This window comes from Notolepis coatsorum (genome assembly GCF_963971535.1).
Source record: "Notolepis coatsorum genome assembly, chromosome: 5".
Classification (NCBI taxonomy): domain Eukaryota; kingdom Metazoa; phylum Chordata; class Actinopteri; order Aulopiformes; family Paralepididae; genus Notolepis; species Notolepis coatsorum.
The window spans coordinates 115,367,022-115,470,333 of NC_140169.1; the positions used below are offsets into that span (position 1 = coordinate 115,367,022).

Here is a 103,312-nt window from a genome sequence, read left to right on the forward strand (position 1 = left end):
CCACCACGGAGTCGTGGGATATATATATATATATATATATATATATATATATATCTAACCCTAACTAACCTTACTGTCATGCACTTGTCCTAATAAACTAACCTACACTGTAGCACTGAACACTTTGATGAACATTGTTACTCAGCTGATAGAGTTGTGCCCTTCCTGATGACTTGTCGTACAGAACTTGTAAGTCGCTTTGGATAAAAGCGTCAGCTAAATGACTAAATTTAAATGGATTTTTTTGCATTTATTTTAAATTTGTTGGACCTTATGGTGTTCTTGTTTTATTCTTGACTTATTGTTATGTTTCTTCTTGACTTGTTTAAAGAAGACGTGTCCGGCCCATGGGGACATTAACGTGTGTTGTCGGGCCTTACAAATAAATTTGATTTGATTTGATTTGAAATGGAGCTAGCCTTCCTCACCAGCTTGTTCAGTTTGTTGGTGTCCCTCGATTTGATGTAGCCCCCCAGCATGCCCCAGCATAGAAGAGGACGCTGGCCACTACAGACTGGTAGAATGACTGCAGGAGTCTATTGCAAACATTAAAGGACCTGAGTCTCCTCAGGAAGAACAGCCTGCTCTGTCCCTTCCTGTAGAGGGCCTCTGTGTTGTCCGACCAGTCCCGTTTATTGTTCAGGTGTACCCCAAGGAACTTATATGACTCCACCACCTCCACCTCATCCTAAAACCTATACTCTTGCCAATCTAAAGGCAGAGAGGGGGATGAGAAGGAAGCTGGCTGCTATTCTGGAGAATCCCTCCCACCCCCTCTATGACGAGCTAGTCAAGATGAGAACCCCCCCCCCCCCCCCCCCCCCCCACACTCAACTAACCGCCTCGGCCAGTCCTTCATACCAGCGGCCATCAGACTCCACAACAGTGGGCAGGGACTGCTGCCAGACCTCCAACTAGGAACCTATAGCACCTTATGTGAATACTGTATACTTTATCAGATCATATAGCATTTAGCATTTATAGATTATATATTATATTAGATTTAAATTATTGGATTATTAGATCATATATATTGCATATTCATTTAGCATTTTTAGATTTTGATTATTAGATTATATTATATTATATAGTGTAACTTTATTGTAGGGCAAATATTACTGAGAGGGCATACATACCCTCATCTCGCACCTTGTTGCCCATATGCACATGTCCAGAGTTAAATTATATTGATTTGTTATATTGTTTACACTGCTTTTTTACTATCCCTTATACCTCCCCTCCCCCATGCTGCTATGATGCCTGCATTTCCCCAAGGGGATCAATAAAGGAATGTCTTATCTTATTTTATAGACAATTATGTGGGCAATATAGAACAGGTGACAGAAGTTATGACCATTATAGTGATTAGTGGGAAAACTAAATACAAATTCCATCTGGATTTTCTTTGTGTTTTGTCAAAATAGTTGTTCTATAGTGAGTGGTCTTACCTCCTTTTCCAGGATTACTTCAACTTTCAATATCTGGCAGTTACTGTCATTATAAATGCTTAGAACAGTGTGTATTACCAAAAAAGTTAAAAAACTGATTTGAATTGATCAGTTTCTTTTTATTTACACCAAAACAAAAAAAAACATAAAAAAAACACTTTACAATTATTATATACAATTATTATATACTTATGTATTTCTTACATAATACAGCTGCAGTGTTCATCAACTCCTCTGGGATAAATGGGGTCACACAATGCTCCATAAGCAATAAGTTAAAGCGAATTACCTTAGCATATTTGACATGTACAGTGTCATGTACAGTAACTAACTTATGTTTAATCAATACATATATAACAAATGTTGAGATTAGAAAACTACAAGGCTAAATTAATTCAGAATGCAGTTGTTTGTTGAAATGTGGCCGGACAAGATTTTTGTAATAATTTCTGTATCAAATATGAAAGATATGAATAATACATTACTTTGAGCATACCCACAAACAGATATTCATCATAAACCCATTCAAGTAAATTTTCAGACGGAATTGTTTTATTACTATCACTAATTATCATAACTTTTGAACAATAAATTATATTTCTAATCTGTCGGCTGTTCTATATTGCCCACATAATTGTCTATATCCCATACCCTCTAAGTTTCCTGCTAGCTTGTCAGTAAAGTGGTTTAAAATGAAGTTGTTTGTTGAAATGTGGTGGCCGGACAAGATTTTTGTAATAATTTCTGTATCAAATGTGAAAGATATTAATAATAATAATCATGATAATCATACAGATATTTTATATCATTTGAAAGCCCTAGTTATCTTCAAAATGGTACTATATATATTTACTTTGAGGCAGTGGCGGCCCGTGGATGCTTCGCCACTAGGGGCGCTATACCAAACATTTTGCAAACATGTACAGTACCACGCAACCGACTCATGGCAAGACGTGAGCGATTCAACTCACGCTCACGGCAATGAATCGGCTCTTATGAACGAGTCGCTCAGCTGTTACTACAACAACACACAACCAGTCAAATAAAGTATAGTCTAATTCACAACTTGAAACACAATATATAAATAGAAAAGTTAGAAACAAAACTCGCTCCGTCTCCAAACACAGGCAGATCTCTCCCTCTCTCCTTCTCTCTCTCACACACAGCGCGACGTGGAATCGATTCGTTACACGATCAGACCTATTATATACCAAGAATAACTTCAGTATGAGTACAGGGCTGTACACGTATTTTGCATATTGTTAAACGAGCCAAGGCTAGCTATTAAACTATCGATATGAATCGAAAATCTGGGACCCTGATGTAAACAAGACAAACGTCTTTCTCTGGTCTGCATCCCCTTAACAATTGTGTGTATTGAGCCGTACTGTATTGTACCCATTCTGCAATCTGTTAATAAAGTTCTCATTCATTCATTCATTCAAACATAGACGATATTGAACAAGCCATAATCCACGTATTTTCAATCCAAACGCGAGAGAGTGAGAGAGAGAGAGAGAGAGAGAGACTCACTGTTTAGTTGACACGTCCAGGGCAGGTCCAGGGCTTGCCTTGATAAAGTAGTGTATAATCCACTGTTGATGTATTCCAGACCACTGTCCACTGTGTCCAGACTGCATCCGCCATATAGCTTGTTAGCCAAGTGTTAGCTTGTTAGCAGTTAGCAGCACCACACCACAAGTACTTCATTCCTTTGTCCATTTCCGCTCGAACAGACTGCAAACTACCTGGCGTTCTATCGCCATGCTCTAAGACAAACTCTAACCTTAACCAACTTTGAAAGAGTGCCTAAGCTTAACAGTCTAAAGAACTTGCAGTCACGGCACGCTCTAAGACAAACGGCTGCCTGCATCAACAACCACACAACTATATACCACCAATGGACCAACCTAGGAATAAGCTAGAATTGGAACATTAGAAATTGGATTCGGCCAATCAGAGATCGTCTCTGTGAAATTCTGCTACGGAAAAAATACTGGCGTCGGCCAATCAGAGAGCGTCTCCGCGAAATGCGGCTACAGAAATTCTTGACGCTACTGGCTAGACCGCTTCAAATTGCGCCCGGATTCCAACATAATAGTCATATTTCAACGCACAACGCGTTATGCACTGATTGGCTGTGACGGATACAGCGATCAAACTGTGACGCGCACTCAGAGCGCTATCGCGTCTAGCCCGGGCCGAGAAATACGAAAAAATTAAAAAAACGTGATGTCACTTCCTGCTCAGGAAAACGAGTGTTTTTTATTTGAGATAATAACGTTATATTGTGCATTGGAAATACAAACATACTTAAAATGAGTAAATATTATTCATTTTAAACATGTTTATATTATTTATAGGGCTATAAAACAAAAAACTAAAAAGTTTTATTTTCTTCTTCTCTGATTTAACAGCAGGTGGGGCGGCGCCCGTGCGCCCCTAGTGGCAGAGCCGCCACTGCTTTGAGCATTCATTTTCACAATAGAATGTTGATGCCTAGGGCTAAAGATAATGTGCGATTTTGGCCACTGGTAGTGCTCATGAGCCGAATACACCTCGGGCCATGTTCTGTATCGCCGAAGAAGAAGAAGCTTCACACACGAATCCACACGGGGAAAACAGTGAAATATTTAATCTCAAAATTCCGTACGTAACTCCAAGCAGATCAAGCGTATCCTTAGAATTCTGTACGTAAATCTAAGCAGATCAAGGCATCAAGCGTGTTTTTAGAATTCTGTACGTAAATCTAAGCAGATCAAGCGTATCCTTAGAATTCGGTACGTAAATCTAAGCAGATCAAGCCTGTTTTTAGAATTCTGTACGTAAATCTAAGCAGATCAAGCCTGTTTTTATGATTTATGAAACACAGATTGAGAGGTGTGTGTGTGTGGATCGTTTTTACATTGTGGATTCTACTTTTGCGTTTGTTTATTTTGATAGAAATCTACCCCCATAGTGCCCCCGCACAGTGCAATACTCCAATTCAGCCATTGGGTGGGTGGCGCTGCTGAGCGGGCCCCAGAGCCGGTCCTGAGGACCTGAGAGCGCCGCTCTGCGGCTCTGCGGCTCTGCAGCTGGATACTATTGGCTGACAGCAGGGCGAGCAGGGGGCGTCAACACGGAGCCACAGCTACTAGTCTCCTCTCTCTCTTTGTCTGCAGCAGTCAGTTGCATAACGTGGCGTTCCTTAGCTAGTGTGCTTCGTCGTCGATCTCAGGAGGCTAATGTCATTGAATAGTATTAACGTTTGCTCCACAAAGCTACATTGCTGGACGAAGGTTGGATGATTGGATCTAGCTAGATTAACATAGGGTAACGTGAAGATGTATTTACTTGTTTCAGGGAAACAACATGGCCATGGGACAAGTGATTAGTCTGCGTTACTTCCAGACTGGTGCCTCCTCCCTGCAGGACAACCACGCCGGCTTCTCTTGAGAAGCACCCTGCTGCAGCAAAGAAGCCACAGATCATCATCACCGCCACAAGTGAAAAGGTAATGTTCGTGTAAATGCATCAGCTTGCTAACATGTGCAATTAGAGCTGGTGTTGATTATTAAGTTACCACCCCAACATTTTCCTGGGCTTGACTTTGTATGTGTTTTCGTGGCAGATTAATATGCACTTTTGGATCTGTGCCATCAACATGGTTATTATGACTGTTATATAACCTAACGTTAGTTAGCCACAGATCCATTTTGGTTCTGACCATCTAAGCTATCGACGACAACTCGTGTTATTATGATGACTATATTTATGGAAAGTCCGCATTCGTTTTCTGCTTCCACCACTACTAATCCACGATGCAGTACCCAGAATGACCTGTAGCTGCTGGTGACGGCGGGTTATTGTTTATCATACAACTGTAGTCTTTTTTTTTTTTTTTACTTTGGCCATTCCGCTGGCTCTTTTTTGCGTTTATCGCATTTTTTCTGGTCAAGAATGACCGACAGAAACAGGTTTGAATGGGTACAGATGGGGGGAAGACACTCTGAGAAAGATACGGCTGCAGTCCGGGAATCGAACTCGCTAACCCCAGATCCGTGACGAGCACGGTTGTGACGTTGTCCCCGAAATAGCGCTCGAGGTACGCGGTGAGCTACTGGAGCTCCCCATACAACTGTAGTCTTAGTAATAAACATCATCAGCATTTCAGTAGTGACGTTCTTCTTGGTTTTCCAGCGTATTTGCGCCGCCAAACCTGCAACCTGTGCCTGTCAACCATGGACCTGCAACCTGTGCCTGTGTCAACCATGGAGACCACCGAAGTGACTGTGTCAGTAAAGGGAGACACGTCCCCTGGTAAGACAGTTTGGACACGACCTTCGGACATAGCCCTGCTGGTAGAGGCGTTCACATTGGCTTTAAAAATAGCTAACAATGATTTTTTTTGGGGGGGGGGGGAATTACACTAACACAATTCTTGTCGTGTATTGTCAATGTACAGTTACTTCTCCTTCGGATGTGTATATTTTTTGTATGATATTTTTTCTTCTTACACAGTAGGCCTACTGTACATCTGTATGTCTTGAAGTTGTATGTCATAAATGTCCTGATGAATTGAAAATGGAGGACCCTGATGTAAACGAGACAAAAGTATTTTTCTGGTCTGCATCCTCTTAGCAGTTGTTTGTATTAAGCCGTACTGTATTGTACCCATTCTGCAATCTGTTAATCAAGTTTTCAATCAATCAATCAAAGCTGCTTCTAAACATACCCTCCCCCAAAAAACAGACAATTAACATTTACGTTTAATTATACTTGCTTTTATTTCCCCCATGAATCACACTCAAATCGAGCTAAAGCATGCATTTTAATGAGGTATTTTGGAGCCACTGTTTTTTGGGCCTGCCAGGGTTATCTTTTCCTGGCGGCCCGCCAGACCTTTGCAATTATGCAATGACGCGTATTATTGTTGCTAGACATATTTAGTTTTTGTGCTGACCTTGATTGGTGCATAACAGTATAAGTTGCTTATACTTTTTCAGGGGAGGTGATTGCAGTGGTTGGTAGCTGTGAGGCCCTGGGAAGCTGGTGTCACCAGGAAGCTGTGCCCCTACACCCCACAGGCGATGATGGGTAGGTTAAACATGCCTGATGACCAACTCGGTAACTGGTTGCTCTTTGTTGGAAAATATGTTTGGTAGTAAATAAAACAGGCTGCATAGTCTTTCGGTAGCCAAATGTTTCTGTTCTCTTCCTACAGCTCTTTGTGGACCAATACCATCACTGTGCCTAGAGGAGATGTAAAGTATCGCTACTTTAAAGGCTTCTTCCTGGAGTCAAAGGTGAGCTGAGAGTCCATTGTCAGTATAATGATGAACATAGCTGGAAGTGGAATTTGAGGCAGGACTAGCCTGTTTGTACCCCCTCCCCATGCTGCTATGGCACATTCTCCAAGGGGATTCATGAAGCAACACTTGACTTGAATGGGGGAGCCATTACCAGGGAAGAAGTTATTGGGGTGGTGCAAATGTCGAATACACTTCTTCATCCCTGTTTGCAATGCAATGCCCCCTTGACAATTTCAGTGGAACAGCTTGGACCTAAGTGTATTTCCTGTCAGCTATTGATATTGGCAACACTTCAACTGGATATAAACGTGGATCCATTTTGAATGTTTATGTTGTCAACGGTCTATAAGAGTGTAGTAAGGTTTCTCTGCCGTCATCAGCATGTCGGCACTGTTTTTCAAAACTGAAGATAAATCTATGAAATAGGTTTTTGTGTTTGATTCACCGGGTCCCATTAAAGCATTGCTCCTGTCTGCTTTGTCGCCAAAAGGGATGGGCGCGAGTGATTGATCACTTGAGTACTCGCCGTTTCAACTGAACTTGTGGTTTTTGAGGGGAATCGTTTTTTTAAATATTTTTTTTATAGTATTTGGTCACCACCAAGTACGTCCGCCAAAAGTGCTTGTTTTTGCTACTGAAACAGAAATCTCGCTGAAATCCTGCAAGGTGTGTGTTGTTGCAGGAAGACTAAGCTTAAAGAGGATTCTATGGATAGTACGCTAACGTTACTGTGAAAAGTTTGTTGCGTTGGAATACAGCTAGCTTAGCGTTATCTAAAAGATAAAAATAGCAGTTTGTGTTCGTGCATTTCCAAATTGTGCCAATAACATGTCTCCCACTTTGTGTAGCGTTCATAGACTATTGATACGGACATGCTGAAGTTGTGGCTAGCTAACTGTTAATGTTAGTTATGCTACAGTACATGGACCCAAACACTGCTACTACTGCTAGCCAAAGAGAACACATACTGTACCAAAACCCTTTTGTCTCAAGCAATCTGCCGTTCCATGAGCGGAGAGACCGGTTACAGAGTGGAGGTAATGTAATTATTACAAATGGTAACTGACTGTTTTGAATATGTATTAAGCATCAGGTATATTGCTGTGCATTGTTATTGCTGCAGTACTGCCATTCTCTTTTTAAGATACGTTCTAAAAATAGATTTCCCTAAACAAGTACTCAAGCACTACTCATAATTCATGCGAGTACTCGATCTGGGAAAACATTACTCGTGCCCATCCCTAAGCAGGATACTTATTCTGTATTCTTATTCGTATGTATATATATATTATATATATATCGTATAGGACGCTATAGTAAAATGTAATACCTTCGCATGGATCCATGAACGGTATACCACCCAACCCTACTACTATGGACGTTTTGATGTAATCCACATTGGCTAATGAATGACAGTTTATATGATGATTTGATCATGGAGGGATGCTGTTGAAGCCACTGTGTTTTTGTCGTCATGGTTTCCTTGTTCTGTGCCATTTGTCATCCCTTTACAGTTCAACAAGAACTGGATGAACAGATTTTGCCAACCTGTTCCACTTGATGCACTTCTCTTTTTTTCATAGTCATTTTGTTCCCAATAATTCCATTCTAAAGCCTGGTATCAGCCAATACATGAAAGGCAGCATTAAAGGACGTTTTAGATACGTAGATACGTACCAGGAAAGATCACTTTCCTGGTATGTGTATCACTTTCTCCACGTCTCTGTTTACCCCCTTAGAGCTGCCATTACCTCACACGCCGCAGAACAGGCAGGCCCAGGACTGTTATTTAATGTGACACTGCAGTAGGGCTGGGCAATATGCACCAAATGTACAGACGCTGAATCTTGCCCACGTTAGTATGTTGTAGGCCTGTACCTGACTGAATTTTCTCAGTCGATTTTAAGATTTGGCTGTTCAATACGACAATTAAACTTTTTTTTTTTTAAATTATTATTATTATTTAATCTCTTAATTTTTTTAAATCTTTTATTTTTATTTTTTACTTAACTGGCAATTGCCATGAGTTTCAGCATGATTCTGACCATATTAACATAGTCAACTGCAACAGAATCATGGGGATATGTTTTAGCATTTAAAGATCAATAAAAGACGCATTTTTTATTATGTCAGAAAGACTGCTGTCCTAGGTCCTGAAACAACGATGCTGGATTCCAGTCCACTCGAATGACCATTTCAAGGACGTTTTAGTTTACTCTGGTTTTTGGAATAGACGTACTGCAAAGACAGAGGGCTAACGTGACGGATTATAAAACGGATCTATCCACATGCATAAACCACGCACATAAAACGGCAGTACTAAAACATAATGCATGACCATATTAGTCATCACAGGCCCTCAGTTTAGGAGGACAGACACACTTTTGCATAACATAATAACATACTAAAATGACTTGCACTTACATATTTGTAGGTCTACTTGTAAATTAAGTCCATGTTCTGATTGTTCATTGAAACAATATCCATAAAACTCATTGTCCACACACTGTTGCATGTGGCAGTAGAACAGTTTACCAGGACAGTCTGACAATCCTCTGCCTCTTTCTTTAATCAACTATGGCGTAGATCTCCTTAAATGTCTCACATTTGCTTTGCTTAATGTTTTCTTGACTTGGCTGATATTGTGAGCTATTAGGTAGCAAAATAAATAATAATAATACACTTTATTTGTATAGCACCTTTCATACAATAATTGCAGCTCAAAGTGCTTCACAACAGAAAAAGACAGGCATAAAATTTGCACATAAAGTTCAGACATATAAAATCTTTTTTCACATTAGGATCTAACATCCCAACAGGCCACCTTGTTTATGGTTTGATTCAGTTTTAAAATAGACAATAATAAAAAGAGTAAGATAGAATAGACAATAAAATAGCGTAAAGCCTGGCCAACATGTGTCTCCTACACTGAATTGGATAGCGCAACTTTAGGCTACCAAGGTAATTTATCCACAGAATAAGGCAACTGATTGAAAGCACACAAGTTATTTTCAGCTTTTTATTAAAAGTATTATTAATAACCTGATATGTATAGCATAATAATCTTGATTTATTTGGAATTCTATGTAAAATCTGACATTCAAACACCACCGTAGTCCAAATGGAATGTTCCTTGGTTTCATAACCCCTTTTTCCCCCACCACTGCAACGATTCGACTGTGAGACTAGCAGTCGAAGGGAGCTCCTAGTCGACTATTTGCTGGTATATATATCCCTGGTATGCCCCTTTTTTATTTTATTCAACTGAATGTACAACAACCAATCACATGTTGACAAACATCTGATAATATGGAATATATAAGACACAATAGAGCTAGCATTTCTATTTTTGACCTCCTGCTGTTAAGGTTTTCCCAGAAAGAAAGTGTTTTCACTGAGTGAGGACACAATAACTTGTGACTGTCTGAAGTAGAGCGTCTTTTGTTTGCAGTGGGTGGATCTGAATTTGTGACATAGGGAAATTGACTTCCTTCCCGTATCATATGATGTCAGTACTCTGTTTCTAGTGAGACACTAGCTAGCTCTTAAGCCTGAACTGGGCCAGAACTATCATTGTTTTACATTTGATTAAAGGTAATTTAAGCCCCCCCCCCCCCCCCCCCCCCCCCATTGGAATTAATATACACAGTTTTGGACTACACTTGACATTTATGTTGCTCTTATGTCTGTATCTGAGAAGAAGCATCTTCACCTCTTCTACAACACATATTATATTATTAACATATTGACTGTTCCCACATAGTAACAGAATTGAGTGGCATTGATGACTGTTTCCTGTGTGCAGTTTCAAAACCATTCAACTTTGTTACTGCGCACTGTATTTGTCACATTAGTTAAACAAGGAAGTAGCTACACGCATGTTACTGCTACAGTAAGTGAAAGCTCCGTTAACACAGATGTATTAAGAGCAACTAAATGTGTAATTGAAGCAACGATTCCACATTATTTGTCGCACTCACTAACAAATTCACTTTTCAGATTTCAAGCCACCGTGGCTGACTGGCCCTAACGGGGGGACTGGTGGTGACTATATCAACTCACATTCCTTTTTCACCCCCTGGTCCAAGAACAGCTTGGAGATCCGGCTAGACAACAAGTTGACTGTTTTGACTGATTTTGAAAGCGTTGTTAACACTGTCCTAAATATTGGCATTGCAGAGTGCAGGTGGCCCCTGTCAGGTGATAGTCAATAAGTGGGAGACCCATCAGCAGCCGCGCACGATGATCCCCACAGGTATAGCGCACCGGGAAAAAATGGTGCTGTTTTGTGTTGGTGCTGGTGAAGTGTAGAAACAGCCCTTGTTTAGCTCCATTTTACCCCGTCCTTTGCACTGTAGGTAGCCCTTTACTACTGATGCAGGGTCAGATTTTGCACACCCCACTGAATGTTGGTATTTTGGGGGGGGGGGATAGGCTAATCTGATCCTAGATCTGTTATGGGCAACCTCACCTAGGACATTCAAAACAGCTGGCCCACAAAAAAAACATTTGAACTAAGATGAACCAAGACAATTTGCATATTAACAAGGGCTGAACAATTATGATTCACAATGATGGAGGGGATGATCATTTTTGCCTCATTATTTAAAATTGAAAAACACACTTTAATTTGTGCAGGGGTCTGTACCAAACAAAGATATTTACTTGAGTCTGTAGGATATAATTTGTACGTCAGGACAATTTGCAGCATCATTTGTAGGAACCGGGGTTTATGAATATGTCCCCTTTTTCGAGACTTCAGTGTTTCCTCTAAACAAGGAAGCCCATTTCTGCTTCCCAAACACTTTCTGTCACACATAGCCTTTGGAGCCTCTAGTATAACGGAGCGTATATATATATATATACACAAGTTGCTTTTCTGAGGAGTGGGGTTGAGAGGGGGATACTTTGCTCTTTAAAGCTAGAATACTCCAGAGGAAAACACTGTAGTGGATAGATGCCGCCGCCTGATACCGTGGATCCCTCTAGTTCAAACGCCATTGTGTTAGAGGCGCCTCCGACAAAGCTTATTTACAATCCGCTTTGTTGGGGAAAAAAGTTCACTGCAGCCATTTCCCTTCTCCGCGTGTTGGCCTCGTTCACCTCGGTCTCCATCAGCCCGGACCCTTGTCACCCCGTCCCCCTTTTGTCTTCTAGCAAATGAAGGCCCACTGAAAAATGTGTTGCTTGATTTCTTTCGTTTATGTGCAGTGCTTTGGCTTACTTAAAAGGAAAAGGGTGCCCTTTTCTTCAATATAATTTTATTTGGTTATACCTTCATGGACCATATTACAGAGCTTCTCCCAATGCGTTTGCTTAAAAGTCTGAACTGTTTCATTACTGCCTGTACAAAAATTATTTGAATGACTACCCTGCCGTAGATTTATAATAGGTTGCTTTCTTAGTCAAAATATATGAGTGAAATCCAAAGAAATTCCACCGACCGCCATGAAATTGAGGAGGCGAATAAAGTTCAGAGCCAACGATTGAGAAGTTAAATTGAGCATCTTATTTTTGACCGTTGAACAACAAAAAAAAAAACCAAAACATTTAATGTGGAATTTGGTGGAATTGACAGGCCACTTGGGACAGAAAGTGATATTTGGCAGCATTTGGCAATCATTGTACATTTAGAAGTGCTCTTTTTGTGAAATATCCTCAATTCTGGTGGTTGGATGGGTGATGCTGTCCTACCCTTTTCCTAATGCCTTTTTCCTTTATTGCAGAGTCGTGTCTTAATATCGACGATGGCCAATTTGGAATTCACAGTGAGTTGATGAATTTATACAACCATTACTACCACACAGTATGTGCAGTCCTTAGATTGTACCAGATGAACTAAAACCCCATGAGATGGTCATACTATTGAGGAAGTATCTTAAACATGACTTAGTGCCTCTGATATCCTTACAGATTACATCTTAATAGGCACTTCTCTTTTTGGACTGCCGCAGTTGAGGCCACCCTTTCTCACAGAACAAATGCTGACATTGTGTCTCTTTGCCATTATTGTCAGTGTAGCTAATTTTGCTGTTAGAGAGAACATGGAAGCCATTGTGTATCGAATTTCAAGAGAATCTGACTCTGTTAGTGATCGACTGTTTCAATGGCTGATAGTGATACCAATATTTAGAGAGCAGGGGGAGATTATTTATTTTTTGTATTTAATAATAACAAATGCATAAAAATAATTTTTTTATTCTGTAGATCTGCACTCTTGCTTATTATTTTAACCTCTTAAGCCTGAGCGGTCCGGTACCTGACCGACAATGACATCACGCCATAAATACATCTACAGAATGTATGAATTAATGTTTTATTTTTTTTTCAAATAAAAAAAGACGTATTCTCCTTTTGGTTCATTACAATTTACGTACTCAAGCCTAGTAACCGACACAATATTTCTGACACTGGGAATACATTCCCTGAGATCCATAGATGTCCCTAGATACCAAGAACATGCAAATGGACCTTGTAGAAGGGGCGCAATCTTCCATTTACTTAGGTATGTATTTTAGAAATAGGGCTAGGGCTTAAGAGGTTAATAAAATAGAATAGAAAATCAACAAATGTACCAAACAATATAAGTTGATTTAAAAATTTTAATTATAAGAATGCCGATGCGTTGCTGATTACATCAAAATGCCAGATATCTGCTGCATTAATTGGTCTATCACTACTCTCCGTGTCCCCCTGTCCTACAGACGGGGTGGAGTGTGTAGACTCTGGGTGGTTGACGTGCCAGACGGAGATTCGCCTGCGTCTGCACCACTCTAAGAATGCTCCGGTGTCCATCACCAAGAAGAAATACAAGAAGTCTCGCTTCAGGTGAGACAGACGCCAAGATCAAATTCAACGCCATTCAAGGAAAGTTCCAGTTGAAAGGAACACGAGACAGATTAGCACCTCGAGTGCCCCCGGCAATCTTGTCAAAAGATGAATGAATCAATGAAATGTTAATGATATCACATTAATAACGTTAAGTGTTTCATATTTTCAAGAGGGAAACACCCCAAACTCTGGTCTCTTAATTGTTATCCATACCTGGTAGGATCAAGCTGATGCTGGAAGGCATGGAGGAGGAGGGGGAGGATGACGAGGAAGAGGCACACAGCCCCTCAACTTCGCACAAGATGCCCACTACCCTGGAGATCAGCATGATCACTGGGAACAGCTACAAGTCCCGTCACTCCCAGCCAGACTGCGGCTACGCCCTGGATCCTTCCCAGTGGTACGAGTACGTCATCCACACCATGGACCCAGACAACCTGGAGCTCACCTTCGATTTCTTTGAGGTGATGTCAATATCAAAGGTTTTCCTTCTGTAACCTGGTTTTTAGTTTAATCCCTCTGACGGAGATATATTTGACAATGAATAGAACACATAGCAAATGTCAATACTCCATCCACTCAATGATATAAACTGTACTAATCCCAGCTATTAAATGTTATAAATGGTATTAATCCCAGCCACTAAATGTTATAAATTGTTATAATTGCAGCCACTAAATGTTGTAAATTGTACTAGGCTAATCCCATCCACTAAACATTTTAACAATCCCAACTATTAAATGTTGTAAATTGTACTCTGCTAATCTGACCCTCAAAATGTTATAAATTGTACTCATCCCATCAGCTAATTTTTTTAAATAATTATACTAATCCCATTCACTAAATGTTATATTTTGTACTAAGGCCACCCAGACCAGTAGATGTTATAAATTGTACTCATCCCATCCACTTAATGCTAGAGATTATATTAATCCCATTCACTAAATGTTATATGTATGTGTGTATATGCATACATACATACATACATACATACATACATACATACATACATACATACATACATACATACATACATACATACATACGTATAACATTTAGTGAGTCATTTATTATTATTACAATGTATATTTGTTTATATTATTAAGATATTTATTTAAAAGTAATGTATTTAATTTGTACTAATCCCAGGCACTAAATGTTATAAATTGTAACCTTTGCAGGAGGACCTGAGTGAGCTTCTGGTCCAGGGCGATATCCACCACCCAGGGCACGCGGGCACAGCCTTACTCCTCTCCTCTACCTTTGTGGAGAACGGCAAGGACAGCGGAGTGGTCACACTCCCCATCGTGGGACGGAACGCCAGACAGACCATTGGGAAAGTCAGAGGTGTGGTTTCTTGTTCAGTATTCCTACAACTCACACGTTCCTCTAGTTCTATCTTTTCAACAATCTCACTAATGTGCCTGGTGACTATGGAACATGTTTGTTTCCCCCCCCCCCAAAGCAACGTACTACAACATCTAATTTTAGTACTTTCTTCCCTCTAGTGCAAGTGTTTTTGATGGGAGTGGCCAATTCCAAACCTTAAAATATTTTAAATACTAACTGCCAAACACCCTAAAGTAAACGCACTTGTACAAATAGTGTGCAAGTTGGCTATAATAAGGTCATTTATAGGCCTGATATTCTATAATAGTATTTCAAATTAGCATGTGTCCGGATTGCAGAATTCAGTACTGTATCTACAAAACCTTCTGTTTAATCATCTTCCCTTTGATTTTTTGCATGGTGTTATTCACTGTCAAAGATGCAAATAAAAATCATAATTTATATTCTCCTTTTTGTTTCATCACAATTTACTCAAGCCTAGTAACAGACACAATATTTCTGGGAATACATTCCCTGAGAACCATAGATGTCCCTAGATACCAAGAACATGCAAATGGACCTTGTAGAAGTGGAGCAATCTTCCATTTACTTAGGTATGTATTTTTAGGCGGATTTTCTGAAAATAGGGCTCGGGTTTAACAGGTTAATCTAGTTGTGGTGAATGTTGGCAGCTGCAGGCCCTGCCTTGTAGAAGCACAGCGGAATTGTTGTGTTTGTTACCACCAGCAGGCACGACATTCTGTAACACAAGCACGCCCATTCATTCACAAACGTTGCCTAATCTGGTTTTCCAGTACCTGGATAGCATTTCAGACTGCAAAATCAACACCAGGACTAGGACAGAATTAACAGAAAGCCTCTTCAAAGTTTTTCAAGTTGTGAGAAATTGAACCGAAAATGGACCCTGTCCAATTATGTTCTAATTCAAGCGTAACGGCTGTGGCTCAACTGTAACACGGCTTAAAAAAAAACAGCATAAAACATTTTCAAATCAACAATATTTCAGTAAAGCTACTATTTTTTTATGTTGATTTCATACCAAACATGTGATCAGATCAGATTCTTACCAAAGACCCACTGCCGTCATGCAGTAACAACCTGTATGTGGGAATATGACCTGATGACGGTAGGAATGGATGATAACGAGCAGCTTGCCTCGCGCTCAACGCCTTTCCTTGTTTGATTATATAACTATCGGTTCCAACACACTTTCCAACGGCTAGGAGTAATAAAGTTGTCTCGTATCTTATTTCTTATCGTATCTCATATCATACCTGTTGTGTGCGGGTTTCAGTGGATTACCTGGTGATCCGGCCTATCAAGGGCCTTCAGTGTGACATGAGCGCCTCCTTCACTAAATACTGGACGAAGCGGAGTGCTCTGGACGTGGGCCACAGAGGAGCCGGCAGCACACACGCAGTCAAGTGAGTGAGACGCCACTTGCATACCTTGGATAATCTTCTTGGAAGCGAATGAGTTACACATGCAAGCTTGGACACGTTGTGCTTAGAGAGCAGAACATCAAAACATGTTGTCAAGGGAATCTCGTGGTTACATACCAATATGGAACATATTCGTAGATAGTATTTATTTTTGCCAAGTTTATATTTCTGTATCCTTTTCTGTTGTATTGTTGTATTTGAGATTGTGATTTGTATCTTTTTACAGGCACCACAAAGTCAGGGAAAACACAGTAGCCTCGTTCAAGAGTGCTGCCAATCACGTAAGTTATTTATAGACGATGTGCATTTACATTAATCATTGTCACATGAAAACATGTTTGCACCAGATTTAGCAGTTGTAAGCTCATTTCCATCTGTAGTCTATACAAACAGTGCAAGAGTTCAAAATATACATACAGGTGAAATGCCACACAACATGCACAGGACACACAGCATAAACAGTGCAAGATTTAAAAATATACATACAGGTGAAATGCCACACAACATGCACAGGACACACAGCATAAACAGTGCAAGATTTCAAAATATACATACACGTAGAAATGCAACATTGATATTTGAATGATGCTGCTTTTATTTCCTTGTAATTCCATGTTTATTTCATTATGATGTGTGTTTACTTCCAGGGTGCTCCCTATGTGGAGTTTGATGTTCACCTTTCCAAGGACTGCGTTCCCATTGTGTACCACGACCTGACCTGCTGTATATCTACCAAAAAGGTAAACTATGGAAAAGGTTGTGGCTAGGGAACCGCTTGTGGCCCAGGTTTACTTCAGCTATTCATATGAGCAAACACTGCAATATGAAATAGGGGAGAGTCGACTCAATTGTAAAATATTTCACTTTTCACTATTTACTCTGAAATGGTTTTACCTACATGGGAAATATCTTTGAGACAAATGACTTACAAGTGTCTGCTATCATAAGCCTCTTCAAGTTTTTCAAGTCGTGAGAAATTAAACCGAAAATGGACGCTGTCCAATTCAAGCGTAACAGCTGTGGCTCAACTGAAACAGGTGATACCGAGCAGCTTGCCTCGCGCTCAAAGCCTTTCCTTGTTTGATTATATAAATGTTGTTAAATACTTTTCACGGTTGTAATACGGTTTAAACAAACGGCATAAAACAAATCATCTTCATGGTATATCAACAATATTTCAGTCAAGCTACTCTTTTGATGTTTTCATACCAAACATGTGATTAGATGCATTAAAAAAAAAAAAAATACAAAACAAATCACACCCGCGCTTTGGCATTCCTTACCGACCAGGACTAGCATACATGACGTGTGAAGACTACGCTGGCGGTTGTAGAACAGATGGATACAGACAGCTGTATCCATCTGTAGCTCCATACAAACACAACATTGTATTAAATGCTGCCAGCCTTGAATTTGACTTGGTTTTTGCAAAAACCAATTTTCAAGCCACCATTGCCCAGAGTGGAGGAATCCTGTTGATTGTTTTCAGGAATGTGGAGGACATCACAGTGGCACTCGAGTAGTGAGAGAAAACAACTTGCGTGTTACAACTTTAAAGCATTTGCGGCGACTCTCCCCATTTAGAATGTTTATGTTGTCATATACGTTAAAAGGCCTATAGGACGTAGGCGGCTGGGTGGCCGCAGCGGTCTAAGCGCTCGTCACCAACGCGTGAGACACCGGTATCGAATCCAGCTGTCAGCGCTGCCTCCGGCTTGGGCCGGCCGTCATACTGACTCGATTGGCAGAGTCAGCGGGAGGGAAGTCGATGGGTGGTAATCTGGTCGTTGTAAACAGCGACTCCTACAGGTCAGTCAGGGCGCCTGCACAGCAAGGACAGGAGATGTCGAGGGTAGTGTGAGCCTCCCACACGTTACACCTCGCCAATGAGAGTCCGCGCTGGCAGGTGAAAAGAAGTGGCTGGCTGACTGCGTGAATCGGAGGGGACATGCGATAGATTCTTCAACCCTCCCTACGACCGACCATTGGGGGGCACATGCGAGCAACGATCAAGACAGGGGAGGGGGGAATTTGCACGACTAAAATTGGGATGGGAGAAAAACAGAAAAAGTGGATAAAAAAAGGCCTATAGGACGACAGCACAGAGGAATGGGTATTAAAATCATACCCATCTCTTCTAGTTTTGGTATTGATATCAGTTCCATAAAGCTGAGGCGGGTCACGTGAGGAGGCTGTAATGTGGATGCCATGATCACGTCATTCCTGTCATGATGTACATATTCAGACCTGATTTGTAGGATGGTTTGGGAATCGTACAACAGAACGGGAACCTTTACATCCGCTTTCTCTTCCCCTCTGACAGAAAAAAGACAAGAACTCTCTGGAGCTGGTGGAGGTGCCCGTCAAAGACTTGACATTTGATCAACTGCAGCTTCTAAAGGTAAAAATGACTGACTCTTTAAAGCCATGTTGAGGGGAAAGCTCCCCTGGTTAGAACTTGGGGCCTCTGAGGCCAGACAGATTGTTCCAGGGCCTCTGAGGCCAGACAGATTGTTCCAGGGCCTCTGAGGCCAGACAGATTGTACCAGGGCCTCTCAAAGCTTTTTATCTCCATAGGACCGCCCAAACGAATCACTCATACCCGGTCTGGCAGACTGAGCAAACCTGTGATTAGGTTAAATCTGTGAGAAAAATAAAAGGAAAGAGAATGGACGTTAATGGCATACTGTATATGTTCTGAATGTTTAGTAATGCTCAAGCAATATTTATTGGTTACAAGAAAGAACACAAAAAACCTGAAGAAGGGGAGATGTCATAGAATGTATTTATATGTGACACAATATGCCTTTAAGTAACCTGTTTTACGACACTAACGTAAAGTGAACTTTTGACGTGATATTCAGTACTTATACATGTGATGTGACCTGTATGCTGTTGCTCATTGGCTCTCAGAAGTAAACAAAGTCCAGATCCGGGCGTGTTTGGACAGTGGAAGGCTTTACACCATCCAATCCCAATATAGTTGGGGCTATGTTTTCTGTATGTGTATATACATTGCTTGTCATATTTAGCCAGCATCAATCAATTGAAAGCAGCATTTAATAACATTTGCTTTAGTTATTCTACAACAGATATGTACAACTGAATATGTTAAAAAATATATATATTTCAGCTATTGTAAGTCGGTGTGTCGGTCACTGTCGGTCCATCCCAACAATTTTACAGAATGTTGTTTGTTTTGTGTTCCAATACATCACAACAAATATTAGAGGCCAACCGATACAGAAATTTGGGGCAGATACCTATATATATATATACTTATTAAAAAGGCAAAAATTACATTTGTAATGCATTCAAAAAAGCATGTTTTGGGCATAAATGGGACACGGCTGTGAAGAGGAGACTTGTGTGGTTCCAATGAGCCAATTTTTATTCAAATATCTGGTGAGAGGTCAAGGGATCCCTTTGAAAATGGCCTGTAAAAGATGTCTTATCAACCGGCAGGATATCTGTAACACACTGATACCAGTATATCAACGATAAGCCCATATCAGGCTCCTAACAAATATCACTCCAGTCGGCCTGATTGTGGAGCTACTATAATCAAAGGCCAAAATGGCTACCTTTTTAAAAGACATAACTTGTACACCGTAAGTACAATTGACACAATGTTTTCTATACATATACAGCTACCCTTCATCTACAATTATGCCAATAGGACCACCATATTGGATTTTCCGCCATTTTGCTTTTCCCAAATATCACATGCTAGAGACATGACATTTTCCACAATAATAGCTATCGGTGTGCCAACGCCTCACACCAAATTTCACACTATTTTACCAAAGGTTTATCAAAGTTAACATGTACAACTTTGAAAAGCCATTACTTGTACCCGTACATCAGACTAACATAATACTTTGTACACACAACCAGCTATCCTCAGTCTACAACACTGGTCTTTACCATTGAATAATTGTATAAATATAATGAATACAGTGCTCCGGTTAAAGTATAGATCCACATAACAAGAAGCAAATGGTGGGTTGGTCACAATTTATCATAAATTGTGTCCTTGTTTTTCCACAGCTGGCAAATACGACTGCCCTGAAAGTAAATGATCACAAAGGTAAAATGATGTTTCTTTTTTACTCTGTTTAAACATTTGCAGTTTAGAACAGTTTAGAAGCTGAAGCCGGCCTCAGTTTAGACACATTGCACTCTCATTGCACCAGGTATTGTCATTCACCTCTAGTCCTCTTTGAGGGTTGTACATCAAAAGACTGGCAGGAATTCTGTTCTTTATTGTGATGAAAGATGGCTACGAGTGTCTCCTGCTTGCATCATTCTAAAGCCGTTTGGAATATATAAGTAGTAGGGATGGGCAAAACTCACAAAATTGCTATTGCATAGTCACTGGGAACTATTTCACTACTATAGCATAGTCACTGGGAACTATTTCACTACTATAGCACAGTCACTGGGAACTATTCCACTATAGCACAGTCACTGGGAACTATTCCACTACTATTGGATAGTCACTGGGAACTATTCCACTATAGCACAGTCACTGGGAACTATTTCACTACTATAGCACAGTCACTGGGAACTATTCTACTACTATTGGATAGTCACTGGGAACTATTCCACTACTATTCGAGTTGGACCAGGCGCAATGTTATTTTCAGGAACAAAAGCATTCATTCCGAAAGTTACATCACAAAGGTGTGATCTTAGTGAAACAAAGTGTAACATCTCCAGTCTCTCTTTCTTCATCTTTCCTTTCTGTTCTTGAATGTACTGCTCCGACGGAGCCTCTCCCAGCAGTTATGCTACCTGGCTAGCTAGTGAGCTGTACCCAGCAATGCATGCCGTTCAGCGGTGTAGCAGTTTAAAGGGGTCCCCTCTCAATACACTACACAGTGTAGGTGCTGGTAAAAATGGTAGTCACATAAACTATTTGAAAAATCGATGCCCATCCCTAATAAGTAGGGCAGTAGATATGTGTGTGTGTGTGCGCGTGCGTGCGCGTGTTTGTGTGTGTATGTGTGTATATGTGAGAGCCATTGTGCTGTTGTGCTGTTGTTCAGATCTGCTGGATGATGAAGAGGAAATCGATGAGCATCAGCCTTTCCCCTCACTCTCACAGGTAAATAACCGCTAAGACGGATGAGATCTTTCAAATCATGCCTGACGGTGAAAAATCAAAGACCGCTAACACTAAATGACTGGTCTTAAATAAATAATCTTTAGCTTTCTCACCCATACTATTAGCTTGGGTCAGTATTCATAATTGCAATGAACATGGGAATCATACTTTTTCCCTGGAACTACTTTATGAAGTGGCCTAGAGTCTGCCTGTACCAGAACTACTCCGGAGGCAATCGCTGTCATTTCGTGAAGTAGTTCCCACTGATGGCTCTGAGGGGGGTTTAGCTTAGCATGAGAGCATCAAAAAATAGCTATTGGGCAATACACTTATCAACAACCGTTTATTGAGCCATCTTAATGATTCAGTGATGTTGAAACCTCTCCATAATATTTAACTCGTGGAGGTCGGTGTGTATGTCCTTCAAAGTTAGGTGCTTTGTTACATTTGTTGTGCTAGAACCTGGCACTGTTCTGTAGCATCACTTGTAGTCTGGGAGGGGGGGCTTGCTGGAATCCTTGACCTTTACCATAACCCTTTAGTAAGCCAACAACGTGACAACGAGAGTGACGAGACGAGACCCACTAACCATGTGAGGGGAGCGAATGAGACGGGCGAGCAGCACACCGAGTGAGACGGAGGCAGGGCTGGTCCATGTGGGAAGCTTATGTGTGTGTGTGTGTATGCGTGTCCGACCTCTAAGAAGAGCAGGCGAGAAAGCTCGGCTGCGTATTTTTCCACAGCCTGTGAGGAATTAGGCACGGAGATGAGATAATCTCTTTCTCTTTTTCACGCGTCCGCGGCGTAGACGTGATGTGAGACTGTAATGATCATCCATTCGGAACACAGTGCCTCCGTGTGTAGTTATGTGGATTAAACAAAGGGATCTGTGATTTTTAGTCATCGAGTTACTCGAGGAATAATTTCAGCCCTATTCTGCATTGCCATCTCCAGTTTTTCCCCCTTGTTCGCCACACAGAATGACACAGTGTCGTTGTCCGTCTCTCCTGTAGATCTTCCAGGCTGTTCCTGAGCACGTGGGCTTCAACATTGAGCTCAAGTGGATCTGCCAGCTGAAGGTGGGTATTGGCCTCCCCCTTTTTTCTTGATCCTCCAATCACAGCTGACGCTTGCCTTGGACAAACAGAGAGGGACAATTATAGTAACTGTATTGGCCCGAATATAAGAAAACGATCATTTTTTCTGCAAATTACACCTGAAGAAGTCATCAAACCTTTATTTGTATAGGCAGGTTAGTTAAGAACAAGTTCTTATTTTCAATAACGGCCTATTTGGGGGTAAAAAGCCCCCTAGGGGAAAGGCATGTGGGGGATAAGTGAGGTTGTCTTATCTTCATGCTCTAGAGGTCGAGAGGTGAAGAAAGCAGCCATGTTTAGCCCCTTTCCGCCTGTAAACTAGGACATGTGATGTGGAATGATTTGACCAGATTATTCACGGAGGCAGACAGCACACTGAATGACATGTCGCAACACGGAGAGACCTAGAACACGGGCCCTAGCTTAGATCTCTGTAGAATAACGAGCTAACAAAGTATTTATACACGATGGCAGATAAAATAGGTGGAGCATTGATGTACATAATAGTTATAGATATGATGTGCAGACTATTAAGAGAAGGACGTGGATAGAAGGGTGTGTGTGTGTGTACAAGCTGCATGGTGTGTTCCATGTCAACATGATTTGGTATCTGGATTCCTTATCAACAGTTTCATTATGATACCACTTCTTAGAAACTGAGCCACTATGGTCCTCAAAAGACCGTAATGGAAAAGGCAAATGGACCACCATAGGGGTAACTTAGAAGTAGGCAGAGTTCACCATGGACGGATCTGAATTATTAATGAAAATAATAGTAATAATAATGATAAAGTAATTGTTGTAAAATTTTATGAAAGTACGTTTTTTATTATTTATAATTTTTATGTATCTTATTTACCGGTAAACAATATGATAAAAATGTTTTAGGCCTATCTTATTTAAACAATAAGATTCTTCTATTCACTATCTTGGTATTAATGGTACATTCTGGTCAGATATAATTGTTTTCTTTATAAAAACAAGATTTGATCTTCAGTAATCGGGGTCGTCTTATATTTGGGCCAGTACTATATGGCCTGGTTGGAGAGGGAAATCACTATCTAACTACCGAAATTGCTTTGCGTTGTTAGGACGGGACTTGGGAGAGCAACCTGTCTTCCTACTTCGACATGAACACCTTCCTGGACACCATCCTGTCCTGTGTGCTGCAGAACGCCGGCAAGAGGCGCGTCGTCCTCTCCTGCTTCGACCCGGACCTCTGCACCATGTAAGTCTCTCGGGGATGACAATAGAATATAGAATGAAAGGAGGTTCCTTCCCCCAATGTTTGAGGTCCTTCATTGATCCTGGTCCGCCCCAGAGTGCAACGGGTCAAACCTAACATCAGCATCTGCTGTTTTAATTTTTATATATATATATATATTTTTTTTATATTATCTTTTTCCCCCCTCCTTTTTCCGATCTTTCTCCCATCCCACTGTTAGTCGGAGACTGTCACATGCTTTCCTCCCGACACATGTGCAGCCAGCCGGCAGCCAGCCTGGCAGCGCAGACTCTCACTGGGAGAGTGTAACGTGTGGAAGGTCACACTACCTCCCTCCAGATCCTTCCCTCGCTGAGCAGGCGCCCCGACCGAACTGTAGGAGTCGCTGTCCACAACGCCCAGGACCCACCCACCAGCTTTCCCACCCCTAATACTGCCAATTGTGTTAGTATGAGCGACCAGCCAAGCTGGTAGCAATGCCGAGAGCTGGGCTCGAACCCAGCGTCTCCAGCGTTGGTGGCGAGCGCCTTGCCCACTACACCACCTAGCCGCCAGCATCTGCTGTTTGCTCACGTGATTGCCACAGATAAAATATAATGTGACACTTAATTTTTTTTAAATGTGTATTATATTTTTATTTACAGTAATGGTTGTTTGTCTTCTTGCCCCCCTCAGGGTACGTCAGAAGCAGAACAAGTACCCCATCCTGTTCCTCACTCAGGGCATCTCCGAGATCTACCCTGAAATGATGGACATCCGCTGCCAGACCACCCAGATTGCAATGAGTTTCGCCCAGAGCGAGAACATACTGGTGAGCAGCACTGAGCCGTGGTGGGCTTAAGAACGGCGTTCCCGGTATACATTTTGGAGAAATGTATTTGGGACGGGGAAAGTCTGATCATTTGATGAATTCTCCGGGGAATTCATGGAATATCAGGGAATTTTATAAATGGGTCACATATCAGGAATCTAGCAGGATTCCGTGTTTGACTCACATTGATTGTGTTAGATAATGGTTCAATCCTGCTGTAAAGCCTCTGTCCCACAGTAATGCCAACTGGTGGAAACCAAACGATCTTGTCTGGAGCTGAAAAAAGACCAGGATGGAATTAAAATATGTAGGTCATGTAAATGCAGATGCATTAGGCTCAGGGTGGGAACCGAGCACAAATAAACAAATAGCTTGCCGGTGAAGATGGTCGTCAATAAAGTCAATTTGACTTGCCATGGTGATGTGATTGTGTCTCTCATGTGGTGATGACTTCCTGCTGCTGTGATTACATTACACTACAGTAAAAACACCATTTCTCCATTTATCTGTGTTACCAAGGCAATACGTCAATATGTTAAGCATATTGATTTGTTATATTGTTTACACTGCTTTTTACTACCTGTACCTCCCCTCCCCCATGTTGCTATGATACCTGAATTTCCCCAAGGGGATCAATAAAGGAATATCTTATCTTAAGACAGCCAGTGTGCAGTCAGACAAGGGGTTTTATATTACCTTTTAGAATAGCTTTCATGCGCAAGCTGTGCCTTGCTGCTTCTGTTTGCACAGAAAGGGGCACAAAATAGTCTTCTTGCCCACTTTAATGTGATCACAGTGCCAGGAATTCTCCTGGCATCAGAGACGAGACACCAACATATCACCACGGTAAATCAAATTAACTTTATTGATGTCCATTTTTTGCCAGCAAGCCATTTGTTTATTTCGAAATGCAGCACTTTCAGACCCTATGGAGAGCTAGCTTGTGTCTGGCGTGTCAGGCTAGGTGGGAACCCTGTTTACTTTTTGATGTTCACTCAGATTTCAACACCAGTAGCAAAAGTCTTCCTTTTGATAAGCATGTGAGCAGGTTTCCAACCTGTATTTGCATTGTTCTCATCATCTGACTTCCCAGACATTGATTGATTGAAACTTTTTTTTGTTTTTTTTTTTATTAAAAAGGACATTGAGGTTTTACCCTCATTTGCAATGTAGTGAAGATTACAAAATCAAACAGAATACATAAAGGGAATAAAATACATTTGCATAAAATACATACTGAGGTAGGGAGGCTTGTGATCATATTTTTTTTTTATTGTAAAAAGGATAGTGATGTATTTATTTTTAGTGTGAGTGGAAGATCATTCCAGGAAACTGGTGTGTCAAAATAAAAGGCAGACAGACTGAACTCGTAGGACCTTAAGTGTAAGCCAGTCAGATAAGGTCCAAATGTTTGTCTCAGTTTGCTAGTGAGATTGGCTATGTATGTGGTATTTAAAAGTGTACTCAAGCCAAATGCCAAGATATTTATATTCGGTGTATATACTTATTATTGTAATAAATGATTTAGTATATACTTAAACAATTATAGTCTATGTTTCTGGTTAAAACAAGAAATAGCATATATTTAATTGTATCCCTTTTACGAGCAATCGAGCATTCAGCACCAGTTTAAGCTTGACGAGATAAGATGACATGGCTTACCTATTGACCGTATTCACACAGTGGCCATTTTGCTCGTATGCCACCCAGTTCCCATGGAAATGAATCCCGTGCTGAGCAGGACAGGAGAGCAAAATGGCCACTGTGTGAATATGCTCAATGGCTTTCTGAACTTTAGTCCCCTGTGCTGTTCTGGGGCTCACACAGTCCTTTTTATTGATGGGTACTTCTGCTTCTCTTCTGTTTTATTTCCTTATTGATTATGCCTCTACCCCTCTCCCAACTTTGGATCAATATTATTTCACAATATTGCATATTTTAAAATGTTTGGTTGACTTGGATCTTTTGTGTAAACTAACCCAAAGTAAAGTAAACTCAACCCAATATCTCCCCCTCCCCCTCTCTCTCCCTCCCTCTCAGGGTATCAGTGCTAACACCGAGGAGCTGCTGAAGAACCTGAACTACATCGTCCAGGCTCAGTCCAAGGGCCTGGTGGTGTTCTGCTGGGGAGACGACAACAACAGCCACGAGATCAGGATGATGCTGAGGGATCAGGGCATCGATGGCCTCATCTACGACAGGCAGGTCACACACACACAGAGGAGGAGTTTAGCTCCCATCATTCCATCCCAATGTCTATTTGTTTACTGTCAACGGTTCCATTGACCTTATTCACATGGCGTCCGTTTTGGTCTCATTTTGTGCTCAGGTTGGGATTCCTTTCCACCCTGTTCCCACCTTGGGTCAATTCCTCCACAGTGCGCCACAGTTGTTCTCCTCTCCTGTGTCTCAAGTATTAGCGAGCGACGCCCCTTCCTTAGCCGCGCCTCTTCGTCAGCTAACAGTTAACCCCCCAGACGACGCTACTTCTAGAGTCAAAGGGATTCATTGGCTTGATTACAGTTATGTCCAGTAGTCCAATAGTCCAGTAGAACGGGCAGACGTGTTAATCACAATTTATCTTTCTTTGTTATTATAGGTACATAGGGTGCAAGCATAATATTGGCAGATAAGACAATCAGTTCAATCTTTATTTATACTCGATAATACACTTGAGTAATTAAACTCATTTACGGTGCCGTCGAGATGTTACGTACACAAGTGATCGGGCGGCCGTGCGAGGCTGCGGCAGCTCTCTGGGTGAAAGGCTCCCTCAGATCTTCCTCGGGAGAAGCAGGCCGGCGAGACCTTTCCCCTCAGTCGCTGCGTCAGCTGAGCCGGCTCGCCCCTCTCTCTCTTGCGCGTGACATGGGCCTGACATTTGTGTGACACGGCTATGGCCCACATGTTTCCAACAACCCCCCCTTCATAGCCTCCTGGCCCCAGATCCTAGCTGGACATTTACAGTAGAGCCAACGGAAATGTTCCCTCTTCTCCTCCTCAGGGTGACATAACTGTGCCTCTTTCTTTCAGAATATGTGAATGCGCGCTGCCACATTTTGACCTCTGAAGTTCTCCAGAGGCCCGTAAATGACATTCTGGTTGTGGTTGTGTTGTGATGATTTAACCCCCCCCCCGGCCCCCACCCCACCGCTCCTAACTAGTACTGCCTGAAAGCCTACAGTTGACTCATTAATCCGCAGGTGGAACAGAATAGCGTTCCATAACAATGATGCAAGACGGTTGACTCCTTGACTTGTTGGTACTTGGATGTACTATTTGACGATTCTCCCCAATAAGGATAAGTTTTAAGTTTTCTGCGTGGAAAATGATTGCTGATAAGCCTTTTTTTTTTCAACAGAAGGATTGCACTACAAACAATGATTTGATTGGTCAACTGCCCTGCCTATCATTATATTTTTTGGGACTAGTTTTCCCTAATTGAAAAAGCCCCCCCCCCCCCCCCCCCCTCCCTATTTGTGCCTGTATGTTATTATTCTTTAAACGCGTCTTCAGTTTTTGCTGATTTCAGGCAAAGCCTCTTATTATGCATGTGATACTCTACTTCACTACTGTAAACCAAAGAGCAGATGGAATGGCCTGAGCGCGGCATGAGAGGAAGAATCTGCTTTTGCTAACCAGCTGTGAAATCTGTGTCAAAGTGCACCTCCTGTAACCGGAGACATCCGTTTCAGCAGACTTGAACTTCCAACATTCTTCCCAAGCAAAAACAAATTACGGCTAGGCGATATGTCCAAAATATCATATTGTAATATAATTTTTTTGACAGTATACCAGTATTTGACTATTTTTTGTTTTCCAGTACAAATTCCAATGTGATATGACATATTTTTTTTTACATCTTTATCTTGTAATACAATTGTCGTCATGTTGCTATTTCATTCAAAATTGTCAATTTTTTAATACCGCTGCAAATATAAATTTTTATACATATACAGTCTATATAGTATGTATACTCCTTTACTATTTGTATATATATCGTGGGGTTTTGCATGGATCTTTGATGGTATACCTTCAATAAATTGGTATACCTCCCGCCACCCAGCCCTAAAAAAAGGATTTATCTCAAATATAATGGTAGCATCGGGTGGAGCCGTGCATTTTGGCCTCATATTTATAACTAATCATCATTTTGGCATCTTTAGATGCACTTTAAATCTAGATTATTTTTGCAGAGACCCACAAATTATTCTGCCTTTAGACTACTTTATAGACTGGACCATCTGCTTGGTCTGCCATTTTTTCCACAATGAGTCCTATGTGAACGCTAACTGCTAAATGACATGTCACCGTCACTGAGAAACAATATGGATGCATGAAAATCTTGTGTGACTCTAGAGTAGTGACACTCGTCCACTAACAAGTTTGTATAGTAGTCCTTATAGCCCTCCTATTTCAACATATCTTGTAGTTTTAAAAGATGATCAACTTTCAGTTTGTAGATTTTGTCAAAACATTTCAAAATCTGGTGTTAGAATGGATTGTTATTGTAGCCTACTGGGTTTGTATGTTGATCCTTCATTGTATTGTAGGGCTAACTGTCTTTAAATCTACAACGTGACGTTGCTGCATCATGACAACGCATCTGGACACAGTTTGGTGTTTTGCACTGCATTGTAAAGTGTTAGTAGTTGAATGAAACTAAGAGGATATTCTGGCTGCCCCCTCATAGTCCATTAGTTGATCAATCGGTCAGTTTGGTCTCAGTCGACCAAGATTTTGTTAGTTGATTTTAATCCCTTTTTTTCCATGCTGAAAAATGATGTGCTCATCTCTCATAAGCAGTAGATTCCATCTGTATCGTCCCATGTTGAAAGCTCAAATTGATCGATTACTCAGCAAATTATATGACTATTGGGTGGACTGAGGATTTCTTTAGTCGAGGGCAGCCCTAACGATTACCATTATAGCTAATGTAACTCTTCCCGCCCTACTTACAGGATCTGCGACGACCAAGGAGAGCAGCCTGACATCTTCAAAGTAGAGGAGCAGCACTCCCTGCAGGAGGTGGTCACGGACGAGACCATGAAGAACTGTGCCTGCTCCTGCTACTCCATCCCCTGCCCCTCCGTCCCCTGCCCCGCCTCCAAGGCCCGCATGGGCAGTGGCGAGTCTGACTCTGGCCTTAGCTCTTCCTAAGTCCCGTCCTCTCAACCACACTACCTCCCTGCAACGGTCACCGTACAGGGCGTCTTGGCTGGCGGGACTTAAATGACGATGGGATGATCGAAGATAAACTGATAAACAAATGTCTGGAATGTATATAGATGGGAGATTAGATTGAGCAATGATGTGACTCATTTGTTGTCAAAATGACCTCTCCATCCTCCGATCTCTACTCTAGCCTCCGCTCTGTCCACTATAGCAATACATGTGGTTGAATCCAGTCCAGACACGTTATCATCACAGCCGCTGTTCGCTTTATTTTGTATATATTTTTTTTTTTTTTTTTTTTTTGAACAAGTATATGTTGCCAAAATGTCATCAATGCTGATTGCAGCCATGTGACTGATTCTGCTATGGAATTATTTTTTGTATGCATAGGGTTGACCAACAGCATTTTTAGCTTATTTCAGAATATGGATATGTATTCAGGGGTTTTAAATAATAATTGTAAAATAATTTCTACTCTGAGCAATTATTTTCAAGGTGGATGTTTGTCTTGCCAACATGCTAATCATGTTCAAATGTGCTAAAATTGAATGTATATGGGGTTTTCCAGATGTCCACTTTGACACAGGATCACACACAGTTTGTATAGTAGACTACACGATTAATGATAACAACACCAGATTATTATAGTTTTTATTTTTCATGTAATCTGTTTTCTTTTTTTCTGAATATCATAGCCAACATTTTGCCAGTGTTTTCTTCATTGTACTCATAAAAATGAGCATAGCTCCTGCTTTATACGAACAAACTCTTTCAGGACAATATGCAACATGCTTCAATGCAGGTTTTTTTATTTAAGGTAATGGAACGTATTAATCACTGCCACATTTGCATCAGGACAACCTTGTGCTTTGCCATTAATGAAGGTTCACCTCTTGGTGGCTCGACTAAAGAGCACTTAAAAGGTGCCCATTATGTGAAAAGAGATAATGATGATGTCTTAAATGACCAAAGCTGTAGATCTTGCTTTCGGGCACCTATACGTGTCTCCTTTACTTGCTATTTGGAATTCATTAGTAGTGGTGTAGGTATATTATAAGGTATTCTGTGAAAGATGTACAATCTTTAATTATTTACCTTATTTATTGACAATATACCTTTATTTAATGTGAATTGCAGAACATCTTGTTTCCGACTGCGCTTGCGGTTTACATCTGACGGCCTTAAAACGGAAAGTTTCATGTCATTCCATTTCTCTCTGCTGCTCGTTTGAATCCAATACCTCACTTTAGTTAATTTCTCACAACAGAATACCAATATTTCTCCTCGCCTGTACAGAAAAGACAAATGCTTTGCTCGTGTTGCACTTTGAACCATCTCTCAACCCTCATTCTGTTCATTATAATATTCATTCAAATCATGTTGGTCAAACAAACACTGAAGACCATATCTGCATCTCAATAGTACATGGGTCCATTGAATCTATGGAGATAATGTTCCATTTCACCACAACAGCAAGTCCATATATTGTATATACTGTATGTTTTTATTTTAGGTCTAACTATATGTAGGTGAAAACCGAATGTTAAGATATGTATCTGTGATATTAAAACCAGTCTGCTCAGAAGAATGGAAATGTATGAATGAAAAAAAATAAAGATAACTTCTATATTTACATTTGTTTTTTCGTTGGTGTTTTCTTGTTTTCACTATTGTTACATTCAAGCCTAATTGACTTGCCCTAAGGCCTGAGCAGTCAGGAAAATATGGCTCGTTTCCCCGGCCTTGAATGTAAACAGGTGGACACAGGAAAACGGACAAGTGTTACCAAAAATAACAATTTATTAGCCTAATTTAAAGAACAAAAAGGAATGGAGAGCTGGGTGCTCCAGTCTCCATGCTTCAGGATATAATGAAAACGAAAGAACATGGTCAAAAAGAAAGCAACAAGCAAAAAATTGACAAACAGCAAAAATGGTAGAAGTGGTGAGAGCACAAGGTGAGACTGGATAACTGACAAGCGACAGCGACACTCCAGCCTGCACTCTGCTCTGCTTATCAGGGCGTGGTGCCTCATCACCACACCTGTGCCAATTACAAAAGCGGCCATTTTAATTACAAGGAAAAACAACAAAGAAACTGTCAATCACAACCACCAATTAGTGACAGCACACTTAAACCACAATGTGAATATACACCACAGACAGTAAGTATCCCTCCACCATGTGAAAGTAATACATTAACAACCATGTTCAAGATTTCACAAAGATTTTGCTACAGGGTTCAAGTTTTGTTTCTCAGCTGGGTCATTCCTGTCTATTGGTGACTTCCGTCCTCAGGTTACATTTTGTTCTTGTATCTCGTTCTGCTCTGGGATTTAGATGGTGGGCCGAGTGTGTCTAAAGTGAACTTGATTGATCTGCGTCGAGCAGTGGTGCAGTCGTAATATGGGAACTGGTTACACGCAACGTGCATGCACGCGCATACATGTTCCCTCAGTTGCACACAGAACAGATGATTATTATGCATAACAATGGAGAGCAAGCAGCCCCCCACCTTCTCGTAGGTTCCTATTATTATGCAAAGTCTAGGTGAGAAGTGCCGGCCGGGTAGCTTTCTACAACGGCCGGGTACTTATCATTGCGCGCACTTCTGCCCTGAGTGACCTACTAATAACACGCCGTGTAACCGCGTGTGTGCACGACTGCACCCCTGGCGTCGAGAGGACACAATTATTTGTGTGTGATATCTAGTTATTATGTTAAGTCAAAATACGTTTGTTGGCAACTGTTTTGTGGTCATCGTTTTTCGTAATCTTACATTTAAATTAAATGTTTACTCATGCATATCTTTGGACACCTCTAGCTGATAAACCAATAAGGATTCCCATACAAAGAAAAACCACATCTCCTTCCAGTCCAATGTGTAATATGCAGACGTGAGAAATATTTCACAGAAAGTCACAGTCGGAAGAAGGTCAAGGAGAGTCTTACAACATGTGAAACACTGACAGCTGGTAGGCTGTGTGATGCAGCAGAGGCCCGCTCCTCCATATACGTGGGGTGGATCTGGTTGCTGCAGAGGCAAAGTACCATTTCAGATGTTACAGCGATTACACAGTATTTCTGTACAAGAAAAACAACAGCACAGGGACCATCCAATATCAAACAATTGTTAAGGGGATGCAGACCAGAGAAAGACGTTTGTCTTGTTTACATCAGGGTCCCCCATTTTTTATTCATAGTGACAACAGCATCTAAAACAATATATTTATATATTGGAAGAGTATATTTATGAGACAGTATATTTTGTACATATGTAACGGTTGTGACAATGTCACCTCAAACTTCGAACGCCGCGGGCAACAACACAGACCGCTATACCAAGAGGTCATTCATAGTGTAACACCCAACAAGAATGTGAAACAACTATTATTAGTATTGGGTTAGAGTTGTTTGATTTCCACTAACGTTAATGTTAGATTGCTATCTGAGAAAGTTACTATAGCTAACGTAACGTTAGTCTATGTAAACTGGCTACACCATTTGCCATGTGTAATCTGAAGGCAAAATGGACTGCATATAAACTGCTGATGACTCATAACTTCCTATCACGTTTGAATAATGCTGTAAAAATGCATTTCAATATTAATGTATATGAATTAAGAGTCAGACCTTACCGATGCAGAGCAAAGTCCACTGTTGTCAAGACACCGGAGGCGATATTCACTTCCTTGTTCCTGAGCTAGAGGAATGTCATTGGGAGAAATCAAGTCACTTGACGTAACGCGTTTTGATTGGTTCTGCAGCAACGCCCCTTTTCAGCAATGTAAGTCGTTTTTAGCTATCAAAACATAAATGTTCATAAAACTATGACCCAAACACTGTTGCCAACAAACGGAAATGTGTTAATATAGCATATCCTCTACAACCAGATCAATCATTTCACTAACGAAAGCCTCTAGCAAGCTCCGGCCCGCCGTCTAATTTGACCTCATGACCTATATATCACTGAAAGGTTCCCACTACATGCACCTTCACTTGTCCGGCCACGTCAATTTCCGCCCATGCATATAAGCGAGGGGTGTGACCGTGCTTCTCCCTTCCCTCATATTTTCATTCGGAAGCGTTTGGCTACAAGCGCGCTTTAGACTGGAAATTAGCTTATAGTTTTTCTTGTTGCTGTTTCTTCGAGATGGCATCACCACCAAGACTCGAGAAGCCCTTCTTGGGGCTCCACTAGCGCTCCCTCCTCCCAACCTCTGCCACTCGCCCCGATGGCCTGCGATGCTGGGTGTAGTGCCGCCCATTGAGCGCCCCTCACTCGTGAGGAAGGTAGCTCCGGTGTCTCCATCAAACGTATGGCAGACGATTGCGGTACAAGCTCTCCGCCTGCTTGCTCCCGCCGTTAAGAGCGGTGGTGAGCGAGCAGGGCGGGTGTTAGTAGAAGGAGGAAGAGTACGCGGGCCGCGGAGGGAAAACCCCTTCGGTTCTGCGGAAGAGCTGGTGCCAGAGAGGGCCTTGCGCTCTCCTACCATCACATCCCAGAGGTGTTACTTGGAGGGGGCGGGGGTTTCATTTTTGATGCCTCGCTGGCAAAAGTCGGGGTTCAATTCCCCGACGCCAGATGGCGAGAGACCTGAGACGCGAGACGTAAACATGGAGAGAGGTGGCAGATGGAGCGCACCTTGAGGAGAATGCGCTGCACCCAGCAGCAGGTAAGGGGAGCGGGACTAGGCTTAGCTTAGTTTAGGCTGTATCCCCCCTTTCCTTCACCTCTCTCTTCCTCTGTTTTTCTCTTTTACAACGTAAACCCCCATATTCCCCTTCAATAAAGAGACCCTCTTAGGAGGGACAAGTTTTTGATTGAAGCAGCGTGTAAACATTTCACTGAATGTGTTTTGTGTGTGCCTCGAACGTAGAGTATTAGTGTAAACGGGGCAATTCTTGCTTGTGAATGGAGCCGCAGGTGCTCGTGTGGCCAAGTTTTGTTTATTAGCAGTTAACCCCTCTAAGGCCCGGACCCTCCCCAATGTTCTGATGGTTGTAAGGGGACCTCAGCGGGTGCATTTGTCGGGCTCTCCGCGTCCTGCTCCATTCCTGTGTCCCATAGAGCAGAACGAGATACAAGAACGAAATGTAATGAAGGTTATTCTATAACCCTAGTTACATGAGTTCTTGTGAGCGTTCTGCTCTCACTCACTGAGGACCCCTGATTGTCTTCCGAATGAAGGTCAAGACTCGGGAAGGAAGAAGCACGGTCACACCCCTCGCTTATATGCATGGGCGGAAATGGGCGTGGCCAGACAAGTGAAGGTGCATGTAGCGGAAACCTTTCAGTGATATATAGGTCATGAGGTCAAATCCAATAGAGCAGAACCCTCACAAGAACTCATGTAACTAGGGTTATAGGATAACCTTCGATATAACTAGTTATATCTTCAAATGAATCACATGTTTATAATGAAAGGCTTTTATTATAGATTGAGGTCCTCTTTATAACACGAACACACAAAAATGCATGTACTATATATATTATTTTAAATAAAAACTTTAGGCACATACACCCCTTTTTACAATGTCCCCAAAGCAAATGTTCAGTTTCAATTAGAAACATTTGCAATATAATTATAAATAAGTTGAAATATGCCTTTAGTATCATATAGTTATATAAAATATGGACATTTATTTTATTGAATTTACTGTGTCACCAAAATTGCATTCAGCCCTGTTAGTTTGTGGTTTTTAGCCTTCTGAACAAAAGAGAACTACAATTACCATGAACCAACATTCAGGAAGTGGAATCACTCATTTGGTGGACAATTTTAAGAATTGATTGATTGATTGAAAATTGTATTAACAGATTGCAGAATGGGTACAATACAGTACAGCTCAATACACACAATTGTTAAAGGAAAACTCCAACATTTTGGGAAATTTGCTTATTTGCCATCTACCCTGGAGTTAGACAAGAAGATACATACCTTTTTCCTTCTCTGTGCATGCAGTAGGAGTACGGAAGACGCGCACCGTTAGCCTAGCTTAGCGTCAGTCACTGGAAGTAGGTTCCTCCATTAGCCTAGTTCCCAATGTCTTCCTACTACTGCATGCACAGAGAAGAAAAAGGTATGCATCTTCTTGTCTAACTCCAGGGTTCCCAAAATGTTGGAGTGTTAAGATACATACCTTTTTCTTCTCTGTGCATGCAGTAGGAGTAGGAAGACGCACACCGTTAGCCTAGCTTAGCGTCAGTCACTGGAAGTAGGTTCCTCCATTAGCCTAGTTCCCAATGTCTTCCTACTCCTACTGCATGCACAGAGAAGAAAAAGGTATGTATCTTCTTGTCTAACTCCAGGGTAGATGGCAAATAAGCTAATTTCCCAAAATGTTGGAGTGTCCCTTTAAGGGGGTGCAGACCAGAGAAAGACTTTCATCTTGTTTACATCAGGGTGCCCCATTTTCAATTCATCATATATGACATACATCACATACAGATAGACAGTACTGCTACATCTATACATTTATAACATACCAGATTTACAAATACAGTACTGGGTAGATAAATCCGTCCGTGAGGCTCTGAAAGTGCGCACCTCAGCCTACATCACCGGGCTGGTGACAGGCAACATGGAAGAACACAAGACGGTAAGATACAACGTCAGGAGAGCAGTAATAGAGGCAAAACGGCGTTACAGGGATAAAGTTGAACTTCAGTTTGAACAGGCTGACTCTAGAGGTATGTGGCAGGGCCTCAGAACAATGACAGACTACAAAGGCACCTCCCTCAAACTGAACAGTGACATCTCCTTAGCAAATGATCTCAATTCCTTCTATGCAAGGTTTGAGGCTGTGAATAACAACACCAGCCTACAAACCGCGGCAATGGGGGGGGGGGGGGTCTGCTGATGGAGACTCAGTGTTCAGGGTAACAGAGCATGAGGTGAGGCGGACCTTTAAAAAAGTGAATATCAGGAAGGCAGCAGGACCGGACGGCATCCCCGGCCGCGTCCTAAAAGTCTGTGCCGACCAACTGGCCCCGGTATTCACTGACATCTTTAACCTGTCCTTGGAACAGGCTGTCATCCCCACCTGTCTGAAGAAGTCCACCATCATCCCTGTACCCAAAAAATCTACGCCCGCTTGCCTCAACGACTACCGCCCTGTAGCCCTCACCTCCATAGCCATGAAGTGCTTTGAGAAGCTAGTGAAGGGCTACATCTGTTCCTCCCTCCCCATCAACCTGGACCCCCTGCAATTTGCATATCGCCCCAACAGGTCCACGGAGGACGCCATAGCCCATGTGCTGCACACAGCAGCATCACACCTGGACAAGAGGCAGGGGAACTACGTGAGAATGCTGTTCATCGACTACAGCTCAGCATTCAATACCATAGTCCCCTCCAAACTCATAGCCAAGTTCAGGGACCTGGGCTTGAACTATGACCTCTGCCAGTGGGTCTTGGACTTCCTGACGGGCAGACCCCAGGTGGTAAGAGCAGGCAACTGGACCTCCTCATCCATCACGCTCAACATAGGTGCCCCCCAGGGCTGTGTTCTGAGCCCCCTCCTCTACTCCCTGTACACACATGACTGCGTGGCACAGCGGAACAACAACACAATCATCAAATTTGCTGATGACACTGTAGTGGTGGGCCTGATCTCTGCCAACGACGAGAGGGCCTACCTGGAAGAGGTAGAGAATCTGTCACAGTGGTGTCAGGAGAACTGCCTCTCCCTGAACGTCAGCCAAACAAAAGAGATGATTGTGGACTTCAGGAGGTCGGGGGTCAAGGACTACAGCCCCCTCAGCATCGACGGGGCACCGGTTGAGAGAGTGAACAGTTTCAAGTACCTCGGAGCCCACATATCTGAGGACTTGACATGGACCACACACATTGACAGTGTTGTGAAGAAGGCACGACAACGCCTCTACTTCCTCAGGCGCCTAAGGAAGTTCCAAGTCAGTCAGAAGATCCTTAGGAACTTCTACTCATGTACAATAGAGAGCATCCTGACTGGCAACATCACCTCCTGGTTTGGGAATAGCACTGCACAAGACCGTAGCAGACTACAAAGAGTGACACGTTCAGCCGAACGCACAATTGGAGGGGGGCTTCCCACCCTCCAGAACATTTACAACAAGCGATGCAGGGGGAAGGCTAAGAGAATCATCAAGGACTCCAGCCACCCGAACAACTGCCTCTTTGAACTGCTGCGGTCAGGCAAGCGATACCGGAGTCTTAAGGCGAGCACAGAAAGACTCAGAAGAAGCTTCTATCCCCAGGCCATCAGGCTGCTAAACGAACAATAAACACTATGCAACAACCATCAAATGCACACAGCACACACACCCACACGCACACACTCACTTAAACAAACAACACACTGCAGCACCCACTCTCCACACCTTAGATCACACAAACACACTTTAAAATCCTGTAAAATCCTGCCGAAGCGGCTTCGGGTGTCCAGAGTCTGTGTAGCGACGGGACCAGTTACCACCAGAGGGTGGTCTGAGGACTTAACGGCCAGGGGGAAACCCTGCGTCATGGTGGAACCCATAGACCCCGGAGGGCGGTCTGAGGTTTTGATGGCCGGAGGGCGGCCGCGCCGCGGCGGCTGAGCTACAGGAACCGGACGGTCCAGGTCCACATGAGCCGGTTTCAGACGGTCCACTGAAATGTGGTCCGGTTTCCCTCCTATTTCGACTACAAATGACTTGTCCCCTGTCTCCAGAACACGAAAAGGCCCCTCATATGGTGGCCGTAGTGGCGACCGATGGGCATCATGGCGGACAAAGATGTACTTTGCTGTATGGAGATCCGGTGGAATATAAGCCTGGGGCACAATGTGCTGTGACGTAGGCACCGGCCTAAATACCTTGGCATTGTCCAGGAAAACAGACCGTTGCTGGCCAGCAGACCAAGGCGTTGTGGTGTTGGGCATGAAATCCCCGGGGACTCGCAATGGCTGCCCATAAACCAGTTCGGCTGAGGAGGACTGAAGATCTTCCTTAGGGGCTGATCGGAGGCCCAGCATGACCCACGGAAGTCTGTCAACCCACCCATTGTCCCGAAGACTGGCCCTGAATGCGGCCTTCATTGACCTATGAAACCTCTCGCACAGTCCATTGGCTTGAGGGTGATAAGCCGTTGTACGGTGCAGCTTTACCCCGAGACCCTGGGCCACAGCATTCCAGAGCTCCGATGTAAACTGAGGCCCCCGGTCGGAGGTTATATCCGATGGAGCACCAAAACGGGCAACCCAGGTGCCGATGAATGCTCGTGCAATGTCGGCAGATGTAGTTGAAGATAGTGGCACGGCCTCTGGCCAACGGGTTGTCCTGTCAATCATGGTAAGGAGGTGGGTGCAACCGTGTGATGGTGGCAGTGGCCCAACCAAGTCTATGTGCACATGATCAAACCGCCTTTCAGGCACATTGAAAGGGGTTAGTGGGGCCTTGGTGTGGCGGTGTACCTTGGCCCGTTGACACTCTAGACAAGAATTAGCCCAATCCCGAACATCCTTTTTAAGACCGTGCCAGACGAACTTGGCTGCCACCAACAGCTGAGATGGTTTCCTGCCCGGGTGAGAAAGGCAGTGAAGGGCGTCGAAAACACGCCTCCTCCAAGCGGCAGGGACAACAGGGCGAGGCTGCCCAAGTGAGATGTCACACAGGAGCGTAGAACCAGTGTCATTAAAAGAGATGTCCACCAACTGAAGACCTGTATCGGTGGTCCTACATGCCTGGACGTCCTTGTTGGAAAGCTGATCGGCTGCCATCTGTGCATAATCAATCCCGAGGTGGACCGTACTGATGATAGCACGAGAGAGGCAGTCGGCGACAGGGTTGTCCTTCCCGGCCACCTGTTGGATGTCTGTTGTAAACTCCGAGATGGAGGACAACTGGCGTTGCTGGCGAGCGGACTATGGCTCTGAGACCTTGGCCATAGCAAAGGTCAACGGTTTGTGATCGACAAATGCTGTGAATGGTCGGCCCTCCAACAGGAAACGGAAATGCCGTACCGCCAGATAGAGGCTGAGGAGCTCCCGGTCAAAAGTGCTGTAATTGCGCTCACTGGCTCTGAGCTGCCGACTAAAAAAGGCAAGGGGTTGCCAGTGACCATCGACTAGCTGCTCATACACTGGATATATGCCTTTGGCACCATATGGAGTAGCGAGGCCCAGGGGCTATTGGACCGGCGCACTATGCCGAGGCACTCCATCGCCTCAAACTCCGCTTTAGCAATAGCCAGTTTACCTGGATCCAGGCGCCGTGCACGGGCATGTACTGGCGGGCCTGCAGTCGGTATATAATGTTCCACACCGTGCTTAGCTGTAGCTGCTGAAAAAGTTGGCATGGTAAGAACTGGGAACTCCGCCAACATACTCGAGAACTCAGAGGCAGTAAGGGTACTGGACAGCCTTGAGGAGCTAGAACCACTGAGTTCACATGGGAATGAGCTAAAAGTCTCTGCGCTGACCAAGCGCCGGTTTTTAATGTCCACCAGCAGCCCATGGGCACACAAAAAATCTGCACCTAACAATGGGTTAGACACCTCAGCGGTAACAAACGTCCATGAGAAATGTTGTCCCTCCAAACACAATGTCACATGCCGTTCACCATAGGTCCGTATGGGACTGCCGTTGGCCGCCTCTAGTGGTGAACCCCGTACTCCGGCTTGTATATCCAAAACAGATGCGGGTAAAACGCTCACAGTGGCCCCAGTGTCGCACAAAAAACGCCGCCCAGAAAGTGTGTCTCTAATAAATAATAAACTGCCTTCATGGCCAACACTCATGGCAGCTAGCAGGTGCTGGCCCTCTCGTTTCCCGACCCCTTGGCATGGGGGTAGTTACATGGGGGTAGGCATTTTCTAGCCTTAGAGCCAAACTGTGCATGGTAGAAACACATACCTGTGGGCTTTTGTCTCTGGGCCGGGGCGGGGGCTCTGGACAGGGCAGCAGCAACAGCAGGGGGCGGAGAGTCATCCACCTGGTACACAATATTGTTAGCCACCTGACACTGTTGTGTAGCAGAGAAAAACCTATCAGCCTCTTTAGCCAATGCCCGATAGTCTATAATGGGAGAGTTAGCCAAAGCCGACCGCACTTGCCATGGTAGCTGCTGCAGAAATAGCTCCTTAAAGATAAAACAAGGCTTGTGGTTGCCTGGTAGTAAAGCCAACATTCGATCCATTAGCTCCGATGGCTTAGCATCGCCCAAGCCCGGCAAAGACAGTAGCTGACGTGCACGCTCAGACTCCGTTTGACCAAACGTTTCCAGCAGTACGTCTTTCAGTGTGTCGTACTTACTATCCTCCGGAGGATTCCCGAGCAGATGTGCTACTCTGGATGCGGTAGCCCCGCCGAGCGCCGATACCACGTAATAATACTTTGTATCATCCGCTGTTATCCTCCGTATAGCGAACTGCGCCTCCGTTTGCGCGAACCAAACAGCAGCCTGCTGCTCCCAGAACTCCGGTAGCTTCATTTGCACAGCCATGTTTGCTTGTTCAAAAATGTAATCCAGTCTTTGGAAGCGTCCAAAAACGAACGTCAGAGTCACCAATGTAGGAGTGCGGAACAAACAGACTGCCAGACGGTTGTTTAGATGCAATACACGTAACGTGTCATGTTTACTTCCTACTTCCTTAATACAAACTAATACGTCATCACGTCAACCCGTGTGACTACATAACGTCAATGCCCTCTAACCACACCCTGTGCATAACAATGAACATGGAGGTGACAGAATATGAATGTGAATTCTATTGTCCATTATTGTCCCCCACAATTGTATATTAGTACACTGCATAGTATATTGTATATTATATGGTAACTCAGTTACGTCTATTCTGCATCGAACATTGTACATATGTCTATACTGAACACTGTGACCTCATTTTATTTATTTTTTTTACTTCTAATTTACATGCTATACTATGTTATTTTATTTCATACTTATCTTGTCTTGCACAGTCTCTGGAGCGTAACAGTAAGAAGCATTTTGTATAAAAGTATTCTGTACTTCTGTATGACAACTATTAAAGAAACTTGAAACTTGAGTACTGTTTATGATACAAAAAGAGTCTAAAAAAGAGAGTATATACATTTGACGAATTAATTAATGAATGAAAAAGTTTATTTTTGAACATGTATTCTTCATATTCCTTCAAACAAATCACGGTATCTAGCTCCGTCAAACAGAACAATCATAACAACAACATTTTTTTATTTTTTTTAAAAACAATTAAAAAAAAAACATTCAAAAAAAGGAATTATAAACTAAAAGTCAAGAGCAATGTATTTAGTTAGCAGACATGTCCAAAAAAGGTGTAGAGGGAAGCTAAGCTTATAGATCCCTACCCCCTTACATTTACATTTGTTCTTCCATTAATTTAACTAGTTATAACATAATTTAGTATAATACAATATAGAATATACTTTTACTTATAGTACGGGAAAAAAAAATTATTCACATGACAGCATTGAATACAGTACAGAACTACATAACACAATATAGCATTACTTTGTTTACCCTCATTACTCATCATGTGAGGATTCGCCTGTTCCCTGAACCTTTCCCTGTCTACTCTCCCTCACCAGCCCCCACCCGTGCGATGATTTACTCTCCTCTACTCTTCACCAGCCCCCACCCTTGGACTACCTTCACGCAGCTGTCATAGTTTATGATTAGCACCCCAGAGGGCTTTATATACCTGGACCTCCCTTCCAGTCCTGGTCGGGTCGTTCTGTATCTGTGTTCACTCTGTGTTCTGTACGTTACCATCCTGTACGTTACCATCACCTGCCGCGTCTCCGGCGTGAGACGACGTGCCAGCCATCACCACCTGTCGCCGTTTGCCTGGAGTGGGACACCGTCTTCGCTCTCTAATTCTCTACGGGAGGTTTTCCAGTGTTCCCACTCCAGACGTCAAGCCGGCTCGCCATCGCTCCCGATTCCACGGGAGGAAGGCGTCTCTTCGTGATCCTCGTTCCTGGGGTGAGGCTCGTCGTCGCTCCCTAGTATTCCACGGGAGGACGGCGTGTTCCCATCCCGGTCCCCTGGGACCCCCTTTGTTCTGCGCTGCCCGTCTGCAGCATCCGAGGAGGAGGAGGAGTGTCTCCGTGCCAGGCCTCCGCCGTCGGGGCCCTGTTCCCGTGCCAGGCCTCCGCCGTCGGGCCCCTGTCCCCGTGCCAGGCCTCCGCCGTCGGAACCCTGTCCTCATCCCTGTAAGCAGCTCTGGCCCTCGCCCTGTCCAAGGCCTTAACCCTGTTCTCTGTCCCTGTCTCCAGCCCGCCTCTCCGGGCCTCTGTCCCTGTCGCCCTCTCCAGTGCCCCTGGTCCTGGCCCTGACACTTAGCACTGGTCCTTAGCCCTGGCCCTTAGCCTTAGTCCCTTAGCCTGTTCGCCTCTTAAAGGCACAGTGCCGCATTTTCCATATTTCCTTGACTCTAGTGTTTTTGTGTTTTCCCTTAAAGGGACTGTGCCGCTTTTTGTTCTATAATAAATATTTGCCCTGTTTTGGCTTACTCTCATACCTGTCTTGTGTTGTGCGATTGGGGTCGGTTACAAACCATAACACATCATGTGTATTTTTTAAGCTGCTTTTTAAATTGTGCCATATGTTTACTCAGTTTGATGTATTCAGGTAAAATATTCCACAACTTCACTCCACAAACAGATATGCACATGCTTTTCAGCGTAGTGTCATTGGTGTCTCTCTCCCTCTTAAGTTATATTCTCCTTCCCTGTCTCTGAACCATTTTTGAATGTTGCCTGGGTTAGTTTGTATCTGGCTTTGTATACAATGAGGGCAGTTTTGAAATCAACTAGGTCCATACATTTCAATGTTTGTAGCTTTATAAATAAGTTATTGGTGTGTTCATAATATCCTACATTGTTGATAATTCTTATTGCTTTTTTTGCATGGTGCATATTGGCTGTAGAGTGCTTTTGTAGGTATTACCCCACACCTCCGCACAGTAGTTCATATGTGGTACGAAGAAACTGTACATTGGAGGAGGTTGGGTAGGTGGGGTGGAGGGGGGGAAACTGTACATTGGAGGTGGTGGGGTGGGGGGGGGGGAGCAAAGTGAGGTGAGCACCAATGATCTGTTGCTTTTTTTGTGCACGTTTTATGGTGTTAGTCTTACATAGGCAAAATTATGAGGAAAGTAAACCACATTAAAAAGAATTTGTAAAACGTGTTTGATATACTAAAGTATTGTTTAAGTCTTGAGAGCTAGCTAGCTAGGTTTTCTGTTTCACAGAGCAACGGCTAATTTGGTTGAAAATGGTCCACCCTGTTAGGTATATAAACCTAACAGGGTGGAAAATCTATTACAAAATGTAAGGAAATACATATAAATGCTGATACATATCCAATTGTCATGTAAACTGTATTTGACCAATATGTATATAATGTAACACGTTATTATAATTATTTTAAATAAATTGGTTATAAAGCATTATTTGGATTTATACCTCTGTCCTGCCGCATCACATCCGCGATCATGTATCAATTGATCACCCTTTTGTGTAAATAATATACATTACAGTAATTGATCATTATTATAAAGTATTGTCTATATACATTTACATTTAGTCATTTAGCTGACGCTTTTATCCAAAGCGACTTACAAGTTCTGTACAACAAGTCATCAGGAAGGGCACAAATCTATCAGCTGAGTAACAATGTTCATCAAAGTGTTGAGTGCTACAGTAGTGTAGGTTAGTATATTAGGGCAAGTGCATTAGGGTTAGATTTTTTTTATTAAAAAGAATATATATATTATTTCAGATAATGGTTGAAGAAGTGCGTCTTTATATCTACAGTATATACCTTTTTATTCGAATCCCATTTCTAGGGGAACAGCTTTGTCCTATGTTTACTTCCTGTCAGATACTGTATTATCAAACATTGCAACAGGAAACACAAATGGGGCCATTTAGAATGTTTATATTGTCAAGTTGAAAAGGTCTAAGATTTGCATTATAATAATTCTCTGCCTCTCTCTGTCTGTCTGTCTGTCTCACATTCTTCAATTTTGTTTCAGGTAAGTATGACAAGGTAATTTCAGGTAGTCGTGTAAGTATAGGATACTTTGTATTATGTTTCAGGCATTCTATTGTCTTAATAACTTATTCATTGCAATACTTGTCTACATTTTAGGTAAGTACACTTCGATCCATTTAAGGTTTTCGTTACATTAATCTCTCTGCCTGTCTCTGTCTCTGTCTAATGAGGTTCAGTCTGTTCACTTTGGGGGATCCCATCAGCAAGCCACCCTCCACACTGGTGTTCTGTACACATCCTCCCAGTCCCCTCTGAGCTTTTGTTCCATCTCCCCTTCTCGGAGGCACGATAGCTCTGCTTTTAATACGCTTATTCCATCTAATCTGATCCACAAACTTCAGTGTCTGGATCTACAGTATGTGATGCTGTCTGTGAATGGATCTTTAGCTTTTACATTTTGAGACCTCAAAGAGTCAGGATGGGAAACAATATGTCTGATGAAATTGTTTTAAGTACTGGTTCGCTGCCAGGCTGTATTATTAGCCCTTTACTGTTCTCTCTGCACTCATGACTGTACTGCTTCCTATGATAACAATATGGTAGTAAAGTATGCTGATGATACTACTGTCATTGGGCGTATAAACTCAAATGACGAAACACTTTACAGATCAGAGGTGCAGAACCTAGTTAGGTGGAGTGAGACCAATAACCTCACCCTGAATGCTTACAAAACGAATGAGCTAGTCATCGATTTTCGACATAGCAAGGTATCCCATCTCTCCATTACCATAAATGTCTCAGAGGTGGAGATGGTGAGCAGTTTTACATTTCTTGGGGTCACTATTTCAAATGACCTGAGCTGGCACTCCAATACCAGCACCATTGTTAAAAAGTCCCAGCAACGTCTTTTCTTTCTTAGGAAACTAATAACTAATCACTAATAACAGGGGGATTCTACATAACTTCTATCGCTGTGTGATTGAGAGCGTTCTTACTTCCTCCTGTACTGTATGGCTTGGTAACATTACAGATCAGGAGAAGAAATCTCTGAACAGAATTGTGCATCTTGCACGCAAGACAATCAGGGTTAGTCTGCCAGCTCTAGAAGAGATCTATGGTGGGGCGCCCGAGTGGCGCACCGCATACAGCACTATGGTGCAACACGGCCAACCCGGGTTCGACTCCCGGACCCGGTGATCTTTGCCGAATGTGTTCCCCGGTCTATCTCCCATTCCTCCTCTCTCTCTCTCTCTCTCTCTCTCTCTCTCTCTACCGGACTGCCCGGTAGCAAAAATCTATAAAAAAAACTACAAAAAACATAACTTGTCCGAAAGGACAAGTAACATAAAAAAAAAAAAGGAGATCTATGGTGCCAGGCTGCTTTCCCGTGCCTCTGGCATTATCAACGACCCCTCTGGTCACCCAGCCGCAGGCCTCTTTGTCCCCCTCCCCTCGGGCAGACGCTACCGCTCTAAGGCGGCTCTATCACATGCTCTACCTCTCGGTTTACTAAGAGTTACTTCCCCAGTGCTGTGCGCAGCCTGAATAACTCAAAGACCAAATGCTAGATTTGTATGTTATTTTATTTTTTTATTTGGTGTGTTACTAGTCAGGTTGTGGAAGTGCTGTTTTGTGTGTCTGTGCATTACGCACTTTGATTATATGCACTTTAGGGGATGTTGATCTTAACCTTAGCATTTTGTCCTTTTATACTGTGTGTTTTTCTTACTGTCCATGTTTTTGTACTGTTTCTGCTCTGTTCCGCTCTGTACCTGTATTCCAATGTGGATTCGTCCATACATGGCAAATACATCTCTGACTGATTCTGACTGACCCATCGGCCATCTGGGTCCACCTGTACCCGGTGCTGGATATGGTAAAGGAGAAGTTCCCCCTAGTGCAGCGGCTGCACTTCTTCAGCGACCGGCTACATTTTAGGTAAGTATACACTTCAATCCATTTAAGGTTTTCGTTACATTAATCTCTCTGCCTGTCTCTGTCTGTCTCTCTCTACACTGTCCAGATAGATTCCTCAATGTATCTCCATGTTGCTATATCTAATTGCACTGACCTTTTGTTTAGTGCTTGAGGCTCTTCAAACAGGCACAGTACCTGAATGTCAACATACCAGCTGAGACATGTCAACATACCCCCCCCCCCCCCCCCCCCCCAACCACCTCCAATGTAAATTACCCAGTATGGTTGTCAATATCCCAATGTACCCAACCCCCCCCACCCAACCTCCTCCAATGTACAGTTTCTACGTCAAATGTATATACTCCCTTTTCTTGACTCCTTCTGTATCACAAACAGTACTGTATTTGCAAATCTGGTATGTCATAAATGTATAGATGTAGCAGTACTGACTATCTGTATGTCATGTATGTCATATATGTCCTGATGAATTGAAAATGGGGGACCCTGATGTAAACAAGACGAAAGTCTTTCTCTGGTCTGCATCCCCTTAACAATTGTGTGTATTGAGCTGTACTGTATTGTACCCATTCTGCAATCTGTTAATAAAGTTTTCAATCAATCAATCAATCGGATCTCTGCGAGGCATTTTGGCCAGAAGAATTTGTTGACACCATGCACCAAAACAGAACAACACGTCAACAAGTACGGCAAGAGTCAAGTCAAGTCAAGTCAAGAGTTTTATTTGTCACGGCATACAAGTATACAATGAAATGCGGGTGGTCTTGCCCGCAACGATGTGCAATACAGTGGTACAACATGTAATATATAGAATCCAATAAAAAACAACATTGTGCAATAAACAGGTAACAGGTAACGGGTAGCATGGTGGGACATCTCGGTATCTGTACATAGTTATTTACAGGGCATATAGGACATGCTAGGTAGCTTAGGTAGTGCAATACACTGTTACTGTTATTATACTAATTTAAAGTGACCTTTCCTTTTTGGCCATAAGTGTGGGCGTGTGCGGCATGAGTGTGTGTCTGCTCATGTTAAAGTGTTAAAGTGGCTGCTAGTGTGTGAGCGTGCACAGCGTGCGTGTCGTGTGTGTGCTCATGTGTGCTTGTGTGTGGATAGATCCGTGTTCATTGTTCAAGGCTCTGATGGCCTGGGGGAAGAAGCTGGGCCTAAGCCTTTCTGTCCTAGTAGCTGGGGTTCGCAGGCGTCTGCCTGACCTCAGCAGCTGGAACAGGCTGTTATTGGGGTGATGGGGGTCTTTCATTATTCTGCAGGCTCTGGATTTGCACCTCTTGTTGTATAGAACCTGCAGGGGAGGTAGTGCAATACCCGTGGTACGCTCGGCTGAGCGCACCACTCTCTGTAGGGCCTTCTTGTCCTGTGCCGTGCTGTTTCCATACCAGGCAGTGATGTTTCCAGTCAAGATGCTCTCTACAGCTCCGGAGTAGAAGGACTGGAGTATCTTCCCCGATACTCTGAACTTCCTTAACTGTCTCAGGTGGTAGAGGCGCTGCTTCGCCTTTTTTACGACTGTGTCTATGTGTGTTGACCATGTCAGATCCTCTGAGATGTGGACCCCCAGGTACTTAAAGCTGCTCACCCTGTCCACGGTAGCCCCGTTTATCATCAGTGGTGTGTGTGTCTCCTGCTGTCCTCTCCTATAATCCACGATCAGCTTCTTGGTTTTCCAATGTTCAGGAGCAGGCTGTTGTCCTGGCACCAGCGTTCCAGTACCTCAACCTCCTCCCGGTAGGCCTTCTCGTCGTTGTCCGAGATCAGCCCCACCACCACTGTGTCGTCTGCGAACTTCACTATGGAGTTGGAGCTGAACTTGGCCACACAATCGTGTGTGTAGAGTGAGTACAGCAGGGGGCTCAGAACACAGCCCTGGGGGGACCCGATGCTCAGGGTGATGGTGTTGGAGGTCTGACCCCCCACCCTGACCGCCTGGGGTCTTTCACTCAGAAAGTCCAGTACCCAGGCGCTCAGGGCGGAGCTCAGACCCAGCTCGATCAGCTTGTCCACCAGTCTGGTGGGGACTATGGTGTTGAACGCTGAGCTGTAGTCAATGAACAACAGTCTCCCATAGCCCCCCTTCTGACGGTCAAAGTGAGTCAGGGAAGGCCAGGCACTTTGCAATAGCTATGTATATGTCCCTAACAGGGTGGAACTCTCACGGTCGATGGCTGAACAATCCACCCATAATTATTATTATTTATTATTATTTAACATTGTTACTCAGCTGATAGAGTTGTGCCCTTCCTGATGACTTGTCGTACAGAACTTGTATGTCGCTTTGGATAAAAGCGTCAGCTAAATGACTAAATGTAAATGTAAAATGTAAGCGCTTGAGCTCTACCAATACAAGTACCTGAAGGTTAAACATGTTATTTCCGCCACAAAAAATACATGATTCCCCCCCCCCCCCCCCCCCCCAAAGGTTAGCACATTGAAAGGTCACCAATAGCCAGGAATGAGCCAGCTGATGGACTAATAGTGGACAGTTTACTTGTCCTTCAGAGGAAGTATATTGTCCTTAGTTTTACTTTTCTTTAGTTGTTGTGCAACACTCTAGGCTTGTTTGTAATGTGATGTCTGTCCAACCAAATTCCTCTGGCAATGTTTATTTTTAAAGCGTCCCAAGTTCTGCTGGTGCCACGGTTTTATTTATAGTTATGAGTTCTCAGAACTATTAATAATTTACTGGCAACCGCTCACAAACAAATCTGTCAGAAGTACTAATAGTGATAGGCTAGCAGTAGTAGTACTGTATAGTCTTTTTTTTTTTTTTTTACTTTGGCCATTCCGCTGGCTCTTTTTTGCGTTTATTGCATTTTCTCTGGTCAAGAATGACCGACAGAAACAGGTTTGAATGGGTACAGATGGGGGGAAGACACTCTGAGAAAGATACGGCTGCAGTCCGGGAATCGAACTCGCTAACCCCAGATCCGTGACGAGCACGGTTGTCCCCGGCGCCGAAATAGCGCTCGAGGTACGCGGTGAGCTACTGGAGCTCCCCTACTGTATAGTCTTTTACTATTATGCACTTTGCTACTAAGGAATCGACCTTGCCTATATTACTACCTACTATGCTAATTATGTCTATACTACTATATGCACTCAAGGTCGACACTGACGAACAATTTTACTTACCCAATTACTTGCCAGAATTGTACCCTCGATCCCTGCTAACTTGTTGTACAATTATGCAATATGGGCTTATACTATTTCGTCATTATCTTGAGTGGGATAATCATAATTTATTGGATAATCCCTAAATTGTGACATTTGAGTATGATCTGAATTGATTACTGGTAATAAATTACAAGTTACCAGGCAAACTGAGTCGAATTCATAATAATGTTATTACACGGAGATGCACGTTCCACTTTTGGTTCAAGGTTACCAGAACCTTGTAATGTTTGAGCGCCATCTGCTGCACGAAAATGTGCAGTACACTGTTTTTCTATGCATCGTTTTTTACTTGAATTAATCAAATACATCTCAAAATAAAACGTGGTGTGGACGCGGGCAAATACTGCGGCATGGTCATGCTGGACCTACAAAAGGCCTTCGACACTGTCAATCACTCCATTCTGATTGACAAGCTAAAAGCAATTGGTTTTGATAGTCTATCAGTGAGCTGGATGCAATCCTACCTGGAGGGGAGCGAACAGGTAGAGGTAAATGGTACCCTATCGCCCCCCCTCCCAGTGAGCTGTGGTGTTCCACAAGGAAGCATACTAGGACCGCTACTCTTCCTAATTTATGCAAATGACATGTCGTCAGCTTGTGACTGCAACTTGTTCCTGTTTGCGGACGACTCAGCCCTGCTGGTCTCTGACAAGAACAAGTTACAGGTTGAAAAAACCATCAGCTCGGAACTAGGCAAAATCTGCACCTGGCTCGCTGACAACAAACTATCATTACACCTGGGTAAAACAGAGTCCATTCTCTTCGGTTCAAATAACAAACTCAGCAAGGCAGACGGCTTCTCAGTTACAGTGGGTGACAATATTGTCACAAGGAAAGATGAAATTACATACCTAGGTTCCATCCTAGAGGCAAATCTTTCCTGTGACAAAATGGCATCCAATGTAATAAAAAAAAGTCAACCAACGAACTAGATTCTTGTACCGGATCTCCTCTCTGGTAAACAAGAATACCCTGAAGACTCTAGCAGGAGCACTCATTCAAGGGTACTACGACTATGCTTGCACCTCATGGTACCAAAGCACCTCAAAGGCGCTATAAACAAAATTACAAACATCACAAAACAAACTGATCAGACTACTGCTTGACCTTACTCCTAGAACCCACCTCACCCCTGCCCACTTTGACAAACTAGGATGGCTTAGAGTAGACGACAGAGTACAGCCTGGTCTACAAGATACACTACACGACTAAGGTACCCATGTACATGTCAAAATACTTCCCAAAGGTCAGTGAATACCATGACCACAACACCAGAGGGAGCTCCACAAATCATGTTAAACCCAGATTCGTCTCAAACAAGGGACTAAACACGTTTCGCAATTATGCCACATCAATGTGGAACGCCCTACCCACAGCTGTAAAGGAATGTGAATCACTACCCACTTTTAAAACCACTCTCAAGGAGCACCTACGGGAGACTGCAATTCGAAACTGGCCACCATAATATCCAAACCCAACCCCCTCCAATGTACAGTAAATGTCCTAACCCAGTAATACACAAGACCCTCTTCTTGGACCTAGTAAGGTTTCGTCGATAATCCAATGTACAGTTACCCCCCCCCGCCTACCCCCCCCCCCCCCACACCTCCAATGTACAGTCCCCCCAGTCCCACCCCACCTACCCAACCCCTACCAACCCCCCCACCCCACCCCACCTCCTACAATGTACAGTTTCTTCATCAAATATACTCTCTTCTTTTTCTTTTCTTTTTTACTCTTTTTGTATCACAAACAGTACTGTATTTGTAAATCTGGTATGTCATAAATGTATAGATGTAGCAGTACTGTCTACCTGTATGTCTTTGATTGATTGATTGATTGAAAAGTTTATTAACAGGGGGGCTCCAGTAGCTCACCGCGTATCTCGGCGCTATTTCTGCGTCGGGAGGAGCCGTGCTGCGTCACGGTTCTGATTGACTCCGAGTTCGATTCCCGGACCCGCCGTAATTTGCCGAATGTCTTCCCCTGCTCTATATCCCGTTTCACCCTGTATCTGTCGGTCATGCTTGACCAGAAAAGCGATAAACGCTAAAAAAAAAAAAAAAAAAAAAAAGTTTATTAACAGATTGCAGAATGGGTACAGTACAGCTCAATACATACAATTGTTAAAGGGATGCAGACCAGAGAAAGACTTTCGTCTTGTTTACATCAGGGTCCCCCATTTTCAATTCATCATAATTATATGACATACAGATAGACAGTACTGCTACATCTATACATTTATGACATATCAGATTTGCAAATACAGTACTGTTTGTGATACAAAAGTGTCCAGAAAAAGAGTGTATATACATTTGGCGTAGAAACTGTACATTGGAGGAGGTTGGGTGGGTGGGTGAGGGCTGTACAGGTAGGGGACACACACACATTTTACACTGTACATTGGAATACTGACAAGGCCTTACTTGGTCATTTACTGTACAACTAGGTTAGGACATTTGTAGGGGCCAGTTTCGAATTGCAGTCTCACGTAGGTGTTTTTTGAGAGTGTTTTTGAAAGTGGGTAGTGATTCACATTCCTTTACAGCTTTAGGTAGGGCATTCCACATTGATGTGGCATAATTGCGAAACGTGTTTAGTCCCTTGTTTGAGCCGAATCTGGGTTTTACATGATTTGTGGAGCTCCCTCTGGTGTTGTGATCGTGGTATTCACTGACCTTTGGGAAGTATTTTGACATGTACATGGGTACCTTGGTCGCGTAGTGTATCTTGTAGACCAGGCCCATTGCAAGTTGCTGTACTCTGTCGTCTACTCTAAGCCATCCTAGGTTGTCAAAGTGGGCAGGGGTGAGGTGGGTTCTAGGAGTCAGGTCAAGCAGTAGTCTGACTAGCTTGTTTTGAGATGTTTGTAATTTGTTTTTTAGTGCCTTTGAGGTGCTTTGGTACCATGAGGTGCAAGCATAGTCGTAGTACCCTTGAATGAGTGCTCCTGCTAGAGTCTTCAGGGTATTCTTGTTTACCAGAGAGGAGATCCGGTACAAGAATCGCGTTCGTTGGTTGACTTTTTTTATTACATTGGATGCCATTTTGTCACAGGAAAGATTAGCCTCTAGGATGGAACCCAGGTAGGTAATTTCATCTTTCCTTGTGATAATATTGTCACCCACTGTAACCGAGAAGCCGTCGGTCTTGCTGAGTTTGTTATTTGAACCGAAGAGAATGGACTCTGTTTTGCCCATGTGTAATGATAGTTTGTTGTCGGCGAGCCATATGCAGATTTTGCCTAGTTCCGAGCTGAGGGCTTTTTCAACCTGTAACTTGTTCTTGTCAGAGACCAGCAGGGCTGAGTCGTCCGCAAACAGGAACAAGTTGCAGTCACAAGCTGACGACATGTCATTTGCATAAATTAGGAATGTCATGACTCATGTATGTCTGGTTATGATTAGTTGAAAATGGGGGACCCTGATGTAAACAAGACGAAAGTATTTCTCTGGTCTGCATCCCCTTAACAATTGTGTGTATTGATTTGTACTGTGTATTGTACCCATTCTGCAATCTGTTAATACAATTTCCAATCAATCAATCAATCAATCAAACCAATGGTTACATGCAGCTGGAAGGAAGATAAACATTCGGTGACCCCGGGCCCCAACATGTATAGACCACCGCAACACTTCGGGTATTTTGAGCTCATGGGAGAGAGCGACGCGGGAGGCCTATTGCTTATTAACAGCGAAGGAGTGCGCCGAATGCTTCCGCGTTGACGTAACCACTATAATATTACCACTTACGTCAAAGCTCTAATCAACATTACAAATTTGAAAAATTGCCTGTGAAATATTGAGATGCTTCCAGCTGCAGACCTTCAGACCAGCGCTTACAAGCCCCGCACATACAAGCACCGCACATAGCAACCCCTCGCTTCCATTGGCTGATTTTGGTGACGTGATTTGGGTCCCACCCAATGGCTGAGGTTCTGCAGACGCCTCTCTGATTGGTTGGGCTCCATTTCTGCAGCCCCCTCTTTGATTGGTTGAGCGAAGCCCCTCTCTGATTGGTTTAGCTCGCCATGCGGTAAAATGCGGATGTAATGTTATCATCTCAAGAAGATACAAATAAATATACTACCAGATTCGCGTTTATAACGTTATTTCGCGTGACTTCGCGGTTTATTCATAACGTTATGCACATTTCACAACACAGCCAGCTGTCAGAAACTGTACATTGTAACGTTATATGTTTATTCACGTAACGTTATTTCACGTGACGCGTTCAACTTGTTTACACTCCCCACTTACTGAAACTGTACCATGACGCACTCCCCACTTAACCCAGTTAATGCCTTAACTAGACAGTTAACAATATAACATTTAGATTAATTAACCCAGTTAATGCCTTAACTAGACAGTTAACAATATAACATTTAGATTAACACAGTTAATGCCTAACTAGACAGTTAACAATATAACATTTAGATAGAGAGGCTGGTGGTCAAGTCAAGAGTTTTATTTGTCACAAGTTGTTTATTTGCATACACGTTTATGGGACAGTTTTCTACACCTGACTGAACGGTCTGGGGACAAATGATTAAGGTGGGGTTACAATGATATCAAGGATGAATATGAAAAAGGGGATCTGATCTGATGGTACTTGTACTTTATAATGTGTTATATATGTATGTACATGGATTTTATGTCCGGATGGTATATCTATGGAATGGTCACTGTCTCTATCACACTCTCATATGCGCATGTTTAGCCGCATACAAGTATCTAGGATACACATATTCGTATGTGTACATAATAGGTTTACACACACTCATATGCACAAGGCTAAGTTATACATGTCAGGGGCACACATACATGCACATACTCACTTATAGGAAATAGGCATACACACACCTACATATACACATAGTTGAGGTATAGGCTCTCACTGACACATATGGGGGATATACATGTACATAGGAGACACACACATACGTAGCTGAGACGCACATATATATGCACACCTGAGATATACACTCACATAGGGGGCGGAGGCACACATGGATACGAGACACACACAAGAGATAGGAGTACAGTCGCATACCTGGAAGATGCACACACACACACATGTGAGGCATGTACACATGCTTACGTACACAGCCCTCACCCAACCCACCCAACCCCACCCCACCAACCTCCTCCAATGTACAGTTTCTACGCCAAATGTATATACACTCCTTTTCTGGACACTTTTGTATCACAAACAGTACTGTATTTGCAAATCTGATATGTCATAAATGTATAGATGTAGCAGTACTGTCTATCTGTATGTCATGTATGTCATATATCGCTGCTGTCGGGACAAAACCTCATAACTCCATTTTTAGAATTTTTTTATTATTATATAAATCAACTCCGTAGATCATCCTCCATATGTGTGTGTGGGTTTTACAAAGTTTAAACAATGGGAAAGCATTAAACCGATCATCTGTCTAAACCTCCTAACTCTATTCACCCTCAAATCTGTGTTAGTTTTTTTCATCTGCTGAAAAGTTGGGTTTTTGGAGTTATGAGGTTTTGTCCCGACAGCAGCGATATGTTATGATGAATTGAAAATGGGGGACCCTGATGTAAACAAGATGAAAGTCTTTCTCTGGTCTGCATCCCCTTAACAATTGTATGTATTGAGATGTACTGTACTGTACCCATTCTGCAATCTGTTAATAAACTTTTCAATCAATCAATCAATCAATTCAATCAATCAATCAATACACGTACCCACATACATATGTTGGAGACACACATGCATGCATGCTATCATGCACACCTACATGTGTCTGGGACGCTTTCTCTCACATGCAATATGGAGAAGGGTGGCATCCCGATAGAGGATGCAGCACATACCTGCTCGCAGGTAGATCGGTCTACATGCAAAGTATATATATCAGGGATGTATACGCACAATGTATAGTATAGTATTTTTCTTTTTTTCGTAAGTCTTTTTTATTTTCCATGTCAGTTGTACCCATTCTGCAATCTGTTAATAAACTTTTCAATCAATCAATCAATCAATTCAATCAATCAATCAATCAATACACGTACCCACATACATATGTTGGAGACACACATGCATGCATGCTATCATGCACACCTACATGTGTCTGGGACGCTTACCGAACACTGTGACCTCATTTTCTTCTTCTAAATTCATGCTATATTATGTTATTATGTTATTTGATACTATCTTGTCTAGCACAGTCTCTGGAGCGTAACAGTAAGAAGCATTTTGTATGAAAGTATTCTGTACTTCTGTATGACAACTATTAAAGAACTTGAACTTGAACTTGAACTTGAGTTGTTAATGTATTTTTATGAGTCCTTTACATGTTTTATATGTTCTTACAAAAAAGAAAAAGGCAAATCTTGGAAGTTGCATATGGTGATGTGGAAAGAGATGTTTTGAATATTGGAGAGATTTGTGCAAAAAATATCAAAAAAAAAAAAAAAAAAAAAAAATGCGGGTGGTCGTGCCCGCAAAGATGTGCATAATACAATAGTAATAACATATAATAGAATCCAATAGAACGACATTGTGCAATAAAACAAGTAAACAGAGTAGGGCATATCGGTATATGTACATAAGTTATTTACAGAGCATGGTAGGACATGCTAGGTCCTGTGGTAGTGCAATATTAGCTACGGATGAGGCACTGGGTCTTTATGTACATGCTATATTGGTGGTCAATGTCACTTCGGATTGCTACGACACATCTCTACTGCTTGTGACAGGCTGTGGTGCGTTCCAGACTTTACTCCTGTTGGGAAACTATAGCGATGGTCTGTGCTCACCACACTTTTCTTCGGCCTCCCCGCAGCGAGCCGTCGTCGACCCCCGAGCTTCATTTTACGACGGGCAACAGAGGTGGGTTGAGCCGCTATACTTGGCCCAGCACGGTTAGCGACTCGCCTGAGTGCGTGTGCACGTTTTGATGCATGGCTGATACCAGAGCGGCCGAAGGTGTGTAGCGCTGACAGCAGCTTGGAGGGATTCCCCTTCAGCTGATTGAAGGTCTTTATCATGGCTTTATCATCACCACCCTCTGTAGAGCCTCTTGCTCTGCCTTTGTGCAGCTGGATAACCACACAGACTTCACACAGACTGTCTGTACAATACTGCTGTAGGCCTATAATACTTATGTAAATAAGTAAGGCAATTGAAATATATCTGCAGTACAGCTCAATACACACAATTGTTAAGGGGATGCAGACCAGAGAAAGACTTCCGTCTTGTTTACATCAGGGTCCCCCATTTTCAATTCATCATAAATGTACAGTTCCCTCCCCCTTGTATATATTTACTGTATGTCACAAATGTAACAGTACTGCATGGTCTGCATCCCCTTAACAATTGTGTGTATTGAGCTGTACTGCATTCTGCAATCTGTTAATAAAGTTTTCAATCAATCAATCAATCAATCAATCAATCAATCAATCAATCAATCAATCAATCGGTCACTGTACCCATTCTGCAATCTGTTAATAAAGTTTTCAATCAATCAATCAATCAATCAATCAATCAATCAATCGGTCAGGTCACGTGTACCCATTCTACAATCTGTTAATAAAGTTTTCAATCAATCAATCAGGGCCTGTGGTCACGTGTACCCATTCGGCAATCTGTTAATAAAGTTTTCAATCAATCAATCAATCTGTTAATAAAGTTTTCAATCAATCAATCAATGAATCAATGAATCAATGAATCAATCAATCAATCAATCGGTCAGGTCACGTGTACCCATTCTACAATCTGTTAATAAAGTTTTCAATCAATCAATCAGGGCCTGTGGTCACGTGTACCCATTCGGCAATCTGTTAATAAAGTTTTCAATCAATCAATCAATCTGTTAATAAAGTTTTCAATCAATCAATCAATGAATCAATGAATCAATGAATCAATCAATCAATCAATCCCGCAGTGCAACGTGACCCAAATCATACGGCAATCTGTTAATAAAGTTTTCAATCAATCAATCAATCAATCCCGCAGTGCAACGTGACCCAAAATCACGTGACCAAAATCAGCCAATGGAAGCGAGGGGTTGCTATGTGCGGGCTTGTATGTGCGGGGCTTGTAAGCGCTGGTCTGAACGGCTGCAGCTGGGTACTATTGGAAATATTGCCTGATTACGTAACACGGTCTTTAACGTGTTCGCTACGTTGCTGGGAGTTGTAGTTTTAAGATGCTGAAAAGCCAACGGAGGTTTACCCGGAAAACACTCCAAGTCCCGCGATGCCTCGCCAGCGCCACTGACAGGCGCACGCCCACACTAACACCACCGACCGTAATCCTGGGCTAGCTGTCCAACGCTGAATCATATGCGGGTATTTTAGTCCACCGAACTGTTAGCGAACATTTGCACTTAACAACACAACGAACATGGACAACTCTGGGAAAGAAAAGGAAGCGATCCAGCTCATGGCTGATGCTGACAAGAAAGTGAAGTCGTCTGGCTCCTTCTTGGGAGGAATGTTTGGAGGGTAAGAGACGGCAGCACTGCACCAAAGAACCACTGTCTGGTGCTGTTAGCGAGCAGCTCGGGCTAACAACCAGCTAACGGCTCACTTGGCAGGCAGCCTGTTTCTTTACAAGAACATTCGTAACGATTGCTTCTCCAAATGATTATTAATGCTTAATAAACGCGAACTGCACCAACTACACGGGACACTAATGAACAGAAGGGATACATTGGAGCGTCGGGCCGGTGAATGATGATGTAAACAACTCTGCAGGTCACAGCGAGTCACGACTGTCTCTTCTGGCTCTCAGGCCATGTAGCTAATCAACCTAGACAAGCTAATAGAAACCAACCTAACTTAGCTGACAGCTAACGTTAGTCAACTCTCAGCACATTGTTTTCTCATTATATATCATGTATAAGGTAGCTAGGTTACTAGTAATGCATTTTCACCTAACCTTAGATTGGACCATTTGCCTCACGATAACCGTTTAAAGTTAACTAATAACACCCTCGTATGATCACACAACACAACACTTTAGGCTACTAATCGTGTGTTTACATGAACCTCTGCAAACCTAATGCATCAGGATAAAGGCAGAAAGGACTGTGTGTATCGTTGCAGACCCAGCAGTTTGCTTTTTATGGTTGCATCATCATCATCATCATCAAGGGCTTGTTCGTCACCATCAGTGATGTCATCGTCAGTACAGTCACCATCAGTGACTACAACAGCCGCAGCTCAGCATAGAAACGGCCAGGTTACAGATAAGAAGGTCCGACAAACGTGAATGATCCCAGATGATGGTGTTAGGTAGGGTGACCATATTGTGATTTCCAAAAAAGAGGACACTCTGCCCCCAGCCTCGAGACTTAAATAATACTCCAAGTTTATTCAAAGATGCCCAGCCTTATCATTTTAATATATTTAAAGTATGCCTCCTCTGTATAGATAGAAGATTATTATTTATATTATTTTATATAACAAATCCAGCTTTAGAAAATATATCTTTGTATATTTTCAATGTAATGTAAATTATAAAACAGTAACCTCACAAAGATACAAATTTAAAAGTGCACTATGCAGTTTTGGATTTGTTTACATTTGCATAACTTGCAATTAGTGTACAAAACGAATTTATTACACACATAATCCTTAGAATGATTGTATCATAAGCATCTTATATCATCATAAATCAAACCAAAACATAATTTTGAGGCATCAAAGTAGTTTTCAATTATTTTCTTTCTCTGTATAGCTGCATACTTGTTTTTCTGTGTCCATGTGAGCTTTGAGATCTCCGGCACCTTTATTAGACACAGACACAGAAACATAATGGTCAAACTTTGCACGGCTTGCACGCGTTGCACTCCGCCTCCCATTTGTCTCGACCGGGACGGTAAATTGGGCATTTTCTCTGCAGTTCATCTGTAATGTAAATTTTTCTCTTTGGCATTGTGAGCGGAATCAATGCTGGTCCGATCTGTCCGCTTCCTCCTCTGTTTGTGTGAGCGCGTAGTAGAGCCGCCCACAAAGCAAGAAGCAAGTCTTCTCAGGGATTACGTAACAGAGTACCGTAGTATCTGGTGCAACGTGCCAGTCAATTTAACCCTTTCACTGCCGCACGACAGCCGGTTAACCCTTTCAACCCTTTACTATCACACAACCGGCGGCGATCGTCGGTTGTGTGATAGTAAAGGGTTAACCTTCTGTCGTGTGGCAGTGAAAGGGTTAAAAGTGTATGCATAATGGTCCCGTGAAAAACAATGAAACCCGGACATTTTCATGAATTTATTATAATAATAAAAAATGGATGCCCTGGACTGGGCGTGAAAAGAAGACGTTTGGTCACCCTATGTTAGGCAAATCATAGGTTATAGAGTCTACTTTCTTATCTCTTATTTAAATCACCTATCATTAGCTGCTTCTAGTGTGAATATCTGAACGGAATAGTGTTATTGTCAAAAGCTTTTTTTTGCTAATCTAAACAAGTGACAGACAGAATTGAAAAGAACACGCAACACGCCAACATTTGGGGAAATTAGCTTATAGTCTTCTCCAGAGAGAGACAAGAAGATAGACACCAGTTTCCTCTCTGTGCATTCAGTAGAAAGCTATCTGGCTGCATGTTAGCCTAGCTTAGCACAATGAATGGAAGCGGACATGACCGGTTAGCCTTCGGGATAGGTGTTAGTTGGACAATGCCTAGGCTAACCGGTCATGTCCGCTTCCATTCATTGTTCTAAGCTAGGCTAACGTGCAGCCAGATAGTTTTCTACTGAACGCACCGAGAGGAAACTGGTATCTATCTTCTTGTCTCTCTCTGGAGAAGACAGTAAGCAAATTTCCCAAAATGTTGGCGTGTTCCTTAAAAAAAAAAAAAAAAAAATATATATATATATATATATATATTTTTTTTTTTGCATGCCCATTGCCCAACCAGAGCCAATAGCTGGGGGTCCATCCAATGTGGGACTCAGTTGTGTTGTTCAGTAGCTCTAAGCCTCCAGCCTCCATGACCCCAGACGTGACTTGTCCTCCACCAGCTCTTGGTGCCTGATTGACTCCAGAGGGGCTATACTATACTACAGCCGCTATAGAATGCTCAGGCTAGCTGGACAGCGATTGGATGTTTCAGAGCATTATTACTGCCATGGGAGCTCCTGGGGGTCACCCCCAGCACTAGACCAGAAGGATGGGAATCTATAAAGCCACCATAGTCTGCGGCATGATTGATGTGTACCAATCTAATCTAAGCGGCAGCTTCCTTGTAAAGGCAACAGTTTGGTGTTCTGCTGATTGCTCTAAGCCATATATCTGCAGTGAGGAATCGGATGCAATTTAATCTGTGTGTGACAATGACTAACTGGCCAACCCTGTGTAGGCCTATTTGTGTGTTAGTCCTTTTGTGCTAATTTGACCGTGCCTTTTTTGTCTGCCTTTTTGAGCGGGTTTGTGTTTATTGTCTGCGTGATTTATTTGCATGTTTCCTTCCTCTCGCTCTGTTCCAGTGGACCTCACAAGGTGGAGGAGGCATGTGAGATGTACTGCAGAGCAGCCAACATGTTCAAGATGGCCAAGAACTGGAGCGGTGCGATAGCTTCTGCCCCTCCCCCCTCCCCCAGACATATGTATATTGGCATGTAATTTACAACATAAAAGATTGTAGCGATGTGTGTCGTAACCCACATTTTTTGCATTGACTATAATCACAACTGCAAAGCACAACACTATATTTTGGCGGTGCCTCAAGGAACTAGAGAAGAAAAGAAAAGGTCATTGATTTGCATCATGTTGAGTGTAAGCTAAATGCTAAATACGTGTGTACTTGATGCTTTGGTTAACTTTTTCTCTCCAGCTGCTGGCGCTGCTTTCTGCAAGGCGGCTCGTCTCCACTTGCAGCTCCAGAACAAACACGACTGTGCCACCAGTTTCATTGATGCGGGGAATGCATACAAGAAATCGGACCCCAATGGTGAGACCGTGTGCATCATGAATATGAATTCATGTTGATGCCTAAATATGTAACACACACTATATTTATTTTTTTAAGTATAATTGAAACCACTTAATTTCAGTGCCTTTTCCAGTGAGCGCTTCTACAGACTGTTGTGCCACAGTAAAGTCAGGGCGAGAGGTCCCACCCCACACAGGGAGAGGGGCCCCCCTCCACACACAGGCAGAAGTAGGGGAAGTAAGGCCCTGTCCACATGAGCGCTGGATTTAATGTAACCGAAGTTTGAAAAAAATAAACCTCTGTCCACACAGGTGAATAACCGCGTATAACCGCATACTCACGGCGGCTGGAAAACTAGCAACCGATACATGTAGTACAATGCCAAAGCAGTAGGCGGCGATGTTGTTCAGACATGAAGGCCATTTCAACCAATCAGAAAAGGTTGAACGCTCACTACACTTCCTGCTAAAACTAAACAAAGCCGCCATCTTTAAATACCCTTGCGTTAGCCATTAGCCAACGGAGCATATATTTTTCAGCAAAGAAAGAAAGTGCAATAAACAAACGGATACATTCACTGTGTGTTCTGCCTCTCATTTGTTGATGAAACAAAACCAACAGCAACACAATTTACCACCAAGAGCGGATAGTTTAGTCTCACAAAAAAGATCTCCGGTGTTGTTAGCTACATGCTAATGTGAATGGCATTCTCTATGTATAGTATATAGCTTACATGCTGCTAACGTAATAATGTAACATTAACGCTAGTATAATGAATGGATGCAAACGTTATTTAACACATTGCAGAATGGGTACAATACAATACGGCTCAATACAAACAATTGTTAAGGGGATGCAGTCTGGACTGGGTTCCTTATAACAATAACTTGACAACACATGAGTTTAGTTTAGCCGCAGCTACAGGTTTTACTCTGGTCGGGTCAGGAATGCGACAACAGACATCAGTCGATCACAACACTCTTCAACAATACGTTTCGAACAAAAGTTTGTTACAATCATTTTCATATAACGCTACTTGGGACAGCTCTGCTGTAAACACTGGTGTAGCTGGCTCTGCTCTAATCACTCTAACCCCGTGCTCGGTTGCTAACTTGCTATTGTTTGCGACAGTCTGCCGTGAACATGGGAAATAATTGTGACAGCTCTGCTGTAAACACTGGGAATAACCTCGGTTGCTATGCCCACACGCACCCACTGCAACCGGGATGTGCGCAAAAACTTCACCCTGGACTCCGGTTTTCAAAGGCCGCGGTTGCAGTGTAGCAAAACCCCGGTTGTGTGTGCCCGAACAATGCAACTGCGCACATACAATCATGGTTACATTAAATCCAGCGCTCGTGTGGACGGGGTCTGAGGCTGTAGAAGTGGGACAAATCCTCCACAGGGAAGCCACTTTAGTCTCCAGAGGCCCATCATTATAGATCAAGTACTTTCCTAGATTACAGAATCCCCCTGCTGTTTGCCACTGGAGTCTTGTCTGCTAACATCTCATCATCAGAACAGTCGGCCTGTAGCTAATGGACCGTACTGTACGTCATTACGGGACGACAGGACAAGGGGCCTCCCTGCCTCTTACAATGCGTCTCCCCTGCCTCTGCTGTGGTGGTGACTGTGAAAGGGAGTGACAGTGTCTGTCCTTGGATGGAGCGTACAGTAGGCACGGTTGATCTGTGGTGGTGGTTCTCTCTCATTTAGTCTTTCTCTCTGCTGCTTCATTAATTATTAACGCTCTGGAACCCAGGTGGAACTAGGTAGTGCAGCGGTTCTCAAACTACGGGTCGCAACCCAAAGTGGGGTCGTGGGCATTGGCAAGAAAAAAAATAAAAGATTAAATGTTTTCTTTTTTATGTTCTGGCAACATATTTTGGCTAAATATGCCTAGTTTTATAAGTGTGTATTGATAACAGTGCTGTAATAACATTTTCTAATAAATATGCATGATCAAGTTCAACAACGTGTGCTTTTATTTTGATATTCCTTAATTCCACGTTGAAATTATGCGATACATTAACTCATTCAGTGCCAGGGATTAGATGGGTCCCGCTGTACCAATGCCACGCTTTAAAGATAGGAGTGCGTCACCTTGTTTGTAGAGCTATATATATATTCTATATTATAGCTATGGATACAATACTATGGCCCATTTGACATCAACTATCTATTGTTCAATATGTGAAAAATAATTAATTATTTCATCCATACGTTCCCGTGTTATACCGTGGTGAATATAAGTATAGTTTTAGAGTGGTCTGGGGTAATTCCTGAAAGGCTGAGTTATAGCCTTATACGTGAATTCTACTATAAGCGTTTCCGTTTCTTGCCTGTACACGCTACTAGTAACGGCATTCGTATTGAACACTAAAAACGCTGATCAGCTGGATCGGTATAATAACATTGCACGATCAAGCTAGAATTGACATCAGATAGTCCCTACCTGTGATCGGAAGTATTCCAAAAATAATATTCCAATTGTTTGATCGCCATCTGGTCCAATCCAATGTCCATTTGGTCCACGACATAACCCACCACAATATATGGATCGGGGGCATTTGACAAGCTTCAATGCAACCGGGATAACCGCTCGACTCGCCCGACCCAGAAAACTGTGCCCGGTGACATTTGAGTGTAACACAGGGCAAGATATAAGGTTTCAAAGGGTGCTCGATACCACAGTCTAGTTGGATGTGGCCGGTATTGCACTTTGGCGATCTCAGACTCATTCCCTATGGTAACACCAAGGTCCCTGGATGAATAATGAATACAAATATTGAATAAAAGAATAAACGACCAAAACCTGAGATATCTCGGGTCTGGCAGCCAACCAGCGAGTTAACCCGACTTATCTCTGGTTTGGCAATTAACACATCCTGTGCCAAAAACGAGTTTACTCGTTATTGCCCGCAAATCTAATAACGCCAACAACGAGTTTACTAGTTTCTATGATCGTTATTTCCTTTATTCGCTATTGGCATTCATAATTCATCCAGGAAGGCTCCGGGAGCCAGCTGGACCCTGTCTGATATTTCAACGCCTCTATACCGCCGCCTGGTTGATTTCGGGCGAGTTGCACTCCACTCTAACCCGGATGTGGCGCTCTGTGCATCGGGGGAAATCCTCCGGCAGAGATATCTTGTTATGTTGATCAAGACAAACACTCGAGTGCATTTGATCGCTTTCGAGACGCAATAATCAATATGCTTTCGGCGTTTATTGCGTCATACAAACGGAAAATGGATCTAGCAGATCGACGTCAAATAATTGGAATTTCTTTTCTCCAGACGCATCGGCCACAGGTAAGGGGAATCTAACATTAATTGCTCGATTGTCCCTTTATTTCATTGCAATCCATCTGCTCAACGTATGATGTCTTACTAAGGAAAGCCGTTACTGACAATCAAGGAATCATAAACGACCCCCCCCCCCCCCTTTCCTTCACGCATGATGGAGCATAATGTATACCGAGCATATGCATTTGAATTTTTTAATATAGCGTGTATAGGAACGAAACGCCAATAGATTATGTGTAATATGCGCCGGGGCCTATAACTCACGTTCTAGGAATTACTGCTATACACTCCAAAAACATACTTATATTCACGACGGTACTAACACGACAATGTATGAATGGAAAAATATAACGTTCCTACATCCGGAACGATAGATACCCGATGTTGAATGGGCCATAGTAATGTCGATATAGCTATAATATTTAAAAAGTTATAGCCCTGCAAAGAAGGTGAGCGACTCCATAGGCTTACAGCACTGGCAGAGAGTGGTATAAGATGGGCAAACTGCGTGGCACAGAATGTGTTAGGAGTTAAGTGTGGGGTTGCCAAAAAAATCCTAAATAAAATGGGGTTGTGGTATGAAAAAGTTTGAGAACCCCTGAGCTAGTGGGATGGGGGGGGGGGGGGGGGTATGGAGGGTTAGGTTATGACTTCTATCCGCTCACTGCTAGATTATACCCACCAAACAGGAAGGACAGCTTGTCCATTATATAACCCTAAGCTAACCCCTGAGTAGACCAACGCTATAGATCACAGGGGTTTTGCATGTGGTACTCTTGGATGTATAGTATGGTACAATCTTAAGACTAGTAGAAATGTTTTGGGGATCTGTATTTGCTTGATGTTTAATGTTGTTGTGTCATTAAAGTGTCCAACCAAGTCGGTCTGAATTTAATTGTATTCTTTAAAAAAACAAAAATGTACAAAGCTAACAAATGTCTTGTCACTCTATTTCCCTTTCTTCCTTTAATGCTGCCAATAGAGGCAATCAAGTGTTTAAATGCAGCCATCGATATATACACAGACATGGTAAGACGCACTTAGAAAGAGGGCTCCCATCTGTGTTGTGATGCACCATAGTCATCCATGCCATATAGAGCTAATATATTGTATATTATCCACAGGATGTCTTCCTCTGAGAATTAACACCGTTTCTGAATTTACTAGTTCAAATACGCTGCTAAAATCCAGTATATCACTTGCACATGAGTCAGCACATTTTGGAGACAGACAACCGGTGTTACAACCGGTTTGTGAAAGATTGGTGAGAGAGAAAAAATTTTGTCCGATAGCTGACCAAACAAATAATATTTCCACATTTTTAATGGAATGTTGGATTTAATTACACTCACTGTGTATAATATACAGTACAGCTGCTGGATGTCCCGTCCTCTGTGGGGGTAGAAGACGGCTCTTCAGGGGTGGATCCACTTAGTAACGATTTCTCCTTTTCCCTATTTTCCTGCAGGGGAGGTTTACTATTGCAGCTAAACACCACATCAGCATTGCAGAGATCTACGAGGCTGAAATGGTTGACATTGAAAAGGTGTGTGTGTGTGTTAGTCTGTGTGGCTTTGCTTACATTAACTTTATAGGATGTTTTTTTTTGTATAATACAGCACACACAGCTTGTAGTGATTCAAGAGGTTTATTTATCACATACATACCAGGGCATACAGTGAAATGCGGGTGGCCATGCCCACTTCGATTGTGCAAGAATACAATAGTAAATCAAATAAGTAGAAGATGATAAAGTAGACATAAAATAGACATGTTAATAAATCCTGAGATAATTGCAATACAATGTTGAGCTACGAATTAAAGGCACTGGGTCCTATGTACACTACTATACAATATACAGTTTTACTATATGTCCCTAATGCTATACTTGCTATTACTAACTACTATACAATAATCACGACAAGTTATTTTCTTAAAGTGACCCCCCCCCCCCCCCCCCTTCCTTTAAACTTAAAGTGTCCTTTTCTTATGTGTTTAAAGTGACCTGTGATGATATTGGGTATGAATCCTGAGGATATTCTTATTTATTTTATTTTCTCCATAAGGCTATTGCACATTATGAACAGGCAGCAGACTACTACAAGGGAGAGGAATCAAACAGGTACTATATCTAGACATATGGACATGTAGAGTCTCTATATCTAGAGAATAGATATATTCATTATTTACTGATTCTACTGGATGCGTTGTGTATTCTGAAGCCTTTCGTTGTGCCTTTGACTTAGCTCTGCCAACAAATGTCTGCTGAAAGTGGGAGCGTACAGCGCTCAGTTGGAGCAGTATCCGAAGGCCATCGAGATCTACGAGCAGGTTGGTTTCTTACTTTCTGATATGGCACCAACCGGGGTAGGAATGTCAATCTGGACCTGCAGTGGGTCATTCGGTCGCTGCCCCCCTTGCGCATTGAACAAAAAAAATTGCATCGATGTCCCAACCCTTTAATAAACATAAACATAAACCCCATGGTTTCATCCAAACGGCCCCTGGAGACTTCTGTAGCCAAAACATCATCATTGTTATAAACTGTAACAGGGAAACGTAAAAAATGGAAGCTGGAGCCAATAATGTAATCACGGTTCCGCTCTAGGTTTGATTTCCGGGTTTCAATGTATTCAATGCGCTCGGGACGGGCAGTGGCTCAACAGCACATGTTAATCGGTCTTTAGGCCGTGGTCGGACATCTTCCATTGAAAACCTATATGGCGCTGAGCATCGAGCTCTCTAGCTTTCCTAATAAGAACTGCATTATTAGCGCTTACATGAGTAAATGAACCTCCCTTTTTATGGTTTGTTTGGATGGAATCAGGTCGGAGCCAACACCATGGACAACCCCCTGCTGAAATACAGCGCCAAAGAGTACTTCTTTAAAGCCTCACTGTGCCATTTCATCATCGACGAGCTCAACGCAAAGGCAAGTTCATGGCCACCGTGGCTATGGGAAATGCACTTACTTAAAGAAGATGGATACCAATTTCTTCTGCAATTCCCCGTGCATTAAGTAGAAGGACGGCAAATGCATTTCCCATAATGTTGGCTTGTTCCTTTAACTTTCCGTGCCTGCAGATTGCTATCGAGAAGTACGAGGAGATGTTCCCTGCCTTCTCGGACTCCAGAGAATGCAAGCTGATGAAGGTAGCCATGTTGTGCTGTTGAAGGTAGCCATGTTGTGCTGATGAAGGTAGCCATGTTGCGCTGTTGAAGGTAGCCATGTTGTGCTGTTGAAGGTAGCCATGTTGTGCTGTTGAAGGTAGCCATGTTGCGCTGTTGAAGGTAGCCATGTTGTGCTGTTGAAGGTAGCCATGTTGTGCTGTTGAAGGTAGCCAATGAAGGTAGCCATGTTGTGCTGTTGAAGGTAGCCATGTTGTGCTGTTGAAGGTAGCCATGTTGCGCTGTTGAAGGTAGCCATGTTGTGCTGTTGAAGGTAGCCATGTTGCGCTTATCTGACTGAAGACTTGGACATTTTTTCTTCTTCCTCTGCTTCTGTCACTAACTAACCTAGATTTCTCCCTCTAATCGACAGAAACTCCTCGAGGCTCACGAGGAACAGAACAGCGAAGCTTTTACAGAAGCAGTAAGTCTCGACACCCCAGTGGAGTATGTGGGCCCCAAACTAGACCTACAGTAGTTTAAGATCTCTGGAAATAACGTGCCCCAATAGACCCTGCGCTATTAACATTTCTCTATGATCACCATATTCAGTTTCCTATTGGTGAACACAGAGCCGCTCTGGGTTTTCTTCCTTAAGCAAGTTTTTTTTTCTTCTTCTCTACTATAGTCAAATAAGAATAGGGCTGAATCTCAATTTCCAGAGTCGGATGTCCCCTTGACGACTTTTGGGTGAACTTTGAAATCATCTGTGGCGTGGCATCAGCGGTGCACTCGTTCACAAACGTACAACACCACACCATGGACAAGGACAAGGAGTCCACAACCGAAAGCGATCTTAAAGGACCATACCGGTCTAAATATTACTTAGTCCATTTACTAATCGGCGCACATTTTTTACATTATCCCTGACCATTTCCCTCAGTATTGCTTACTTTATTTAGATTAAAAATATTTTACTTTATAACTTTTTTTTATATAACTTTTAGAAAAATATTTAACTATGAATTACGATGCGATAACATCACATCGATAATTGTTAATTTGTGAATAAAATATTGGGAGGTTATTCATTTTACTTTGTTTACCTTTAAAAAAATAAATAAAGTCCATTATGGTGATAAACCATCCTACCCCAAAATATCTGGTCACGCTGACAAATTGGCTGTTTCTTAGAAAACATGTACACAAGCACTTCCTTGTCTACATTGGCAAACTCTCCGCTTTCCGCAGTGGTCCTTTCTGGTCCAATGCGTGCATCGAAAGAGGCGTTAGCGCAACCAGGAGATACATTTTAAGGTTGATCACCATTACGAGTATGGTCCTGTAAATCTGCCAACTCACACATTGGAATTCTGCCAGCAACTCTTTCTTGGGCTTAACCCATTACAACCTCCCTCTCTCTCCACAGGTGAAAGACTTTGACTCCATCTCTCGTCTGGACCAGTGGCACACGACCCTGCTGCTGCGCATCAAGAAGAGCATCCAGGGAGACGAGGGGGACCTGAAGTGAGGACCATACTGGGGGGACGGGTGGGGGTGGGTCATGGAAGAGGAGGAGGAGGGTGGGATCTTCTTCCTTTATACTCGCAACATATTTTTATTTGTGCACTAACTCAGCCCAGGTTCTCCATGATCGTCACACAGTACGTCCAAATTATTCTAACTGCTGCAATCCATAGATAATCTGTAGAGGAGTTATACTTTTGATTTTTGAATGTTCTCCAGCTCATCACACTGGGGTCTATCCAGGGGAGTGGTTCACAAAGCGGGACCTGCGAGTTTAGCCATAACCTTTTGAAAGATTTAACTATGTATCACAATGCGATGACGTGACATATTGATAATTGTTAATTTGTGAATAAAATGTTGGGATGTTCTTCATTGATGTCTTTGGAATGTTATCTGGCCAATTGCTTATCCCAAGTTTCCATCTGTACTCTCGGATTAAAACATGTCTTAAACCCAGTTAGGATGCAACCCTGTGGGCCTTCACCTCTTCAGAGGATAGCTGCATTCCCCCTTTATGCAGAGGTATATATGTAACCAGGGGGTTTGAGTGGTGAGATGTATTACAAACATCCTACTGGCGCGCACAGGCGCATCCCACATTAGTATCGACTCGAGGGCAAGCACTGCATGATTTGTACAACTGAAACCCTTGTATAGGTTTAGTCGGACACACGTTTGTTTTTATGTTGAAATTTAAATATTTAAAGTTATTTGTAAACATTTTTAGTTTACTTTATATAAATTATTAATTGTAATACAATTGATTTGATTTATATTTTCCATCCAGTGTATTTGTGGCAAACAGCTGGAGAATGTATTATCAGGTAAGCGTGAAGTTTTAGAGTAAAGGCAAACAAATTGAATCACAAAGAAGACAATTGATAGACATTTAATGTAGACTGTTACAACCACTAGTCATTATACCAATTGACCACTCGTACAGTTGATTTCGTTTTGATTCTTTGTTTTTGTATACATCTGTAATTCAGTCATGATTTTATTATGTTTAATTTGAGTATTTTACCAATGTTTGCTGAGGTTTGTAGTTTGCCTGTTCTTTTTTTAATTTATTTTTATTCAGAGCAATGACAATGATGACCCTCACTGTATTGCCAGGGCAGTTTCCACTTGAAAAAGAATTAATGAAAATCTGCATCATCTCATCTTGTGCCGTGTTGTGAAGTAATCATAGTATGAAGGTTTGCTAGTCTCAGTGCACCTTCTGAATGGCTAGTTCCAGAGCATGTCATTGTGTATAGTTTAGTGCCCGTGCTACATTTACTAGTGTGAGCAGCACCAAAGGTTTTACTCAAGGGGTACCCTGCATATCAAGCTTTTTTCAGAAGGGGAATAATAGTGGGACTTTGGAATTTGATCTGTACGCTTGTGCGAATGGACAGTAATAAAGATGATCAAACCATCGTATTGTTGTCCATCTCTGATCTTAAGTGCAGTAATTGATATGCTCTGGATGCATGACTTATTATTTTGTAATTTATGTCCTGACAATTCCATAATGATGTGGTAATGGTAGATATTACAACTCATTAAATAGATGAAGCTATTGAGATTATGCTACCGACTTAAGAGTGACCAACAATTAGCCTTCGTATTAATCTCCCTAGAACGTGCAAAAAAAAAGACTTGGTACATACAGTACCAAAAGATGCATTCTAAAGGCTAAATGAAAATGTAAGCATTTAAAATAGTCATCTTATCAGAATGTAAAGAACATTCAAGCATTTGTTTTGAATCCTCCAAGTGGAACACATCACAGTACGAATTAATGAAGTGGATTTTAACCACCCTGCCCTCAGATTGAACCATTAAATGATCTTATTTTAATGTAAGATTGAATCTTTACATTAAAACAAAGATAAATATTACACATTTCTACACAGCGCCTTCAGGTGAGGCTCACCACCTCAGTGCTTCCTTCTTCCACAGTTCTGTGCTGCTCACCGTCTGAGACAGCGGCAGGTATGTGTTCTGTAACGTACTCGTTCCCTGTGACGACCACGGTCACTATCTCAGGCTCAGGCAAGACGCCCGTCTCTGAAACCGGCACCGAGATGTTCTGCGAGGCAGCGGTCGACATGACTGGGGTCAGCGACACGGAGGCCAACATGGCATCCGAAACGGGGACGGCGAGGGACACCGGCACCGAGATGGAGGACAAGGAGGACACGGGGCAGATGGAGTGAGCCATGGTGACGACGGGGAGGGAGAAGGGGACGGAGATGGTGGAACCGTCCAGGGAGATGATGCTGGCCCCCGTGCCGTCCAGGGCGACCAGGGCGATGGTGCCGGACGTGGCCCAGTCGGCAGAGAGCGTGACGGGCTCCGCCGGCACCATCACCGTCTGGGCCTTGGCGACGCCAGTACCAACCGCCGCCGTGCCTTTGTTCTGCTTGGCGTCCCCGGACCTCTCTGCTTTGGCCTTGGGAGAGGGCTTTGGTTTCTTATCCTCCACGTTGCCCTGCAACACCACCAGGTAGTTCTTCCAGGGGGCGTCTGTGTCGTGAGTCTGGCGATCACAAGAGCAAATCAGCAGGAGTTACAGGAGAACATGTCTGCATGGTTATTGTAGGCGCCGTAATGGAGGTCTCTTTATTATGATTCAGTATTCTAGTTTTGTTGTATTATTAGTTGTACTGTCACTTTAGGTGGTGGGCGTGCTCACGGGGGTGTGGCGCTAATGGGAGCGTCTTATGGAATTTCATTCACCTTTTCACGTTGACAGTTCACAGAGGTTGACAGCTCACGGAGAGAGGGGGTGAGAGTTAGGAGAGCATATTATCTTTTGACCGCAATAACGCAATACCGCAAAGTGCAAATCGTATTTTGTTTGTCTCATGATGAAGCGAAAGAATAAATGCCTTAAAAGTATTTCCTGGACGTGGAACGGAGTTATTTCATGTCGCGCGTCAATTGTTTGAACTCCATCGCTCAGCCCCTCAGCAGGTCTGTCTATTACAGTATACTGCCGCAACAGTTATATTGACATATACCTTACTACTATTGGACTTAACAATTGTTGGAATTTCCTTGTGGACATGTGCAATTAGGAGGTAGAATGTTTTGGAATGTAAACATGCATTTTTCATATTTTTGGATCTATTCAATAATATGAACATTTATTATTTAACATTATTACATGGCGTTTTAACATTCGCCAAAATGCTTGATTGTGATTGGTCAATAGCGCTCGGTTGCCCCCGACAGCGGTGAATTATTTCTCGATAACTGACCGCTGCCATGGGCAACGCGCAATAATGACCGCTGATACGGGTAACAGAGCGCTATTGACCAATCACAATCAAGCATTTTGGTTGCAGTCACGAAAGCTGCTCAGCATATGCACAGCTGCACTACATCAGTGCAATCAGACCGGCTGCCGGCGATGATGACAGAGGAGCCACAGAACAACTGCGTCTGCATTTGATCTCGTCTTGTCGATGGTGTAAAATGAATTAGGTATATTGTTAGTAAGTTAGCCATGTAATAAGCGGGATAATGTATAGCTATACTCGATCATTGTCACAAAATAATTGACATTCACTGCGTTTAGAACACCTCGGCGCGGCGCCTCTGTGTTCTAAACTCCGTGTCGGTCAATTATTTTGCGACAATGACCTCGTAGCTATACATTATCCCTTACATAACACATTTAATATAACAGTTTTATATTAGGGAGGTTGAACTGTACACCTGGGGCATTCATTATTCCACACATTCATTCATAACAGCAGCCGGATAATAAACACAGCTCATGGATCCTGACTGAATGAGCGTTGACGATTATTCTTAGACATCCGTTTCTAACATACATTTTAAAAGAATAAATAAAGACATTTATATGTATATTAAAGTAGTTTTCTGGTCATTAATGAGAGTCCCTTAGTTTGAAAGGGAGTATTAGCTCCAGATACGAAGGGACAGTTGATAGTCGGACATCAAAAAGTAGGTTCTCTCTCTTACCATGGTGTGTCTGCGCACGGTGGACTTGTCCGTGAAGGTGCGGTTACAGAGGCCACACATGTAGGGTTTCTCCCCCGTGTGGATGCGCTGGTGCCGCTGGAGTGCATTGAGCTGAGTGAACTGCTTCTCACAGTCTTTACACTTGTATGGACGCTCGCCTGTCAGCCACCAGAGACAGGGAAACATTTAGAATGGTAAATGGTATATAGCACTTTTAACCAAAGCGCTTGACAATTTTGTCCCTCACATTTTTTTCACTCACACATTCACACACCGACGGCAGAGGCGACCATGCAAGGTGCCAACCTGCTCATCAGAAGCAATTAGGGGTTAAGTGTCTTGCTCAAGGACACTTCGACGCGCTGCCCAGGAGGAGCAGGAATCGAACAGTGAACCTCCGGATTACCAGACGACTGCTCTACCTCCCGAGCCACTGTCGCCACATTTAGAGACTTCTTTAATACCCTCCAGTACAATATGATGATCATCAATTATCTCGATTATCTTTATGGGATTTTCCACACCTAAAGAAATATATGATAAATATCATATTCATATGTTGTTTTTTCACATTGCCTAGCCCTACTGTATATACATAAACAGACAATCCTTTAGCTAATCAACACTGAAATGCCAGGAATAACAAACTGATTTCTCATAGAAATAAATCACGACAAAACAACCCTTTTTTCCCCCACACACGCGACTGAGTCCCTCCCACCCACTATACACAGACTTGGCTGACAGAAGGAGCACGTTCAGTGCTAGACTCCCAAGATGTAGCACTGAACGCCACAGGAATTCCTTCATTCCCAACAGCCTTCAGACTTTATAATGCATCAATGTGCCCCACTGCATCACTGAGCACACATGGTGACAGTACTATCTTCCTGGACTTTTACTTTTAGACCAACATAGTACAATTTTACACTTACTGTATATTCTGGATATTTTTACTGTATATTTTATATTAGAATGTAACATGGGACATTTTATATTAGTATATTTATATTAGAATATAACATAGGAAATATATATATCCCGGACCATATTTTATTCTTAGGCTTATTTTTATTCTTATTCGTGACTTTTTGTTTTTGTCTACCTAAATGTTTACCGTTCACTGTGAGCGATTTGTAGTGCCAAATTTCCCTCTGGATGAATAAAGTATTTCTATTCGATCCTGGATCTTTTACGGTGGTTACCTGTGTGTATCTTCATATGCTGGTGAAGGGAGTTCCTTTGAGCGAAGCCCCGTGTGCAGACTCCACACTTGTACGGCCTGGAGCCAGTGTGGATGTTGGAGTGGTGTCTCAGATACTCTTTGGATGCAAAGCTTTTGCCGCAGGCCTCACACATGAAGGGCTTCTCTCCTAGACGACCAGACAAAAACACAACACGTATCAGACACAACACAACGGGCGGCGATTGGTCTGGTCCATGAAGATAAGCTCTTCACACAAACAACTTGACATTCACTATACCTCCTGTGGTCAATTCTCTGCCTCTGATAGAAGCCAGTTCAAAGAGGTCTCTCAGAGAGGGCATAGTGGTAGATGAGCAGGCCTGGGGAGGGAGGTTCCACCTGTGACTTCCCCCCATTATAGCCACCCATTGAAGATCAAAACTATTACAGCCAAACCATTATTGCCAAATTTGGGATGATTAAAGTATTTCTATTCTATTCTATTGTGTAGGTTCATTATCTTTGACGGGAGGTAGATTATTTAATTCTTATTACTGTTACAACCAATAAGGTAAACGTATTCTTTGAGAAAATTGTTTCATACCATCATTTTTACTCGTTTCCATGGCAACTACTACAGTACCCATAAGCAAAGATAAGCCCTGCCAAACTTCAACCAATCACAAGAGCACAACTACTGACATGGTATCCCCTTGGCATTCTTGTTGTTTATCGCGCCATTCGCCACCATCTTTGTTTTCATTCAAGTAATCAGGAGTATATAAGTCCAATAGTGTATTATGTCTGTTGTTTTGACTATTGTGGTTTCATAACGTCATCTGCTCAGCTCCACAGTGTTCACTCAAGACTTGCAATTAACTATTTCCTGGAAAGATGTTGTTTTGGTACAGTTCTTTTCTTTCTATTTTGATACACTTTTAAATTACATATTATTATTATTGATTTCTATGAACATACCATGTAAAGAAATAGTTAATAATGACCGAAATAAACAAACTAAACAATCTTTTTTTCAAAAATAAATTCAAATTTGTTCACAAATGTAAAAACGCAGATCTCCTTTAATTATGCTCAACTCTGCTCCCACAAATGTCAGACCAATTGAATAAGTGGCACCATATAAACCCTGCTACCTTGAGAAACTCCTTGAGATACATGGAAAGCTGGCTAGAGTTTCATGGTCGATTTGAGACTGACATCTAAAAGAATGCCCATAAACTATAGGAAACTTGACATACGATCATCCAACATGTTGTTAGATTAAAGTGTGTCTAAAGAGAAGTCCGTTCACTCTGCCGCCATCTTGGTAACGGGGAAGACTAACCAGACCTGACCTATATCTCTTTGAATACGGAGTCATCTGAATATAAGAATCTGTCATAGCCTACATATAATTTTTCTTTAAACGTCACTGGTAAATTAATGACAACGAAGAATAGTTAATTAGGTCAAAAAAAGATAATTATGTGAAAGAAAAATGCCTCCAAGACCAGCTTTGACACATGCGCCATCCGGTGATTTCTGCCATGGGGTGCCCCGTTACCATGGTAACCACACACTGAGATTCCCAGCATTTTAGCAGTGAACGTTATTAATCTAAAAACATCTTTAAAACCTCAGACACAGTAAATTGTGATTTTACTCGACATAAAATCACATCACATTTAATTATTTTCTCAGAATGTGTTTTGATATGAATATATGTTTTTGTTGCTGGCTGCCTACTTTAGTGTCACAGGGTTTCCAATTCAAAACGACCAGTGATCATCCGTCTCACTGCATCTCTGATTCGATACCTCTTCATACCCATTGACATCCTATAAATGACTACCGACACCAAAAAGCAGCATGGCCTCAGGTATAGTATTTGATTACCCTTCTTACCTGTGTGGGATCTGTTGTGATAGGAAAGCATGTGCTTCTGGGTGAACCTGGCACCACACTGGTCACAGACAAATGGCTTCTCCCCGGTGTGAGTCCTGAACATTGGAAGACACAAGACACTGAGGAGACATAACTCTATGACCCTTATATGACTAGTGCTCCAATGTGCCTAGTGCTCTTACTGCTGAGCTAACCGGTTCTCTCATCCAACATATGACAAATAAAATAAACTTGAACTTGAATTCCAGCAGGAATGTACTAATACAACCTTTCCATTGACAATACCAATTCTGAGTCCTAAGTCCTAACTAAGCTTTAGTACCAATCCGATCCATTAATTTGACTGAACAGTACAGGCTTGTCTTAGACCATTTGTTTGCGGCCACTGGACAAGAATCGTTGAGATATCGTTTTTTTTTATCCATTATAGAGATCCAACACATGGCATGGGCTGAGTGGATCAACAACACTGTGCATCTTGACTCACACAACATCAAAAGAACATGACGCAACACCGAAAGACAATAAACAATAGCCTACTTATCAATAGACTGCCCTACAACACATTATTACCTATGATGCATCTTGAGGGCAGAGCGCTGGGTGAACTTGGCTTCACAGTCGGTGCATTCGAAGGGCTTGGTGCCCGTGTGGGTCCTCTCGTGAAGCATGAGGGATGTTTTAGAGCTCAGTGCCTTGCCACAGGCAGGACACATGTGTCTCTTTCCTCCACCCTCATGCACCTGGGGAGGGGGGGGGGGGTATTATAATTATAGATACAAGCCTGAATATATAGTTATAGATTGATCAAAGCATATTTTAAGGTATTGTTTTATTGTAAAAGTATAACTCTGGTAAGCAAAGGTGTGATCAGGGCAGGATGAGGAATTAGGAAATAAAGCATAAGATTTAGGAAATAAAGTGGAAGATTTTGGGAAAACAGTAGCCTAATCTGCCAAAAATGACCAGCGATGCAGCATGAAAATGTAGCATTTCCAGCTAAAAGGAGGAATCTGAGGAGAATACACGGACCTGCCGCTGGTGGCGGATCACGTCCTTCTTGCGCTTGAAGGTCTTGGTGCAGACCTGGCAGGCGAACGGCCTCTCGTCACTGTGGACGTGCTGCTCGTGGATCTTCAGGTTGCCGCGGTTAGCGAACGTCTGCTGGCAGGTCTCACACTTATAGATCACATCGGCCTTCTCTCCGTGGTATGTACTGGTGAGAACAACAGGTGGCAGCGTCAACACACAGTATTCTGCAGCGCATGACCAACATCCATTCATAGGGTTGACAATTAGGGGTGTAACGATGCGACCTCACAACGATTATTTTCGATTACGATTATTCAGGCAACGATTCAATGAATCATGAAATCTCTTCATTTGACCACGATTCGATTAGATAAATTTTCGATACATTTTCTATCAGTTAATTCCCCCAAAAATGTTGAATACACAAATGTGGCTGGGGGAACTGATTCACTCAGCATGAATGGACTATAGGTCAATAAAAACAATACACACATAAAAAAAACATTTAAAAAAAAATATAATAACAACAATAAAAACATTTTTTAATTTCGATTCATTTAGATTAGAAGTGATTCTAACATTTTCAAATCGATGCAGTTGAATCGTCACATTAGAATCGATGCATTTCGATTAATCGATGCATCATTACACCCCTATTGCCAATACATCATCATTTCAGACATCTTGGTAGACAAACAACAGGTGAGTAACGAGATAACACGTGACCATCATTAGATGACAGCCGTGGTCAATGAACTGTGTTTTTGCCATTGTGCCATATTGGTAGGAAAGGCACAACACATGACGTTGACTCGATCTTTACTTCAGGGAACTAAGTAAATGTTTCCAAGAAATATTTGCCGCTTGCTTCTTGCTGCAGTTGTATTTGTTACTTGGCATTTTATCATGCAGGGGAAGGGAACTAATGTGGTCTCGTTGACTTCAAGGCATCATTCAGCTATGATTTTATCAGCACAAAGTGATTAAAAAGCGGTAAACAGGAATTTTAAAAATAAACGTATAGGAATTGTGGGTGGGAAAATATTTTAATTAGCCTACATCCCTGCTATATCTCAACACACACCTGATGTGCTTTAAGTAGCTTCTCTCGTAGTGAAAGGTCCTCTGGCATTTGTCACACTCAAACTGGGCCTTGGAGGCTCTCCTTGATGTAGTCTGGGCCTCCTTCTCCTCCTCCAGTGAGAGGTACAACGGGTCATCGGGATCCTCCTGTGGTACATTCTCCTCCTCCTCTTCCTCATCCCCATCATCATTATCATCTGAGACCGGTGAATCCAGTGATGCCTCCTCCCCTCCATTCTCAGCCTGGCTCTCTGGTTGAGCCTCAGGCTCTTCCTTTTGGGTCTTCACTAACATCCAGGCTGGAAGTCTCCTAGCACCCAGGCTGGAAGTCTCCTTCAGTTCTTCAGACGATTTCCTTATTTTCCCAAACAAGGTGTGTGCAGAGACCGTGCCGCGTGCCCGCCTGCTGCCGACTCCCTCTTCTTCTCCTGTCGCTTCTTGGTCACCGACGTCAGCCTCAGCCTTCACCCTCTGCCTTCCTCTCTTCAGAGAACGCCCGCGCTTGAGAGAGGCTCGGTTTGGCCGTTTCTTCGCTCTCGTTGTCGGTGCAGCCTCTGGTGGTGAGGGGGCTGGTGTCCCCTCAGCAGACTCCTGGTTCTCCCCCCGTGTCCCTCCAGCTTCCAGGGCCTTGCTGCAAACCTCCAAGAGATCCTCACATTCCAACAGCAACGCCGCTTCTCGGACGCCGTCGATCTCGTCCCTGGTGACTTCCACGGTGCCGGTGTATAGGAACTCCAGAAACTTGGAGAAGTCGGTGGTGTGCATGTTCAAGTAGAGTGAATCGCCAAGGGTAGCGTCCTGGGAGAGGAGGATCTTCTTGAAGTAGCCACTGGCCGCGGCGAGCATCACCTGGTGGGCTTGGAACTCCTCTGCTTCTCCCTGGGTGTACACGTGAACCGTAATGTCGTTCAGCCGGCCCTGCAGCCGCAGTTGATGCAGGGAGCCCAGGATGCTTTCAGGGTGGCTCTTGGAGGAGAGCCGCACCATGCCGTCACCCATGTTTCATTAGTACTTCTGTAGAGACAACACAGGAGAGGAAGGATAGCAAAAGTTAGAGACGGGTTTCTCGACCATGTCAGACGTAATCCCCGGTCAGAACAACGGAGCAATCTATAATATGGTTGCATTTGCTAGCGATCATTCTAAATAATCAACCCATGCCAAAGCTCGCAAAGACTCACACTTTGCAGCCGTGCTGATTTCAAATGTCATCAAAATTTTAAACAACTTTAAAAAATGTCAATGGAAAGTTTACTGTGTGGGCTGACATCTTGAATAGAACGTAAAGTCCCATTCGATTCATCAAGGCAGCAGTAGCACCCAGAAAAATATAATGCAGGAAAACAAAAACAAACCACGTGAACCTTGGAAATTACTCAATAACCAACTAGGCTGCAGTAAAAAACTTAAAACCAGATTCTCAAACATAAACATAAAGACGGACAACACGCTCATCACAGACAAGCTGGATGTAGCCAATTACTTAAACAGTTTCTTCACAAACATAGCCACAACACTGGTAAACAAACTACCCTCCCACTCAGGGCAGTATGGGGTAGAACACATAGTAGCATACTACAAGAACCTAGGCCCTAGGGGTCCACAAAGACGACTTCAAACTGGAAATGGTAACAACAGATGAGGTACTCAAAAAACTGAGTGCCCTCCAACCTAACAAGGCAACTGGCCATGACAACATCCCCTCCAAATTCCTCAGAGACTCAGCAGCCGCCATCACCCCAGTCATCACACACATAATAAACCTCTCCATAAAACAGGGACACGTCCCCAAGGACTTCAAAATTGCGAGAGTAACACCCCTGCACAAAAAAGGCAGTAAATTAGACCTGGCAACTACCGCCCTGTTTCTATCCTTACCTCCATCTCGAAAGTCATGGAAAAAATTGTAGACGAACAGGTCGGAAAAATACCTCTCGGAAAAAAATCGAATCTACGAATTCCAATCTGGCTTCAGAAAATCCCACTCCACTGACACATGCCTTCTCTATTTAAACGACCACATCAAACAAGAGGTGGACGCAGGCAAATACTGCGGCATGGTCATGCTGGACCTACAAAAGGCCTTCGACACGGTCAATCACACCATTCTGATAGACTATCAAAACCAATTGCTTTTAGCTTGTCAATCAGTGAGCTGGATGCAATCCTACCTGGAGTGGAGAGAGCAGATGGTGGAGGTAAACGGTACCCTATCCCCCCCCCCTCACAGTGAGCTGTGGTGTTCCACAAGGAAGCATACTAGGTCGGCTACTGTTCCTAATTTATGCAAATGACATGTCGTCAGCTTGTGACTGCAACTTGTTCCTGTTTGCGGACGACTCAGCCCTGCTGGTCTCTGACAAGAACAAGTTACAGGTTGAAAAAACCCTCAGCTCAGAACTAGGCAAAATCTGCATATATGGCTCGCTGATAACAAACTATCATTACACATGGGCAAAACCGAGTCCATTCTCTTCGGTTCAAATAACAAACTCAGCAAGACCGACGGCTTCTCAGTTACAGTGGGTGACAAATATATTGTCACAAGGAAAGAAGATATTACCTACCTGGGTTCCATCCTAGAGGCAAATCTTTCCTGTGACAAAATGGCATCCAATGTAATAAAAAAAAGTCAACCAACGAACACGATTCTTGTACCGGATCTCCTCACTGGTAAACAAGAATACCCTGAAGACTCAGGCAGGAGCACTCATTCAAGGGTACTACGACTATGCTTGCACCTCATGGTACCAAAGCACCTCAAAGGCGCTAAAAACAAAATTACAAACATCTCAAAACAAACTGGTCAGACTACTGCTTGACCTTACTCCTAAAACCCACCTCACCCCTGCCCACTTTGACAACCTAGGATGGCTTAGAGTAGACGACAGAGTACAGCAACTTGCAATGGGCCTGGTCTACAAGATACACTACATGACCAAGGTACATGTCAAAATACTTCCCAAAGGCCAGTGAATACCACGATCACAACACCAGAGGGAGCTCCACAAATCATGTTAAACCCAGATTCGGCTCAAACAAGGGACTAAACACGTTTCGCAATTATGCCACATCAATGTGGAACGCCCTACCCAAAGCTGTAAAGGAATGTGAATCACTACCCACTTTCAAAAACACTCAAAAAACACCTATGGGAGACTGAAATTCGAAACTGGCCCCTGTAAATGTTTTAACTCAACCCCCCCCCCCCCCCAATGTACAGTAAATGACCATGTATGGTCTTGTCAATACTCCAATGTACAGTTTTGCTTGTACAGTTGTACAGTTGTACAGTGCCCCCCCCCCCCCAACCACCTCCAATGTACAGTCCCCCCCACGGCCCCACCTCCTCCAATGTACAGTTTCTACGTCAAATGTATATACTCTCTTTTCTGGACTCTTTTCGTATCACAAACAGTACTGTATTTGCAAATCTGGTATGTCATAAATGTATCTATGTAGCAGTACTGTCTATCTGTATGTCATGTATGTCATATGTTATGATGAATTGAAAATGGGGGACCCTGATGTAAACAAGACGAAAGCCTTTCTCTGGTCTGCATCCCCTTAACAATTGTATGTATTGAGCTGTACTGTACCCATTCTGCAATCTGTTAATAAAGTTTTCAATCAATCAATCAATCAACTTGGGAGTAAAAATAACTAATTTTACATCCTAATCAGAATCAGAATCAGAAAGGACTTTATTGCCAAGTAGTTTTCACATAGCGGACAGACATTAACAGACAGATAATACAATACAGTGGTGGAGTAAAATTAAATTAAATATGAGCTAAGTTAAGCACAATAGAATAATATAATTATGAAATAAAATATAGGCCAGGGCTGTACAACTGTATATAAGAGGTTGAATAAAATTATATGGGATATAAACTAAATTAAATATAGCACAATAGATATAGTACAATAGACCTGTCGCTAAACCACGCCCCAAAATAGAATTTGTCCAATCATATCACAGCAAAAACTTCGCTGCAGAAAACTCGGTCAACACCAGAAAAGCCATTTGTGGGCTGCATCAAACCAGACGGCTGTGATCAAAACCACTGTGTAAGAGTTCAGTTTATATGTTATTATCTACCTAATATCGGATGGTGAAATGCTGTGCGTGGGGTACCTGTAATTCGGACACCAGGTACCCTGAAAGACTGGATGGAAGAGTATATTTCATACCTTTCCCGAAGCCCAAACGAAAACTAGAGAAATGCAAGCGATACACATACACAACTGAATGTGAAGACCATTACCAAGGACACTTATGTTTGCTCAAAGGTAAGGTCAATTCATAAAGACATAATATTTGACGGCATGTATTCGAAACGTAGACCAAACTATTAGTTTGCTAACGTTTGACTTTGACTGCGAACTAGCTCTCGTATATCCAGCCCAGTTAGCTAAGGTTAGCAGCTAGCTAACATTAGCTGCCAACATGTAACGATACCACAGATATTTCTGCATCATAACGTGAGCCTTCTGTATCATAAGGTTAGCTTTCTGCATCATAACATGAGCCTTCTGTATCATAAGGTTAGCTTTCTGCATCATAACGTGAGCCTTCTGTATAGCTTTCTGCATCATAACGTCAGCAACGTTACCGCAAGCCAGGTGCATAGCATAACAGTGGAAATGATGACCAACAAGGACAGTTATAGATGTAATGTAGTGACCACCATTGATAGTATAAAGAACTGGCTAACAGACAACAGAATACTAATAACATGAATACTACTACATGCACTAAGAATGCTCGATGCACTTCAGATGCCATAGTGCCACTTGAAACCAGTAACAACAGGGACAACGATGTAAACAGTAAATAAGTCCTGGGCCCTCATTCATCAATAGTGTGCGTAGAACATTTCTATTTCCACACGTAAGCACGGAATGTAGAACTAGTGTACGCACAGGGAAGTCGGGATTCATCACACGGTGCGTACGCAGGCTCTATGCCCCTCCGTGTTGATGAATACCACTTTGTTCTACCGTCAATGCTCGTGCATGATTATCCATATATGGTCATGAAAATGAGGAAACACCCCCCATGGGATGTGAAATAATGGACTGACCCGAGCGGAACCCTGAGAAACTCCACGAAGATTGTTCACTGCTGTCGAACCAAGAAGACACTATCGCGTATTATGGGATAAATAATAAAAGGCGGACTTGTAAACGGTGATGTCAGATATCAACGGCTCCCTAAGACCATTGCTGCAATTCTGCCTGGACAGCTCAGAATACTAATAAAGACCGTTCGTTGACCACTGTTTGGCGTTGGTTGTGTGTCATTATAACCGTGCTGTAATATGAATGCCTTTATTAGTTGTGTTCGATTGGCTATATGATTTTTAGAGGCATCTATTTTGTTGTCGGCTAATAAAGACCGCGCTAGAATATGACTGCCTTTTCCCGTGTTGTTTGATTGATACCCAGGGATTAAAGTTCTCCTCAATTCTATTCCAAATCGCGATGGATCTCCCGTCAATTTTCTACCTGCTGCATATGATTTCTAGAGGCATACTACAATCTATTTTGATGTCAGTATTGGGTAGCCTATATAAACAATAATAGAGAGCATATACAAGAACAATGAATCTCACTGCATGTATGATGTAGGCATGCCTTTCAATACATGAACTTGAATTCCATCATGTTTGTGTGCGGGACTCACAAGGCTGTTGTCACAATGGGTGGTACCGGTACAGTAATAATTACAGTCCACACAATATCACGATCCATGCCATAGCCTATGTTCTATTAGGACATGATCTGTGACGACAAATGTTCTAGAATGTTTGATTAAGATATCATACTCTGACAGCATGCCTATGAGCAACAAAAACGCGAACTTGAATCCCATCATATACATAGTCTGTAGTGTCCACTATCTGTCTGCATGGTGTCATTGCAATGCGTTTTCTATTCTTTCTTATACAGTAAAAAGGGGGAAGAACACTATATTCATATGACTTATTCTGCTTACAGCTTCGAAATTCCACTTGTTTCGTTTAACGTAAAGCCTTCTAAATATAATCAAAACGTTCCCGTGTTTCGGCGGTCTGTGCGCAAAATAATAACGAGTTGAGCTTTATGATTTATGATGAATTGAAAATGGGGGACCCTGATGTAAACAAGACGAAAGTTGGTCTGCATCCCCAATTAACAATTGTATGTACTGAGCTGTACTGTACCCATTCTGCAATCTGTTAATAAACTTTTCAATCAATCAATCAATCAAGCTACGCGGAGCGCAGTCAGTCAGTAGCCTACACCCCGTATATTCCGATAACGCTATATAAACCATGCTGCATTCATTCTGAGAGAAAGATCTATTATTCCAAATGCTATTTATAGGGTTTTGACCATAATTACACTACTGTTGCTATTTTACAATGAACTATAATGAACTACGGTTCGTACAGAACATGCCAGTGTTATTATGCACAGAAGCTCATTTCCTTGTTGTAATAATATATTCTACCACTGGGCGTCAGGTAAGTGTGGTCTGACCTGTGCATAGATGTAAGCACGGAGTCAAGTTCAAATAGAAATTGATGAATCCCACTCTTTGCTTAGAAATGATCGTACGCACAGGGTAAGCACAGATCTGTGCGTAGAACACGTTGATGAATGAGGGCCCTGGACTTTTCGTTTTATCCCTGACAAGGCAAACACAAATGTTGATCTGTCAAAGTTGTTATGTTTGTTGTCAATAAAATCCACTTTGAGCTGCATTTTATGTATGAAAGATGCTCCATAAATGAACTATTATTATTATCTGTCTATACTTAGCTAATACTCAGCTTTTTGTGTTTTTTTCACAGAATGAGGTGTGCTGGAGATGTTACTGCCCTCACAGAGATGACACCGGTCAACCCAAGACAGGACATGAGTGACAATGAAAGAGGTCTGATTTATGTTTTTGGACTAAAGTGAGCATCATGGAATGTGTGCAGCTTTACAATCATGTCATTAACTGAATAATATCCCTCTCTCCTCATTCACCTCTCTCCTCATTCACCTCCCCCTCATCCCTCTCCCCTTATCCATCACCCCTCTCTCCTCCCCTCTTACTCCAGATGAGGAGTGCCGGCCTGTGGGCACCAGGCTCCCCCAATGGAAGGTGGACATTACTAGAAAGCTAAACAGAATGCTTAATAGGAATGTTAGAGGTTCTAGAAGGTGCTACTATGACATCATCACCAACGTTCCAGAATGATCGGGCAGAACTAAGGTTCTAGAATGTACTGCCATGACATCATCACACACGTTCCAGAATGTTCGGGCGGCACTAATTTTCTAGAATGTTCCTAACAATAGGTCTGTGGGTGAATTATGTACCATTACAACTACAGTACTGTATTAAGTTTCAAAAGTAAAAGTACAGTACATATTCTATAGGGTGTTCTTGTATTTCAGTGCATTCAACCCTCGATTGACCTGAAGGTTGTTAAAGTGGTCCAGTTATGCTGCTCTGTGTCCCTCAGATTGCTGGTTTACAATGTTAAAGTACTTAATCTTCATCAACAGTTGCCGATATTGCAAATGTCAACAGACCAGGCTATTAATCCATAATTGAGGTACTAGAAGAATATAATGTTAAATTACCATAGATGTATCACAACAACACATGATATTGTTCGCTATTCCAGTTTATATCGTACATCCATTTGTGTAACTGTAAATCCATGTATATTTATTGTATATATTAAAAATAGTGGCTATTTATGTACACTTTAGTTGTGTGGTTTTTTCTAATCAGTGATCTATCTTGAGAATGTGTTGTATGCATTTATTTATATTTATATTAAATATAACTTATACTTAGTGTTATAAGAAAAGCTATGTCCTGACCTGTATACCCATTTACTGTGATTTACAGGTATTTTGGTAAATGGCTGTATTTATATAGCGCTTTTATCCAAAGCGCTTTACAATTTGTTTCTCACATCTTACCCATTCACTCACACACCGACGGTGGAGGCAACCATGCAAGGTGCCAACCTGTTCATCAGTGTCTTGCTCAAGGACACTTCGACACGCTGCCCGGGAGGAGCGACAATCAAACCGGGAACCTCCGGATTACCAGACGACTGCTCTACTCCCAAGCCACTGTCGCCCCCTATATTAGGTCTATTTTATTATTAGGTATTTTTACTTTGGTCTCTATCACTATACATTTATAGTTAGTGTAATCAATCATTTGACCTGATGTACACTAGAATGTGCAGCATACCATTCTCTGAAGTCTCACCCCTTTATGGAGGAATGTTGGCAAGTGACAGCTCTCACTTTTTTCCTCATTCTAGTGACTAGTGACACAACTGTCGGGTCTAGCTCGTATACTGCGTTGGACCACTAAACTAAATGTATCAGCAATAGTAATCATGGATTATCGTCATAGTTCTTGTAATCTTCAATCAAGTCAACTGTAAGTAATGCTTGAGACGTTATCTATAGCTATTGCTAATGCTTGCATCACCATGGAGGTCTAAGGTAAATGTGTATCTCATGAACGTACTTTTCCACTGCATATTGTAACCCTCTCTGTCTGCTTCTAGATGAAATATTTGTGTTATCTTTAAAAAACAGGTCTATTACCTGCTGTGGTAAATCTCCAGCGGCATAAGCCCCTTTCGTGACTGTGAAGCAAGGCTTGCATCACAGTCAGGAAAGGGGCTGCCTGCAGCCATCGTCAACGAGAGTCATTCACGGTCGGCTCTGTGTCAGAGTTTTCAAAGGGGGCGTGGCTTAGCGATAGGTCTATTATAGGTAAACATAAAATAGGAATAGGCCTAATCAAGTTGTCTACCCCCAGTAAACACTCTCCATTGATATTGACATTTTGAGAAGTTGGATCACTTCAAAAACTTCGGGGCAAGTATTTGACAAATAAGTACTTTACTTTGGTTACCTTACGTTTATTTCGTTTAGGCTTGTTGTTCTTACTGTATGTTCTGTATGCTGGTTATTTATTTATTTATTGCAGTTTCTGACCAGTAGCCTACAGATGATGAAATATATCTACCGGATGAGGTCAGTCATTTAAAATCTTTATCACAATAAATATATTGATCTCTTCATGATGAGGTCTGATGAAGGGCGACCTGTCATTTGTTTGGATCAGTATTAGATTAGATATTAGATTAGATTAAAATGCGACAGAGGGGACAATTCATGTAACGTTGAATGAAAACTTTATTTAACAGATTGCAGAATGGGTACAATACAGTACGGCTCAATACATACAATTGTTAAGGGGATGCAGACCTGAGAAAGACGTTTGTCTTGTTTCCATCAGGGTCCCCCATTTTCAATTCATATAGACATTTATGACATACACAACATACATGACATTTATGGCATAGGGACATATAGGTATTTAGTACAGATACATTTGTGACATAAACGGTATTCAAATATACAGTACTGTTACCCCTAGATCCTGACAGAGTATATACATATGATGGGGAGGGGACTGTACATTAGGAGGGGGTGGGTGGGTGGGAGAGAAATATACATACGGCGGGGAGGGAATATATACATGCGGTGGGGAGGAGACGGTCTATTAGGAGGTGGTGGGGGTTTGGGGCATTTACGGTGGCCAGTTTCAAATTGCAGCCTCCCGTAGGTGCTCTTTAAGAGCGGTTTTGAATGTGGGTAGGGATTCACATTCCTTTACAGCTTTGGGTAGGGCGTTCCACATTGTTGTAGCATAATTGCGAAACGTATTTAGTCCCTTGTTTGAGCCGAATCTGGGTTTAACATGATTTGTTGGGCTTCCTCTGGTGTAGTGGTTGTGGTATTCACTGACCTTTGGGAAGTATTTTGACATGTACATGGGTACCCCGGTCATATAGTGCATCTTGTAGACCAGGCCCATTGCAAGTTGCTGTACTCTGTCGTCTACTCTAAGCCATCCTAGGTTGTCAAAGTGGGCAGGGGTGAGGTGGGTTCTGGTCAAGTCTGACCAGTTTGTTTTGTGATGTTTGTAATTTTGTTTTAATCGCCTTTGAGGTGCTTTGGTACCATGAGGTGCACCTGCACGCATAGTCGTAGTACCCTTGAATGAGTGCTCCTGCCAGAGTCTTCAGGGTATTCTTGTTTACCAGAGAGGAGATCCGGTACAAGAATCTAGTTCGTTGGTTGACTTTTTTTATTACATTGGATGCCATTTTGTCACAGGAAAGATTTGCCTCTAGGATGGAACCCAGGTAGGTAATTTCGTCTTTCCTTGTGACAATATTGTCACCCACTGTAACTGAGAAGCCGTCGGTCTTGCTGAGTTTGTTATTTGAACCGAAGAGAATGGACTCTGTTTTGCCCATGTGTAATGATAGTTTGTTATCAGCGAGCCATATGCAGATTTTGCCTAGTTCCGAGCTGAGGGTTTTTTCAACCTGCAACTTGTTCTTGTCAGAGACCAGCAGGGCTGAGTCGTCCGCAAACAGGAACAAGTTGCAGTCACAGGCTGACGACATGTCATTTGCATAAATTAGGAAGAGTAGCGGTCCTAGTATGCTTCCTTGTGGAACACCACAGCTCACTGTGAGGGGGGGGGGATAGAGTACCGTTTACCTCTACCATCTGTTCTCTCCCCTCCAGGTAGGATTGCATCCAGCTCACTGATAAGTTATCAAAACCAATTGCTTTTAGCTTGTCCATCAGAATGGAGTGATTGACAGTGTCGAAGGCCTTTTGTAGGTCCAGCATGACCATGCCGCAGTATTTGCCTGCGTCCACCTCTTGTTTGATGTGGTCGTTCAAATAGAGGAGGCATGTGTCAGTGGCAGGGTTAGAAATTAAAAAAAAAATTCAAGGGCTTTTTTTGCCCCCCTTAATTGATTTTTCTGGGGCTTTTTTGTATTTCGGGGGCACTGAATTTTTATGATGAAAATTAACATAAGGATTATAAAACATTGTTGACACTTTTTTTTACAGTCTTCGTCCCTATGTTTGATAATGTAATGTTAATGTCTCCATATATAGGGCTCTACGCTAACCTTTTTCCCAAGGAGCACATGTGCTCCTAAATAAAATGTTAATAAATAAAATCTAAATAAAAATTTAGGAGCACACAAAGAAATTTAGGAGCACAGTGAAAATTGTTCAAGTAACAGAGTTTATTAACTATTTATCACATGCATATTATACTGTGCGTGTGCACACTATGAATTGAAAATGGGGGACCCTGATGTAAACAAGACGAAAGTCTTTCTCTGGTCTGCATCCCCTTAACAATTGTGTGTATTAAGCTGTACTGTATTGTACCCATTCTGCAATCTGTTAATAAAGTTTTCAATCAATCAAACGCAAAGGATATCGGTTGTCAAGCTGCTTTTGTATGTTGTAGTGTTGTTATGATACCAACATTTTGACTTTGATACAGATAGGAAAGGTAATGGAATGGAATATATTATTAGATGACAGAACATTGAAAATTCTTTATACAATTATTTAATTCATTATGAAATAGAAATTCCGTTTTTGGGTGGAACGTTTGTTGCAAGGAGCTAGGGAGGCGGGGACCGCTGCCAGGGGCGGAGCTAGGGGGTGGCTACTGGGGCTCAAGCCCCGAATGTTTTCTGAAAAGCCCAGAATCTATTTTAAAAAAAATAAAAATAAATTAAATAAAAGGTTTTTTTTTTCTTTTTGTGTGACAATTCATCATTGTTACATGAAAATATGTTTGCACCAGATTTAGCAGAAGCTAATTTCCATCTGTGGTCTATCCAGCTGCTAACTGTATTTGAGTGAGTTAAGTCTTGGTGTCATGGTAGACTCAGACCTAAGCTTTAAATCACAATCAACAAGTTGACAAAAACTTAATTCTTCCACCTTAGAAACATAGCTAAAGTACGGCCATTTATAAATCAAAAGGACGCTGAAAACCAGATCCATGCCTTTATCTCAAGCCAACTCGACTACTGTAATGCACTCCTTACCGGCCTCCCGAAAAAATACGATGATAACTATTTTATTGCACTGCACTATTTTACTTTGTATCAGTGAATCATAGACGCCTGGCCATAAGAGCATTCGGAGCATCTCTGCTCTCCCACTATTGAACTTGGGGGAGCAAAGGTATGCTCTTGCTCCACCACTTTTTGATCATATGAAAAATATGATATATCCCCCCCCAATATATAAATCTAACCATAACGTAGTTTTATAGTGAAAAGAGCAGCTTTATTGGTCAAGATTGAAGGCTCTATATTGCAGGAAATTGCACGTACAGGTTAATTAAATTTAAAAAAAAACTTAAAAAAATTATAATAATAATAATAATAATAATAAAAAAAAAATTAAAGAAATTAATCAAAAAAAAAAAAAAAAAAGAGGGGGCACCTATCTGGGCTAAGCCCCGGATCTCCTATAATCCTAAATCCGCCCCTGACCGCTGCGTGTTACACACAACACGGAGAAATGTCCAAGCCTCTAGCTGCTTCGGTGCGTCGTTAACGTTAACGTCGGAAGAAATTCCCCACTAAGCCCTAAATTCAGAGCAGAGCAGTATCCTAATGACTTTTATGCTTCAGTCGATAAGGTGTTTTGCGAATTCTGTCAACATACCGTGGGGACTGGACCCGCAAAAACACGTGCGAATATCACTTCAAAAAACCATGTCAGCCGGATTCCTCTTTCTCCTCGTCTCTCTTTTGCTAAAAATAAAAATGAATGGGCTTCATGGCTGGCTGATTTTTTTGCGTTGTCTGATTCTGAATGTATAACTTGCCTAAGCCGGTACCGTGACTTTGTTTTCGGGCGCTACTGTGATTGGACGTTTATGCGCCTTGTGTAATGTGGGACTATTAACAGCGCAGCTGTTTTGTAATCGTCACTCGTCTCGAGTAAATGATTTTTCCGGGTCGCGCACACACACATATTATTAGGGGCAAATACAAGGGAAATGCTCGCACTGTAGATCATATATATAATTATATATATAATTAGTAAACTGTCTGGGCATTTTCTGCCCCCCTTAACTGATTTTCGAGGGCATTTTGTCCATTTTCAAGGGCATTTTGCCCCGAGCCCCCGTTAATTTCGAACCCTGATCAGTGGAGTGGGACGTTCTGAAGCCAGATTGGAATTCGTAGATTCGATTTTTTTCCGCCAGGTACTTTTCGACCTGTTCGTAGACTATTTTCTCCATGACTTTCGAGATGGGGGTAAGAATAGAAACAGGGCGGTAGTTGCCTGGGTCTAATTTGCTGCCCTTTTTGTGCAGAGGGGTCACTCTCGCAATTTTGAAGTCCTTGGGGACGTGTCCCTGTTTTATAGAGAGGTTTATTATGTGTGTGATGACTGGGGTGATGGCGGCTGCTGCGTCTCTGAGGAATTTGGAGGGGATGTTGTCATGGCCAGTGGCCTTGTTAGGTTGGAGGGCGCTAAATTTTTTGAGTACCTCATCGGTTGTTACCATTTCAAGTTTGAAGTCATCTTTGTGGACCCCTAGGTTTTTGTAGTATGCTACTATGTGTTCTACCCCATAATGCCCTGAGTGGGAGGGTAGTTTGTTTACCAGTGTTGTGGCTATGTTTGTGAAGAAGATGTTTAAGTAATTGGCTACATCCAGCTTGTCTGTGATGAGCGTGTTGTCCGTCTTTATGTTTATGTTTGAGAATCTGGTTACGTTTTTTACTGCAGCCTAGTTGATTATTGAGTCATTTCCAAAGTTCACGGGATTTGTTTTTGTTTTCCTCAGTTTTGTCGATGACATTTCTTTTTGCGGTTCTGATCATGGTGTTTACGTCATTTCTTAGTCTGTTTCTTTGAATTTTTAGTTCAACCACGTGGGCTTGGAGTTCACTGTTTGAGCTTTTGGAAAGCTTTGTCTGACTTTTATGAAGTTCAGAGCGTTATACAAACAACAAGTAACCCGTATAGTATTCCGTTTAATATAGCAGTTTTACTGGGTTCAAAGGGAGTGCGTGGTTGAGTATTCCTTGTTACATCTAATTAGACTAGCTAGTTAGATATTCATGTTGCTTGACACACCGATAGCGAAGAAGTGCCTTGCTCGAGGGTAAGGTTATAAAGGTCGAAATGTCTCTGGTTGTAAGCTAGGTCTTAATAATAGCTGGCCTCGGCTAAAGAGCTAACTTAGTGCACACACGCTATAGTTCAGTGCAAAGGAGAAGGAAATGTTAGCGAATCGGGGCTTTTATTATAGATTTCATTTAATGTTGCAGCATTTAGTAAACAATGCTAGCTGCTAGTGGCTACCTAGCTGTACAGCCACCGCTAGCAGAGCGGTATATTCTGAGAAGTCTGGTGTTTCCACAGATCAGCTATAACTCCGGCTGCTAACTGACCCTGTTACATTCAAGCCATAATCGACAACCAAACTGAGCAGCACGGATGAACGTGTACACAACAACTACACACCAAACAAGGGTTCTTACCGTAAGCACCGTAAAATGGCAGCACTTCACATTAACGCCTCTCTCTGCGGCGGGAGGTATTTCCTGTAGAAACTGCTCCCGAAAACACCAGACCTCCGTTTCGCGTCCTTACTTACATCCGGTTGCACGATACCAGCTGATTGCAGATCGGTTCTCCCCCTTTAATGTTGCGTTTGCAAGCATTGTACGGGGCAATTACAAAACAGACTATAGACCAGTTTTATTTTTTTATAATACGAGCTGTGGTCATAATGCATACCGGTAATTGTTTTTTGTAATTAGGCCTACATAGTGGACTAAAAGAGATTGTGTAGGGCTATCCCCCCGTTTCCTACATGATTTATATGTTTATCCTAGCAATCTGATTTCTATTCAATGTGCATCACTTTCTCATATCCACACGATGGCACCATTGCACTGAGGCCAACTACAGCCTCGAATGACCAGGGAGGTTGTTTTCAAAAGTCTGACTGTCTGTCTGTCTGTCTGTCTGTCTGTCTGTCTGTCTGTCTGTCTGTCTGTCTGTCTGTCTGTCTGTCTGTCTGTCTGTCTGCCTGTCTGTCTGTCTGTCTGTCAGTGAACAAGATATCTTAGAAAGTAACAGCCAGATTTGCCAAAAAATGCTGTGACCCCTAACAGAAGGGGATCCCATGACCTTTCCTATAGCGCCACCATCAGGCCACACTGAAAAGTAATTGGATTGACATACAATTTGCTGTGAACATTCCAGTGTAATTATATTAATGAAACTACAAGTCATAGAGGAATAATGTTACTTTGGTCAGCATAATTCATTGTTGCAATGAACATGGGCATTGTCCTTTCCCTGGACTGGAGTGTAATGCATGCTCAGGGACTATGCTGTTTTTACTACTGTACATCGGTAGATCTGTATTCTACTGAGTTTTATGCCTTAGTATAGAGGTATGTGCTCTACTGAGTATTAAGCCTTGGTAGAGGTTTGATTGATTGATTGATTGATTGATTAATTGATTAATTGAACATTTTATTAACAGATTGCAGAATGGGTACAATACAGTATGGCTCAATACACACAATTGTTAAGGGGATGCAGACCAGAGAAAGACTTTCGTCTTGTTTACATCAGGGTCCCCCATTTTCAATTCATAATGACATTAATGACATACACAACATACAGATATACAGATATATCATGACATTTATGACATACATGACATACAGATATACAGTACTGTTTAACAGAGATCCTAACAGAAACTATATACATTCGAGGGGGAGGAAACTGTACATTAGGAGGGGGTTGGATGGGGGGGGGGGTTTGGACATTTACAGGGGCCAGTTTCAAATTGCAGCCTCCCGTAGGTGCTGTATTATAGAGTGTTACGCCCTGGTAGAGGTCTGTATTCTAGAGTGTTAAGCCTTGGTAGAGGTCTGTATTCTAGAGTGTTAAGCCTTGGTAGAGGTCTGTATTCTAGAGTGTTAAGCCTTGGTAGAGGTCTGTATTTTACAGAGTGTTAAGCCTTGGTAGAGGTCTGTATAGTGTTAAGCCTTGGTAGAGGTCTGTATTCTACAGAGAGAGTTAAGCCTTGGTAGAGGTCTGTATTCTACAGAGTATTAAGCCTTGGTAGAAGTCTGTACTGAGACCATACACAGATCTGTAAATCTGTACATAGACCTGTAAAGGTGTACATACTGTAGGATCTGCATCAGTTACAAGTCAGCCTCTCAATTGGCTGTCTTTTTGCATGTGATTTTACATGATCAGTCCAGTGTTAGCTACTTTGCACTGGCTTATGGTAACATTTATAATCAATTTTAAGGTCCTCCTCCTTATATACAAAGCACTAAATTGAACAGGACCAAGCTACACTTGCAATCATCTTGTCAACTGTGTGCCCCCAAGAACATTACGATCATCTACTGCTGGTTTATTGAAGGTTCCCAACCACAGCCAAAAGGAAATCGGCGACATAGCTCCCTATGGACATTAGGGAGGCTAGATCACTAAATATTTTCAAAAGTAAGCTAAAAAAAAACGTACCTCCTCACCTTAGCCTTTTAATACACTCTGCTGCGTGGACTCATTGCATCCAAACTGTGATTGTTGTACTATATATGAGAACTATTTTATTGCACTGCACTATTGCACATTTTACTTTGTCTATTCTATGCTAATCTATGTATTATTATTATTATTATTATTATTATTATTATTATTATTATTATTATTATTATTATTATTATTATTATTATTATTATTATTATTATTATTATTATTATTATTATTATTATTATTATTATTATTATTATTATTATTATTATTATTATATTATTATTATTATTATTATTATTATTATTATTATTATGAAGCCATATCACCAGTTGGCAGTAGGCCTAGCACCCAGCAGTGACTTTAAGACCGGAAGTAGAACTCCTAATTTAAGCTAGCATGACACAAGCTGACTTCCATTTTAGAGGAACAGAAATACAAATTTTGTTTAGCATGTTGAGCTTTACTTGCCAATAAGCTGTTTTTAAGCTTTAACAAAGTCGACAGACGACTCCACCCATTGGCTAGAGGTGTCATATCCTGACATATCCTGTTTTTTAGACACTTTATTTAGCTGTTTTGGTGACGTTATCCCAGCTAACCTTAGCTAGCTAGCTAACTTAGTAAGTTCATTCATCAAAAAACACAAGATGACAGTTTGGCGAGATACAGTTACTCCACACACATTATCAAATAATATTGGAACAATAATGCCCCCATAGCGATCCTCATTGTACGTCATTTGCCATTTTGAAAGATGCAACAATGCGGTTTTAAGTGGAGGGTGGACAGGTCAGGTGGGTCAGCAGAGACCACAGCAGGTCTCTCGCCTCCAAAATCACAGTGGCATCATCTGAACCAAGGAGGTGTACAATACTCAGACCTACCATTCCGAAGGGAGTGTTGGACAACAGGGGGGGACATGGAGCTGGGATTCTCAAATTAAATTATAACTGCATAATAATGCTAGGATTTTGGACAAATGTCTCTCACCACTGTACTCCCTAATACATTCACGGTCATGTACCCCTTAAGGAACAACATAAAGCCTGTGTAGGGCAACGTAAATCAGCCACAAACAGTTTCAGAATGTGCGCTGTCATTCCAAGGGTGTATGGTAAGCTACTTCTGGATTCACTTGGGTGCTGTGCAGCAGCAGGAAATCCATATACCTTACATTTGTCTTAATGAGTTCTGCAAGCTAGCAGTCTGCTCTGTTCCGGTGAGCAACGCTGCTCTGCTGTGGTCCAGCCCGGGGGCTGTATGGTGTTCGACTCAACCCTTGGAACAGTGTCTCCCTGTCTGCTGCCGCACACACCTATGCCGTTTACGTTCAACCCGCACGCACGCACACACACCAACCTATATACGGCATTTGCGCATGCACACATAGAAATGTTTTGTATTACATCACAATGTTTCAGACTAGCACTTCGGATTCAATAATGGTTAATTCACAGAAAATGCCATTTAAATGTATCATCATCAAATACATGGCTCCTACATATCTCTTGCATTTGGTCGTATCTGGGATGTTTCTCGTGGGACATCATATTCTGTGCTATTTGCTCTTCTGTTCAAGCACTACTTTAAATTGTCTCTACAACCCTGTGCCACTTCAGGCCTTGCATGCTGTTGCTGTGTAATGTATGTCTTGTGTTATAAAATAACTTGACAGGACAACCAGATTCAGTATAACAACGACTCCATCATTTACTGTCTCCTCTCCAGCTCCATGCATACAGATTCCTCACGTCTCTAACATCCGGGTTAGTCCCAGTAGTATGGGTAATAGCATAGCTCAATACACTACATGGTGTGCCACTTTACGGCCTCAGGAGCAGCGTCTGTGCTCTACAGTGCTCACTTTGCATACTATGGCGGAAAGTATGAGCTCGAGCCGCCTCTTTATGAGAAGGCACGCAGTCGCTAAAGGATTGTGAGCATGGATGTGGTTTGATCTTATAGGTTAATGGAGTATGGAGTTAGCGTGCGTGCGTTTGCCAGAGAGCCGTTGAACTGAGATGGAGTCAGTGGGAAACTCAGTCGGAATGATGACGTGGCTGAGAGCTAACAAAAGAGGGCAGAGCTTGAGATAGGTCAGTTGAAGGCCTTGAGGTCTGATACTTCATCAATGGCTGCTGTGTGGACCAAGGATCAGGGCCTGCTGCAGAACACAAGCATTTTACAGGACATGTTTTATGAATTATTATTCAACCTCTGACAACCTGCAGTTATTCTCCCTGACTGTGAGGAGACAAAATAGAAAAAGGAAATAATACATTATTTTCTTTGGTAAGGAGCTGTGTTTCCAGGTTCGGACTGGAATTACTGTTACTACCCTTGACTTATGCCACAGCCTTGAGTGATGCGCCCACAGAGCTGGAAAATTAACGAGTGACTGACTGGGTTGAAACATTTGATTGAGAGTATGTTTCTCGTAAGTCATAACCGGTTTTACTGAAACTATTTTAGATTGTACACTGAAAAAAAACACAAAGGTCATCTCATCAGGATTTGAGCTCATTGTATGTGTCATGCACCTCCAGGGTTCCCGTCCACCTTAATTCTTGGTTATCCCACTCTATCCTAAGTACAGGGTGGGGTGCAGGCGTGTGACACTGACACCGGAGGAGCAGCTGATTGACATCTACCGGCTGATTACCATTCCTATTTAGACCTGGCTCAGATGCCATGAGGCTGCCAGATCGTAGTTCCTATTTACCAGTCAGTCCATGTTCTATTGCTTTACCTAACGTTTCTTGTCCTCCTTTGCTCGCAGTTCCTTACCTGGCTTCACACCTGACCACTCTTCTCCGTGTGAATACCCTGACCGTCCGAGAACCTGCTTCCTGGACCGTCTAAGTACCCGCTCCTGGCTACGACCCCCCCCCCCCCCGCTTGTCTGACTACCCTGCAACTCGGTAGCTGACTTCTCCATCGACTTCTGCACTCTCACAGCGGAGAGTAGATGGCGAGATGATGAGGCGCTGCAGAGCGTTTTTTTTACAATGCCATGAACGATTCCATAAAGGATGAGTTGGTGTCTCATGCGGAGACCTCCGGCCTCAATAGCCTCATAGCACTAGCCATCCGTATCGATGATCATCTTCATGAACGACAGAGAGAGAGAACCAGATCAGCGTACAGTACACCTCTGTAACACGTATCACTTGGTACATATACGGGAGGGCGATGAGTGGAAGACGGTCTTCAATACTCTCCTTGGTCTCTTCGAGTACCAGGTCATGCCATTTGGTCTCACCAATGCCCCTGCCGTCTTCCAGAACCTGGTGAACAACGTCCTAAGGGACATGTTGGATCGGTTCGTTTTCGTCTACCTCTGCGATATCCTCATCTATTCCCAGGACCTGACCTCCCACCAGGCTCACGTGCGGCAGGTGCCGCAACGCTTACTAGAGAACTGGCTCTTCGTGAAGGGGGAGAAGTGCGAGTTTCACATCCCGTCTGTGTCCTTCCTAGGGTTCATCATCGCCCAGGGACAGTTGAGGATGGATCCGGTGAAGGTTTCGGTGGTGGCAGGGTGGCCAACTCCGACTAACCACAAGCAACTTCAACGCTTTCTTGGCTTTGCTAACTTTGATCGCCGCTTCATCTGCGACTACAGCTGCTCCCCTCTCTGCCCTTAACTCCATGACCAAACCCTTCATTTGGACCCCCACAGCAGACACCACCTTTAGAGAACTGAAACAATGCTTCGTGTCTACCCCTATCTTGGTCCAGCCAGACCCAGCCCTCCAGTTTGTGGTGGAGGTGGACGCCTCTGACACCGGGGTTGGGGCCATTCTTTCTCAATGCACCCCCTCAGATGGCAAACTCCACCCCTGCACTTTTCTCTCCTGTTGACTGTCACCTGCAGAGAGGAATTATGATGTTGGAAACTGGGAGCTGTTGGCCATAAAATTGGTGCTGGAGGAGTGGTGTCATTGGCTAGAGGGGGCTGCTCAACCCTTTATCGTTTGGACGGATCAGAAGAACCTCCAGTACATTCAATCTGCAAAAAGACTCAACTCTCAACAGGCCCGGTGGGCACTATTTTTCGGGAGGTTTGAGTTTTCCCTCACCTATTGACCCAGGTCTAGAAACGTGAAATCCGACGCCTTATCTCGCCAGGTCTCTGAGATGGACTCCAACTCTACGCCTAGCACCATCTTACCTGCCACCCGGGTGATCGCGGCTGTCACTTGGGGACATTGAGACCACGATATGGGCCGTGCAGGCCCAACAACCAGCTCCTGTCCATTGTCCTCTGCACAAGTTATTTGTCCCGGAGACAGTTCGCCCGGGGGTCCTCAAATGGGCCCACTCCTCCAGGCTCACCTGCCACCCCGGCATCCACCGCACAGTGGGGTTCCTACGTCAGCACTTTTGGTGTCCCACGTTGGAAGAGGACACCCGCTCCTTCATCACTGCTTGCATGCCCTGTGCCCAGAACACGTCCTCACACACCGCTCCCTATGGGTTACTTCAGCCTCTGCCATCTCCTCATCGTCCATGGTCTCACATCGCCTTGGACTTTCGGAGAGAAACACCACCATCCTTACGGTGGTTGACCGATTTTCGAAGGCTGCTTTGAGGCACTTTGACCGTCTATGGTTACCCTGCTCCCTTTGTATCCACCCTACCTTCCATGTTTCCCAGATTAAACCTGTCTCGTCCAGCCCACTTCAACCCCCCGCTCCCGCTCCTCCTCCTCGGATGATTGACAATCACCCAGCCTACACGGTCCGTTGTCTAGTGGACGTGCGTCGCCGTGGACAGGGCCTTCAGTGCTTGGTGTACTGGGAGGGTTATGGACCGGAGGAGAGAAGCTGGATTCCCTGTCGCCAGATCCTGGACCCTTCCCTGATCGCTGATTTTCAGCGGGCTCATCCTGACCTCCCGGGACGTACGCCAAGTGGCGTTCGTTGAGGGGGAGGTACTGTCATGCACCTCTGGGGTTCCCGTCCACCTTAATTCTTGGTTATCCCACTCTGTCCCTACCGAGCTACTCTTCCTCTCTCCCTCTCTCTAAGTACAGGATGGGGTGCAGGTGTGTGACACCAGAGGAGCAGCTGATTGACATCTACCGGCTGATTACCATTCCTATTTAGACCTGGCTCAGATGTCATGAGGCTGCCAGATCGTAGTTCCTATTTACCAGTCAGTCTGTATACTCTTGCTTAGTCTCATGTCAGTCCGTGTTCTATTGCTTTACCTAATGTTTCTTGTCCTCCTTTGCTCGCAGTTCCTTACCTGGCTTCACACCCTGTTCCAGAGTCCTGGATCCCTGTGTATGACCTCCGTCTGCCTGACCACTATTCTCTGTGTGAATCCCGTGACAGTCCGAGAACCCGCTCCTGGCTACGACCGCCCCCCTCCGCTCATCTGACTACCCTGCAACTCACTTACTCCCCCCCGCTCGTCTGACTACCCTGCAGCTTGTCTACTCCCCGGATTGTCTGAGAACCCGCTCCCGGCTACGACCCTCCGCTTGTCTGACTACCCTGATACTTGTTCACTCCCTGGACTTCCTAAAGACCTGGTTGCCGTATTCTCCTTTTTCTAATTAAATATACCCATCATTTGGGTTTTCTCTGATTCCACATGGTCTCTGCCTATTTGTGTCTGCATCTGGGTTCTGGCTTTAGTTAGACTCTTACAGTATGACCCATCATCAGACTTATTTCATGAAATGTAAAAAAGGGATTTTCCTTACTGCACTGGAAGTTAATTTAACTTGGTTCCAGAAATTGTACTCATGGTGTTTTTGGCCATCAGCTAGGCTATCTGGTCCGTATCCTCTTCCATTAATTTGTGCTAAGCTAGTCTAGCTTGCAGCTTTCTACTGCTTTCTACTGAACGTACAGAGAGGAAATTGGTATCTGTCTTCTTGTCTGACTCTGGAGAAGACAGCGTATTCCTTTAAGTCTTCCTCTCACCCCCCCCCCCCCCAAAACATTTTAAATAATAATAATAATAAAAACACATCTCAATTTTAATAATTTATTTTCCTGCACCTCTTCCTTCCATTGCATCCAACAGGCTGGATGTGGATATACCACACACCACATTTCAAATTCATTATTCCCTTTCGTTAACGAATGCCCCGAGCCCAGAAGTAAACAAACCTTTGCAATTGGGGCAGTAGATTTCCCTATAGCCTCGCCAATGACATCTCATATAGCTACATTATCTACAGCTTATGCTTGATCCCAATGTACAGTAGATGGTTCCTCTTGCCCCGCCACACACACACACATCAGTTAAATATGGGGCGACAGTGGTTGGGAGGTAGAGCAGTCGTCTGGCAATCCGGAGGTTCCCGGTTCGATTCCCGCTCCTCCCGGGCAGCGTGTCGATGTGTCCTTGAGCAAGACACTTAACCCCTAATTGCTCCCGATGAGCAGGTTGGCACCTTGCATGGTTGCCTCCGCCGTCGGTGTGTGAATGTGTGAGTGAATGGGTCAAATGTGAGTAACAAATTGTAAAGCGCTTTGGATAAAAGCGCTATATAAAAAAGCAGCCATTTATATGATTTCCCATGGTATATGAGCTTTATTACATTATCAGGAGGAGGAGGGGTAGCATGCAACTAAGGTCACTAAGGAAGCATTCCAACCTGTGATGTAGCGTGCAGAGCACATGTCCTGCACCATGCCGGCAGAACAGCCAGATATGATAGGACTTGTGGAGATTCATCTCCATGTTGTTGGCTGTGGCGCAGGCAGTCTCTAGGAGGACGATGGGCTCAGCAAACAGGACATTCTGCCAATGTTTGGGCTAATGTTTTCTCTGCCACAGTCAGAGGCTCCTCCACGCCACCAAAATATCATCGCTGACGTATCATGTTTGCACAAACAACATGACAAAATGTTCCCTGTGTGAGAGCAACAACTTTATTTTAAACTAACACTGAAACCCCAAACGCTGAAAATACATATTTTAATTGAGGGTTCCAGAAGACATACGCACACAAACACTCAAGAAAATCACATTATGAAGGGGGGGGTAGGGTGCTCTGGCTTGGATTGTGTGCACTGGAGTCACACAAACACTTTGATTTGGATGCGGTGAGGGTGAGACCGTGTCCTCGCAAGACCTCTCTGCGTCTGACTCACAATCCAAGCAGATAAATTGAACCCCATGACTTTAAACTCTGGAACATTACATGGAAATGCGGCCACCGTCTGTCCAAAGTAACCACAGCGCTTTCTCTCTGCACGCCCATATAAACCATGTGGCTAATGCCAGACCAATCAAAAGCCGATCGAGCTCCAAATTTTGCGGTGTTTCTCACTTCCCTCTTATTGAGTGAACTCAAAACATGTTAGCCCTGAGTAGAATGTCCATGCATGTCTCATCATCAATACCATCTTTATTCTTTGCTGCCCTGCCCTGCCATGCCCTTGATAATCTTTATTTATTTTGAGCTGCTGTATGGGGAATGCTCTTAGCTAGTTTGTTGATGGACACAAACCTCCGCCCATATTTCTGTAAGGAAGTGCGGGCATGGAGTCGCTTGTTTAGTCCTGTCAATGCCATGGGGAACACTCTTGATATGCCAGTGTATTAACAGTATATACACCTATGCACACAGTGGCAGCCCAGACCTCCCTCTCTCTCTCTCTTCTAACCGCTTGACTCTCACTCCTTCCCTGTTCCCCTCCTCTCTCCTTTTTTCTCTCTCGCAGAGTCTGTGCACCACACACCACACTCTGTCTGTCCAGAGTTATGGCTGGAACGCCCCAAACCTCAAAGTTTGGGGTCAGGATATATGAAACTGACGATTCACAACAATTTCACGAAAGCCCATTAATGTCATGAAGTAGATGTGATTTCTTCTTGGCTGAGGAGGGTTGTTTGAGAAACGATCGAGTTTCTCTTGGGAGGACGTGTGGGAGGCC

The 103,312-nt window shown here is 42.8% G+C and overlaps 3 protein-coding genes and 1 long non-coding RNA gene across 4 annotated transcripts; 2 read left to right on the top strand and 2 right to left on the bottom strand.

Moving 5' to 3' along the window:
* Positions 1-4,617: 4,617 nt before the first annotated feature.
* On the top strand, positions 4,618-31,418 carry gpcpd1 (glycerophosphocholine phosphodiesterase 1). The gene is made up of 20 exons (XM_084314986.1): positions 4,618-4,944; positions 5,631-5,750; positions 6,437-6,527; positions 6,655-6,736; positions 10,922-10,997; positions 12,469-12,510; positions 13,447-13,570; positions 13,794-14,037; positions 14,755-14,920; positions 16,218-16,347; positions 16,592-16,646; positions 17,013-17,105; positions 18,689-18,766; positions 20,416-20,455; positions 21,417-21,475; positions 22,489-22,554; positions 23,664-23,800; positions 24,473-24,608; positions 26,649-26,809; positions 29,570-31,418. Exons 2-20 carry the CDS (start codon positions 5,672-5,674, stop codon positions 29,766-29,768), a joined length of 2,058 nt encoding a protein of 685 aa, XP_084171112.1. The 5' UTR covers positions 4,618-4,944; positions 5,631-5,671; the 3' UTR covers positions 29,769-31,418.
* A 1,321-nt stretch (positions 31,419-32,739) lies between these two features.
* Positions 32,740-41,296, bottom strand: LOC311228903. The gene is made up of 3 exons (XR_014619713.1): positions 41,057-41,296; positions 40,658-40,736; positions 32,740-32,816 (listed from the first exon to the last, which is right to left on the bottom strand). It is a non-coding gene; the product is annotated as an uncharacterized lncRNA (long non-coding RNA).
* A 16,952-nt stretch (positions 41,297-58,248) lies between these two features.
* Positions 58,249-69,776, top strand: napbb (N-ethylmaleimide-sensitive factor attachment protein, beta b). Its single transcript, XM_084315203.1, has 11 exons — positions 58,249-58,378; positions 61,369-61,448; positions 61,716-61,832; positions 66,105-66,151; positions 66,591-66,668; positions 67,189-67,244; positions 67,369-67,453; positions 67,950-68,054; positions 68,207-68,275; positions 68,664-68,714; positions 69,660-69,776. Exons 1-11 carry the CDS (start codon positions 58,278-58,280, stop codon positions 69,759-69,761), a joined length of 891 nt encoding a protein of 296 aa, XP_084171329.1. The 5' UTR covers positions 58,249-58,277; the 3' UTR covers positions 69,762-69,776.
* A 66-nt stretch (positions 69,777-69,842) lies between these two features.
* On the bottom strand, positions 69,843-93,457 carry gzf1 (GDNF-inducible zinc finger protein 1). Its single transcript, XM_084314842.1, has 8 exons — positions 93,374-93,457; positions 78,949-79,961; positions 77,865-78,048; positions 77,406-77,575; positions 76,833-76,927; positions 74,947-75,114; positions 73,742-73,899; positions 69,843-72,287 (listed from the first exon to the last, which is right to left on the bottom strand). Exons 2-8 carry the CDS (start codon positions 79,944-79,946, stop codon positions 71,667-71,669), a joined length of 2,394 nt encoding a protein of 797 aa, XP_084170968.1. The 5' UTR covers positions 79,947-79,961; positions 93,374-93,457; the 3' UTR covers positions 69,843-71,666.
* Between the last annotated feature and the right edge of the window lie 9,855 nt (positions 93,458-103,312).

Excerpts from the sequence above, each read along its gene's own strand:
- gpcpd1 (XM_084314986.1), top strand. The coding sequence starts at position 5,672 with ATGGACCTGCAACCTGTGCCTGTGTCAACCATGGAGACCACCGAAGTG. Across the intron at positions 13,571-13,793 it reads TACAAGAAGTCTCGCTTCAG|GATCAAGCTGATGCTGGAAG; the intron begins GTGAGACAGACG and ends CATACCTGGTAG. Across the intron at positions 16,348-16,591 it reads GGCAGCACACACGCAGTCAA|GCACCACAAAGTCAGGGAAA; the intron begins GTGAGTGAGACG and ends ATCTTTTTACAG.
- napbb (XM_084315203.1), top strand. The coding sequence starts at position 58,278 with ATGGACAACTCTGGGAAAGAAAAGGAAGCGATCCAGCTCATGGCTGAT. Across the intron at positions 58,379-61,368 it reads TTGGGAGGAATGTTTGGAGG|TGGACCTCACAAGGTGGAGG; the intron begins GTAAGAGACGGC and ends GCTCTGTTCCAG. Across the intron at positions 68,055-68,206 it reads TCGACGAGCTCAACGCAAAG|ATTGCTATCGAGAAGTACGA; the intron begins GCAAGTTCATGG and ends CCGTGCCTGCAG.
- gzf1 (XM_084314842.1), bottom strand. The coding sequence starts at position 79,946 with ATGGGTGACGGCATGGTGCGGCTCTCCTCCAAGAGCCACCCTGAAAGC. Across the intron at positions 77,576-77,864 it reads TGATCCGCCACCAGCGGCAG|GTGCATGAGGGTGGAGGAAA; the intron begins GTCCGTGTATTC and ends CCCCCTCCCCAG. Across the intron at positions 76,928-77,405 it reads GCCCTCAAGATGCATCATAG|GACTCACACCGGGGAGAAGC; the intron begins GTAATAATGTGT and ends TCCAATGTTCAG.